Below are 144,179 nucleotides of genomic sequence, written 5' to 3'. Positions count from 1 at the left end.
ATAAACTGCCTAAACCCAAGTTTTTCAGTGTTATAGGTACATTGCAACAAATACTCACACAGCAGAAAAATTACTTCATTTTGGAAATAAGACTATTTCAGAACACCCATAAAAAGTCACCAGAAAAGAGCAACCAAGTAAAAGAGGTCTTCTTAATTTCTTTACTAAAACTGTAACTTATTTGGAATCCAACATCGGTTTTACAAGTTCAAATTACCTCTCTGCTTTAAAACCATTTCCCTGAGAAAGAGAGGTTCAAGTTTGATGACATCCAGGGTGCTTGGGAGTGTTTTAAAATAATGGCTATTTAGACATGAATAGCCTATATGAAAAATTTATACATGCAATGAACCTGATTGTCAGCCAATCAGGCTTCAGGAAATTATCAAGGAAAATAAATTATAGGGAAGCTGATGTGTGATTTGAAAAGATAAAAGAGCTTTAAAAGGAGAGTATTCGAAACTTCTGAAACATGGATTCTAGAAAAGTTCTTTTGCCCGAGAGATCCTTGGAACTGCATGAGAAAGACATCTTCCCACATTGAGTAGAGGGAGAAAAAACTAAAAAAAAAAAAACTGAACAAAAAACCTGACTTCCCTCTCAAAAATAGCAAGAAAGAAATAGAAATCTGAAATCTATTATGCAAATAAACTATACGGTTGACAGAACTGAGATTACAAACTATTTAAAAAGAAATGAAAATCAGGGCGCCTGGGTGGCTCAGTTGGTTAAGCGACTGCCTTCGGCTCAGGTCATGATCCCGGAGTCCTAGGATCGAGTCCCACATCGGGCTCCCAGCTCGGCAGGGAGCCTGCTTCTCCCTCTGACCCTATCCCCTCTCATGCTGTTTCTCTCTCTCTCAAATAAATAAATAAATAAAATCTTTAAAAAAAAAAAAAAAAGAAATGAAAATCAAAGACTCTTCATACCACAACCATCAGAGCAGAAGAAAAGTAGTTCTCTGAGGGAAATGTTTGATTTAAAATATGCTAATCAAAGAAAGACTATAAATAATGATCTTAATGACTCACTTTATGAAGGTAAAAGTATTATAAAAAGCTAATTTTCAGGAACTTGAAAGAGTGAATTAATAATGATCAAAGTGAAAAATAAAATAGAAAACGCACTTAAAAGAGCAGTAAACTCTAAAAGCAAATTCTTTGAAAATGAATGTAAAAACTAACGTTCTTTCAAAACTGTAAGAATAGAGAACCATATAGACACTGGGGAGGGTATGTGCTCTGGTAAGCGCTGTGAATTGTGCAAGACTGTTGAATCTCAGATCTGTACCTCTGAAACAAATAATGCAATATATGTTAAGAAAAAAAAAAAAGAAGATAGCAGGAGGGGAAGAATGAAGGGGGGGAAATCGGAGAGGTAGACGAACCATGAGAGACGATGGACTCTGAAAGACAAACTTGGGGTTCTAGAGGGGAGGGGGGTGGGAAGATGGGTTAGCCTGGTGATGGGTGTTGAGGAGGGCACGTTCTGCATGGAGCACTGGGTGTTATGCACAAACAATGAATCATGGAACACTACATCTAAAACTAATGATGTAATGTATGGGGATTAACATAACAATAAAAAAAATTTTTAAATAAAAAATAAGAATACAGAGCCATAAGACAAGCATTGGAATGAGAAAGGACACATAAGTTCTGCCTAAATGAGCAATGAATAATTTATGAGTGAAGAATTTATGTATTAAACTTACGTACTAGTTGGCCTTGGACCAACTGACTTGTGCATGTTGTCCTCAAATAATTACCACTAGTGGCCATTTTATCTCAAAAGTCCTAAATTGTGCGATATATTATATATTTTCACTAATTACAAGAGGTTATTATAGTGAGTATCAGTACAATAATTTAAAAATAAAGAGAAAGTAGACTTTTCCTAGTATAAAGTAAATGACTAAAATTGGCACAAAAGTAATCAAAAGCTAGAACAGGATAAATACCATAGAAAAAGTTAGCCAGTTTATTTTACTAATAAAGGCACCTAGATACGGTTTCCTAACTGAGTTATAGTTAACCTTTAGCGAGCTGGGGACTTTCAATAATATCTCAACTATTCCCCCAACTAGGACCTCCACTTCATTTTATGAAGTCAGCTTAATGCCAAAACCCACAGATATGGCTCCAAAAATGAAAACTAATCAATATCAATTAGGAGTATAAATAATTCTAAATGAAATGTTATCAAATACAATCCAGTAATATATCAAAAATCAGATTATATTCACAGAATATACAAGACTAATTCAATATCTAGACATCTTTTGATATAATTTCTTATATCAACAATGTATAGTCATTGGAGTCTCGATTTATCAGAATTACAGTTTCCTTTAAAAAGTCATTTCTCAAGTTAAGATGTTGATCTGTAATTGTGCTGGGGACAAGTCAGCCTGGGCTGATATAGAAAGCATTACCAGATATTCACAATGTTTCACTATTTGAAATCTTGAGTCACTGAAAGAAAGTCCACAAATATTTCCAGTTGGCTGATCTTCTAAAAGCAGTGGTCATTTCAGAAGAAGTAGCATACTTGAAACAAGTTCTTCCTGGAAGAAATTTTTAAAAGATGTTCAAATTAATTGTACAGCTTCCATGTATTTGTGAGTAGCTAGAGACTTGGGTAAAATACATAATTCAGAAAAAGTGTGAAAAGAAATATTCTCATAGTTGGTCTGAAAAGCATGTTCCATATACTCTCATGGTATTCCAAAGAAGAACACAATAGACTAAAACTTTTAAGATTTTCCATCACAATACTAAGAGAGACAGCACTTGTAAAGAAGGGAGACGCTCACATACAGAGAGAGAGAGAGAGAACCATGAGGAGAAGGAGCAAGCAGAGCAAGAGGAACAGAAGGAAAAATAAAAGGTAGGGGGAGGGTGAACAGCTGGTTTATGACCTTTCTTCCAGCCTCAGGATGCCCAAGGATTTGGTCAAATCCTCCTTGAAATACTAATTCAAATAATTTATAACAGTACCTCAGACGTAGGATAAATGAGACTCTGAATGAGGTCACCCTGTACTCACTGTCAGGTTTATTGAGTAAAGGGTAACCTGAATAATAAGGCACAGACACTGAGTAGGGAAAAGGTTAAGGGGTAGGGTAGGCAGGGAAATCGAGGAGGGGCCTGACTGGGCTCCAGAACTATTCCTGGCAGGCAGAGATGTTGAGACAGGGCGAACAAGAGATAAGGGAACAAACCAAACCACCCCACCCTGGATGTTAAGGGGTATTTTTTTATGGCAGCTACACTGTAACCACAGAAAATGACAAGACCTCAAAGCAGAAATGAACATTAAGGATGTTATTAAGAGTCCTTTCTCAAACCAAGATGGCACAAGAATCTCAAGGCCACGACAAGCTTTCCTGTCAGTTCTCAATAAAAGACTGCCAGTGACAGCCCACAGTGGAAACCCACTCAGGACCCCTCTCCCTCTAGAGAGCTTTTCTCTTTCCTTTCTGCTCTCACCTTCACTTAATAAACTTCCACTTCACTTCACCCTTTTGTGTCCCTGAGATCCATTCTTCGACTCCTCAAGACAAGAACCCTGTAACCAGAGCAGAGGGCTGGTCCCATATTGCCAGGATGAGCACTGGAAGAGATTATGGTACTAACAGTATAAAAACTGAAAGTACTGGTGTCTGATGGCCGCCCTGAGCTGGTCTGACCCAATCCCACCTCATCTGTCATGACCTTATGACCACAGGGCTTTCAGAATGTCATTCTGGGAGACCTCTGTTATGCTGTTCCTGAAAATGCTGTGATTTTTCCTGCCTGTATATTTTTTTAAGATTTATTTATTTATTTATTTTAGAGAGAGAGGGAGAGAGCTCATGGGGGGAGGGTCAGAGAGAGAGGGAGAGAATCTCAAGCAGACACCACACTGAGCACCGACGTGGGGCTTGACCTCACAATCCTGAGATCATGACGTGAGCCAAGACCAAGAGTCAGACACTTAACGGACTGAACCACCCAGGCACCTCTGTCCTGTGTATTTACATAAAGAAAGTAAATTGGGCAGGAGGAAGCCTCTTGTGTCTCATGGGTTTCATTGTTAATGTGAACCTAAGACCACAGCTGCTGGTCAAGCCAAATAAGGCTTGCAAAGAAATGAATAAAGGTATTGGGAAGAGAGTATTCAGTGACTAGGGGCAGGCTGAGAAAAAGTACTCACACATCTCTTCACTTCTTCCATTGTTTCATACAACATTTTGAGAAATGTTCTCTCCTTTTTATGGGGCAGGTATACCCTTATTAAAATAGAAATAAATTGTATTTATTATTCGATCTTATTTAATTTAAAAGTAAGAAAACTGTATTTATTTCATTGTCTGTTTTTTAATCAGTAAAATTTTCATGTTCGTGTACTCTCCAGATGAGTAGAACTTTGGGAAACTTCCAGTATTTGAAACCACCATCTTTTACTTCTGAATATTACCAAGTTTAAGGCAATTCTCCTTTTAAGGAGGCCTCTGACATAAAGATAAATGTCCATCTTGAGAGATGAATTTTACTCACAAATTGCCATTGGCCTTACCTCTTTTCTGGTGTTGTGGCAAGTTTTCCTTAGTATCTTCTCTGTTCTTGATTCACACACTCCACCCTGGTCCCTCTCAGAAACCAAGGATGTCTTTTCTCCCTCCTGATCATCCAGCTTCAAATTTGACACTTCAAAGAAAACTAGCCCTGAAGGGGAAATGACAAATGTCAGTTTCTCCTGACTCAGGGATATCTGAGGTTAAGATCCATGCATGTAGAAATATATACATGAAAGAAGGACTATATGTATGAGCAATTCAATTGAGAGAGGCTAAAAGCCTGAAGTAGGTCCTAAGCAAATACAAGAAAACAGTAATAAAATATCTTGTCTCTTATATCTCATCTCTACGCTTGTACCCCACCCCAATTATCTTTGAAACCTCTCATAGAGACAGACAAACCTGATGAAGTAGCTTGAGACACATCACTCCTTCCTGCTAGCTCTTTTTCTCCATTTGCTGGCATCTCCAATAGCATTTGAACATCTTCTTCCATTTCATAGTTTTGTAAAATCTTTACTAGAAACTCGTTGCCAACGATTGGTTTACCTGATAATATGGGGGGGGGGGTGGGACTGCTGAAAACTGGAGTATCCTAAGGAAATTATATTTCACAAAAAATATTCCTCTTGGTCAACATGCAGTAACACCCCCACTTCATGAACTACAGTTATGGCACCAGTGGGCACAATGGAGAGCAAAAGAGTAAAAGCAAACAAACAGACAACAGTTAGATACCAAAGAGAGAGACAGGCACGTCTGAGAGAGATGAGAGTGGCCTACTGTCTCATTTAGGTTTAAAGTGAAACGAAGATTTCAATTCATACAGGACTAAAAGCTCTGACAATTTAAAGATATAGTCTTCTCTTTGGCCTTGATTTTTTCCTTTCCTTAACCAGGATAGGAAAGTGTTGAAAAGTCAATAGATAAATATTAAGGATCCTAAAGGCAACAGCTAAAGGAATAATACACACAAATTCTGATGAAAGGAACATTGTGAAAAGGATACCTGTATGGGAGATACCCTCTTTTTGGAGGATGTTCAAAGGAATTTCCAATGAATGATTCTGGAAAATAAAATTTAGAAGATTTTCAGTTTGGTGAGATACCTGAGCACACTGGAGCAATTAGATTTCTTGGACAGGATGGATAACCAAATTTGACATTTGCGGGTGTCTTTTTGCTGAATATTGTCACCCAGAAGATAAAGTGAAACTAAGGCTGTAATTATCTCCACAGACTTAAATTTTATCTTACAAATTTTAGTCAGAACATTCATAGACAGTTAGGTCACTGAAGTCAAGTTGGAGAGAGTTCCAGTCTTTGGCTTTGCCCCAATGCCACTGTGATTCTGTGCCCAACACTGGGCTCATGAAAAATCCAATATAGCTGCAATGAATTCATGCTCCATTTTTACACTAGCATAACCCTCACAAGGACATCTACAATTATATATAATTTTCTAGAGCTCACAGCTATTGCGTGGTGAAGTAGCTCAATACTAATATTTCCTTTATGCAACATTCCCTCCATCTAAAGCATGCCTGACATGGAGTCACTAGTATTTAAATTCATGTGTCCAATGTCAATATTCCCTTAGCATCCCCAGGATGCTTGCTTGCCCTAAAAGAATTATACAAACTTAATAATAGTTTTCTACTATTCCAATTTTCCTCTAACTCCTGGGGGTAAGTGATAACTAACCTTGGATGGCAAGCACTCCATTTCTGAAATCACTGAAGACAGATTTCCACTACGAGAGTTTGCTTTTTAAAGGAAAGTAAATCTAATCAGTGCAAATCCAGCCAATGCAACTCAAGTGATTAGATCAAGTTTGGATCTCAAATACCCCTGATAATCTGATGAAGCTTCAGACTCTTTAACCATGAAGATTATACTCCCAATTTCTTTTGAGTGCATAAATCTTCTAGAGGTATATTTAATCCCTAAAGCCCATTTATGGAAGTCATGTTTAATCCCTCGATGAGCAAATTTTCCCTTAAGAGTCCAGTGTCTAAACACAGTCCTATTTATCCTGCATCTTAAAAATTAGGAAGATTAGTAGTAGTGCCAAGGAAGAGTGAGTATAACTATATTGAGAGCTAACCAAAAAAGAACTCTTCTGTTCAAACTATCTGTCTTTCACTTCTAGAATTTCAAGTTCAGAAAGAAAATACAAATTTGCCATTGTAGTGATGGTTTTAAAATATTTGATAAATTTCTAAAAATTTATTTTTACTCTGTCAAGTGACGGAGTGACAGTGTTTTTTTCTCAGCTCAATAGAAGTTTTTTGTCTGTTTTTCTTGAACAAGATCAGCCAACAAGGATCTTACAAAGAAAGCATGCTGCTCCTAAAAATGCTGTCATGAGAGACCAATATTCTACTTTGTGCCTAAGGGCTGTTTGAAAATGAAGTTTTCCATCTTTAGGCAGAGTTGAAAGACATTCCAATTTCAGTAATAGTAAAAATTATTTTGGTGTTGTATTTAGAAAGCAAACTAATGATCTGTGAATTTCTCTGACTGATTTTTGTCTCTTAAGGCCCTTAAATATTTGCCCTATTAAAATGGAAAAAGAAAAGAAAAGAAAGAAACTTCACTTTTTCCCTGAGAAGGAAGTCACTCCTAATTAGGAAAAAAATACATCCTGAATCTCTCCTTAATTCTTGATAAATGTGATCTTTTAGAAGCTTGTGAAGTTCATTAACTTTTTCCTAAAGAATTTACAGCAGGAAGTAAACTATAATGTGAAAAAGTTGCATTTGAAAAAGCCATTGAAAACACCACTCATGTATTAATTTATTATTCATTTACTGGGGAACTAAACGATTCAATTCTTTGTTATCAAAAATAGGATTCCTTTTAGAAGATTATCAAACAAAACTTCGGAGACTGATTTTCTTTTACAATCGATGTGTTTTCAGTGACTAAAGAAGTTACACTTTTAAGCAAATCATATCTCCATTGCTGCAGCGTTACTGAGAGGTGAAATCAGTTTTTGCCAGGGCTTTTCTCCCCATGGTACTAAGTCGTCTTAGAATAGAGGAACTAAAAGTCTTCCTTACTTGACTTTCAGCTTCCAAACCAAGATCAAAAGATGCCTAGATAACTTTTGACAAGGAATAAAAGCTCACAAAACATTTAATCAATCTGTTTTCCCTAACAAGATTTTTTTTTCTAATATGCATATCCTGGATGTCTCCCCAGCATCCACTCACGCTGGTTTTTTTACTGGAGAGAGGAGGGGGAGGCTGGCAGGAGAAAGGGATCCAGCCCGGGGACAGGTCCACAGCACTGAGAACAGCTAACCTCATCAAGCCCCTCTTCTCTGTTGATGGTTAGCGCAGGCAGCAGCCTAAAGGATAGGGTTAAACCAATCAGCACAGTTTTTATAAAAATCAGTGGTAGACTCTCGAGAAAGTCTGGTAACCATAGTCCCTAATACAATTTTCTTTCGGGAAGTTTTACTTAAATGCCTGTACCCTATATTGTACCCTATAATGACTTTCAATGCTCAAAAACTAGCAAGTTGAAATGTGTATCTCTTTATTTTTGGACTTTCTTCTTTATATTTGTTCTATTTCATTTTCGTCTGAGGTAAATCCCTCTGCCCGTTTGGGGACCTGGACACATCAATTCTCCCTACTTTGTTCCTCTAAGTCTCTCCCATTTTACGTCCAAAAGATGAACTTTCAGTTTGAAAGCAAAGTGTGACATTTTTTTCCTATAATACCTTTTCCATTTATTAGGATGCTTTGAGAGGCACAGCTTATATTTATTTTGGATTATCTTTCTCTGAACATCAAAATAATTTTCTTTTCAAATTCCTTCAACTTATGTTGTTCTCAGTTCATTCTTATTATCTATGTTGGTAATTCTCTTTTGAATTAATGTTTGAGTATTTTAATGATGTTTCAGGATGATATATGTTTACTCAATATATTTCAATATATTTACTCTATCATCTTACTTTCCACTATATTTCTTTTTTGAAATAAACATGTACTTGAGTAATTATTGAACTTAGTTTCCTTACCAAATGTTATGCACTAACTAAGCTTTCTTTTTTTTTTTCATTCTAAGTTTTCTTTTATCTCTTCAATACTGTGACCCTTTTCTTCTATATAATACTGACTTAAAACCATAAAATAAAACTATGGAAAATCATATTGATTAACATAGATTTGTTAATATCTTAAAAGCTTCTTACAAAAGTAATATATTAGGAAGAAGTATGTTTTATTGCAAGAATTAAATAATTAAAATTATCTGTTTATGTTGTAAATACAATGTAAACTGAGAAGAAAAATATCAGGTGACAATCTTGATAGGTGTCAAAGGAAAGAATGTGACGCTCTGCAATAAACTTCTGATTTTAAAAAATTCTTATTAAATTAGACACAGTAAAGTACTTTTTACAAAAAAAATCAATTTACATAATACAGATATGTTAATGCCAAAATTTTTTCTTCTCTTACATTTTTAAGTGTTGCTTCTATCTCAATTGTTATAACTTTTTTATAAACATACACTTCATGCTTCCTTTCTATTTTGCTTTCTATATTTTCTTTCCCAAAATTTTCATCTCTACATCTTTGTCTTCAGCATCATCTCAGAAACTGCTCAAATTTTAGCCTAAAACAATCCTTTATTCTCTAATATCAATTCATTTTTTTTAACTTTACTGCACTTTTTGTGTTATTATAATTTGTACTTATATTATGGCTTTTAATTTCTTTATTTTCTTTTTATCTAGTTTTCCAAGAACCTCAGTCTGTTCTTTCCCAAGCTTTTTGTCCCTGTTCCATGGAGGTCATATCTTTCATATACTGTTGATGATGATGATCAGTTTTAACTTTAAATTTCTATCTAATTTATTTAGTAAACCATTTAAAAAACTGAGCTCTTCCTCTGAGTCTTCTTAAAGTTTATGATCATTTTTCTCAATATTTAAGATTTTTTCTTTTTTATACTCCTATTTTTAAAAATATTTTTATTTATCCTCAAATGAGTAGGAATCTTGCCAAACTCCCATGCTAAGAGGCATGTAGATTTCCCTTGGTTCTATTCATTTGATATACATATATGTGGTCTGAATGACCTTCTAAGACCTATACTTACAGGTCAATTTGTTGTCATTAGCACTTTTCTCAATTCCCAGTACTCTATCCAAATTCTTTCCTCTAAGGCAGTGCTTTTTCAAACTGAAGATTACTATGTATTAACAGATCCTGAAATCATTTTAGAAAATCACAGTTAGCAATGTGAGTGTGCATTGCACATAACTGTTTAAGTATTGCTTGGTGATGGCTTTTTTCAGTTGTATGTACATATACATGCATATGTATGTAAAATGCATTTCTTACTGCTGTCATAGTCAGAACTGTTTGAAGAGCACTGCTCTTGGCTGGGTCTCTTGGTTTATATCCTAGTCCCACTACCTGTATACCTAGTCCCACTACTATATACCTAGTCCCACTATCTTTTGAAATACTAGACATAACAAAATTCAAACCCACCTTCAGATGGTCGTATTTGTTACACATCAGGATACAATAAAACTTCCTTTGATTACTCTGACACATTTCTCCCTACCTCTCTCGCCAACCCCTTCTGGCCCTGGTCTTGACAAACACTGCTCTTAAATGCAATGATAAAGCAGAAAGATGGTTGGAAGAGTTGCTCTCTTTCTCCAATGGACAGCATACATAGTTCAGGGATAACTGTTCAATTTTATGGTTTAACATGACCCTACATTTCTAAACAAAGGAGGCAAGAATGAAGTGTCTTTCAGCCTTCTTTCATGTAGATGGAGCTGCTGTATCCGTTTGGAACATATCACCACCAGCTGAGTATTCAGTAGAAGGAAATAATTGATTTGCTATTAGTCTTCTACTTAACTGTCTTATTTTTCAAACTTGTCTGTTTCATTCTAGATATTTTATGGAGAAACTACTGTAACATTTCTAGTCCGATGACATTTGAAAGCACTTATTTTATTTGAAAGCACTTACTTTATTTAAAATTGTCATTTGCCTGTTTTCTGGTATCATACCCATTTTTTCTCTTATCTCCTTTTCCCTTTTGGTTTATTTTACTTTGTGAAGGAATTTCAATCTAAAATGGAACCGGAGGATATAAAACAAAAAATCTCATGCATATGCACTCTGCACTTAGGAAAACAAAATGTAAGAAACTGATTTTCCATAAATGCCTGATTCACAGAAAACTGATAATGTTGAAATTTTCTTAAATGATAGGGAATTGGTCAAGGGTTACTTTATATGAACCTTGGGATATTTTTGTTTATAGTTTCTAGAGACATGAACAAGAAATGCCACAGATCAAGTCGATCTCACAAAATAAGCAGAAGTGAACTTTATTTGTATGATTGGACTAGTTTGTCTGCTCAGGGAATTTTCAAAGCTGGTCTCTGCTTTTGATTTTAAGTCTCTAAACTGAAATCTTCCCTCTTCGCATTCCCTGCCCATAAATACAACCTACCCCAAACCCTCATCACGCTCCTCTTGCTAGAGTTTGTGCATCCCAATTTGCAATTCCTCTGCTATTCCCAAATAAACCCTCTCTCTCTCTTTTTTTTTTCTTTACAATTTTGAGCTTCTTCAGTTTACCTATTTTTTAAGTCAGTTTTCCTTGGTATCAGAAGTAGAATCCAGGGATGCCTGGGTGGCTCAGTCGGTTAAGCATCCCACTCTTGATTTCGGCTCAGGTCATGATCTCATGAGGTTGTGAGATGGAGCCCTGCAAGGGGGTCCGTGCTGGGTGTGGAGCCTGCTTAATATTGTCTCCCCCACACACACACTCCCTTTCCTTCTCTCTCAAGAAGAAGAAGAAGAGGAAGAAGAAGAAGAGGAAGGATCCAAAGGAGATGACCATGAAGGATGACAATCCTCCAAATGGAGCAAGATGCCCTCTCTTCTCCAAGCCCCTTGAGCTCCTTGCTTCCAGAAATTGCTGCTTATGACAGGTTCATGTGTCTCTCACATTCTGAGCTCACATTCTCAGCTCCCTCCTTTTAGTTAAGTTTTCAAATTTTATGTGAGATCTGTTTAAGGGCTTTGTCTTTTTTGGTGAATACTCATTTGTTTTCTTGGTTTCCAGAAGCATGCTAGAATTTTGGTATAATTCTTTGGAATTCTTAAGAGCAAAACAAAAAAATATATGTGGTCAGCACAGGTTGAACAAATAAATGCTACTAGAGGGCCCACCTCCTCCTTATGAAAGATTTTGGTGTCTGAAGTAAAAGATTCTTGTAAGAGGATAAGTTGGTCACACACAGGCCAGATTGGCATTTAGTCGCCTGCCAACTACAAGACAACTCTGTGCAATAGGGGACATCTGGTCATTGTCGTGTTACGGAACATGGACTGGATTGCCCTATGGAAGAACCAAGCGGCACCCAGAGATCCTGGAGGATAGGAGGTTTATTTAACGTCAACAGGCTCAGAGGAGAGTGATCTCCAAAGGTCTGAGCCCCAAGCACAAGCAAAAGGGGCAATTTATATACTTCTACTTCTGCATACTTGGTACTTTTGGGGCGTGCACGAAGCAGGGCAGGGAGAAGAACCCGGATTGGTGCACGCAGGAAGCAGAGCAGGGAGAAGAACCCGGAAGAGCCCCGGGGCCAAGACTGGGACTCTCTCGCTGGCTCGGTTGGCCATCTTAGGACACAGATTTTCCTTATCAGTCGGACAACTAGGGCAATAGCCATCTGCCGGGAAAAAAGAAGTATCCCATGAAAGGAACACTGTAAAACAAAACACAGCTCCCAACCTTAAAAGCACACCCATCAGGCTATTCAGGAATTGCTTTTCTCTTTGCCTTCAAGAAACCCTCTGAGATAAGGGATCCCAACCACCTAAATGCTCTAACAGTGGTGCATTTAGGGGATCCAGTGGTCCCTAAATGGCCCCACCTTACTAAAGGTAATTTAGAACTTCAATGGCCACTATGGGGAACTTGCCATCTCCCCAGACTTGATTTTCTTTAGACTATATTAGAAGACCACAATAATAGAACAAACAAACTGAATGGGATAGTTATTTTAATCAATACCTAGAGGATTCTAAATGTACTCAAGATTCTAAATTTGCCTCTTTACAAAATACTATTTCTAAGTTAACTGAAGTAAATAAACAACCAAAAGGTGATTTAAAAAAAAAAAATCTGAAGCCTCTTCTTTAACAATACCAGCAAAGTTTCCCCCCAGCCCTATTGCTCCACCTTCTCTAGATCCACCTTTGCCTAACGCCTTCCTTTATCTGATCTCCCCTTCTTCTCTAAAGCTGAAATCTTACTGACTGAGTCTGTTAGAACTCTCCCTTTTAAAATGAGGCCTCTGAGGATCCTGCTAAACCATTGATTTCTTACAATCCATGGACGAGAGCTGAACTTAGAGCTACAGTAAAAAAATTTCCCAAGGTAACTGAGGATCCTCATAGATTTGCCAAAGAATTCAATATTGTAATTCAAACTTACCAACCTGGCTTCTCTGATCTTTATCGATTAGTCCACATGCTTGTTGGAGAAGGTCAAGCCCAACACTGGATGAAAACTGCTAATTGGAAAAGCACTGAACAATCTCTAGAATTCCAGTTAAGTCAGCCCACCAGATCTTTTATGTGATTAAGCTCATGCCATGGCCAAAGACTTCATCTGTTCATGATTACTATAGTAGACTTCAAGTTGTTTTTAAAGAAAATTCTGGACTCCCTGTGGACATTGAATTCACCAGGGAAGCCTTTAATTCAGTGGTTTCAAATGGTTTAGACATAGATCTATCTCTGTTAGTCGAGAGAACCTGTGTAGCATGGGAAACAGTACCCACACTTGATCTCATCAAACTAGCTAATCAGTTAAGCCACACCCTAGAAGATAATTCCAAAAAAAGTGCAACTCAAATTTTAAATTTCCAAATTCAATATAAGAAATTGCCCAAACAAACTCTCCCTATCAGATTCTGTCATTATTGTAAGAGAAAAAAAAAAAAAACTGGCTATTGGGAAAAGGACTGCTACGAATTAAAAAGGTCTAATGATTAGAGCTTTCCAAGAGCCAAGTGTCAGACTCATCCCAATGATGGGACTCCAGGGAAACACAGGGATTGTTTCCCATTCTACCATTAAGTAGGCTGGGGGGAACTACTCTCCAGATCAGGGACAAATTCTTGCAATATTAACACAGGAGCTACTCTATTGGTGCTCAACCCCCCAACAATTAAACACTCCCTTCCTCAGAGTAAGACATTTATTCAAATAATAGGGGTCTCAAGTAAACCACAATGTGTTCCTATTTCTAAACCTATACCCTTTCGCTTGGGACTTTTGCAAGATAAACATCCATTTCTCCTCAGTGAATTAGCCACTTATTAGGACACAGTTTCCTAGAAAAATATCATACTGCCATTTCTTTCTCTTGAGTTCAAATTCTCTGACTGAATATATATCCCTCGAATGTAATCCCCCAAAAATCCAACACCTTTTCCTTTCACAGGTACTTTACAAACCAGGGAAGATCGAACTTCAGTTTCATCTCCATTATTAATTTTAGTGTCCCCTACTCAATAGGCAAAACTCTTCATAGACATAGGCAGAATTCATAGTGCCCCTCCTGTTAAGATCCAAATTGATCCCTTGAAACCTCTCCCCCCAAATTTATCAATACCCTACAAACAAAGAATATTTACACGGCATAAGATCTATCATGGAGGACCAAAAAGTGCACAGACTTATTATTCCTTGCACCAATCCTTGAAATATCCCTGTTTTATCTATAAGAAAACCCAATGGTTGAAGATAGAGGTTTGTCCAAGATCTCCAAGCAATAAATGACATTGTTATTCCTTACCATCCTGTTGTTTCTAATCCCCATACATTACTTTCCCTGGGAAGGACAATATACCTAGACAGTAATGTGCCTGGGTTTTACTGAAAGTTCTTCTTACTTTTCACAAATTTTAAAAGGTGATCTAGATGATATAAAATTTTCTGGAGGCCCCACATTACTACAATATGTAGATGATTTACTTCTCTGCTTATCTTCTCAAGCTTCCTCACAAAAAACAGTATTCATCTGTTAAAACTCTTAGGCACTAAGGGACACGGGGTCTCCAAGGAAAAGTTGAAATTTGTTCAAGCTTAAGTACATTACTGTCCCAACCCTTATATGTCTTATTTAAAAAAAAAAAAAGTCCTAAACCTGACCCCATTATCTAGGAAAATCAAGATGACTTGGCCTTTAAAACCTTGAAGAGAAGCTTAAAAAGTCCACCTGCCCTTGGACATTCAAATTATCAGCTACCCCTTTTTGTTTTTGTATATGAAAAAGAGGAAAATGCCCTCAGAGTACTTACCCAAAAACAGGGGGGCTACCACTGACCTCTAGATTACTACAGCCAACAATGAAATCTCATGATCTGAGGTTACCCTTATACCTTAGAATTTTACTGCCTTTCTGGTAAAGGAGATTGAAAAAATAGTTATGGGATCTTTTTAAACATCTTAGTGCCTCACGCTGTCGAAGCTCTCTTGAGCTCACACAATACCCAGCACCTTTCAGCAAGTCACCTTGCTTCTTATGAAATTCTCTTGCTAACCACCCCTCATATCACTCTCGTTTATTGTAACAATCTCAACCTTGCTATCCTTCCTTCCTCAATGGACAAAATCCCCTATGACTGTTTAACTTTGACTATTTACCTTTCACCTAGTAAGTGATTACTTACAAGAAACCCCCTTGAAAAATGTTGATTTCTCACAGTTTACTGATGGCTCCTACCTGAAAAAGGAAAATGGTAAATATTGTGCTGGATATGTGAAGTCACTGAGACTGCACCCTTACCTTTGGCCATTTCAGCCCAACAAGGTGAATTATATGCTCTTACTTGAGAATATACTCTAGCTAAAGGTAAAACCACAAACATCTATACTTATGGTCCTTATTTCCAAAATTTGTTAGATGCTTTGCTCCTACCAGCAGCTCTAGATATTATTACAGTCTCTGGGCATTCTAAGTCTTATGACTCTGGGAGTCATAAGGAACCACGTTGCTGATGCCTCCACAAAAACCACGGCTCTTATGGGATTCAAAGACTAGAAAATCACTTTCCCTGGTGATGACCTAAGAGGGTTCATAAGGGAAAAATACAAAAATTGGCCTCTGGATAGGAAAAACAAAATTAGATGTCTAAAGGATTATGAAAAAAAGAAACTTTGATTCAAACCTAGTAACAAACCGGTCCTGCTAGAAAGGTCTAAAATTTCCATTCTTAACTACTATACATGAATTAAATAATTAATCAATTAACATTCATGAATCAATATTGGTGGTGAAACATTGGCAAGGCCACAAAAAGTGCTTTTCTTGCTTGTTCCATTTGTCCTAAACTTAACCCAGGGAAACTTATCTGTACTTCTCCTGGACATTTTAATTTACCCAATGTACTATTCAAGGTTTGGCAAATGGATTTCACACAACTGCTCCTGTCTTAGGGATATAAGTATGTTCCAGTAATGGTTTGCATGTTTTTACATTGAACTGAAGTTTTCCCATGTACACAGGTAACTGCCTCTTCTGTAGCTAACATCTTAGAAAACATTATTCCCACTTGAGGATCACCCTGCCCCTCCCCCAAACTTCATAGTAATCATGGAACCCACCTCACTATTCAAATACTTTGATGAGTCTGTACTGTCTGGCTAGTTCTGCAATACTGCCATTGTGCTTATCATCCTCAGTCTTTAGGATTGGTCAAATATACAAATGGAATTATTAAGACTCAGTTAGTTAAATTAGTTGAAACTCTCCAAATACCCTGGCCAAATATTTACCATTGGTTCTTCTATATCTTATATCTACTTCCTTCAGGATACATAAACTTTTGCCTTTTTTTAAAGATTTTATTTATTTACTTGAGAGAGAAAGATAGAGAGAGAAAGCACAAGTGGGGGAAGGGGCAGAGGGAGAGAACATCCAAGCAGACTCCCTTGAGCACAGAGCCTGACATAGGGCTCGATCTCACGACCCATGAGATCAGGACCTGAGCAGAAACCAAGTATGGGATGCTCGACCAATTGAGCCACCCAAATTTTGCCTTTTGAAATAATTACAGAACAGCTAATGCACTTAGACCCCCGCCCCCCCCACACACACACACTTATTTTTACCCACAACTAATAGAGGGGGATATAATTCAGTTTTGCAAAGGTCTGATCAAGTACTTAGAAAATAATCATGCTCTGATAGAACAGTCTTTCCACAGTGCATTCCCAGGACATGAAGACAAACTCAAATCTTACAGCCTGGAAACTTTGTCTATTGGAAAGACATCTCCAAAAAAATTCTTCAAGCTCGCTGGCAAGGCCTCTACTACATGTTATTAACTAATCTCTGGGCAGTCAGACTTCAAGGAATAGATTCCTGGATTCATGTGTCACATCTCAAAAATGTCCCAAAACCTGAATGGACTTGTATACCAACTGGTGACCTGAAACTGAAAATCTCTGGGAACTGAAGCAGACAGCATCTGAAATAGACAACTTACCCAAGATATGCAGACTAGGCCTGTATAACTTCACATTTTTTTTAAAATTACTCTATGTTTATCGCTCGGCATCAGGGAAATCCAAATCAAAACCTCAATGAGATACCACCTCACACTAGTCAGAAAGGCTAAAATTAACAAGTCAGGAAACGACAGATGTTGGCGGGGATGCGGAGAAGGGAGAACCCTCCTCACTGTTGGTGGGAATGCAAGCTGGTGCAACCACTCTGGAAAACAGTATGGAAGTTCCTCAAAAAGTTGAAAATAGAGCTGCCCTATGACCCAGCAATTGCATTACTGTATATTTACCCCAAATATACAAATGTAGGGATCCGAAGGGGCACATGCACCCCAATGTTTATAGCAGCAATGTCCACAATAGCCAAACTGTGGAAAGAGCCAAGATGCCCCTCGACAGATGAATGGATAAAGAAGATGTGGTATATATATACAATGGAATATTATGCAGCCATCAAAAGGAATGAGATCTTGCCATTTGCAATGACGTGGATGGAACTGGAGGGTGTTATGCTGAGTGAAAAAGTCAATCAGAGAAAGACATGTATCATATGACCTCACTGATATGAGGAATTCTTAATCTCAGGAAACAAACTGAGGGTTGCTGGAGTGGGGAGTGGTGGGGGTGGGAGGGATGGGGTGGCTGGGTGATAGACATTGGGGAGGGTATGTGCTATGGTGAGCGCTGTGAATTGTGTAAGATTGTTGAATCACAGACCTGTACCTCTGAAACAAATACTATACTATATGTTTAAAAAAAAAAGGAGAAGGGCTGGAGCAAGATGGCAGAGGAGTAGGAGACCTGGATTTCTTCTGGTCCCAGGAATTCAGCTGGATAGGGATCAAACCATTCTGAACACCTACGAACTCAACAGGAGATCAAAGAAAAGAATAGCAACAACTCTCTGAACAGAAAAGCGACAACTTTCTGGAAGGTAGGACGTGTGGAGAAGTGAATCTGAGGCGATATTTGGGAGGATAGATGGCAGGGGAGGGGGCCTCCGTCAGCCACTTCTGGCAAGTGATAGAGCAGCGGAGCACAAAATCAGAACTTTTAGAAGTCGGCTCCGCTGAGGGACGTCACTCCGGTGGCTAAGCGGGGGGTGGAACCCTCATGGGACAGTGTGGTCTCAGGACCCTCAGGGTCACAGAAAGACTGGGGTGAGTGAGTGTGGCAGAGCTCCCAGGTATCAGAGCAGGGAAGCCGGCTGCAGAGACGAAGCCGAGGCACGGGCTCTCAGCTCGGGGTTGCCATAAACCGTGATCCGGGGCACAGGCGGGCCACTGCTCCTCCAGCAGGGACCCAACAAGCGGCAGATCCGGGGAGACTCCCCTTCCTCCCCTGGGAGGAGCAGCGTGGGAGCGCACCGCAGGGATCTGCTGGGTTTGGAGACTCCACACGGGGTCAGGTGCCAGAGATAGAAATGCTCAGTCACAGGCCAGGTGAGCACGGAGTGCAGCTGGAGACCGGGGAGATGGGAGTGATTGACTGCTTTTCTCTGGGGAGCAGGTCCCCAAGTTCTCGGCTGCTCCAGGGTGGAGATTGGGAGGCCGCCATTTTCACTCTTGTCCTCCAAAGCTGTACGGAAAGCTTGCAGGGAACAAAAGCTCCTGAGAGCAAACGCGAAAAGATTACTTAGCCCGGACCGGGCAAGGGTGGGGCAATTCTGCCTCCAGGAAAGACATTTGGGAACCATGGCAACAGGCTCCTCCCCCAGAAGATCAGCAAGAACAGCCAGCCAAAGCCAAGTTTACAGATCAATGAGAATGGCAGAACTCCAGCGCTAGGGGGATACTGCACATAGAATCCATGGCTTTTTTACATGATTCTTTAGTCTTTCAAAGTTAATTTTTTTAACTCTCTTTTTTTTTGAATTTTTCTTTTTCCCTTTTTCAACCAACACCTTATCAATCCTTTTTTTAAAAAACATTTTTATTTTTCATTTTTAGAGTCATATTCTATCCCTTCATAGTAGTTACCCTTATTTTTGGCATATATATATATATATATATATATATATATATATATATATATATATTGTTCTCTCTTTAAAATTTTGAGATACAGTTTCTTCTAACAGATCAAAATATACCCTAAATCAATAGTGTATGGCTTTGTTCTAGTCTCTTGCCTGATCACATTCTCTCCCCTTTTTTTTTTAAACCTCTTCTTTCTTTTTTCAAACAACTTCTTATCAATTCCTTTTATAAAATCTTTTATAATTTTCATCTTTACAGTCATATTCCATCCCTTCATCATATCAACACTTATTTTATATATATAATTTACCTATATAAGTTTTTCTTTGTTTAAAATTTTGGGAGGCAGTTTCTTCTAACAGACCAAAATACACCCAGAATCTAGTATGTGGCACTGATCTATGCACCAGCCTGATCATATTTGATCATATTCTGTTTTTTTTGTTTTGTTCTGTTTTTGTTTGTTTTTATCTTTTTGTTTTGTTTTGTTTTGTTTTTATCTTTTTCTTTTTCTTTTTTTTTCTTTTTTCTTTTTTTCCCTTTCTTTCCCCCCAGTTTCAGGTCTTTTCTGATTTGTTTAAAGTATATTTTCTGGGGACGTTGTTACCCTGTTAGTATTTTGTTCTCTCATTCATCTATTCTCCTCCAAACAAAATGACAAGATGGAAAAAGTCACCTCAACAAAAAGAACAAGAGGTAGTACCAACTGCCAGGGACCTACTCAATACAGACATTAGTACGATGTCAGACCTAGAGTTCAGAATCATGATTTTAAAGATACTAGCTGGGCTTGAAAAAAGCATGGAAGTTATTATAGAAACCCTTTCTGGAGAAATAAAAGAACTAAAATCTAACCAAGTCAAAATCAAAAAGGCTATTAATGAGGTGCAATCAAAAATGGGAGCGCTAACTGCTAGGATTAATGAGGCAGAAGAGAAAATCAGTGATATAGAAGACCAAATGATGGAAAATAAAGAAGCTGAGAAAAAGAGAGATAAACAACTACTGGATCACAAGGGCAGAATTCGAGAGATAAGTGATACCATAAGACAAAACAACATTAGAATAATTGGGATCCCAGAAGAAGATGAAAGAGACAGAGAGGGGCAGAAGGTATATTGGAGCAAATGATAGCAGAGAACTTCCCTAATTTGGGGAAGGAAACAGGCATCAAAATCCAGGAGGCACAGAGAACCCTTCTCAAAATCAATAAAAATAGGTCAACACCCTGACATCTAATAGTAAAACTTACAAGTCTCAGAGACAAAGAGAAAATCCTGAAAGCAGCTCAGGAGAAGAGATATGTAAACTACAATGGTAGAAACATTAGATTGGCCACAGACCTATCCACAGAGACCCAGCAGGCCAGAAAGCACTGGCATGATATATTCAGAGCACTAAAGGAGAAAAATATGCAGCCAAGAATACTACATCCAGCTAGGCTGTCATTGAAAATAGAAGGAGAGATAAAAAGCTTCCAGGACAAACAAAAACTAAAGGAATTTGCAAACACGAAACCAGCCCTACAAGAAATATTGAAAGGGGTCCTCTAAGCAAAGAGAGAGCCTAAAAGCAACATACCGGAAAGGAACACAGACAATATACAGTAACAGTCACCTTACAGGCAATACAATGGCACTAAATTCATATTCAGGGTCAACAGGTACCCTGAATGTGAATGGGCTAAATGCCCCAATCAAAAGACACAGGCTATCAGATTGGATAAAAAAACAAGACCCATCGATATGCTCTCTGCAAGAGACTCATTTTAGACCCAAAGACACCCCCAGATTGAAAGTGAGGGGGTGGAAATCCATTTACCATGCTAATGTGCACCAAAAGAAAGCTGGGGTGGCAATCCTTCTATCAGACAAATTAGATTTTAAACCAAAGACTGTAATAAGAGATGAGGAAGGACACTATAACCTACTTAAAGGGTCTATCCAACAAGAAGATCTAACAATTGTAAATACCTATGCCCCTAACATAGGAGCAGCCAATTATATAAGCCAATTAATAACAAAAGCAAAGAAACACATTGACAACAATACAATGATAGTGGGGGACTTTAACACCCCCCTCACTGAAATGGACAGATCATCTAAGCAAAAGATCAACAAGGAAGTAAAGACTTTAAATGACACACTGGACCAAATGGACTTCACAGACATATTCAGAACATTCCATCCCAAAGCAACAGAATACACATTCTTCTCGAGTGCCCATGGAACATTCTCCAAAATAGATCACATCCTAGGTCACAAATCAGGTCTCAACTGGTACCAAAAGATTGGGATCATTCCCTGCATATTTTCAGACCACAATGCTTTGAAACTAGAACTCAATCACAAGAGGAAAGTCAGAAAGAACTCAAATGGAGGCTAAAGAGCATCCTACTAAAGAATGAATGGGTCAACCAGGAAATTAAAGAAGAATTTAAAAAATTCATGGAAACCAATGAAAATGAAAACACAACTGTTCAAAATCTTTGGGATGCAGCAAAGGCAGTCCTAAGAGGAAAGTATATAGCAATACAAGCCTTTCTCAAGAAACAAGAAAGGTCTCAAATACACAACTGAACCCTACACCTAAAGGAGCTGGAGAAAAAAGAGCAAATAAAGCCTAAACCCAGCATGAGAAGAGAAATAATAAAGATCAGAGCAGAAATCAATGAAATAGAAACCAAAAGAACAGTAGAACAGATCAACAAAAGTAGGAGCTGGTTCTTTGAAAGAATTAACAAGATTGATAAACCCCTGGCCAGACTTATCAAAAAGAAAAGAGAAAGGACCCAAATAAATAAAATCATGAATGAAAGAGGAGAGATCACAACCAACACCAAAGAAATACAAACAATTATAAGAACATATTATGAGCAACTCTATGCCAGCAAATTAGATAACCTGGAAGAAATGGATGCACTCCTAGAGATGTATCTACTACCAAAACTGAACCAGGAAGAAATAGAAAACCTGAACAGACCTATAACCACTAAGGAAATTGAAGCAGTCATCAAAAATCTCCCAAGAAACAAAAGCCCACGGCCAGATGGCTTCCCAGGGGAATTCTACCAAACATTTCAAGAAGAATTAATACCTATTCTTCTGAAACTGTTTCAAAAAATAGATATGGAAGGAAAACTTCCAAACTCGTTTTATGAGGCCACCATTACCTTGATCCCCAAACCAGACAAAGACCCCATCAAAAAGGAGAATTACAGACCAATATCCTTAATGGACATGGATGCAAAAATTCTCACCAAAATACTAGCCAATAGGATCCAACAGTACATTAAAAGGATTATTCACCATGACCAAGTGGGATTTATCCCTGGGCTGCAAGGTTGGTTCAACATCCGCAAATCAATCAACGTGATACAATACATTAACAAAAGAAAGAACAAGAATCATATGATCCTCTCAATAGATGCAGAAAAAGCATTTGACAAAGTACAGCATCCTTTCTTGATCAAAACTCTTCAGAGTATAGGGATAGAGGGTACATACCACAATATCATAAAAGCCATCTATGAAAAACCCACAGTGAATATCATTCTCAATGGGGAAAAACTGAGAGCTTTCCCCCTAAGGTCAGGAACACAGCAGGGATGTCCATTATCACCACTGTTATTCAACATAGTATTAGAAGTCCTAGCCACAGCAATCAGACAACAAAAAGAAATAAAAGGCATCCAAATCGGCAAAGAAGAAGTCAACTCTCACTGTTTGCAGAGGTTATGATACTTTATGTGGAAAACCCAAAAGACTCCACCCCAAAACTGCTAGAACTCATACAGGAATTCAGTAAAGTGGCAGGATATAAAAATCAACGCACAGAAATCAGTGGCATTCTTATACACCAACAACAAGACAGAAGAAAGAGAAATTAAGGAGTCGATCCCATTTACAATTGCACCCAAAACCATAAGATACCTAGGAATAAATCTAACCAAAGAGGCAAGGGATCTGTACTCAGAAAACTATAAAATACTCATGAAAGAATTTGAGGAAGATGCAAAGAAATGGAAAAACGTTCCATGCTCATGGATTCAAAGAACAAATATTGTGAAGATGTCAATGCTCCCTAGAGCAATCTACACATTCAATGCAATCCCCATCAGAAACCATCCACTTTTTTCAAAGAAATGGAACAAATAATCCTAAAATTTGTATGGAACCAGAAAAGACCTCGAATAGCAAGAGGAATGTTGAAAAAGAAAAGCAAAGCTGGCGGGATCACAATGCCGGACTTCAAGTTCTATTACAAAGCTGTCATCATCAAGACAGTATGGTACTGGCACAAAAACAGACACATAGATCAATGGAACAGAATAGAGAGCCCAGAAATGGACCCTCAACTCTATGGTCAGCTAAACTTTGACAAAGCAGGAAAGAATGTCCAATGGAAAAAAGACAGTCTCTTCAACAAATGGTGTTGGGAAAATTGGGCAGCCACATGCAGAAGAATGAAACTGGACCATTTCCTTACACCACACACAAAAATAGACTCTAAATGGTTGAAAGACCTAAATGTGAGACAGGAGTCCATCAAAATCCTAAAGGAGAACACTGGCAGCAACCTCTTTGACCTCAGCCGCAGCAACTTCTTCCTAGAAACATCACCAAAGGCAAGGGAAGCAAGGGCAAAAATGAACTATTGGGACTTCATCAAGATAAAAAGCTTTTGCACAGCAAAAGAAAGTCAACAAAACCAAAAGACAACCGACAGAATGGAATAAGATATTTGCAAATGACATATCAGATAAAGGGCTAGTATCCAAAATCTATAAAGAACTTATCAAACTCAACACCCAAAGAACAAATGATCCAATCAAGAAATGGACAGAAGACATGAACAGACATTTTTCCAAAGAAGACATCCAAATGGCCAACAGACACATGAAAAAGTGCTCAACATCGCTCGGCATCAGGGAAATCCAAATCAAAACCTCAATGAGATACCACCTCACACCAGTCAGAATGGCTAAAATTAACAAGTCAGGAAACGACAGATGTTGGCGGGGATGTGGAGAAGGGGGAACCCTCTTACACAGTTGGTGGAAATGCAAGCTGGTGCAACCACTCTGGAAAACAGTATGGAGGTTCCTCAAAAAGTTGAAAATAGACCTACTATACGATCCAGCAATTGCACTACTTGGTACTTACCCCAAAGATACAAATGTAGGGATCCGAAGGGGTACGTGCACCCCGATGTTTATAGCAGCAATGTCCACAATAGCCAAACTATGGAAAGAGCCAAGATGTCCATCAACAGATGAATGGATAAAGAAGATGTGGTATATATATACATTGGAATATTATGCAGCCATCAAAAGGAATGAAATCTTGCCATTTGCAATGACGTGGATTGAACTGGAGGGTATTATGCTGAGTGAAAAAGTCAATCAGAGAAAGACATGTATCATATGACCTCACTGATATGAGGAATTCTTAATCTCAGGAAACAAACTGAGGGTTGCTGGAGTGGGGGGTGGGGTGGGAGGGATGGGGTGGCTGGGTGATAGACATTGGGGAGGGTATGTGCTATGGTGAGCGCTGTGAATTGTGCAAGACTGTTGAAGCACAGATCTGTACCTCTGAAACAAAGAATGCAATATATGTTAAGAAAAAAAAAAAGAAGATAGCAGGAGGGGAAGAATGAAGGGGGGGAAATCGGAGGGGGAGACGAACCATGAGAGATGATGGACTCTGAAAAACAAACTGAGGGTTCTAGAGGGGAGGGGGGTGGGAGGATGGGTTAGCCTGGTGATGGGTATTAAAGAGGGCACGTTCTGCATGGGGCACTGGGTGTTATGCACAAATGAATCATGGAACACTACATCAAAAACTAATGATGTAATGTATGGTGATTAACATAACAATAAAATTTAAAAAAAAATAAATGAAGAATAATGTGCCCATGAGACATGACAGTTGCTTCTCATTGAGAAGTTGACAGAATAGCAAAGGTATAAGGTGAGGAAGTGAGCTATGTCAACATCCGAAAGAAGAGAAATACAGAAGAAGGGAACAAAAAGCATAAAGTCTTTAAGATAGGAAGGTTTCTAGATCCTGGAGGAAAGCAAGTTCAGTATGGCTAAAGCAGACAAGGTAGGAGCAGCAGGTTGTGGGTGTGGAGACTGGGGATCACAGGAATGTGGGGGAGGGTTGTGCAGGCATGGAAAATGTCATTCTCCTGAACAAAATTTCCAGTGAAGACTCAGAGGAAGAAAATCGAGCTGGATAGAACATTATTTTGCTACTGGGGCAATGTCTAATGATGTCCATGAGGAAAATATGACTGCAGTCTAAATAAGGAATGACAACTCAGTTGACAAACCCATGGGCCTGATCTCTGAATCAGCATGGTGATATTAAACATGGGTCTTTCTAATAAGATCTCCCCCCCAAAAAAAACCACATACTTATATTCTTTTTATCATTTGTCTTATTTCTCAAAATCTGTGCCTGGATTGGGTGTTATATGTGAGTGATGAATCACTAAATTCTACTCCTGAAGCCAATATTACTAGATATGTTAACTAACTTGAATTTAAAAAAAAAAATCTGTGCCTGGAAATCCTTGATGGATGAAAATGTGTCCTTTAAGCTCCAAATTTTCCAGCCTGCTCTCTATTAGGCCAAGTATTCACAGGAAGAAAAAATATATACTGAAAATCAGCAAGTTATAGAGGATAAATTATCACAGCCAGGATATCTGCTTCTTTATTCATTAAAAACATTGCTATGAATGGTCCATGTGTGTTATGAGTTTCAGTTTTATTCTACACTTGGCAATTCTTCTAACTCTACCCCCCATTCCGCATACACTAGGGTGGCAAGGACACTCATTCTCATCCACCCACAGTTGCTCAATGCTCTGTAAACACATCTTTCTTTGGAAATAACATTGGTTTAGAAATATGTCCAAAGGTAATGATGTCTTTTGTAGAGCTTTTTTTAATAGCTTTATCTTAAGAATTTTTTAAAAATTATTTGTTATATAATTAACACATCACCATTATCAATGATACAAAGTCAATTCTTTTCATGTGTACTTACTCTCCTCTAGTCCTTTAGGTAAATATTTAATGCTATTATTAGAGCCATAACTTAGCTTTTGTTCTCTTTTTCATGTAGCAGTAAATAACAGCAATAATTTACATATGTTAATTAATGTAATCCAATCATGCAGGAATTATTATTATTATTAAGCCAATTTTACCGAACGAGAAGCAGAAGCACTGAGAGGTTGTGTAATTTGCCCAAGATGGCACAATAAGTAAGGAGCCTGGGATTTCATTCCAGGCAGTTTGACAAGTGAGTCTATTCTGTTAACCCCTGTGTTGTCCAAACTTAAGTCCAGTTAAAATATTCCCAGGGGCACCTGAGTGGCTCAGTCGGTTAAGTGTCCGACTCTTGATTTCCACTCAGGTCATGATCTCAGGGTCATGAGATTGAGCCCCGCATCGGGCTCTACCCTCAGCATGAAGTCTGTTTGTCCCTCTTCCTCTGCTCCTCCCCCTGCTTGCTCTCTCTCTCTGTCAAATAAGATCTTTTTTAAAAAGATCTTATTTATTTGAAAGAGACAGTGTGAGAGAGAGAGAGAGAGAGCATGAGCCAGGGGGAGGGGCAAAGGGAAAGGGAGAAGCAGACACTCCGCTGAGCAGGGAAGCCACTGCAGGGCTCCATCCCAGGACCCCAGGATCAGGACCTGAGCCAAAGGCAGACGCTTAACCGACTGAGCCCCAGGTGCCCCAAATAAAATCTTTAAAAAAAAATACGCCCACACTGGATTTCAGATTTCTTCTTTTCCAGATACTTTTCTTGCTTATATGAACATTATTTTAGCTAGGAAATGTATCAAATTATTTTATTTATTACTTCATTCCACAAATATTTATTGAGTGTCTATTAAATTGATGACTGGAATTTCATTACTATATTTTCACTCGTGTGAGTTTAGTGGCTACCTACTATTAAAAATTGAAATGCTGTGACATTGATCTCTGACTTTGACATTTGGCTAAAATCTGCCATTCAGGTTCAGCTTTGGCCTCAACCTATTTCAACATCATTTCTGAGGATCCCTGAAATTTTGTATAATCAATAATCTTATGATCTTTGTAGGTAATAACTATATAAAATCACTATCATAATGTTGCTAATATAATCAAGGCATAATTTGTGGATCTATTTTAATATATGAATATTCACTTACAGTTATATGTATTTTGGATCTATCTTGGAGTGGAAAACTTCTTGCCAGTCTCTTCCAAATAGACAACTCAAAAAATTGATATTTTCGGGACACCTGGGTGGCTCAGTCAGTTAAGCATCTGCCTTCCTCTCAGGTCATGATCCCAGGATCCTGGGATCAAGTCCTGCATCGGGCTTCTTGCTCAGCAAGGAGCCTGCTTCTCCTTCTGCCTGCAGCTCCCTCTGCTTGTGCTCTGTCTCTCTCTCTCTCTCAAATAAATAAAATCTTTAAAAAAAATTGATATTTGCAAGAACTCCCTTAAGACATCAAAGCCCATTATTGGCCTTATTCATCCATCTGTCCTAAACACATTCCTGGAATTAAAAAAATATGACATTATAAATGGGTAATTTGGGCTCATTTTTTAATTTTCTGTATTCATACATATGGTAAGGGTGAGTGGCAGAAATAATGACAACTTTCATTTAAAGCCCCGTCTCTTTTCCCCAGCCCTTGTCAATATCTATTGCCCCTGAGAGTTCCATAAGAATAAAGCAGAGAGCGTGGGAAGAAATCCTGAAGCAGAAATGTCCTCCTGCCTCTAAGTAACAAATACTGAGCAAGACTCTACCTTACCTTAAAATTTAGAAGTCAAACAATTATCATAAGGATGTATATTTATGGATTTATTTGAATAAAAAATGAAGCACTACTTGTCCTATCAGAAATGTTTCATCTGATTAATTATTTTGACAATGAGAACTGGAAATTTAATCAGCTAAAATTGTAAGTCATGGTTTAGAAAATAAGTTAAAGAATTTTATGAGGTTTTTTATTTACAAAACTGTAATTGAGTTAATAATATTTTAATTTTCCAAAATTTCTTAAGTATATTAGGTGTCTTTAAGTAAGAAAGTAACAATCAGTACCCATTTATAAGTGCTAGTAAGTCTTTTTTGTGTACTTCCTAGAAACTGAGAATGAGATTGATTCTAATGACAGAGTTCCAAACTCTTTTGCAATTGACCTAGTTTCCAGTGCTTTGCTTTCAACAAAATTAAGGAGGCTATTTTTTTTTTAGCTGATAATTATAATTATATAACTACAATTATATTTAATGATGATGATAATGTGACCTTTGGCTTATAACTGAGAGGCCTAAATCCTTAAATGATATTGTTCTAATAGAACCTCTCTCATTTCACTCTCTTTATGTGAACAAGATTTCTTGGTGCTTACACCTATATGATAGGAAACAGAACAGGAATATTCTAGAATAGAAATAGAATAGAAAAAATAGGAGGTAAATAGATAGTGGAAACTTGCCTCAATAGAGCAATAAGTAATATTCATTCAAGGATACAAAATCTGACTGCGGAAACCAGATGGCTGAAATGTACAATTTATTTCATTAAGAAATTATTTTCAAACAAAATTTTATCTCTTGTGTTTCCTATTTATTAAGATTGTGGTAGATATGTATGGTCTTGATAAGTAATATACTGACAACTCTTGTAATGATCATTCAATCCAGAAAAATTACATTACTACTCAGAACCTTATAGGTACAAAAACTTTTTTAATGATTTTGATTACCTTTAGTTACAGAAATGAATGATAAGGTGTTCATTAAAATATATTGAAGAATAAAATACCAGGATAAAATTATGTGGGAAATTAGAATGGAAATACAAAATCAAGAAGAAACAAGAATGATGTAAAATTTCTAACTAGCAACAAAAAGATCCAACAAATGGACGATGGTAAGCAATAAATGACTAACGGTATGTACATTTCATTGGATATGTTTAAAAAGTGATATTACAGTTTTATTTTTAAAATAGCAGTATTTATAATACATTTTTTATCATCTTGCACATGATGAAAAATTTAAGTTAAGGAAGTGTGAGGAGTTACATGTTTAATAAAATTCTTTTAGGGAATATAAGAAAAAAGATTGAAGACCAAAGAGTATAAAAGTCTTAGTTGAGAATGCTGAGAAAAGTATTATTTATGCCACATAATATATATTTTAAATGTACCTAATAAAATTTGCAATGAAAAATCAAAATGATAAAGTTGATGACACCCAATTTATTCTTCCATTCCCGGAGTTCAAGTTACAATGATGATTTTTGCTTCATCCAAATATGGATTTTTATTTTTAATTATTAGTCATTTAGCCAAAATATAGGTTTGTTGCACATCTAATAAGTTTAATTATGCCTAGGACCTCTTATAAGTCATTTATTACTTATTATAAGTTAATTTATCCCACATTAAGTGGGTGGAGAGTATTATTTATGGCAGTGCAGGAGTGGAGGGGGAGAGCACAGGGGAATTCAGTAGAAGAGAAAAGAACATAAAGATTCTAGTGAGGGAAGGACCCAAAATCAAACAGAAGAGTTTTATATTCATTCAGCAAACATTTGCCAACTACTAAGGGCCAGGACAATGCTTTATTATAGCTTATTCTATTTGACTTGGCTTTATGTCACCCAGTTTATTATCTTTCTTAGAATTTAAATATTTTACATACCTATAGTTTTAAATACAGTTCCAAAAGGTGGCCACGTACATTATCATCACTTCTCACTCTCTCGGTCGTTTACAAAAATGTAGTCAAAAGGGCCCCTGGATGGCTCCGTTGGTTAAACGTGGGACTCTTCATTTCACTCAGGTCATGATCCTCCGGTCGTGAGATTGAGCCCCGCCTCCAGCTCGGTGCTGGGTGTGGAGCCCGCTTAAAATTCTCTCTCTCCCTCTGCCCCTCCCCTCACTCGTGCTCTCTCTCTCACTCTCAAATAAATAGATCTAAAAAAAATAAAGGTATGTCAAAAACAAAATATACTTCATCTATAGAAATGTCTGTTTCTCCTCACATCCTATTTTAGAGTTTAAACCGGTTCTCTATTCAAAATAAGCACACTTCATTTTGTGTGTTAAATTAATGTAACAGTGTGGATCTTTCTTATTTTCAGGATTCCATGAAAATAGATTCTAACATCCCAGTCTCCCTTGGAAAGCAAATAGGATGTTGAATCACTATTGATAACATTTTTTTTAAGATTTTATTTATTTATTTGACAGAAAGAGAGAGCACAAGCAGGGGGAGCAGCAGAGGGAGAGGGAGAAGCAGACACCACGCTGAGCAAGGAGCCCAACATGGGGCTCGATTCCAGGACCCCAAGATCATGACCTGAGCCTCAGGCAGGTGCCGAAGGCAGACAGTTAACCGACTGAGCCACCTAGGAGCCCGGATAAAATATTTTTATATTGCTCAAAGTAGAATTAAATAAGAATGTTCATCAAATAAAGGTCATTTCCTTAGGGAATAAAATGAATTAATTGGCTTTTATTCTAGATGTTCAATGAACTAAGAAATAATAAGTATGTTTTATATGGGTTGTATCCAAATGAACTATCATTTTCTTTATAAACAAGCAAACATAAAGAGAGCTATAAAATGCAAATGTTAAGCCACTAAACAAGGGAGAGATTGTCTTCAGATTTATTTTGTTTAAAATCCTGTGATAAATTCCACTTCTTTGCTTCATTAAAGAACCTTATAGGATGAAGCTGAGGGGAATATGTGATGCTCCCTGGACTACTAAGAACCGATTTGGGATATGTATTTACATTAATAGCTCTTTTAAAAAAAGAAAATGAAAGTCAAGAATATTAATCGATTTCCTCAAGTCATATAATTTATTTTGTTTCTTCTTAAAAATATTTAAGGTACTGATTAATGATCAGAGCCAGTGTAGCCTAAAAGTCCTATTTTTCAAAGACAGAAAATTTGAGAAAGTGGATCAAAGAATACTGATGGTCATAGAAATAATCTGGAATTGATTTTTTTATACTGGAAGTAGTTAATATGTTACAAAAATAAATGGTTAGCAGTTTACTTTCACTGCCCATCAGGTAAAATAAAAACCAGTGATTCTGGAACAAGAACAGAGTTCAAGGAATCAAGGACTCAGGTTCCTATTATTTCCTCTTTCTCTCCACACCATGAGGGGAAATCAACTGCCCAATCCAGTCTTGATTCTGTTTTTCCTGCTCCTTCCCAGAGATGCTTCCACTGCTTCAAAACCGTAAGCAACATTTCCAGAAAATTCTATTGTCCTTCTCTTTTCCATTGTGTTATCTGCTTCTTGATATGTCTCTCTTATTTATTTTCTGATTTCCTATGAAATTATCTGCTGTTCAAGGGGTTTGGAAAGGTCAGTAAATTGTTATGGCTCATGTGGAAAGAAGCATACTCCAGTTCTAGAAAACACGGAGACATAGGGCAATAACATTTATGAAACCTTCACCAAATAAGAATACAGAATTATACAATATTCATTAAATAATAACATAGAATTCCTGCCAAAAAGAAAAAAAAAAAGGATACATTCTTTATTGTCTCATGAAAAGGGCTGCAGTGTCTCATCCACTGTGAAATGACTCAGTGGCCGTATTTTCCCTCAGTCAGGGATCTCCAGGGTGGATGCATGACTTTCACACAAGCCAGGATGTGTGTGTCAGACCACTCAATTCTTCAGCAAACCTGTAGAGGCTGGCGTTAGATCTTGGGAATATACAGATTAACAAAATGTGGACCCTGCCCTCAATACCTCACAGTATAGAAAATAGGAGGAGATAGTGCACAGAGAAAGGAATACAGTGCAAAACCTGCAAGCATTGCAGGAGTCTGTGAGAATGCCCACAGAGAAAACCTCCCTCCTCCTGGAATCTTTAAGGGAGATAGGAGAAGGGACATCACCTAAGTCTGCAGAGAGAAAGTTGTTTTGGTGATAAGTCTTATTGAAGTAAATAGAATGTATCCAGATAGACAAGGACACTCCAGAAAGAGAGAGAGTCCTGGGCAATCAGAGCATTGCATAGTACAGCACGTTTGAGTGGTTGTAAATGATGGGTAAAGAACAACAGGAAAGGGATATTTTCTTCTGGGTGGACATGGTAATATATTTGGTGATTAGTGTTACATGGTTTGGCTTGGCTTCCAACAGAATGAAAGAGGGGAAAGAGCTAAAATTGCTTCTGAAATAATACTGCAAAGCAATTCAACTCCTCCTCATCTATTAATTGCTATCACTTTAGTGTCCTGGAATAAGGAAATTCATATCATCCACATGAAACCCAAGACCACGTGTAGACAGGTTCTTAACACTTTCAGTGATAATCAATTGGTTAATCACATTGTGTTGTTGCTAAAAAAAAAAAAAAGTTATTTCAGCTTTATAGACATATAATTGACAAATAAAATTACAAAATATTTCAAGTGTACCACGTGATGGTTTCACATACATATATAATGGAAGGATTCCTCCCATTAGGTGAATTAACACATCCATCTCATGCGTATTTACTCTTCTTCTTCTTTTTTTTTGTGTGTGAGAACATTTAAATTCTACTTCCAGCAAATTTCATCTATACAATGCAGAGTTATCAACTATAGTCACCAGGTCATACATTATATCCCCAGACGTCATCTTATTATAAATGAAAGTTTGTACCCTTTTACCAACCTCTCCCTATTTCCTTCAACACCCCTCCACCCCAGCCCCTGGCAGCCACTTTTCTGTTCTCTGTTTCTATGAATTTGACTTTTTTTTTTAAAGATTCTACATATAAGTGACAGCATGCAATATTATCTTTCTCTAACATATTTCTCTTATAATGACCTCAAAGCCCATCCATGTTGTTGCAAATGATAAGATTTCCTTTTGTTAAGGCTGAACAATATCCCATGTTGATCCATTTCTAATTTTGAAAATAACTTCCTTTCTTAAAAAAGACTTTATTTATTTGAGGGAGAGGGAGAGAGAGAGCACGAAAGAGATGGGGAGGGGTAGAGGGAGAGGGAGAAGCAGACTCCGAGCTGAGCAGGGAGCCTGATGTGGGGTTCGATCCCAGGACTCCAAGATCATGACCTGAGCCAAAGGCAGACGCTTAACCGACTGAGCCACCCAGGCACCCCTGAAAATAATTTCTATCCAAAATACGTAATGACTCATGGATTGCTTATCCATAGCTTATGAATAGTTTTACAAATATTGTGAGAGTGAATATCCCCACAACACAAGAGAAGCATATTAATGTTTAACTTGTTGGAGGTTTCTGAGTTTCTAAGACCTTTTGGATTAGCCTTTGAAGAATACATTCCTCTACCCTCTTGCTGAAATCTGGCTCTGTTCCATGATTGGTGATTACAGAAAAGATGATCTAGAAAGCAGCCACAATAATGATGTCTTTTTAACTTCTCCATGATTGATCCAGAAACTTCTTCTCCACAGGCAGTATCTGGTGCTGGTCCCATCAGAGCTGTACACTGGGGTCTCTGAGAAGGCTTGTGTCGTGCTTAATCACCTGAATGAGACAGTGACACTGAACATAATTCTGGAGTATGGAATGCAGACCAGAACCCTCCTCACAGACCTGGTGACAGAGAAGAACTCCTTCTACTGCAGCCCATTCACTGTTAGTATGGCTCCTCGGGATATGGAAGCTCATTAGAGGAAGAGCATATTAGCTGATGCCGGTGTCCTGACACCCGACAATAAAAAAGCATAGTGAAAAAACTGAGAGGCGCAAAGTGACTTTCAAATTAGATTCTAAAAGTGAAGGTCTACTGACTATGCTTTCATAATATTTACAAACAATTCCAGTGCAATATGCAAAACGTAATAGTAGCTATGGGAAAGATTTTGCTTGCTCTTAAACTTGTGAGGGAAATAAAGTTCATGCCATTACCCATAAAAACACTGAAACTCATAAATTTAAGTGACTTATTTAAGATCTGACAAGTGGTTGTTGGTTAATGTCTTGTCCTTGTAACTTTTTATTACATAAGGAATTAAATAGTTAATCACAGGGCTTACTACCAGTGATAACACAGAATGTTGATGTTGACCATCGGAAAATAACATTTGATAATTATTTTAATACCATCATATTGCTGTGGAAATGAAAACATGTTATTTCCTTCACCCTCATGACAGTTGACAGTTTGAAGAACTAGTTCCTTTTATTGCAGTGACATTTTCCCTTTAAATCAACAAAGCGTTACTGTCATGTTACATTAACATAAGAATCTATAAATCCAGGGACATAATTCTCGACTTATTCCTTACTCATTCTCCGGGACTAACCAGAGAAATAAGAAAGTCATAAAGGCTGAGACATTCAAAAGTGGGTCTGCGCAGATTTTTCAGCTCTTTTCTGTTTTACAGCTTCCGGAGTTACCATCTTCCTCAGGGTTGATTACTGTGGAGGTGAAGGGGCCAACCCAGCAGTTCATAAAGAGGAAGACAGTGCACATCACAAAAGTAGACAGCCTCATCTTTGTCCAAACAGACAAACCCATCTACAAACCGGGACAAACAGGTATCAGGAAACAAATCAGCAAGGGCAACTTTAAGGGGTGGGTGTGTGGTTCTCTATTACTTTATTCTGCAGTCATGAAAATCCAGGCATGTCGTTATCTGTGTTATTTACCCCCCGATTCCCATTAGACAGTTTCAAGGGAAAAATCTCTCTGTTTCAGTGAGATTCCGCGTTGTCTCTGTGGATGTCAATTTTCACCCTTTGAATGAAACGGTAAGTCTCATTATGGTGGATGAGTTTGGGGGAAACAGGCAAAAATGTCAAGCCTATTCTTTTGGAGAACCTGAGACCAATATGATCTCATAAGAGTACTACTGCTGGAGAATAGGGGAATCAGTTCACCAACTGCATTATTAAAATAAAATATTCAGTTGAATTTATCCTTTTAAAGATCCCAGTAATTTTTATTGAACAAAAGAAAATAAGTGCACTTGATTTCTCCCTTAGAGAAATGGAGACTTTCTCAGAGACAAATTTCATCTGCAAAATAAACTTCTTATTTGGCCCTTTTTACCTTAGCATAGGTTTCCACAATTGTACAATATTTCATAAAAGTAAAGTCATGACTTCTCAAGAGATATATGTCCCAAACTAAGCATGTAAAGTGCCGTGAACCAAACTGGGGCACATTTCCTTGTTTGGACAAGAAATATACAGACTCATTTCCTCTGAACCAGATAGTTTATCAGTGCTGATGTCATGGCTTTCTTTTTCTAACCTCTATCCCATACTCATACTATTTTTTTTCCTTCCAGTTCCCAGTGGTTTATATTGAGGTAGGTAATATCTTATGCATCTCAGTCGAGATGAGGACTTACTACCAGTTATGTTCCATTGCCCCTTGCCACCTCTCCCCTCCCCACTAGCACTTCACCAAAACTAAACAGTTTTCCCTGTCTATCTTCAATCCTTTGGAGAGTGGATAAGATGTAAATGAAGGAATAAAATCCCCTGAGATGATATAAGTTCACGACTCTTCCAGTATTTCTGACCAAAATGGATATGCATAATTTCAAAAAGAGGTATTGCGAGCTGTACTATCTCATAAGCTGGTAACCTTGCTGCCCTTTCCTCAGTGTAGAATTCCTAGAAAACTTTGCCCAGTACCTTTTGTATCAATTTACCAAACATCTCTTATCCAACTCCCAAAAGTGCCCTCCCTAAAAGCTGTCCCTCTACTCAAATTATATATTTCAGTTGTTTCTATGAACTCATAATGTTTTTACCTATAGAATCCCAAGAGGAACAGAATTTTCCAATGGCAAAGTCTCAGATTGCAAGGAGGACTCAGCCAGCTCTCCTTCCCACTCTCAGTGGAGCCCACTCTGGGTACTTATAAGGTCAAACTGCAGAAGGAGTCAGGGGAAAAAATAGAGCACCCCTTTGAAGTGAATGAATATGGTAAGAATTCTGCCTGTGTCCAAGACATTTATGACATTAGAGTATTTAAGAGTTTAAGAGTTTTTACACATAGGTACAAGCAAAAATCTAGCATATGGTAGTTGGAAATTAGCAAGTTTTTTTTATTTACCCAAATATTCACTAAGCGTCTTTCATGCACTATCTCATTTAATCCTCTTATCAACCATCTGAGGCAGATACTATATTGTCTCCATTTTACAAATGAGTACATCAATACTAGAACAGTTAGTAATTCACCAAAAATCACAGAGCCAGTAAGAGGTAAGAGAGATTTTAATAGGTCCGTTACCCTATTCAAACAGAAATTGTTAACCAATACAACAAATATCTGCATGCATCTGTTGATCTGTATCTTATAACTGAAGGTACCTCCTAGCTGTCTATGACCTACACTTAGACTACTCTAATCAAAGTGGTGAGACATTAAAGCCATCTTATTAGTTATCAATCATGTGGATTTTCTCATGTAAATTAAGTATATGATGGCATGGATGAAGAGACTTATCACAAAACTATCATTCCCCAAATTCACCTGGACTACCATGAGGATTATAGAACAGGGATATATATTCAGGAACAGCTAGCCTTACACAATTGTGAGAGAGGATGGATGGGAAGGTAAGGGTCCAGCAGGGGGGACCTGGTGGATCAGAGGAAATTACTAACCAGTTCTGAAGCATTGGTGGGGATGAATAACTTAGCACCTTCAAGGGGTAACTTGAGACGCCAAAGTGGACCACAAAGGGAAACTCATAGAAGAATCTATGGAAGACTGTGTGTATCTGTACGTCTTCTTTTCTACCACTTCAGTATTTCTGTAATCAAGCATCTGATGGTGGGTCTCGGGCCTCTATTAGTCAGCAGGACAAGCAGTTGGGAAGAACTGGACACGGAAAGAATAAGGACAAATTGGAATTTCCTCGCCTCTCTGTACCTGTCACCACATCTAACCATGATGACTTTCAGAGACTAATGATGCTGCTTTCCTCCCATCTTTAAGTCTTGACCAAATTCAAAGACAATTCTAGGAAATGTAGGGCCAGCGTAACCAAGTTAACATGGTACAAATACCCATGGTCATAAACACATCTCTGTGGTCAGTAGAGGCCCTGCTGCGTCTTAATGTAATTGAAATCATTTCATGTGATCCTATGTTATAAGGTTCTGTAATAGTCATTACTAATACTGGCAGGATATCCTGCCCACCCACCTTCACCTCTTTCTTCCTTCTGTTAACAACAGTTTTGCCCAAATTTGAGGTCCAAGTGAAAATGCCCAAGACTATTGGTTTTCTAGAGGAAGAATTTACGGTATCCGTCTGTGCCCTGTGAGTTACATTTTTTCATAGCATTTCTATCTCCCTACTTTATGTGCATTGCAAGTAGTCGTTATCAGACTTCAAAGTATTTTAATTAGAGAATGACTTTCTCTCCAACATGCCTGAGCTCCAGCTAGGGAGTGGGGGTGGCAGCATAGGACACTTTTACTTCTACCAATAAAAGCATTTACACTTAAAATGTGCCAGATAATGTTTTAAGTGCCTTGTGAGATGGGGATAGTTATCCTTAGTTTGCAAATGAGGAAACTATAACATGTGGGGGATAGAAAACTTGTTCAAGTTTCTACATACAGTAAATGGGAGACTAGAATTTAAGTCTAACAGTCTGGCTCCAGACCCTGAACTCTTTGCCACTATCCTATATTGCTTCTGCAGTTAAAAAAAAAATCTAGCTTCATGAAACATTGTACATGGCAGAGACTGTGCCAGACTGAACACAGGACATCCAGCTCAAGTTCATGCTCATGTTCATAACTTCTGTGTTATTTTGTATCCTATGATCCCCAATTTTTTTATTGCTCCCAATTTCTTAAACTATGGAAAATTAGGGGGAAAAAAGCAGACTTTCTTAAATAGATATATAGCTATATAATGTAGAATTTAAAAGATGTGTCATAGTTATTTCTTCCCTGATTGCCTTTTAGTTCAGTAGAACATTCTCCACATACACTGAGGAGAGACACTTTACCTCTTGTTTTTGAAAATAGTGTGAGGATCATATTTTCATCTTTCTCACCAGTTCGATGTTTAGATTTTTCCCTCAGAAGGAAGAGCCCTTTGAGTGACATTTAAAGATAACATTCAACAAAGTGAGATTTGGTAAATAATTTATAGCTTTATCAGCACTTCTAGAAATTAGGGGGGAAAAAAACTTTAAAAAGGGGAGGATCAGGGTCATCAAAGTCAAACCTCATCTACCTCACGATTTGGACCAAAGCAATAGGTCTCAAACTTAGGTGAACATCAGAATCTATGGAGGTAATTAAAATGTAGATTCCTTGACCCCCACATCTAAAGATTCCAATCATAAATCTAAGGAAAGATTCAGGACTCTGAATCTCAATACATATCTCAGGTAATTTCAATGTAGGTAGTCCATTAAGCATACTCTGAGAAACAACAGACTAAGGTTGGCTTCGCATCTTGTCTTACTTCACTCAGTCTGCTATGACAAAATACCACAGAGTGGGTAGTTTATAAACAACAGAAATTTATTGCTCATAGTTCTAGAGGCTGAGAAATCCAAGATCAAGGTGCCAGCATGGTCACGTTCTGGTGAAGGTTCTTTCTGATTCATAGCTGGCACCTTCTTGCCATGCCCTCATATGGTGGAAGGGGCAAAGGATCTCTCTGGAGCCTCTTTTATAAAGGCACCAATCACATTCATTGGGGCTCCACCTGCATTATCTAAGCACCTCCCAAAGACTTCATCCCCTAATACTACCATCCTTGGGGTTTAGGATTTCCACATATAAATTTGGGGGGATGCAAACATTCAGACCATACCTTAGCATATCTTTCCATCAGATTTGGCAGAATCAGACTAAGTCATTATGATACTGTTCATATATAACAGATATGTTATATGATATGTAGCTAGTGTATTTAAATTCCCATTTAAGTTCTCATTTATCCTCTTAAAATACATATGAATTAGGGAAGACCTAGAAATACCCTGTCTACATATCCTTAAATTTTTCCCTAAAACAACTTAGGTATTGTCAAAGCTGGAATTATAACCTAGATAACCTGACGGCGGGGAAAGAAGGAAATAAGATAGTCTTATAGTAAAACCTCAACTGAAAGGGAGGAAAGATCTGAGAAAAACTACATTGTTCATTTTTCATTTAGAAGTGTTTCAAAAAGATTCAGTAAGTATTTTCTCTTAGAGTTGTAGATGTAGGTCCACTTAGATAATTAAGACATAGTTTCAGAATAAGTGTTTCGAAAGTACAAATGGTATGAGAAGGAAGTATATGTGCTCTATGAACAAGATGGATATATGAGTGGATCAAATCATGTGAAAAATATCTGAGTTGTTTATATCAAATATCCTTTTGTATAACTGCTTTATCGTTACAGATACACATATGGAAAGCCTGTCTCTGGTCTGGTGACAATTAATGTATGCAGAAAATACTCACGATACCGTTCTGTCTGCCATGGAAGACATTCACAAAGTATCTGTGAAGAATTCAGTCAACAGGTATATGGAAACCATTCTCCCCAGGACACTAACACCAGATCTTGTTTTCTCATGGATTTTAATGCAAGAAAGAATATCATACAAAAGAATACAATACTGTATGGTGAGAACAGTTCAACAGAGAGTAGTGTGGAGTAAGGGAAACATTGTAAGATTGCCTGGCAATGTTAGGAGCCCACTTGAGAGTTGCGTTCATGAATTTATAGTGGTATTTATTTGGCCAGTTTTGTAATTTCCTTCTGAGAGCAATCAGCATGCCGGGTATAAAGGCATAAGATAATGTGGAAGTATCCAAAGTTGGTCTTGATCAAACAGATAATAGAAAAAGAATGTGGCAGATGTTAAGAATTTGGTTAGTGGGGGGGGGCACTTGGCTGGCTCAGCTGGTAGAGCCTGCGACTCTTGAATTCAGGGTCATGAGTTCCAGCCCCACGTTGGGTGAAGAGCTTACTTAAAAAAAAAAAAAAAAGAATTTGGTTAGTGGGAGAATCAAATGACTTGTTATGGAATCTAAACCTCATATGGAAGAATATGAAACCAGCATAAAAAGAGAACATAAAAGCCCAGTGGCAGTGAGTGGGCACTGTAAGAGTACGGAAAAGAAAGTTATCAAAGCTTCAGAGAGGGGTGCCTGCGTGGTTCAGTTAGGCATCCGACTCTTGGTTTCAGCTCCGGTCATGATCTTGGGGTGGTGGAATCGAGCCCCACTTCGGGCACTGTGCTGGGTGTGGAGCCTGCATAAGATTCTCTCTCTCTCCCTCTCCCTCTGCCTCTCTCGCTACCCTCCTCCCCCATGCATGCATGCATGCACTCTTTCTCTAAAAAAAAAAAAAGTTGCAGAGAGCAAATGAATGAAAAGCAAGGGTGATGAATATGATGATGAATGTCAAAATAAACATCAATAAGAAAGATAAACATGAGGGGCGCCTGGGTGGCTCAGTCGGTTAAGCGTCTGCCTTCGGCTCAGGTCATGATCCCAGGGTCCTGGGATCGAGCCCCAGTCAGGCTCCTTCCTCAGTGGGGAGCCTGCTTCTCCCTCTCCCTCTGCTTGCCACTCCACCTGCTTGTGCTCACCCTCTCTCTATCTCTATCAAATAAATAAATAAAATCTTAAAAAAAAAAAAAGAAAGAAAGATAAACATGAGAAAAATCAGGTTGCCAAAACTTTACTATATCAGGGACACAGGAATTAATTTTTATTTTCCAATGAGTAAATTAAAAAATGATTAAGTAAACTATAAATAAATATAAGTAAATTAAATATGATTAAATTTTATTACACAATACATATTTTCATGTAAATAAGTAAAAAAAATGAAAACAAATCTTTTTTAAGATGTGGGTCCCAATGTTTAGTTTGGAAATCTAATTACTATAATGATTCATCTATTCAATAAATATATATGTTTTTATTAATGTCCTAGGCATGGAGAAATACAGTTAGAAAATATAATTCTTAGTCGATGTGTAGATGAAGGTGCTCACAGAAGAGATGTTATATCTGAGTTGCGTTTAGAAGAGCAGTAACTGTTGGCCAAGATAAGAATGGAAGAAAAAGAATGTTATCACTTGAGGAACAATGTACGCAGAGAGAGTATGACGGCACATTTTGAAACTAGGACATTTAATTTGGCAGAAACGGGATAGGCTTTCAGAAGAGAAGGAGGAAGGCAGAGGTTGGCAATGAGTAACTCAATGATTAATGATGACATTTGATATCATTTTTGGCTTGGGAAGAAATTTGATGTCATTTTTGGCTTGGGAAAGGATCAACCCCTAAAAGATGGTCAGAACATTTGTAAAATTTCCTTTGGCCACTGAAAAACTTTCACAGATTGATAACTGACTTTTTTGACAACAAACCAGAGCACCCAGGAACTCTCTTTCTTTCTCTTCAGGCAGACAGTGAAGGCTGTTTCACACAACTCGTGAAGACTAAAATATTCCAGCTGAGACAGAAGGGGTATGACATGAGCATACAAGTGGAAGCCAAAGTCAAAGAGGATGGAACAGGTGCGTGTTATTTTCAAATATTTATTAATTCATTAATTCACCAATATGTTAAGCATTTATCAAACATCCATTCCATGTGAAACACTTTGTAGTTTCTGGGGACTATGAAAATAACACGGCCCCTGCTGTCAAGGATCTAGAAATCTAAAGAGAAATTACATGTATGTATGTATATGTGTATATGTATATATGTTCGTATGTATATATTTATAACCATAACAAAATTTCCACGAGAAATGTAAAAACTAAAGTCCAAATGAGTATGAAGAGAGAGAATTAATTCTTATATAGGGACAAAGAAAGTTTATAAAGTAGCATGTGAGCTGATTTATATAGAATGACTAATATTTTGAAAGCTCATGATGGACTGGGAATGCATGATTGGCATAAAACAAATGTGTTTGGTCTCAAAATAATCTGAAAATGTAAATTGGGGCTAAGGTGTGTAAAAAAGTAAATCGTATGCTAAAAAGATTAGACTTGATTGTTAAAAACCTTGGATATCGGCAGATAGATTTAAGGAGAATGTTCTAAATAAATTGATATTTTGAAAATATAATTCTAGCAGACATAAAGAGGAGAGGCTACATGAAACAATTTGTTACATGTGATACATCAGAGTACTATTCAAAATTGCTCCAAAGATATCAGATCTGGGACCTAGGAAATGGAAATGCCATTAACCAAGATAAGGAGTAGATGAGAAAGAACTATGGTGATGAGAATGTGTCAAAGATAATTAATTGTAATCTGGAATTTCAAGATAGAAGTTGACTCATTCTGCTTTAAAAATAATTTTAAAAGAAAACCAGAGCAAAATCAAGGCCAGAAATGTAAATCTGGAATGATTCTAATTGTATCTATATCCTCCTAAGAGTAAGTGCAATTATTCTGAAAGCAAACTCACTTAGCATTGCTAAATCGGGGCTAGAGACAAACAAGGAAAGTCCCAAGCACAGAAACAACTACATTTAGGACATAGTGTCAAATAAACCAGCATAATAAAATTAGAAGTCATAGGGATAGGGGAAAACAATAAAGCTTTAGATGATGAAGCCAAAGCACAGATTACACTTCACTGAATGGAAAGGCACCAGGCTTTGGCTATACTGGAAGGGCCATACAGTCAAAAGAAGGGTCTTGCTGGGGAAGTAGTTTGTGATAGACATTTAAGCATACTTTTAGGCCAATGTGAAGAATCATGTTGTATGCAAAAAGTCATGGGGAGAGGGGAGGGATCCGAGAGAGACAAACAAAAATGGAGCAAGATCACAGAGGAGATGGGAAGAATTTAATAACATGGATGGAACCAGTAAGATACTTGTGAAACCAGAGAAATTGGGGAATTAGGTACAATAATTTTTGTATGAAGGTGAAACTAATGTTAAGTTGCTTGTATTTTCTAAGTGTGAAAAATTCTGGAAAGGATAAAAAATAGAATTAGGGATAGTACTTTGTCAGGATGGAGTGAAGCTGGGTTGGAGGCGGGAGGTGAGTTGAATCTAAAGAACAATTCAACTTCACTTATTTCTTTTTCAGAGTTGGAATTAACTGGGCATGGATCATGTGAAATCACAAATACCTTAAGCAAACTGAAATTTACAAAAGCGGATACACATTATAGGCATGGGCTCCCTTTTTTTGGGCAGGTAAAATATCTTCTCAATAGAATCATAATTGGGGGGATGTGGACTTAAAGAAAATGAATTTTTATACCACAAAAGTACAATTGATTATAAAAATAAATATTTATTTAGAATGAGAAAATTTACAGCAAATGACAAACTTAAAAGGCAAATACCATCACATTCAGAAAAATAAAGCACACTGTTATTAGTTAACTTCCTAACACACCTCTATAATACATTTTTCCTGTGTAGTTTGGCTGCATACTCTTTTATTTCCTCGTTTTAAAAGGTTTTTTTTTTCAGGGGCACCTGGGTGGCTCAGTCGTTAAGCGTCTGCCTTCAGCTCGGGTCACGATCCCAGGGTCCTGGGATCTAACCCTGCATTGGGCTCCCTGCTCCGCGGGAAGCCTGCTTCTCCCTCTCCCACTCCCCCTGCTTGTGTTCTCTCTCTTGCTGTCTCTCTCTGTCAAATTAATAAATAAAAATCTTTAAAAAAAAAAAATAAATAGATAAATAAAAATAAATAAAAGGGGTTTTTTTCAGCTTCAAAGCTGAATATTGGTAATAATATTGGTAAGTTTTCAGACTGATATCCAATTTAGTAAACTATCAATTTTCTGTCATATAAGAGATATAAGGTTTCTAAGTATTTTAAGTTTCCTTTTTTAGTAACTAATCTTTGAATTGACAGTTGATAAGCGATTGACAGTTGATAGACAATTGGCAGATGATAGTCAATTTCTTTATTAACTGTGAAATTCCTAAGTATTTCACAGTTGATGACATTATGAATTTTATATTTTCTTCATTTATTGCAGCATTTTGTATCAAATTGGCAAGAAATTAATAAATGTATAGATATGATTGGGCAGGGCCATTTCGGACCAAGGAAAGAATGTGAGAAAACTAAGGACTTAAAGATGAATATGACTTGGTCAGAAATTTAAGAAAGAGGGGAGAATGGCCAAGGCCCTAGGTGTGAAACAGCTTTTAAAGAGCAGAGAACTAAGAGTGTGACTGACTGAGGTAGAAGATATAACTAACTGGGGTGGCTGGATAGTTATAGGTAAGCCAGAACAGATCTTGAGGGCCTTTTAGGTTATGTTCAGAATTTTGGACTGAGAAGTTATTGAAGGTTTTAAGGAGAATAACATGATCAGTTTAGCTCAGACTGTAGAGAGAGTGGTTTGAAGTCAGCATGAAGTAGCAAGAGGGTGAACTGTGTAAAAAGTTAAAATAGTTAAAATAGTAAAAAAGGTTTAAAAACTATTGGAAGCCAGATGGGGAAAAAATATTGTGTTTTCTCAGCTGAGAAAAGAGGAGCTAAAATAAAAACAAAGCATTTATTTGGGGCCTCAGAATTACAATTTGGGAAACACGGATTTGGGCTGCAGTTCAAATAGTGCTCCCTGTCCCTGAGAACAAATATCAAGGGTTTTTAAAGACCAAGGAGAATTCTTGTATGTGCTATTCATAAGGAATTTTGATTGGTGTTGATGGCAGAAAACTAATCTTGACTGAATATAATTGGTTGCTAAGGCTATCACTGAGCAAAACCCTCTGTAACAGGTTGCAGGGGTTTGGGCTGAGTTTGGCCCAGTTCAAAAGTTCATGGGTCCTCCGGTGAGGAGGTCATAAGACCCATCTCCTTAATGGCTTCCCAGCTCCATTGTAAACCCCTTGATAATTATTTCATCTTAAACAGGTTTAACTGGAATAGGAGAAGTAAATAAAATGTATTTAACAGAGTAAGAGATAACACTTGGCCATGGGTTAGCATTAGTCAGCGAAAAAGAGAAAATGATTTTTTAAAAGGCCCTTGATATTGCTGCATAACCTATGGGATGGATAAAAGCACCATATACTGAGATAGAGAACACTGGGGATGAAGAGTTGGAAAGGGTGATATTATGAGTCCATTTTTCGGATATTCTCAATTGTTTTGTGCCTACAGAATATCTAAATAGAAATGTCAAAAAGAAAAATAGTTTAGAGCCCAGAAAACAAATCTTATTTTCAGATTGATTCTAAGATCTTCAGTAAATGACAGCGGCCCCAAGGTCAAGAGGTGAACGCAACAGAGGGTGGAAGATGTCACTGCTATGTAACACCAGCTATCACTTCCACACTTCTAGGTTCTTCTGGTTGATGAGAAGGATCAACCAATCCCCAATAAAACTGTAGTCGTCAGGGTGGATGCAACTGCATACCATTCCAGCCTTACCACAAATGAGCACGGTCTGGTGAACATTTCCATCGATACCACCAAATTCACATCTTCTCTCTTTACAGTTACGGTAAGTGGGAAGGGGCATCTGGGACTACAAAGAGATTGCTGAGGGCACATAATTTAAGGATATACAGGAAGCATGTAAATTCTAGGGAGAAAAGAAATTACAATTAAGAATAAAATAGAAATTAAGCCATTTGGAGACCTAAATTATAAGAAAATGTTATTTGCCAGAAAACTTTCACTTTAGATAGACTCCATTTACAGCATGGTCTAGTTTCAGGAGACACTTATTAGATCATCTTGAAATTCCCTTGTAAAATTCAATATTTTTATAATTTTATTACAGATTAGATTTTGTTTGGTTTCTTTGGCATACTGCTATTTTTTGTTTTCCATAAAAAATTTAAATATTTGTATGCAATTTATAGGCATAAGGGTATTAAGAAAAAGTAATTGATCCTGACTGTGAGTGAATATTATCTACTAAATCAGAATAGCACAACCTTAAATAAACTTAAGGAAAAGTCACTCACAGATTATACTTTACTTGAGAAAGCAGACTGATGGAACCAAATAAGCACGGTTCACATAAAATCTTCAGTAAACAACTCTTAGAGTGACCAATATATACATAATGTACATTAACAAATAGCATTTTTAAGACTTTTACTCTTTCCACTAGGTCACTTACAAACAGAATAACCTCTGTTTTGATAACTGGTGGCTTGAAGAATTTCATACACAAGCACAGCACACTGTAAAGCGTATTTTCTCCCTGAGCAAGAGTTACGTTTCCCTTGAACTTGTTACTGGTACCATGGCCTGTGGACAAATCCAGGATATCCGGGCACATTATATCCTGAATGGACAGATTCTGAAGGACGAAAAAGAATTAACTTTCTATTATTTGGTAAGAATGGAAACCACTGTAGCTCCTCCTAATTGTGTAGACCCCAAAAAGATTGAGTTCCTAAGTAATGCCCTTTGTAAGATATCAGTGAAAACCCTTTTTTCTTGAAGAAAAGTTGTTTCCTAATAAAGTTATTAATGCTTTAATTTCTTATTATGCTCTGGTCTCTACTGAAACGTTTAGTTTTTATGAGTTCCAATGGAAAATTATTGAATGAGAGGAAAAAGCCTAAGAAAAATGCCTTGCTAGTCAAAAAGAATGCTTTCCTTAAAACTCAATAGAAAAATAAGCAAACTATAAGAAATCAAGAACTTAACCAACAGGAAATAAAAATTATAAACATTGGGGCACCGGGGTGGCTCAGTTGGTGATTAAGCATCTGAGTCTTGATTGATCTCAGGTCATGTCTTGATCTCAGGGTTGTGAGTTCAAGCCCCATGTTGGGATCATTTTGCACATGGAGCCTACTTTAAAAAAAAAAATTATAAACAATCTTCTGGAAAATATTCAATTTCGACTTTAATTGGAGAAGTGAAAAAAAAAACAATAAAGCCAGTAGCATTTTACACCTATAAAGCTTCTAAATAGTTTACAAAGTTCATGACTAGTACAATTGCAGGAGAAAAGGACATTGACAGGCATATTATAAATTGGTATGATACTTTTGAGACCAATAAACCTATTTGTGTCCCAAGCTAAAAATATGATCCAAAATTGGTAGTTACTCAAGTAAGTCATTTTAAGAAGAAAAATTTATGTGTAGGAGATTCTATATAGGAACATTAACTATAAATAATATTTTTTAAAATTCTTTGAAAAAGTAAAAAAAAAATTGATAAGTTAGAATCTTAGTTTTATTGCTTCCTAATTATGTGACCCTGGGCTATTTATATAATTTCATTTGTAAAGACAAATATCAGTCATCTTCCCTGAATACTAGGGATGGTATTTATACCTATTTCATGGGAATATTGTGCACATTAAATCAAATCTGAAAACCAAATTATTTAGTTCAATGCCTGGTACATAGAGAGTATCAATACATTTAGTTTTTAACAATAGAGAATACCGACATATATTTTATATCTGCCTTTACTGTATATTGCTTTGTGTATGTTTAAAATATTTATTGAAAGAACATGTAAGCTTGAAGTATTAATAGTCAAGATAAATAGCAAACATTAAGTAAAATATTAAAACACTGCAAAACTTCTATATCTGTTATTTAAGGTATGTCACTATACATATAGGAAAACACGAAAGAGAACTTGAGTATTTGAAACTTTTGGACTGGAGTAGTGAGATAATTTACTTATATATTTTAAATACGTTTATGTAAGTATTTTACATAATACGTTACGTATTTTAGGATGTGCCCTTTAAAATGATAATGGATATATTTCCCTCTTCAGATCAAAGCAAGAGGAAGCATCTCCCAATCGGGAAGCCATGTGTTGTCCATTGAACGAGGAGACAGTAAGTACTTCCAGGAGTTCCTGGGTTTTTTCTCTCAAATACTCAAATCCTGAACATTGTAGCAAGATGGAGTTATTTTCACATCTTACATTTTACATGTACTTTTTATAGAGATGATGATCACCAACCTTCTTCCATCAACCAAAGATGAGGAAGCTAATATAAAAAGATGGCATAGTAGGTTCATTTTAGCCCATTTAGTATTTTTTCTTCATTTTATAGCATTTCTATATTTTAAATTTTATTCCTAAGGTAAAATATATTCATTTTATAATTAAATGTTTTAAAACGCATAAAATAATTTGAAGGCGCAGAAAATCACCAAAGAAAAAACTGACTGTGTAGGTCTTCGTATTCGTTTCCTATTGCCGCTATAATAGATTGCCACCCACTTTCTGGCTTAAAACCATGCAAATTTATCAGCTTAGTTCTGTAGGTCAGGCTCTCCCTGGGCTAATATCAGGGTGTCAGCAGGACTGCATGCCTTCTGGAGCTCTAGGGAATTAATTATCTGTTTCCTTGCTTACAGACCTCCTGCATGCCTCAGTTTCTGTCTTCAACGCCAGAAGTACATCATCTTCAAACCTCTTTCTTGCATTTCTGCCCCTGCTTTAAAGATCACTGTGATTATATTGGGCTCACTTGGATAACCCAGAATAATCTTCCCATCTCAAGGTCCTTGACTTAATCACATTTGCAAAGTCCCTTTTGATATATAACATATCACATACACAAGTGTTTGAGATTATGCTATCTTTGTGGGGACATTAGTCTACATATCACAAACTGCCCTCTGGCCCCAAAGATTCACATCCATCCCATATGCAAAATGCATTCACCCCGTTCCAACAACCCTAAAAGCCTCGGTCCTTTATAGCATTAACTCAAGTCCAAAATCTCATGTAAGTTTCATCAGCTCAAAAGGCCCAAATATCATCATCTCAATTATCTAAATTAGATACTGGTGGGGCCTTGTGTAATCCTTTCTAGGATGACAAAGAGTGATTAGTCCCAAGAAATTTTGAAAGAGGCTAGACAAACATTAGGTTTCAAGATACTGCTTTATCTGCATCTTACAAGTATTTGCAAGTGACATTTTCATTTATGTTCAGTTCAAAACATTTTTAAATTTCCCTTTGAATGTCTACTTTGGACTATGGGGGTTCATAAAATAAATGTTATTTAGTTTCTAAATATTGAGATATTTTTCTTATTGATTTCTAATTTAATGCCATTGCGATCATATCTTTTAAATTTACTGAGACATGGGGCACCTGGGTGGCCCAGTCAATTAAGTGTCTGACTCCTAATTTCAGCTCAGGTCATGATCTCAGGGTCATGAGATCAAGCTCCAAGTTAGCTCCGCACTCAGTGCAAAGTCTGCTTGAGATTCTCTCCCCCACCACAATTCCCCTGCTCATGCATGCTCTAAATAAATAAATAATAAATAAATAAATAAATAAATAAATAAAATCTTTTAAAAATGAAAAAAATAAATTTATTGAGACACAATTTTATGGCCTGAAATATGATCTACCTTGGTAAATGTTAGCATTTCTATTCTTTTGCTCTTAAGTGGAGTGTTTTCTAAATGTCATTTAAGTCAAGTTGGTTCACAGCATTTCTATATCTTAGATCATACTTTCCTTCTGGATTTTCTTGAATCATCAACATCTCTTGATGAAAGAATAATTGACTTTTCAAAAAAAGGGTCTGTTACAAAAAGATGAATCCCTTTAGTCTATTTATTTGTTACACATCCCCAGTCTAAATCTCATAAGTAGCTTCCCTTTTTTCTATTCATTTGAATAATTATAGGCTAACATTTTACTAAGACAAAATAAAAATAAAATAAAAATTTTTTATTGACAGAGCATATTTAGAGAGATCAAAAAGCTCATTTACCCAAAACGGGTCAGAATATCCAGGAAAAAAAAATGAACAATAACATGTTACAAAGATTAAAATGTGTTTGTCTTTTATCTTTGAAACCTCATTTTTTCTATTAGTCCTTGGCACACAGTGGGTACACAATAAATATTCTTAAACTAATTCATAAATGAAAGATAGGATATCTCTTTGTTTATAATTTGTGATAGCTAAACTTTATTTGAGGTTTATATATTTGAACTATCCTTGAGGAGAACTAAATTTGGAGATAATATATCTTCCTGTTTTCATATATCTCTATAAAAAGACTTTTAGATAAAAACATTAATAAAATATGGTCCATGCCCTCAAGATGCCCTCAAGGTGTTATGCTTTGTATGTGCTTTTTATATGGTTTTAGTATTATCATTTCAAATTTTTTATGGAAGTATAATTAACACAATGTTATATTAGTTTCAGGTGTACAATATATTGATTCGACAATTCTATACATTACTCAGTGCTCACCATGATAAGTTTAGTCACCATCTATCACCATACAACATTATTACTATATTATTGACTGTATTCTCTATGCTGTACGACTCAGCCATAAAAAAAAGAATGGAATCTTGCTATTTGCGACAACATAGATGGACTTAGAGGATATTATGCTAAATGACATAAGTCAGAAGTTTCAAATTTATTTTGACCCTGCGGTTTCTGTGTATTTTCACCACAAGCTGTCCTCAAATTTTCTATAGATATAGGACGGCTACAATTTTTAAAGTATTTTATGCTATAAGGAACTTAGAACATTTATGAGAATATTAAGTGGGTATATCCTATAAGCACTATGTATGCACACAGAAAGAAACCACTAAGATAAATACAGGGAATTCTCTGATAAAAATCAGAGACACACCTTGTTTTGTATGTCATTATTTGTCCTTGTATCTCTGCAGTATTGAAAACGGCCTGAAGTAGAGACTGTGTTGCATTCTTTGATTATCCTCAGGCATATGACAGGCATTGTGTTGTTTTGGATCATAAATAGAGATAATTAAAGATGTCTAGAAGTTCTTCTCTCTTGACTTTTTTCTTTTTTTTTTTTTAAGATTTTATTTATTTGAGGGAGAGAGAATGAGAGAGAGAGAGAGCACATGAGAGGGGGGAGGGTCAGAGGAAGAAGCAGACTCCCCGCTGAGCAGGGATCCCGATGAGGGACTCGATCCCGGGACTCCAGGATCATGACCTGAGCCAAAGGCAGTCGCTTAACCAACTGAGCCACCCAGGCACCCTCTCGACTTTTTTCTTAAGAAATCTTTTTTTTTAATTTTAAAACCAAAATGTGCATTAAATGTTCTTCTCTACTTAAGCAAAGGAAATGAACAAGTAATCCTACATCTTTAAGAAAAACTGTCATTGGTTCAGCATGTAGGTGTACGTGCACAATGGTACAAATGCAAGTCTTCTCTTACTTTCGTGTGCTCCAAATGTGAGTAAGTTTGGAGAGCCTCTTCTTTCTAAAGTTGAGAACTCTTCCCTCTTCCTAATCAATTATCTTGGACTTTTTTTATTCTCCAGCAAAAGGGGTATTTTCCTTCTCCTTTCGAGTGGACTCAGACATCGTTCCTGCTGCCCAGTTGCTGGTTTATGCTATTTTACCCAGTGGAGAAATTGTCGCCGATACTGAGAAACTCGAGATTGAAAACTGTTTTGCCAATAAGGTGGGTCTTTTGTGTAAGCAGTTCTTTTATTCATCTCCCCTTTGGAGGTATGAAAAAGAAGGAAATTATGTCCATTTTAAAAACTGCTGCATAGGGCTCCTAAAACATCCTCCAAAGGACCTCCAAAGGCTGACAGAGATGCCATACCCTGCCTGAGAGGGCTAGTGAAGAAGTCCAAAGCAGGTGGCCATAAACACAATGTTTTAAAAATTTCTTGTTTTATCTTAAAATTCATGTGGAATCCAAAATCTGCTCTATTATAAAGCTTAAATAGTTTTAATTTTGCAGTGTTTTGTTCCCTAAATTTTCAATTAAAAATGATGCTTCACAAGGATGTGTCAGTTTTACCCCATTGTACCCCCTGACACACATCCATGTACTGTTGCAGAAACCAGTAACTCACTGTGAGTTAAATTCTGATAATACAGAACAGAGGTATATGTATGTGCCCCATGTTAAGAAACATAGCCTGGGCCCTCTATGATAATGACCATAGCATAGCAGAAAAATCTAACATACTTGCAAATTTCCAAAGAATACATAGTTGTAATAAGAAGCCTACTGAAATATAAATAAGCTTTATCCCAAGAGAATTTTGTGCTGTAATTTTAACATTAACAATCAGATGACATTCACCAACTTCACATATCTTTTTAAAAATATACCTAGAGGGCGCCTGGGTGGCTTAGTTGGTTAAGCGACTGCCTTCGGCTCAGGTCATGATCCTGGAGTCCCAGGATCGAGTCCCGCATCGGGCTCCCTCCTCAGCGGGGAGTCTGCTTCTCCCTCTGACCCTCCCCCCTCTCATGTGCTCTCTCTCTCTCTCTCAAATAAATAAATAAAATCTTTAAAAAAAAATAATAAATAAATAAATAAATAAAAATATACCTAAAAAGACTCTTTAACATGAGTTTTTGGGAGATTAAAACTGCATTTATAGCAAATGAACATTTCTGCAATGAAAACTATATTAGATTATCCTTTTTAAAATATATAATGATCCACATAAATAATGATCCGAGAAAAGTACACAATGGATGCTGATTTAATTTTTAATTCCATCTTCCTAAAGAATGCTAGGAAGGTTTCCAAGAGCATAGTTTCTGTTCTGTTTGAATGTTCTGTGTGTTACTTGTGAACCTGGGGGAGATTCCTGTCTCCAGCTTCCATGCCCTTCCTGCCAATCATGGTAGTTAGGTGTTTGTTAAACCTTGGAAGGGCCGTGTTATGCTAATCACTTTCAGCACAGTTTGCTCATTCCAGCAGTGGTTTTTCTCTGGTACAAAGCATGTGACAACTCCTGAGTAACACCAGAAAACTCCACAAAGAATCAAAAGCCCCCGGACATGATTCTCAACGTCTTCATGTTAAATATCTTGTAACTTACTCATCAGAAGTAGAGATAAGGGGCGCCTGGGTGGCTCAGTCGTTAAGCGTCTGCCTTCGGCTCAGGTCATGATCCCAGGGTCCTGGGATCAAGCCCCACATTGGGCTCCCTGCTTGGCGGGAAGCCTGCTTCTCCCTCTCCCACTCCCCCTGCTTGTGTTCCCTCTCTCACTGTGTCTCTTTCTGTCAAATAAATAAATAAAATCTTAAAAAAAAGAAAGAAAGAAAGAAAGAAAAAGAAGTAGAGATAAGCTGGGGTGCCTGGGTGGCTCAGTCTGTTAATCGTCTGACTCTTGGTTTCAACTCGGGTCATGATCTCAGGGTCGTAGGTGCGTTCTCTCTCTCTCTCACTCTCTCTCAAAAAAAAAAAAGTAAAGATAAGCTATGAAAAAATAAAAGTATTTAGAAGAAAGTTGACTGTTTTTATTTACCACTAAAAGTTAGAAAAGAAAGTTATTAAAATTACAAATTGAGGACCCTAGAAGGTAAACAACCTGACAGGTTGATGAACAGAGTGAAGAGCAGGCTGAGAATGTGAGGGAGGATCCAGGTCAGTTGGAGATGTGTGTTCCCTCAAATCAATAATATACTTTAAGTATTTTCTTCAATTTTCATAGGGATAGAGAAAAGCCATTTTCTATTCAAAATTCATATCCCTCTTTCTTACCTTAAAAATAACAGATTTAGGATACATGTTAAATACAATGTAAGAATTTCAATTGCCTGTCATTCTTGACTGGATATGATTATTTATTAAGGATAACATTGATTAATATGGTTAAGTGAAGACTCTCAAAGTATGTCTTAAAATTCTCTTTTGTTTTCATATCAATAAAACATTTTACATTTTCTAACATAGCCACTTCTTGATTAATAGTATTTTCAGTTGATTATAATCCTAAATAATTCATGTGTTCATTTGAAATAGGCAGTCACAAACATATTTTAAGAAACTTAAATGTTCTAAAAATAAAAACAAACATGCTTAAAATAGAATTCTCCATAAGCAGTGTTTTCATAATATATTGAACTCTAGAGATGAATATTACTTCATTTTTTTAAAGATTTATTTATGTATTTTGAGAGAGAGAGGGAGGGAGCACGAGTGAAGGGAGGGGCAGAGGGAGAGAACCTTCAAGCAGACTCCCTGCTGAGCGCAGGGTTCAATCTCATGACCCATGAGATCATGACCTGAGCTGAAACCAAGAATCAGACGCATAACCGACTGAGCCACTCAGGTGAGCCTAGAGATGAATATTATTTCATTTTGAGGATAAATCAATTAATATTTTTTATATAGGTTTCATGATACATGAATCCAACTGTTACATTAATTCACAGATCACATAGCAGGGTTATCATAGTTAATTTCAGCAATCCAAGCCAAATATTATTTAACTAAACATACTGACATTTCATTCCAATCCAAATCAACTTGCAGTTCAAGAACCTAAAAAGTTACCTGATGCTACTACAGTATCTAAATTCTAAATGATTTTATTTTATATTTTGAATATAAAATAAAACTCAGATTCCACTCAGGAAATGTTTACATAAACATAGGGAACTGATAGTTTCACTTATCAGTGAGTTTCTTCTGGCCAAAGCAGAATCAAATCTCTGAAAAAATTAGGCACAATTTTCCATTATTTTGTAGTTCTTATTCTTTATTCACAGTTCTTTGAATTTTCTCAACCAGTTAACTCTCAGAATGTATATTAGATGTTCAATTTTTTTAATGACCCAATAAATCCCCGATCCCGATAAACAGTACCGCACTCCTTTTGAATGTCAGATGACTAAGACTGCCACCTGGAGGAGACTTCAGGCAGCTGGTCGCATGATTTTTCATGGCACCAGGCAAACTACACACATTCACCACAAAAACACTGCACAGAGAGAGGTCAACTATAGCAAGGTATGTATCTTTGTTAGCATGTGTGTTCTTATTCCCATTCAGGATTCTGTTTCAATGTGACCAAAACCAATTTACATTTCACCAGTTATAGAAGGCGCAGGAAACCTGAGTTAACTGGGAACACATTTCCAAGTTATTCCGGAGATAGTTAACCAGTAGCCCCGAGGTGTATGCACCTCTTAAGCCTGGTCTAAAACGGATGAAGAGAAGCCAAGTGTAGAAAGAACTAGTCCTAGCCTGGGGTAGAAGAGAGTGTTGAGGTAGCAATACTTAGTAAATTGAATGCCATAATCATATCCTCTTTACAGGTAAATTTGAGTTTCTCCGAAGCCCAGAGCCTGCCGGCCTCACACAACAACCTGGAGGTCATGGCCACTCCTCACTCCCTCTGTGCCCTCCGTGCCGTAGACCAGAGCGTTCTGCTGATGAAGCCTGAAGCTGAGCTCTCCCCTCAGTCGGTGAGTCCCCTTTCAGCCTCGCATGTCAGAAAATGCACCAATGAGAAGACCAGCTTGAGAAACTGGAGGTTGTAACTAAGAGGACACGTTCTTCCGAGTGTCGGGCATAGCGTAGTAAGTTATGTATGAGATGGAATTAGGTTCAGTTCCACAAAAGACATTGCACAAAGGGCTTCACAGGTCTCACCTCGCTTCATTCTCTGTTATAATACAATCTCGGTGAGGGAGCAACATGGCTGCCCTGCCGCGTTCCCTGCCTGGCACGGTACCTCCTGCATAAAAGATGCTCAACACAGGGCACCTGGTGGCTCAGTTGGTTAAGCGACTGCCTTCGGCTCAGGTCATGATCCTGGAGTCCCTGGATCGAGTCCCACATCGGGCTCCCTGCTCGGCAGGGAGTCTGCTTCTCCCTCTGACCCTCCCCCCTCTCATGTGCTCTCTCTCATTCTCTCTCTCTCAAATAAATAAATAAAATCTTAAAAAAAAAAAAAAGATACTCAACACATTGTCAATGAATGAATACATGAAGAATAGCTCTTTAAGGTGGGTATTATTACCTTAATTTTAAGAATGAAGAAAACTCAGCTAGGATAGATCAAGCCACTACAGAAAGAGCAGGCCAAAAATCTATCTTAAGGGTGGAATTGGAATCAAATTTCTCATTTGATGTCACCTTTAATGCACCACGTTTCAAGATAGTTTGTGAAATGCCCGATTTTTAAGCTTTCCTTAAAATCCAGGCACTTACTCACTGCTTTGAAATATGGACAAAAGAGAGTTTCCATTCAAACTTGTCTTTTAGAGATGCCTCTTGTAACGAAGCACTTTCCAATAAGCCCTGTAGTTTACTTTCATCGTCCCTTTATTTATCTAACAAATGTTCACTGCATCTTGACTAGAGGCTGGAGCCTGCTCTGGGAACAGGAGTTCTATTGGTAAACAATCAGACGTGGTTTTTTGACCATCTTAGGCTTACAGTCTTACTTGGTATTAAAATAAACAAACAAGCAACAGAAACAAATAAACATGTAATAGTTCCAAATTCTGCTAAGTATAATGGAAGGAACAAAAAAAAAAATGTTGACATAAAGAAAAAACGAGTTGGACATTTTTTGAAATAGTGATTAGGAGTGTCCTCTTAGAGGGTCAGGAAACAAAGGGCTAGGGGCAGGCATGAAAAAGAATGAGAGCAGCGTGCCTGTAGGTCTTGAGGTCACACTAAGACTGGAGTGCTCTAAAAGGAAAAGGTAATGGCCTAATATGTAGTGGGGGGTGGGGGGCGAAGGATAGTAGAGACTGTAAGTAAAATGGAAAGTAAGGAAGATTGTGACGAGCTTTGTTAGCCTGGAGCAGAATTTGGAGTTGACAGTAAATGCTATGGTAAATCTCAAGAGTTTTTGTTTTTATTTTTGTTTTTATTTTTTTTATTTTATTTTTTTTTTTTTTAAAGATTTTGTTTATTTATTTGACAGAGAGAGATACACAGCGAGAGAGAGAACACAAGCAGGGGGAGTGGGAGAGGGAGAAGCAGGCTTCCCACAGAGCAGGGAGCCCGATGCGGGGCTCGATCCCAGGACTCCGGGATCATGACCTGAGCCGAAGGCAGACGCTTAACGACTGAGCCACCCAGGCGCCACCTGTTTTTATTTTTTTTTAAGATTTTATTTATTTATTTGAGAGAGAGAGAGAGCACGAGTGGGGGCAGGGGGGGAAAGGGAGAAGCAGGCTCCCCGCTGAGCAGGAAGACCAGTTCACAGCTCGATCCCAAGACCCCAAGATCATGACCTGATCACAGGGCAGACACTTAACCACCGAGCCAACCAGGCGTCCCAAATCTGAAGAGTTTTAAACAGCAGAGTGACAATTCAGTTTCTCTGTTAAGAAGATGTTGTTTTCTGCTGAGAGGATGAGAGCAAGGATGAAAGAACAGAAATAGTTAGTAGGTTATTGTAGTAACATAGATAAGAGATGAACGCAGCCAGATTAGGAGGTCTGCACGGAGGCCAGTGTTTGCTTAATGGCCTGGGTACTATGTGACTGAGCAGGTGGCCCGACACTAGGCTCTCGGCAAAAAGTCAACTGCAGTTGGTTTATTTCTCGGTTGCCTGTGCACCTAGTTTTTTCTCAAGCTAAAGTTGGTCCTGAAACAGTACACTAAAGCAAACAAACAAAACACTTAGTAAGAGTTAAAAACAACTTAATCATTTTATAAAGTGGGAAAAGAAATGAATCAAGAATTTACAGTGATTATTTCTGAGTGATGGGATTATGAGTGGCTTTTGTTCTCTCATCACACTTCTCTGTACTGTTCACATTTTCTGCTTCCTTTCTTTTTAAAGATTTATTTATTTATTTGAGAGAGAGAGAGTGCACATGCAAGTAGGGGAGGGGAACAGAGGGAAAGGGAGAATCTCAAGCAGACTCCCCGAACGTGGAGCCCAATGTGGGGCTTGATCTCATGACCCTGAGATGATCATGACCTGAGCCACCCAGAAGCCCCTCGACTTCCTTTTAAAAGAATGCATTTGGGCTAGGACACGGGAGACTTCAGTTTAATTCTTACTCAACCAAAATGGGCTCTGAGACTTTGGTCAATTAATTTGATTTCTCTATGTATTCATTTCTCTTGTACAACAGCAGGATTAGGATCCATAACTTTCATTATCTCCGCATGATTGTCTGTGTTCCTTTTTATAGTGTTGGCATGGGAGTATTAAATAAACACCACAATCTTTTAAATCTCAAATTGAACATTATCACACAAAACAAAATTAAAAAATAAAACAAGAGTTTTCCCTTTGTTCTCTCAATATTGTAGGTCTATAATTTGCTACCAGTAAAGAGTGTCCTTAGCGTTGGATATGGAGGTCCCCTGAACAAAGATGATGAGCAATGTATCAATGCAGAGGACATAATTCACAATGGAATCGTTTACACACCAAAACGGATCCTGGATGATGATGATGTTTACAGTATTTTTGAGGTAATTCATCGGCCTGAAAATATAACCAAAACCGAGTTTTAAGTCTTTGTTAAAATGGAGAACAAGTGGATTTCTAAGCTCTAGAATCTGATTTTGTGCCCCCTAAAACAAAGCTAAAATTAACAGAGAAATACTGAACCCTCAGAGGAATGGAGAACTTTGTATACATACAGATATTCAATCACCAATTTATCTGGCTCTTTAAAGAACAAAGGGTGTACTTTTAGAGACCACAACCTTAACCAAGTTGATCCCAAAGCCGTTTACTACTGTCATATCCTCCTCTCAGCCTCTGTCAGAGATTCTAGTATGTGAGAATAACCAAACATTTTCCATAGTACCTCTGCTGTCCTTGGCAAGTGAATACCTTATTAGCAGCCTTATAGCAAGCAGCCTTTTGCACAATAAATACATATTGAATGAATAAATGACTGAAAACACAAAGTATAATACTTTCATCATCTTCAGTACAGCAAAATTTCCGGAAAACTTGGAAGTAGCCTTTCAGAAGAAAAGATTTACAAAACTTGGGTAGGCACTCTGGCATTACGGGTCTATTAGATAAAATGTTTATCTTTGAGATTAACTGTAATGAGGCAGTGTTATGCAAGGAGAGTTTATCCGGTTTGTGAGATTAAATCTTATCACCACTGGAAGGACTAACCACTCTCTTTATACTTTGAGGAAAACATGTCATTCTTCTGCAGCGCGGCAGACGGCAATTTAAATCTCCCTCTTCTGGAGCCTCCAGAATCATCAATTAGTTGGTGGTAGGGATAGGAAGAGGACTTTTTAGGTTTACTAGCTAAATGTTTAATCTTTAAACATGTATTTCTGATGTCTTTCTCCCTATTCCATGTCATGTCACTACGGACAGTGTCCTGCCACTCAGGGCAGTGCCCGATGTCCTACAATTTCCCAGTACTCTGAGATAAGACAGCAAGTAGTATTTACCTGTGACTACTATTGAAGAAAAAGACAGTTGGGACCAGGTGGGCTGTAGGAATCAGGTTATACTGTAGGCATCTGCATGTCCGTTTTGGGTGCAGAGATTCAAGATACTTAAAACAAGGAAGAGAGGAGGTAAGAATAAATTATGAAAGAGCTGAGCTGAGTATAGAGATTCAGGGAAAGGTATATATTTTCCAATAAAACATGAACAAAGCCAATTTTACTAAGACCGTGAAGAAAAATCTCCAATATGCAACCCTATAATTTCAAATGAAAAGAAACAAATTACTCTGTACAGTAAAGCCATGAGATACACACACACACACACACACACACACACACACACGTTATATTTGTTTGGGGGGAGAAAAGAAAGGGAAGATAAACATCCTAGTGTAAAATATTTAGTTTCTTGGATGCAAAATATAAAGGGGCATCAGCTTATAGCACACAAAATTCAGAAATAGGAATCAGAAGACATGAGTTCTGATCCCAACTTCTGTTCACTAACTGAATGAACTGGACTTTCTGTGAATCTGTTTTCCTATTTATAAAATAGCTCTGTTCCCTATTGTGTGGAATTTTCACAAGGGTCCTATGAGCTCTGTTCATAATAATATGAAAGTGTGATAATGTAGGGAAGGAAAAATTTTTCCTCTACCCTCCTTCAGGGTCTTCCGGCTGAACTAAGAATTAATTTACATGAGACAGATTAACTGGAGAAAAAAATAGTTTAATTACATGTTCACAAAGGCCCAATAATGAAACCGAGACCTAAAGAAATGAACAAGCTCCTGGTTCTTATACTTTTTAGACAAAGACACAATGAATTTAGGACAGATTGACAGGATAAGGAAAACAGATGTTTGGGAGCTTTAGGATTCTAAGTGGAATTTGGGTTGAGGTCGTAGATTAGAAAACAAAAATAACAGGGCTTGTTTCTACAGGTTTCTTGGCTTTAAAGTTTCTATCTCTGGTGATAAGGATTTTTTTTTTTTTTCGTTCTTTGTACAGGGAGGGTATCTCTCATGTGGGAGATGTGTTTCCTGCTGTGAGGGGGACAGAGGAGGCACTGAGTGTCCTTGCACCAGCTGTCTCCCGAATAACTTCAACTCAAAATAATCAATATGCCATGTGGGACATTTGGGGGCAGCCTGCCCTTGGCCCCTACAGTCCAAATGTAAGGCAATATTCCACTCTCAAGATTGGATTGCCAGTATGCTTTCATAGTTCTTTTTCGTCCAGTCTGCAGGATTAAATATTTTTACCAACTCAGAAATCCACAAGCCGCATTGTCAGCTGCTTCTGACGCGTCCAGGAATGCCTATGCCCTATGTAGGAAGTAACGGTGAGATTTATTTGCCTGCTAGGATAATAGGAAAAAAATGATGTTTTTCTGCATATAAATGTTGTGACTCTAGAGCAACTTCTTGGTAAGTTTTCTCCAAATAACATCTCCACCGCCCCCCAAAAATGGGATTTTTAAAGCAATTATTGTTTCTTTCTTTTCTCTCTCTCTCTCTCTCTCTCTCTCTCTGAGATCAAAATTGACTGTCATTTTGTCCTAGCCTTCAATGATCTTGCTATTTCAAATCCTCCTTATCCAGGTGGTTTCATCAGCTACATTGGTCAGGATAAGACAGACTATACCGCAGTAACAAACAAACCCCCACATCCCAGTGACTAAGCGTATGACAGCTTTATTTTTTGCTCACACAAAACTGCTTTTGAGTCCAGTAGCTGTCCGGAGCAGCTCGTTACCAGTGAGTCGGGGATACCCGTTCTGCTTTCACCTTGTGACTCCATCTCCAATGTGACATTGAAGGTCATTACCATGGGAAAGGAGTTGGTTCGCACATGACTTTTTTTGGTCAGCTGTGGAAAAGGCATATATCACATCTGCCCTTACTGCAAGGGAGGCTGAGAAATACGAAGGATCATATGGATATTTATCATCTGTGTCATATTCTTTTATAAAAATCAAAGAGATTTTGATATATTGGACAAAATAGAATAATCCAACTTTTAGCAGATATACTACTAGTCTCCTAGTGTGTTTCAGGTATACCTGGAAATGAGGGAAAGTTGAAAAGATTCTGAGTATTTTTTTCGATTGCTGTCAGACCTAGAGAAATTTCTCACTGCATGTTTGAATATCTACTAATCCTACTTCCTAAAAAGAAATGTGCTGGTATAAAGTGTTTCTTAAAAATAAACACATACTTTAATACAGTAGAAATACTTTAATACAGTAGAAATTATTTACCTAAGAAGACAAAGAATAAAGTTCTAGTTGGCAACAGAGGAGTAACTGAGAATATTCCCTCAACAGAAAGAAAACTCTGTGTACAAAAAAAAAGAAAAAAGAAAAAGAAAAAGAAAATTCTGTGTACAGAAAAAAGAGTACTGTGCTAAGAGCAAAGGGACATGTTCTCATCACATTCCTGCATGGTAGGACATATGGAACTTTGAAAATTCACAGACTCACTTAAACTTTCAAAGGTTCAGTTTCTTCCAATCTAAAATCAAAGTGACAACAACAAAGTTACCGAGTGTATGTGTGACTATAAAAGAAGAAAATAGAATTATGATTCCAATAATAGTATGTTTTTTAAAGAAATACTTGAAAAGCACTATTACATTATTTTCATATCCCTCTTAATACCAAGGGTGTATTTTCTTTCCAATTCTAAGGGAAAACATGTTCATAGAATGACCCAGAAAACCTGAAAACAGAGTACCATCATTACATTCCTTTTTTTAAAAAAGATTTATTTATTTGCAAGAGAGAGAGAGAGGTGTCCCACGCAAGCAGGGAGAGGGGCAGCTGGAGAGGGAGAAGCAGACTCCTCGCTGAGCATGGAGCCCAGCACAGCTCCATCTCACAACCCTGAGATCACAACCTGAGCAGAATGATAACCAAGTGTTAGATGCTTAACCGATTGTGCCACCCAGGGACCCCCATCATTGCATTCTTATCCCACATATTCTGTAAGGCTCTAGCAAATTTTGCATTTGTATTTGTCACCTATCCATCCTTTCCTTTTCATTTCCACCTTAGTCTTGTGCCTCATTATTTCATAAGGAAATGACTTAAAAACCACCCTAACTTACCTTTCTTGCCTCCAGTCTTTCTCCACTTCAATCTGTCCTGAATACTGTGAAAGGCATTATCACACTTAAACATGGCTTTTATCATGTCACTTATTTCTCATAGATGGTCACTATTTCCAGAATTCATAGAATTACTGTCCTTAAGGTTTTAAAAAAGCATGTCCTATGATATTATTTTATATATATGTAAAATATATATATGTCACATTTCTATTTATATATTTATACCTGTGCTCCCTATCTTCTGATCTCTAGAGTATCACTTTTTTTTTTTAAATCAGGCTAACTCCTACCATAACAGATCTAATTTATTTGTCCTAATCTTCATGGAGTTTTATTATATAATTACATCTACTATTTACTCAACACAGCCTTAAAATAGACATCCTACTCGATTTTCTCCGTGGAGCATCCCTTCTGACCTCTGCGTGTGTATTAACAGAGCCATTTCCATCAAATACCTCTTCCATTCTCCTCTGTTTCTCATCCTTCAATGATCATCTAAAAGTCTACTTTGGTGAAGTCTTCTTTGGCCAATCTAAAGTTCATTTTCTGTCCTTTATTGAGTCTCTGCTGTCTATAACACATACTTTACTGTATCCTAGAGTTTCTGTCTGTATCTCAATCACCATAAAATAAAAAAGCATTTCTGAAATCCTCTTGCTGTAGCTCCTATTCATTCTTCTTGTTTGATCTTCACTGCAAATGGAGAATACGTGATCATTCTTTCAGCATAAAAAGAATATTTGGTGTATTAAGTTACTCTTTATTCTTCCCGTTACCCATTGAATAATCAGCTTCTAGAGAGCTGCATTTGCTTTCATGTCTAGAGGAAAATACATTTACCTCCAGACTCTTTGAAGAAGCAACAGGATTAACTTTCCTAGAGGACAAATAGATAAATGAACAAAGTCACAAGCTGGTAGATTAAGCTGTTCCAGTAATAAATATTCCCTGAGCAAACGACCTTGTTCTACTCGAGAACTAGGCAACTAGAAATTCATGATAAAAATGAGGCTTACATTGGGCCCTTCATATTGTTCTGCCACAGCCCTTCCTCTAGCACGTGGTATTGAAGGAGCAGTTTATCCAATGTTCATCAGAGAGAATCCTTCAGCTGTGGAAGTGAAAGAGACGGTCCGGAAGTACTTCCCTGAGACCTGGATCTGGGACTTGGTGCCACTCGAGTAAGTTGTGTGTTGCCCAGGATTTCGTTTAGGAAGAGATGTGACTCATCCTCCATGATTCTGATGTTCCTGAGCCTTGCGGTTCTGCTCCACTTCTTTCTGGTAAACATTTAGGTTCATAGTTCATTGATCTCATAGCTCAACAATGCAATTTTTTTTTTTTCTAATTTGGTCCTGAGATATCTAAAATCATGCCAAGTGGGAAACTACCCTTGCCCCCAAAAGGAAAGGAAAACTTTCAGAGACTTTGCTAGGAGTGCTGAATCTAGGATCAGGTTTAGTATTGACCATACTGGGTTACTAGGTTAGCATGCTCCACAATCAGCTTGGGTCCGTGCTAAAAAAAGGATTGACTCACAAAGGCTTCCTCTTATTCTTTTCTCTAGTTCATCAGGTAGAAATGAGTTGGCAGTGAATGTCCCTGACACCATCACGGAGTGGAAGGCTAGCGCACTCTGCTTGTCCGGATCGACAGGGCTGGGCCTCTCCCCCGTCATCTCTCTTCAAGTGTTCCAGCCCTTCTTCCTGGAACTCATTCTCCCCTACTCTGTGGTGCGAGGAGAAGCCTTTACGCTCAAAGCCACCGTGTTCAACTATTTGTCCCATTGCATTCGGGTAAGGGCACTTCTCTGGGAGTGAGCAAAAGTGGAAGGGAGACGCACAGTTGCCATTTAATATCCGGGTCTCCTAGGTAATCTCCCAGCAAATCATAGCTGAAGAATGATGTAGCCTAATTTGGGAACGGAATAGTTGCTAAGAGCAAAGCTCCCTGACTGGTCCAAGGTGGTAAGGTTATATTCATTTGGGGCTTTATTTTTTCTGTGTATTCCTAAATTCAGACATCATTTCCACCTGATTATTTTTCACTCTGACTAAAGCAAACATCTCTTCGTTGTGTTGGCACAAGCCTAAACCCTGGGAATATCTCAATTCTTCTCGGTTTTTCAGTTCCCTATTGGCAACATTAAACTACAAAGCGTTGGACAGGATTTACCTTGTTTGAACAATTTCTCAAAGCCTCTCAATTAGTTTCCATTGTCCCATGAAGCTCCTTGACCCATCATCGTCCCTCGACCTGTGTTCTTTCTCAAACTTGTGCGTGGGTATGGGGGACAGGTCCGTGTGCAGCTGGAAGCCTTTCCTGACAAGTCAGCGGACCTAGTGAAAAAGAATGAAGAAACTCCCTGTGTTTGTGGAAATAGGCAGAAAACTATGTCCTGGGCTGTGACCCCAGAGTCACTGGGTAAGTGGTAAAGTTGTTGACAAATCCTACTTCCTATGTTGTAATGATGTGCTTTCTGCTCTGATCCAGATACATGTTTTTTTCCTCCTCCTTCAACAATGATGCATTGAAAGAAAATGATATGCAATATAGGAGACACTTGAAAAGATAAACCATGCAATATAGAATCACTGTTTAACTCATTAAGAATCTTATTCCCCAGGAAAGGTGAATTTCACAGCTACTGTGGAAGCCCTGAAGTCTCAGGAATTGTGTGGCAACGAGGTGCCAAGAGTCCCAGCACTTCGACGGAAGGATACCGTAATCAAGCCCTTATTAGTTGAGGTATGCCGATAAACTTTCTCTGAGTCTCAGAGCCCTTTTTATATTATATAGCATTATATAATATGTCTGTGACAGTGACATTTCACTCCTCAAAATACAGATGTATCTACAACTCAGCTTCTTACTAACGTTTTCTCTCTACTTTAAAGTGATTGATTTTTTTTCCTATACACTCAGTATGACCTTCTTTTTTCACTTTTTTTTCAATATAAAGCCTGAAGGAATAGAAAAGGAAGAAACTTTCAACACACTCCTCTGTGCTTCAGGTAAGTGTCAAAAATAGACAAAATTCGCATGTTAAGCCACTTGCCAAAGTGTATAATTTTAGAATGCTCTTTGTGGTATGTTTTCCTCTGGAAAAAAAAATAGTGTACTCTCCCATGTGCAAATCTAACGATATTTGATTCAGAACAGTCTTTTCCTGATGAAGGCTTATAGAAGTTAAAAGACTTACCTAAAAGCTCCTGGCTAATAATGAGAACTAAAGTTGATGACCATAGAATAGGATTCTTTCCAATATCCCTGTGTTTTTCAAACTTCCTCCTAAACAATTTTTGAAGTATTAAAATATCTATGTGGCAATAGTACTATTTATTATTCAATTAATAGTTTAAAGGTACTCAAGTTTAATTTACTTGTGTAAGTTACTTGAAGAAGAACTTCAGGTCACCAACATATATAGGAAACCAATATTTTACTAATACCATTAATATAATCATATAAAAATTACCTTTAAAATACTCAACTCTGCACCATCTAGAATCATCTTGAGGATGATGTTCAGTGTGCAGATCTCTCCTCTCTAGAAGCATCCCTTCCCTTGATAATCTCATTTAGTAACAGAACTCGAATAACAACTTTGTACTGGAGACCACAAAATATACAACTTGGGTCCACACTGCTTTCCTAACTCGAACTCGTGTATTCAGTTGCCCATAATCATCTCCACTTACAGGCCTGTAGGCTAATAGGCATCTCAAACTAGCATGTTCAAAACTGCTCTTCTGCTGGTCCCCACAAACCCACTCCTCCTACAATTTTCTCCATCTCAGATGATGGAAATTCGGTTTTTTTACTTGCTTGAAATAAAAACTTTGGAGTCATCCTTTACAATGTTCTTTCTCTTATACTCCACACCCAATCTACTTTCAAATCTAGTTGGTTCCACCTTCACATTATATCCAGAATCTTCCCACTTCTCACCATGTCCACTTCTACTCTAGTCTTTTCTCTCTTGGATCTTCTCAATAACCTCTTAACTGGTCTCCTGGTCATCTTTCCTTGATCCCCTACAGCAAGAGGAATCATTTAAAGCACATTTCAGATCATGTGCCTCTTCTGTTCAAATCTTCCAAGAGTTTCCCACATCCCTGAAAGTTAAAGCCTATGTCTCCAATGTCCCCTCCAAACCCTCGCTACTGCCATGACTTCATATCCTATTACTCTCTCCCTTACTCACCCTCCTCTGGCCACACCGGACTCCTAGATTGGTCTTGCAACACAGCCACCATGCTCTAATCTCTGAAATCTTTTCACTTTTTGTTCCTTCTTCCTGGAAGTCTCTTCCCTCAGATATCTATAAATCTTACTCCTTGACATACATAAAGTCTCCAGTCACCTCTGATTTTGTTTTATCAAAGAGGGGAACCTGCTTCCCATACCCTACACTTTCTGATTTGCTCTGTCTTACTAGCTCATCCATATAAACACTCTGCTTTAATTTTCTCTATAGAACTTATTAGCATCTATCATACTAAATATTTATTTGTTATCTTATTACTCCCATTAAAGTGAAAACTTGTAAGTCAGGAAATTTTTTTGAAAATTGTTTATCATTGCACTTAAAACAGAACTTGGCATATAGCACACACTTAACACATATTTATGACATGAATGTTATTTTCAAAAAACACTAATAATAAGTACTAACATAAACAATGAAGGGAAAGAAATAAGCATAACATAAGGTATATGCTTATAAGGAAATCTGTAAAAATTTAGCACCAACATATATTAATATGAACTTCACTGCGAGATGAATCATGACTTTAGGAGAAAATCAGACTGCATCAAAGAAATTATAGAATGATCAAGAGACATAAGAGGTTGGAATTTGATCAAAAAGAGGAAAAATTTCAAAAAAATAGAATATTTCTCTCATTTTTTTCCTTCCCTTATATATATTTGTCTTCTTTCATTAGAAACTGGTGTATCTGAAAAGTTGTCACTAAAAGTTCCTTCAGATGTGGTTGAAGGATCTGCCAGGGCGACATATTCGGTTTTGGGTGAGTCTGCCAGCCCAAGGCAAGCAGCTGTCCATCTCATTACTCTAGTGCATGCAGCCTCACCATCCACAGTTAATGAAGACTTTGGCTGTAGGCATTGGATTGAGAGAAAGAGCGCTAAGCTAAGAATCGCATTGTATATTAGTCAGAAAGGGGGTTGAATAGATGTTGTGCTACTTATTATACCTTGACATACTCGAAAGAGTAAAAAGGGTCACTTCTCTGTGCCCTCATCTTCAGAGATTGACTAGGTGGTGATGCTTCCTAATAGATTTGAAAACAGTTGGTTTTTACCAGACATGCGGTTCATCAGAAAAGATGTGCCCAGCCATTGTTTTTCCCATCCTGGAATCATCGACTTTCTTTGTCCCACTTTTCTCTATCCTTTCTATTTCTTGTTTTTCTTCAGCTCTTATGCTTTCTTGTCCTTCCCTCCATACGTGATTTGACCTCTCATTTAGCTAGTAATCTATCTTCCTATCCCAACAGAAACCAGCTCTGCGTTCCTCCGATTTTTTTTTAAGGATTTATTTATTTATTTGAGAGAGAGAGAAAGAGGGGGAGAGAGAGAGAAAGAGAGCGCCCGTGCTAGCGAGTAGAGGGAGGAGCAGGGCAGAGGGAGAGAATTCTTAAGCAGACTCCCTGCTGAGCACAGAGCCCAACGCAGGGCTCGATCCCATGACCCATGAGATAGATCATGACCTAAGCAGAAACCAAGAGTTGGACACTTGAATGACTGAGCCACCCAGGCACTCTTCCTCTGATTTTTTTAATGTCTTTCACTCCCCAGGTGACATATTAGGCTCTGCAATGCAAAATCTTCATAATCTTCTCCAGATGCCGTATGGTTGTGGAGAGCAAAATATGGTCCTTTTTGTCCCTAACATCTATGTTCTGAACTATCTGAATGAGACACGACAGCTGACAGAGACTATCAAGTCCAAAGCCATCAGCTACCTCATCAGTGGTGAGCAATAATCCCAAAAGGAGAAATCTTAATTGATTTCCCAAATATCTCTCTCAGTGAACTCAAATCAGCATCCCTTTGGTTAAGATTTCATAATCACTGTTGCTGTGACAACCAATGAAATGTCCCACTCTACTACCGAAAATTCAATGGCATTATCAAGCCTTGGAGACATCTTAATAAAATAGTAGTTTTCCTATGATTCCTATCCAAGTATTGAGGAAAAAACTGATTTATTCTCCAACGTCTCTGCTATTTCATAAATCTACGAATATTTCTTCTTCAGGGTACCAAAGGCAGTTGAATTATAAGCACAGTGATGGTTCATACAGCACCTTTGGGGATCATAGTGGCAGAAGTCAGGGAAACACTTGGTAAGATAATTATTTCCACATGCTTGCTATAGATCCATTCTATTCTGGAATTCTGGGAATAATTATTCTCTGATACCTGGAGTTCTTTCATGGAAATGTGTTACCCTTTAAAAATCCATATGTCTGTCATCACTACTGTGTGATCTCACCATTTCGTGTATGAATGCAGGCCATCTGTGATAGCACAGTAAATAGCAGTAAAATAAAGATCCCCCCAAATGGAAATATAAGGCAGAAAGTGTTATAATGTGAAATGGTAGTAGGAGAAGCTTCTATACTGTGCATTAAGGGAAAGGAAGAGGGAAAAGACACAAGAGACTGTGATGTTATTAAAATCATTCAGGAAATCGCAGTGTGGGTGATGGAAAGGTTCGGAGGCTCCAGCAAACATTTCGTGAGAAAAAAAAAAAAAGTGGAAAGCATCAATTCAGGAGAAACCAATAAAGTTGAGATTTAAAAAAGGATTTCAGATATTTGATGAACAAACAAGAATATTTAGTGTGCAAGTGTCATTTCCCCACCGATTTTCCCCAACAATTTCCTCCCCTGGATGGCGAAGACCAATGTCTGAATGCAGTTGCCCAAAGTGAGCTTTAAATGTGAGATGGTCCTCATGTCTGTCTCTCCTGTGCTGGACAGGCTCACTGCATTTGTGCTCAAGTCCTTTGCTCAAGCCCGGTCGCACATTTTTGTGGAGATGTCACACATCACCAATGCCCTCACCTGGCTCTCACAGAGACAGAAAGAAAATGGTTGTTTCCAGCGCTCCGGATCACTGCTAAATAATGCTATTAAGGTAGTGCCATTCATTTTGTTCTAGTCCCTGAAAATAGTGACATGTAATGAGGAGAAAATGAGGAGAAAATGCGTCCTGCTGATTCCTCACATCTTGGTGACATAGCTTTGAGGAAGGATGGTACTCTCTAAAGCTTCTGAAATCTGACAATAAATTAGTAGTTTTTTACTAAATTATAAAATGCTGTGCAAAAAAAAAAAAAAAACCCAATATATTACTAAAAGTGAGGGGAAATGACTTGGGACAGATTCGAGAATTTGAGGGTGGAGGGGAAAGGGGGAAAAATCAATAATGTTGCACAAGAAAAGATGCTTTCTAGTGAAGAGTGTGCAGGGGGATACGTAGAATGAGCCAGCTCTGGCTAATGAATGTTGGAGTGTTTGAGTATCTCTGCCTCTGATCTTTACAGGGTGGGGTAGACGATGAACTGACACTCTCTGCCTACATCACCGTTGCTCTCCTGGAGATGCCACTACCTGTCGCTGTATGTACCAGCACAGTCCCTGTAGCTCCCTCACAAATATAAGGAATACAAATCATGAAACTATGACTCTCTGAGGAAAATGAGTTGTGGTTTTCATGTTATTTAGTTCTGGTATATTTCACTAGACCATAAAAGACCAGATCCCTTTGGAAGCTGCAGAGGAAATGATTCTCTGGTCAGAGCCCGTGATGTTACATGGCACGTTGTGCCCTTTAATCTGGTGTTAGCCCGTGGACAATTCATTAGCCTGCTTCTGCTATCTAAAGATCTCTTTTCATCTGCCTTATAGCACCCTGTTGTCCGCAATGCTCTGTTCTGCCTGGAAAATGCCTGGGGATCCATCTCAGAGGCCCGAGGAAGTCTTGTCTATACCAAGGCATTATTGGCCTATGCCTTTGCCCTAGCAGGAAACCAGGCAAAGCGAAGTGAGCTTCTTGAATCGTTGGACAAAGACGCTGTGAAAGAAGGTAAGGGCTGCTACTGCACAATTCACCTCCCAAATCACCAGTGATTGACGGGCGCCTGGGGGGCTCGGTGGGTTAAGCGTCTGCCTTCGCTTGGATCATGATCTCAGGGTCCTGGGATCGAGCCCCACGTCGGGCTCCCTGCTCAGTGGGGAGACTGCTTCTCCCTCTACCCGTCCTCCCCTGCTCATGATCTCTCTCTCGCAATTAAATAAATAAAATCTTTTAAAATTAATTAATTAATTAATTAAGATCATTCTTTAAGTTTAAGATCACATCCTGTTCTATTTCAAAGAGGATTCGATCCACTGGCAGCGTCCTGGGAAAGTTGAAGACGTTACGACATTCTATTATCAACCCCGGGCTCCTTCTGTTGAAGTGGAGATGACTTCATACGTGCTTCTTGCCTATCTTACTGCTTGGCCGGCCCCATCTTCAGAAGACCTGTCTGTGGCCTCACGTATTGTGAAATGGATCATCAAACAACAAAACCCCAATGGGGGCTTCTCCTCCACTCAGGTCTGTGGAGAGAGCCTCTAGGAAGAAAAATAAATATGTTAATACATGTATAGACACAACCATATTCTAGGAGTTGAATGATCGGACAATATTTCTAATTCATACTTTCTCCATTCCTCCATCACCAGAAAGGTTCCAGCCTCATTATTTTATATATTCATTATTGAATAAAACCCTCTGTACAGTCTCTCACATCTTCTTTCCTTAGTCGACCCCCAAATGGAAAATAAATCAATCTTCCTAATGCAATATTTCATAAAATTACTTCCCTGATAAAGTAAATCTTTTTTTTTCCATCCGAAGACTAAAATTATCTAATAATGTTATTCAAAATATTTACTCTCCCCCAGTAAACACACATATTGCCATCTAATTAGGCTAATCCCTTCACTTTTTCTGGAATTGGCTCTCTCCTTTTTCTATGTCTCCACATAATATTTCCCACCCTGGTAGTCCCTGATGCCTCTCTTTCTGTCTATATAAACCTTTCTCATGATTCATACATAATTTTATTTCTTCTTCACGGTACCTTCTTCAAGTACGTCTTCTTACTCACCTTCTCATGAGGAAGTCTTCTCTTACTAATCTAGCTCTGCCTTCTTTTCCTTTCTCTGAATGTTTACAACAAAAATTATTATATAAATTTCTAAATTATTGAAATAGCTTTTGCTCTATGTCAATGTGTGGGTCTAATTTCCATATGTATAGTGTAAACTACTTGAATGGGGAAACTTTTTTATGTCCCCCTAAAGTACATAGAATAGTTTATGTTAATAACGGGTCTGTGTTTGTCATGAAATAACTCTGAGAGAGGGTGGTATTGATATGATTTACATCCAGTATGATTTTGTTACCTGCACTCCTGTGATTTCTGCCCCATCTTTTTTCAGGATACTGTGGTAGCTCTCCAAGCCCTGTCCAAATATGGAGCAGCAACTTTCAGTAAAAGGGAGAAAGCAACTGTGGTGACTGTCAAGTCTTCAGAGACGTTCTTTGAAGAATTCCAAGTCCACTATGCCAATGGCCTGCTGCTGCAGGAGGTCAGGTTGCCAGAGATTCCAGGGGAATACAGCACGATCGTGTCAGGGTCAGGATGTGTGTATCTTCAGGTGAGACTTCCAGGGTTTAGGGGATGCTACAAATGAGGAGAAAAAGCCTCAAGAATTGGATATGAATCTCCAAATGGAAAAAGAAATGTGCGCTAAAGAGAGACAGACTATTTGAGTGCAATGACAAAGGATTTTTTTTCCATTTGTTTCAGACATCCTTGAGATATAACATCCTGCCCAAGAAAGAAGGGAAAGTCCCCTTCACTCTGAAGGTTGATACTCTCCCCAAGAATTGTGATGGAGTCCGTGCTCACAGGAAATTCCAGATTCACATCAACATTAGGTAAATCCATTTGTTGGTAAGACCTTTTGTAGAATATGGAGCAACTGATTTTCTTTTGCGGGGGAACTCCGTCGTCTCAAGTCACACAATATGAATATGGAATTCTTGCAATATTTACTAACAAGAAAATTTCCTTCACTCACACTGAAAAACCTTAACGTTGAGCATATGATGTTGCCATACCTGCAGAGTGTGAGTTCATAATGATGGGTTTTCCAAATAAGCATAGCAGAAACAAATAGAATAGATAGGGAAGCTGAGTGGTAGTTAAGGATAGGGAACACCAGAAATAATAGAGAAGGGGGAATTTCTGTCTTGAATGAACTCCAAAGAATTTTGTTTGAATGCCTTGTCCGTGTGCCTTGCCTTCATAGTTATACTGGGGAACGACCAAGCTCCAACATGGTCATTGTTGACGTGAAGATGGTATCAGGCTTCATACCTACGAAATCATCAGTGAGAAAGGTAAAGCCTAAATCCTTTACAGATAGCAAAGTCATGATAAATCCTGACATTTATGCTTGTCAATTTTATTGGGTTTTCAAAAGGTTTACTCCCTCACACTTACTTCTCTAGAGTGTTTCCATCATTTTAATAGTGGGTGTCACCATTATGTGGTCTCAGTGTAAGACGTAAGTCATAGACATGGTTAATAATGCTCCAGCAGCCCTTGAGACATTAGGTATGTGGAGAGGTATTGAATTATCATATATTTTAAAAAGGGAAATATATATATACATATGTATAATATAAAAATATATCTCATATATGCACATACATATGATAAATGTGATATTCTTCCTTTTTTCTTTTTATATGGAAAGGATAATTCTCTCTCATACATCATGAAAATGTATATGTTAGAGATAGACTAGATAGATGATAGAGAGATGGACAGATAGATACAGAGATACATAGGTATAGATGATAGAGATGACAGATAATAGAGAAAGGGTTTAATAAATATTACTATTATTCTCAAAGAAATCACAATTAGCAGTTTGGATGTTTATGAACAGCCAGTTAGATCATAAGTACCTGAAAAGTGCTCTTAGCCTGGAATTTCCTCATCCCATATGTCTGGCTTATACTCTTGGTCAACAGCTCCAAGAAAAGCCTCAGATTCAAAAGACTGAAGTGAGCACCAACCATGTCCTGATTTACTTTGAAGAGGTAAGATTCTGTGACTCTGCTAGAAACTACTGAAGTAGTGGACACACCAATCCAGATTCTGGGTAACGTTTTGCACACACAAGTGAAGGAGAAGAAAATAGCCGTAGAGGGAAATGAAGCCTGGATTGGTCAACAAGGCTCAATTTACTACATTTGACTGTCCATAGAATCATCTTTTGTCCTTCTTGTATCTGCCATTGAGTGTATTATGCAAATCTCAAAATGTCCCATTCTTTCCATAGGTTTTGATACAGATGGATAGCATAACCATAAGGTTTGATAATATCATAGGAAGAGAGGATGGGAACTAGAAACTAAGTTAATCTTTGATTCCAATTCAGTTTTCCTGTCTCTCCAGCTAACCAACCAAATTGTGAGTTTCTCCTTCTCAGTGGAACAAGCCATCCAAGTTGACAATTTAAAACCAGCTACTGTAAAAGCCTATGATTATTACGAGACAGGTGAGTGGGATTCAGACATGCTGAGTTTTGAAAGGAAAAAACTGACTAATCTGGTAAAGGGTCACCTTAACTCAAACAAAATCCCACAGTCTTTCACCAGAAGAAAAAGTGAGTTTACAGTCATTGGATAATCATGTGCCCCCTAAACTAGTCTTGAACCATTCTTATAAAGCAATAAGGGGATCGGTTCTTTCTAAATTCTCCTATAAAGTTGTTTGTTCTGGAGTGAAATATTCCAGAAATATAAGTAGAATAGCAATAACTAAAAAAACACCTCAGAACTGATTTGTGATATGAGACCTAAAATTTGATCCATTTTTAAAAATATTTTATTTATTTATTTGAGAGAGACAGAGCATGCATGAGAGAGAGCATGATCTGGGAGGAGGGGCAAAGGGAAAGGGAGAAGCAGACTCCCTGCTGAGCAGGGAGTCGGATGGGGGGACCTGAGCAGAAGGCAGATGCTTAACTGACCGAGCCACCCAGGTGCCCCAAATTTGATCCATTGTTGACTCGTGCCTTGAGTAGTCTCACAAAATTTGGGAAACTCTGTAATATATCAGGAAATTCTTCCATTTGCTCATGACTTTGAACTAGAAATTTACCAGCATCATAACATGCTGGTAGTGTTAAAACTACTCTTTCCTGGAATGAGAAACAGTTCAGAGAGGAAGTTAAACTCCAATAAAGAGAACACAGCTGTGAAGAGGGCCATACAGTATCCCATGGATAGACAACCTTCCATCTGTGAAACCTGCCCCTGACTTCTGTATCCAAGCCCAGTTTTCTCTTACTGCCCCCTCCACTAGTCCTGCATGGTTTAGTACAGAAGTCATTCGTTTCCATTGGCTCCATAACTGTCTTTATTCTTTTTTTCCTAGCTTACACAGTTATTTTACAATTAACTGCCCATATGCTTATTACTGAATGTCTTCACTCTTTCTGTCTTATCATTTTGTGTTTCAGGGGAATTCACTATTGAAGAATACAGGGATCCCTGCAGTGCTGGTAAGGTATAAACAGCGAAGTCTAATGCCAACATAAAGAAAATAAATAAACATCAGTTGTCCATATATGGTTGCTTCTTGAGTACATCCTTATCATATTATAAAGACCATGGTGTATCATTTAGGAACTTAAACGATTTCAAATGTACTATAGAATTTCTTGGTAGAAAAAAATGCAAGTAAAGTATAATTACTGGGTCTGGGGTGACTTGTTTGCAGACAAATCCAGGAATTTACCACATATAAAAACTAAATCATTTAATATTTAGTTTATATTCTATACCCAGTGGTGATATATTTATCACCTATGACCTTTTTAGGATATTTCTAAACTTATACTGGTTAAGGTCAGGAAACTTTTCCCTGTAGTTGTCCCTATAGCACAACATGAGGGATGTGATCTACAAGATTTTCCTTTACACCAGTCGACAATGTGCATTTCTAACATATAACACTTGTGAGACCTTCAGTTCTCCATTCTAAAATAGGAAACAAAAAACAAGAACAGCCCTATCATTAAAAATAATTAAAATTTATTAAGTTCAAATATTTATGATTAAAATACAAAACATTATTCCTTTAGTAGATGACAGAATTTCCTTAATTTTCCTATCTTTTATTCTACTGTTTAGAATCTGAACACGGAAATGCTTGAAAATGGAAACTTGTGGACCTCATCAGATGATGTTCTCCAGGAACGAAGGACAAAGACTTATCAGGAGAGAGAAGATAGTGGGAGAAAGAGGGGACAGGAATTGGAAATATATAAAATTTGATGTTGAATAAATTTATGACATATACACTTCTACCATTTCTTTTGTTCTGTATCAATATTATATTTCCCTTCTGAAGTATGTGTCTATTCCCCGCAGTATTTTTACAAACACTATAAAAGCTATATGAAAAGCTGAGCTAAAAACACTACAGATAAATCAAAATGGAATTCCAAAAAATGTTCAAGTAACCCACAGGAAGGTAGACAAAAGAAAACAATGTTTCCAAATATTGGAAACAACCAAAATGTCCATTAATAGGCGAATGGTTATACTAACTGTGGTACATTCATGCCATGGAATACTACTCAGCAATAAAAAGGAACAAACTATTGATCTACACAAAAATTTGAATGGATTTCAAGAACATTATGCTTGGTGAAAATAAAGCCAATTTTGGGGCACCTGGGTGGCTCAGTTGGTTGAGCGACTGCCTTCGGCTCAGGTCATGATCCTGGAGTTCCTGGATCGAGTCCCGCATCGGGCTCCCTGCTCAGCAGGGAGTCTGCTTCTCCCTCTGACCCTCCTCCCTCTCATGCTCTCTGTCTCTCATTCTCTCTCAAAAAAAAAAAAAAAAAATTTATAAAAAAAAAAAAAAAAAAATCTTAAAAAAAAAAAAAAAAGAAAAAGAAAATAAAGCCAATTTCAAGAGGTCATACTATATGATTCCTTTTATTCATTTTATTCTCATGAAATGAGAGAATTATAGAAATGGGGAAAAATTAGTGGTTTCCAGGGATTAGGGATGGTAGGGCAAGGGGGGATTGGAATGACTATAAGGCGTTGGTTTAGGGAGATATTTGGGGTGATAAAACCCTGTATGTGTTTTGTTACAAGTAAAATATTTGCATTTCTGTGGCTTAATAAAATGTTTTAATAACGACTATGGTGGGGCATCTGGGCGACTCAGTCAAGCAGCTGCCTTCTGCTCGGGTCATGATCCTGGGGTCCTGGGATGGAGCCCCGCACTGGGCACCATGCTCAGTGGGGAGTCTGCTTCTCCTTCTCTCTCTGCCCCTCCCCCACCCCCACTCATGCTTGCTCTCTTTTTCTCCCTCCCAAATAAATAAATAAAATCTTTTAAAAAAAAATAATAACTACGATGGCCAGTTTCTCTCATTTCTCTGTTTTCATCTTTTTTTTTTTTTTTTTTGCAATACTGTTTATTATTTTCTCCAGGTAAAACTTCGAAACACTTTGTCAAGTTAATTATCCCCATAATCACACTGGGTACTATGTAGTGCTGCATTGACTATTTATCAATTTATAATGATTATGAATGCCAATATTTTTACAATATTTAGCCTTCCCTATTCAGACAGTTTATCTTCATTTATTCAAGTCATATGAAGTGAATTCTAAATTTGATTTACTTTCTGAATTTGGACTGAACTACAAAGTTAAAATTGAAGATTAACTTCATGAATATATATAGCATGATAAGTTGAAAGCATAAAACAATGTGTATCTGGAGACAAAAGATATGTGCAAGGATCAGATTACAAGATAATGAAAGACTACAACAATATTTTTCTTTTTTTTTTTTACAACAATATTTTTCAATTGTTGATAGAAACCATTGCAAGATTTGAAGCAAAAGAATATTTCAGATTTGCATTATAAGAGTACGCCTTTTAGGCAAAGGGAAGAGGAAGTTTTTGCTGATCTCCAAATACATAGGCCCTTTGTGCAAAGCTCAGCTCTCTCCTTCATGCTTCACCAAATGGTTGAGCACACTTACCCTCTTCCACACTTATACAATTCTAGACTTTAAAAAATTATTTCCCTTGTATCTATGACTCAGACCTCTTTGAAAACCAAACCTGTATCTTGTCTGCAGCCTGTTCTCTCAACACAGTGCCATGACTATTGCAGGCACTCAGTGAAACAAAGGAGTGACTGAATGGGTCACTGCCCAGATGAACATATTCCCAAAGGTAGATAGGTAGAGGAGAAATGGAGAAACACAAAGGTGTTGGAATACACCTGTAACGAAAATGAGCTAGAAGGGTTGTTGGAGGAGAGGTGGGTGGGGGGATGGAGTAATTGGCATTAAGGAGGACACTTGAAGTAATGAGCACTGGGTGTTAAATGCAACTGATGAATCAGTAAATTCTACCTCTAAAAACTAAAAAAAAAAAGAATATAGAAAAAAAAGAAAATTAGCTAAAAAGACCATTTTACTCAAACCTGAGTTGAATTGCTTAATACTTCACAAATATTTTATGGAAAAGAATTTCATACTTTTCCAAAGTCAAATAAATGAGGAGGAAAAGGAATTTTGGTTATTTATTAACACTTTAAGCAAAATTTGTTTAAAAGTACCTTTTATACGTTCACTGAGCTCTAAGAGGAAAATTATTGCCTCTGTCTCGCAAAATTGGCTGTCAGCAATCATCAAAAGGGTAAATACACATTATCTCTGTTGTGGGTTGAATTGTGCCCCCCAAAAAGATATGTTGAAGTCCCAATCCCTGGCACCTGTGAATGTGACCTTACCTGGAAATAGGGTCTTTGCAGATGTACTTGAGATGTAAGTTAAGATGAGATCATCCTGGAGTAGGATGGACCCTTGATCCAGTATTTCTGTTGTTCCATAAGAAAAGGTGAAGATATACAGAGACAAGCATGCACACAGGGAAGACAACATCAGAGAAAAAGAGAAAAGGTCATGTGATGATGGAAGCAGAGACAGGAACACCAAGCAAAGAGAAAGGCAGGCAAGAGGTTGCCCGGTAGAGCACTTGGAGGGTGAGTGGCCCTGTCCACACCTTGATTTGTGACTTCCAGCCTTCAAAACTAGGAGAGAATAAATTTCCATTGTTTTAAGCCACCCAGTCATAGGAAACTACTGTAATATCCAATTAAAATAATATATTTTCATTACTGGCCCAGTTTACTTCGTTCATTTTTATCTGTCTTTTAAATCAGAAGAAAGAGGGGTGCTTGGGTGTCTCAGTCATTTAAGCGTCTGACTTTGGTTCAGGTCATGATCTCAGGGTCCTGGGATCGAGTCATGTATCAGGCTCCACCATCAGGGTGGATTCTCCTTGAGTTTCTCTCTCCCTCTGCCCATCCCCCCCTATAATGCTCTCTCTCCCTCTCTTGAATAAATGAATAATAAAAATCTATTAAAAATAAAATAAATCAGAACAAATAAATGAGCATGTTTCAAATGATTGAGTGGTGGAAAGAGAAACCAGGAAATTTTCTTTTTGTTTTATATATTCCCACACAGTTCAAAAATAAACTATCTTGTTCCGTAACTTAAAACAAACAAAAAATAAAATGAGATATGGGGTCTAGTTTTTCACATCTAGCCTTCTACCATGTTTATAGCTTATCTCAAAACAGATGAATCTCTTCTTGCTGTTAAAGTTCTCCAGGAGAATTTTCTTATATATTTCTCCTGTGGTCATAAGGAAAATAAAATGATTCATAATAAAAATAAATAAATCCATGAGCCATTAAGATTGCTGAACTTCAAGGCACATTTGGGTGAAAATGCTGATTTGTAGATTTTAATCTGTGCTGGTATGCTCCCTCAAGGAATATTTGATTAGTACTTAATACAAAGTAGAAGTATTGTGCAGACTTTTCTTCTTAGAGATTTTGAAAATATAAAGGAGTCACTGTTATTTAAATGGCAATAGTGCACAAAATATCTTTATGCTTTTCACTTAATATTCTCAGGCATTTTTCTTATAAAATTTAGGAACCAGAATTAATGAGATAATATTAAAATAAAGAATACTCAAGCCACTAAATGCAAAAGGTCTGCAAGGATTCAAGTTATTGTTGGACAAAGTTTGGCCTAAGAAAATCTGTGCCAAGATCTAATGTGTACTTAATCTGACAAAATGAAACTTGTCATGTCCAGCAAATGATCTTTGATTACCCAAACTCTGTTAATATATAAGCCACACAAAGACTTTCATCCTCAGTACACTTGGATATCACTCGGCCCAAAAATCCTCTCCCAAAGACACCAAGCACCTGAATATAAAACTAAGTTGCTTCTTGATACCAGGCATAAAAAAAGAAAAGATTGAAAATAAGAGAATGCCTTTGCCAATTTGTGCAAAATAAAACAGCACCTTTTCTATAAAATGTTTTATAATTTATACTAGGACTCATAGAGGAATATTATTAACATGGTATCTTATTTTAAGTAATTACTCATCAAAGTATAATTTTCAAAAAGAAAATATATATTCATATATATATATAAATTATATTCTCAAGAAAACATAAAATAAACACGTGTGAAAGATTTTATTTAACCTGTTAATTAAGCAACCAGTAAGATGTTATAACCACGTCAAAGAACATCCAAAAGGCTAGGATATTTACAGACAATTTAATAAAAACTGTTGAGATAAGAAGGGTGGGTTGTGTATAAAACTAAATAATGTAAAATATGCCATAACATCCTTGGGGTTATCTGTTCCACTGGACAGAAATTATTTGCATGTTTATCTGACAAAAAGCCACAAGTGACCTCACTGGGTCTGGAACTTTTCATTTGTAGTAAACAATGAAATGAACTAAGTATGTTCCCCTTGATAATCTTTAAGTGGCCCTTGACCCCAAGTTGTATTGCAAGAATGTGCTACTCCTCATTTTTGCCTTATTGCTGAGTTTCTGGTCATTTTTCTGATGGTCTCCCCTCTCCAAAGATTATTCTTGATTTTAGAAAAGAGAAGTGGCAGTCTCATTAGGTCTGTATGAATTGTTTTCATAAGTGCTAGGAGGGTTAATTAGCTATGTAGGCCTCTTTGATTTTGTCTGTAAATCTTGAGCCTTCAGTATTAAGCAACTACCAAGGCCACATAATTAACTTCTGTCCAGCAGCTTTCATAAGGAATCTTGGTTCAGACTTTTCAGACCCTCTATGACTTACCATTTAACCTATAGTACCCACAAAGTTAGATGAATGCCTCTCATCTAAAAGTCCCCCAAAATCCAGGGTCCTTGGCTTGCATGGAAATGATCTTTTTTATACTTGTGAGACTGGGGCCCTATAAGTCAGGTACCAGGTCAATTTCATGAGAAAACTTTGTAGACATTGACTCCACTGATATTTCTTAATAGTGACCTTAACATGCTTGATGCTAAATGAGAATTATCTTCAAATATTATTGTTCTGAGTAGGCCTTGATTACACGATCAACCTGTCCAATTATATCCATGTTAAAAGAAAACAACAGATTCGTATTAAACCATGCCATATTTGCCATGCAGTGTAAAAATTCAGTGAAAGTATGTGTTTGAAATCAGTGGGAATCAGATATCATTTTTAAATGTTTTGTTTTCATCCACAGAAACAAAATCTACTAAATTAGGGGTTAGATATAATGTAAAAAGAAAGAAAAAACTTTTCCTATATTTGTTAAAAACACATTATTTAAAATAATACTTAACCATATTTCAAATAGATAACCACATTTTAATTTCCCTCCTTGGTTTATTCAATGCTAGTAATTCTTGTTCTGCTTTATCTTAGGTCAAGCATTCTTGCTATATTTGCTTCTAAACTAAAAAGAGTCCTGGATATCTTGACTGATCCATTAGCCCAGCCTAAAAGTTGTCTAAGGGAAAACAGCTCAGAAACCTGAATCCAAGAGTCTGTTCTTTGAAGTATCGATGTTCATAGCATCTAATACAGGACTTTCCAGAAGCATTCAGCAAGAATCAAGAAGTAAACACCTGGGTCACCTTGGTGGCTCAGTTGGTTAAGCGTCCAACTCTTGATTTCAGCTCAGGTCATGATCTCAGGTTTGTGAGATCCAGCCTTGTATGGGGCTCACACTGGGCATGGAGCCTGCTTGAGATTCTCTCTCCCTTTCCCTCTGCACCCTCCAACTCTAAAAAAAAAGAAAAAAGTAGACACCTGCGTGATAGTGAAATTAGTTAATTTATAACAATAACCAATAACATCACAGTGAAGGAGGACAAATTTCTCTATAGGCATACTGCACATAGCTATTTCACAAGGGTTTGATCAATGTTTTCATAGAAGTGACAATAGGGGTGCCTGGGTGGCCCAGTCAGTTAAGCATCCAACTTTTGGTTTCGGCTCGGGTCGTGATCTCAGAGTCATGAGATTGAGCCCTGCATCAGCCTCTGCACTCAGAGTCTGTTTGAGACTCTCTTTCCCTTCTGCCCCTCCCGCTTGTGCTCTCTCTCCTTCTCTCTCTCAAATAAATAAATTTTTTTAAAAAAGTGAGAATATGCTATGAACAGTGAAGACATTGACAAATCTCCAGTGTCTTCACATAAAAGGTACAATTTCTGAAATATTTATATTGACATTTTGCCTGTGCAAATTTAACCTAGGGAAGGTTGACTATATCTTCCAATTTGGTCATTCTTCCCAACGAGGTCTTACAACACTGATAAGCTAATTAATAAATATAATGAAAAATAGCCTGACTTTATCATTTCTTTTACATTTAGGATTCCATCCAAGGAAAGCAAAAGAAAGTAGCCCAATTATACCTGGTAACTAGGTTAAAAGGGAAAACGATACTTTGTTACCTATTACTTAAAGTGAAAATATTTTAAAGTTAACATAAGAGAAGAAAGGTAACATGATTGTAAAGTCAACACAAAGCAGAGAAAAATATTCTGGCGCAACACTGAATAGTTGTTATTTGGACACATTACAACAGAAAATAAGTAAAAATCTCAGCCACTGTTGAGAGCAAAACCTACTAAATTGAGGGTTAGATATAGCATAAAAAGAAAAAGAACTTCTTTTATATTCTTTAAAAACACAATATTTATAATCATACCTACTATATTCCAAGCAAATAACCACAATTTAATTTCTAAGACCAATATATCTTTAACAGAGAAAGCCTAATTTTAATTTTGCATTAATATAACATTTTGTGTAAAAGTTTTGTGAATTTTTTAAAATTAATAAACCCATCAAAATTGAGCCGAGAGTAACATCAGCAAAAATGGTAGAGTAAGGAGCTCCAAAATATCAAATATTCATGGATTGAAAGACATATTAATATAAAATATATTACATTAGAGTAATGAAATATAGTGTATAAATTTTAGTATACTAATATTATTGATATTATTAAGATGGCAATATACCCCAAAGTGATCAGTGCGATAGATTCAGTACAGTCTCAACCAAAATTACCAGTATTTTTCTTCCAAAAATGGACAAGTTGATCCTGAAATTCATTTGGAGATGCAAGGAACCCAAATTAGCCAAAACTGTATTGAAAAAGAAGAACAAAGAAGAAAGACTCACATTTCCCTATTTTAAAACTATTTTCAAAATTTGATCTAGGATCCACAACACATAAAAACCTCTTACAACTCAACCATAAGAAAATAATCAAATTAAAATATGGTAAAGGAATTGAATAGAAACATCTGTAAAGAAGATATGCAAATAGTCAATAAACCCATGAAAATATGCTCAACATCGTTAGTTATTAGGGAAACGCAAATCAAAACCACAATGAGACACCACTTCACACCCAGTAGGATGGGGATAATAAAACAAACAACAACAACAACAACAAAACAGAGGATGACAGGTGTTGGCAAGGATGTGGAGAAAAGAGAAGCCTCATTTATGGAATGCTGCAAGGTGAAAAGCTGCAGCTGTTTGGAAAACAGTTTGACAGTTCCCCAAAATGTTAAACATAGAGTTCCAGTGTGATCCAGCAATTATACTCCAACTTACCAAAGAGAATTGAAAACATATGTTCACACAAAAACTTTTACACAACTGTTCACAGCAGCATTATTCATAATAGCCAAACAATAGAAACAACCCAAAAGTTTTATCAACTGAATAATAAATAAAATATGGTACATCCATGCAATGGAATATCTTTCATCCATATAAAAAAGTAAAGTCCTGGGGTGCCCAGGTGGCTCAGTCAGTTAAGTGTCTGCCTTTGGCTCAAGTCACGGAGTCCTGGGATTGAGCCCCACATCAGGCTCCCTGCTCCTCAGGGAGTCTGCTTCTCCTTCTCCCTATGACTGCCCTCCCCCACCCCACTAGTGCTCACTCGCTCTTGTGCTCTCTGTCTCTCTCTCTCAAATAAATAAATAAAAGCTTTAAAAAAAAAAGTAAAGTATTGTTACAGGCAGCAGCAGGGATGAATCTTGAAAATACTGTGCTAAGTGAAAGAAGCCAGACGCAAATGGTCACATAACATATTATTCCATTTATTTATATGAAATGTCCAACCAGACAAATCCATAGAGACAGAAAATAGAGTAAAGGTTGTCAGAAATTGAGGAGGAAAAAATTGGGAGCAGGTACATTTCTTTTGGGAATAATGGAATATTTAACAATTAGACAATGGTAATGATTGCATAATACCATGAATATACTAAAGTCACTTAATTGTACTCTTGAAAATGGACTTTTGCGTTATGTGAGTTACATCTAAATAAAAAAATTACTCCCAAAAATGTTACCCCAGCTATGGGAAAAGTTGTAATGCTTCTTTCCAGATTCAGTGTTACAAATGAAGGGGGAAAAAAATCCTTTCCTGCAGACCTTGTTCTACATTCATTCAGGTTTTCTCTTTCACTGTTCTATTTCACATTATGAAATTTGTGATTCATTTTAAAATTGTGAGTCATTTTAAAACAAAAGTATTCTCTTTTTTCCCTTGGAAAAACAGTCCATTACTTTGCACAATTGTGTTTTTCTGTTCCCACTATAGTCTCACCTTATTCATAATTATAACTTTTAACCCTATATACAGAAAAACAACTGGAAGAGAGATCATTGAGAAGTGTCTCCTGTATCTAGCATTTTAGCAGGCTAATAAAGTTCTCAAGAATACATATAAAGACAATTTTCTGCAGCCACCCATATCCCTTTTACAACTTTTCAAAGTTTGGAGTTGTAAAAACAAGGAACAGAAAACATAAGGCAAGGAAAATGTGGTTAATTTGAAAAAAGACCAACTACAAATAATTCAAGAAATAAAAAATTGATTCATTGAAATAAAAAAAGAAATCAGGGGCGCCTAGGTGGCTCAGCTGGTTAAGTGTCTGACTCTTGATTTCAGCTCAGGTCTTAATCTCAGGGTTGTAAGTTCAGGCCCCACATTGAGCTCTGGGCTGAGCAGGGAGCCTACTTAAAAAAAAAGAAAGAAAGAAATCAATGCTGAGTACTGAATTTTGTTGGTGAGGGAGCAGCCCTGGCTCACTGGATGATAGAGAAGTTCACTAAGGCTTTGAAACCAGGTGACAAAAAAAAGAAAAAGAAAAAAACAAGGTGACAAAAGAAAGAAAGAAATTAGAAATCTAATGCTTTAAGCAGTAGATCTGACAGAGATAAAATGAAAATTAACAAATTTGTAATAAGATCTGAGGAAATTACTCATAATGCAAGAGAATTAAAAGTTATGCAAAATATCAAAAACAAGTTTAAAAAAAAACAAAAAGCACAGAATAGAGTCAACACTTATTTCTGACAAAATGGAAAATTAGCACAGACTGCTTCTTCCTTCTTCCAGATAACCCTGGAGAAATAACATAAGCAAGAGAGAAACAGAAGTTTTAGGAACCACAAAATATTAGGAAAAAAAAAAACTGGAGGAAATGAAGGCAATCTGGAGCTGATGAGGAAGTGTCAGGGGAGTTGGTAGTCAAAGAGAAAGGAATTTGGGAAATGGCTGACTTGGTAAATTGAAAGAAGTTATTTAAGTTCTGCAGTTGGTTTTCCTTCAAGCTGGTTTGGGACAATCATTACCCGTTCACCACAGAAATCAACAGCAAAAGCCTAGAGTAAAATCTTATTAACCGAAAACCTCTGCAAGTATGAAGAGTAGACGAAACCTGATGTGGAATAATCAGCTGCCTCAGACTTTCGTTTTTCCGTTCTGTCCCCCTTTCAACCCTCCATGCTCTGGAGACGATCTCTTTTCACTACTGTCTCCTAAAGATATAAAAATGTAGCAAGTAAGCGTGATCACCAATAGTCCTTGGTGACTGGGGATTTCCTCCCTGGACTCTTTCTCTCTCCACACTTTAAAGTCACTAGCAGGATCACAGACAAGGATCTGATCTTTGGCTCTTCCCCTACATATATCATTGGACAAAGTATCCCATTAATAATGGGCTCACAGACCAAAATAACAAAATAAATGTTGGCTGCTCAAGTCCTATAAAAGAAACAGCAAACTGATCAACATATATTACCTAAAGGAGAATTATCAGAATAAACATAATATAAAATAATCCTAATATTTTAAAATAGATAATAAAAGGTATACAAAATATAAATTAAAAACTAGAAACCATAACACAAAAAAGTGGGAATATTAGATATGAATACATAATATTTGATATTTATGAGATTAATATTCTGATGTATATAATTGAACAAAATATGAGCTTAAAGATGAAGTTGAGGAATTTTGCAAAAAAGCAGCAGAAAAGTTGAAATAAATACATAGAAAATGCAAATGGAAAACTAAGTAATATGAAAGATTGAAGTAAAAACGTGAACATCTACATCTTAGACTTCCCAGGTGAGATGAAAGTAAAAGTGAAAAGGAAGAAAATATGAAGAAATAATGGAAATAAATCTCCCAGAATCAAAAAAATAACTAACAGCATAAAAGAGAAGAAAAAAAAACACCACAAACCTGGACACATACTAAACTTTTAAAGTTTATAAGATAAGGAAAAATTCTAAATGATTCCAGAGACAAAGACTAAGTACAAGTTCTCAACAACACTGGATACAAGAATACAATGGAAAAATAGTTTAAGGCACTAAGGAAAACTTCACATCAGGAATTTTATATCCAAAAAATAAATAAATAAAAATTCAAAACATAAATAATAAAGAATTTTATATCCAAGAAAATCATGACTCAAATGTGAGAGCATAAAAAATATTTGCATGTATACACAGCCTCAGAAGTTTTTTTTTCTATTGCTTTATTATGTTATGTTAATCACCATACATTATATCATTAGTTTTTGATGTAGTGTTCCATGATTCATTGTTTGCATATAACACCCAGTGCTCCATGCAGAATGTGCCCTTTAATACCCATCACCAGGCTAACCCATCCTCCCGCCCCCCTCCCCTCTAGAACCCTCAGTTTGTTTTTCAGAGTCCATAGTCTCTCATGGTTCATCTCCCCCTCTGATTTCCCCCCCTTCATTCTTCCCCTCCTGTTATTTTCTTCTTTTTTTTTTTTAACATATACTGTATTATTTGCTTCAGAGGTACAAATCTGTGATTCAACAGTCTTGCACACTTCACAGCGCTCACCATTTGCTAGACAAGAGCCCTATGCTGAAAACCATTCAAGAGAAAATTTGCAAACAAAAAAGAGAAATAAACCAGGGTATGCTATAAAATATATGAAAGCAAGGATGATTTAAAGGATTAGTGCTATTTATGGATTTCTTTAAATAAAATGTCTAAAATCAAAGAAACTTGCAAAAGTATGATTTTGTATCAGGCAAGGTAATCAAAACCACATTGTAATTTGAAGAGGGAAAGTTTAATATAAAGTATTATAGACAAAAACAGGAGATTGGGATGATGAGAGATATTTATTTATTTATTTATTTATTTATTTATTTATTTATTAAAAAATAAATCACGACCTGAGCCGAAGGCAGACACTTTACCGACTGAGCCACCCAGGCTCCCATGAGAGATTATTTAATACAGAATAAAAAGAACTCTAAAAAATACAAGAATAGCAGGACTATGAAGCAGACACTATCCACCGGCTGAAATAGTGCACCAAGGAAAAGACAGATCTGAAGTACATCCAAAGAAAGAACTCCTCAATGCTGAGTACTGAACTTTGTTGGAGAGGAAGAAACCCTGGCTCACTGGATGATAGAGAAGTTCACTCAGGCTTTGAAATCAGGTGACAAGGGAAGGTGCTGGGCTGGTGGCACTCTTGCTGGGAAGCACCTCAGAAGGTGTTGGGGGAAATCATCCACAAGAAGTTGCCAAGTGCTGCTAGCTATTGGGCACCCCAGAAGCCTACCAGTACAGAAGCACATGCACTGCTGAAGACGGGTGCTTAACAGATCATGCAAACTGCAGAAATCAGGCGCCGGAGGAGCCCAAGACTGAGGAAACCACATCTGCTGAAAGAGACTACCTAGAGGAGCACCTTAGAACCAAGAAGAGAAATTTGTTCCTTCTCCAATGTTCTCTAGAACTCTTTATTAGAAAAGCTTAACATCCTGGCAAAGGATAAAAATTCATAGACACCAGCTCCACAAGGCAAAATAGCCAATGAAGGATAGATTTGGAAGGTATTGAATTGGTAACCAGCACAAACCTCAGTAACTCATTACTTAAAAATATATATATATATATATGGGAAGGGGGATAGATGTAGGAGAGACTAAACGTATATAAGAAATTTCTGAAGTACCTGCCTTATTAGATGGAAGATGTGGGAAGTCTAAGCTATCACAGGAATAAATAAACATGAGTATGTCTTAGGTTAAAGCAACAATCATAAGACAAAACAGAATGTATATATTTTAAATCAGATGACTAAAACTTTCAGAAATTACAATAATTGTAAATGCATTAAACTTAACAAATGAGAGGAACTGTTAAACTAGCTGATAAAAAAGGAAAAAATCTAGCAATGTGTTGTCTACACTTAAAGAAAAAGTTTGAAAAAAGAAAATTTGAAATGAGATATAGCTTGAGATGAGATAAAGCAATAAATATGAACCAAAGAAAAGCTCCCCCCAAGTAGCAATTTTATATCTATCAAAATTAGATTTAAGGAAAAATAAAATCAGAAGGTACTGTGAGGGACATTATATATTTTAAAAGAAATATAAAGCAGGAAGATATGCCCATTGTCAATACATAGTCATTAAAATTATACAAACAAAAGTGGAAATAAATTACAATGCTAAATAAATATTAACTGACAAATGTTGCAGAAAAAAACAAAGCAAGAATATCAAACACTTGTACAATGAAATGAATAAGCTCAAATTACATGTATGCGGGGACGGGGGGGGGGGGTGGAGGGGCCAGGAAGGATACTGGTGCAAGAATGAACAGAAGACCACTGGTAGGAAACAAAAGAGTTCAGAGATGGAACAATGTATATATGAGACTTTAACAGACCATATAAGTGGCACCACATATCAAGGGGGTTTAAAAAGATTGTTAGTGGAAGGGGCTGAGAAAATTAAAGTTTAAAAAAAACACAAAACTTGGATCTGTAAGGAAAACTACATGCAAAGTTAGAATACAGATAGTTTGCTGATAACACTTATAAAAGGTCAAACTATAAAATTAACCGAAGAATCAAATTTGGGCTTGGAAGAAATATCTTAAAGCAAACTGCAAAAGCATAAATCACAAGGAAAAGAAGTTGAAGTTTATCAGTGCAACATTAAGAAATAAAGGATACTATGGACAGAGTTATAGATAAGATAATGAAAGAAAATATTTATAATGTCTAAAACTGGTAAGGAACTGTATCTAGGTTTATACAAAAAAATTCCAGGAAATCAACAAGACTAGGATAGCAACTATAATTTTAAAAAATGAGAAAGGGGGGTGCCTGGGTGGCTCAGTCGTTAAGCGTCTGCCTTCGGCTCAGGTCATGATCCCAGAGTCCTGGGATCGAGCCCCAAATCCGGCTCCCTGCTCTATGGGAAGCCTGCTTCTCCCTCTCCCACTCCCCCTGCTTGTGTTCCCTCTCTCGCTGTCTCTCTCTCTCTCTGTCAAATAAATAAATAAAATCTTTTTTAAAAAAAATGAGAAAAGGAAATGAAAAAGCAATTTACAAACTAAAGGCATACTAAAAAAAACCTTGAAGTCATTGACAGTGAGATAGATACAAATTGAAACAATGATATAATATAACTTCATACGCATTTGTTTGGCAAAATGTAAAGACCAGCTGTCGGCAGAAATTTGAGGATATGCACTATCTGGTGGAATCATAGTGTGTTACAACCATTCTGGGAGAGTAATCTGGCAGTATTTAGTCAGTTAAGTACATGCCTCAGATCCAGCAATCCCACCTCTGTGTATGTGTCTAAGGAAACATGTTAAAAAGATATTTATCAAAGCATTATTTGTGGTATCAGGGAGCCGGAGGCAATCTTGATTCTATCACTGGGAGAGTGGACATACAAAATTTGGTTGATGATGACCAAGAAGTGTGATACTGTAATAAAATACAACTGATTTAATCTATACATAATAACATGGATGAATCTCTTATACGGAGCTGTTCACCAGGAGCTTTGCTGTCAAAGTAAAAGAAAGTTCATTCTAATTAAAATATGAATTTTATCCTCTGGAAATGCCTCAGAGCCTGTCAGAGGTTAGCCTTGAGGGTAATGAGGCAATCACTGAGAGCAATGACCTTTTCAGGGAAGCTCTGCCCAACTCTGAGCTCCATTTGGAGGCCTTGGGGTGGAGCTTGTTTGCAAATAGCAGCCACATAAAACCTGGTAAATTTAAGACGTCTCAGGGACCGGGCTGAAGGCAGGGAGTTGGGCACAATACAGTGGCTGAGATTTGTCCCTCACTATGGAGAAAGGCAGACTTCCTCATTCATGTTTCATGCTACTTCTCCTTGTCCTGCTTTCTACCAATGCTTCAGACCCTGCAGAACGGTCTCTCTTAAAGTCCCCTCCTCAAGAGTCTGTGCTTTATCTCTGTCTCTTCTTTATATCTTTGCTTTAACTTTCCCATTAAATGCTACCCTTCCTGTTTCTTAAGATACCTTCCAATCTTAAGAGACGCATTATAAGTTATTTTTTCTTTCACTTTTTTCTACATTTTCATTGCATCATCATAATCATAAATAGAATAAGTAGTCACTAGAAGGCGTGATTTGATTAGACACTGAAACCTCAATCCCACCTTCACGGAATCTTTCTTTAGGATGGAAAGCATTGACTATAAAAATAGTTACAGTGCATAGTGGGGTGCAGTTTAATTCATATTGTAGATCACACATATAGAAGTATAGCTCCTTTGTTTTTCGATAACTTACTGAGTCTTCAGCAAGAGACCCCAGTAATGGGCCAGTTGGGCAGGGGTGCAGGGAGTAATTGAAAACTATTCAGTTAAAGTTGGTAAAATCCAATAATCGTAAGATTTCTCTTCCACCTCTCCCCAGTTCCTCCCCAAGAGAGGACCTAGAAGGTTGTGATCTCCATTCCTTCCTAGTGGAGAAAAAGGCTCAGAGTCTTTGGTCTGAGAATTCTTCATCTTCCTTGGCCATTGTTAATCTGGCTTCTTCTCACCTGCCAGCCTTCATCATTTGAATCTTCAGCCATCTGGTTTGTCTCAGCTCGGTCCCTTGATCAACAGTCCCAGAAGCCCTCTCTGGCTGACTCCGATTCACCTCAGCTCTTTTTTATCCTATAGAGCCCCCAATTTGCCACAGCATCCTGCCTCCAATCCTGCGACTATTCTAATACAAACTGTATTGCAGAGTCACCTTTCCCCCTTTGTAGTTCAGACCCCTACCCACTGTGCATTCCTGCCTTGAATGTAGCTACATTCCAGACTGATACAGGCAGCCTCGAGAGTCCTAAATGTGCAGAGGGAGCAAAGGATCCTTTTCTCTTTGTGTGAGCTTAATCCACTTAATACAATTGGCCCTCTCCACGACAGAGTGCAGGAAGCAGAAATCAGAACTGTGACCAACTCGCTTTCCTTTCTTCTTCAAATTTCTTCAATGCACAATTTCCCAGTAATCAGTAGGGATACATTTTTCTACCATCATTCCTCTATCTCATGTACAACTGTGGATGGTAGCACCTCCCATTGCATTCCACCCAAATATGGATCTGGAAATATGTAGGGGCTGTTCAGATTTCTGAAGCCTGAATGGGTGAAGCAAGTGGCATTCATTGGAGTTGGAAATGTTAAGCAGTCTGTGTTTTCAGTTCAACACAACATACGATCATTCTGCCCACTGAAAACTTATTATTTTACATCGCATCCAACATCTGTTAAAGAACAATAAACCTCATGGCCTAGTTGTCATGAACAGAAGAGGTATCTTCTCACTATGCAGAAAACATCCCCTATCCCTCCAGCATTATTAGCCTTTGATGTGATAAATGAGATATACTGCCCAAAAGACCCAGTAACTGTCCTCCTCTGCCTTCAGAGAGAGGGAGGTGGGAGGGGAACATGAAAAAGAGAAAATTAAGAGTCATCTGTTTAATATGTGCAAAATTTAGTCACTCCTACAAAAGCAAATATTTAAAATGCAAACATCCATGGTTAAGTAATATTTTAATAGTTTAATTGCTCACTTACAGACGAAATCTTGAGCAAATTACTCAACCTTGATGGGTTCCAATTTCAATATCTATTAAATGATACTAACCAAACCTTTATGAAATAACTGTTTGAAATATCTAATATACATGGAATTAATTTTTAAATTATGACATCAATTAGGCTTATAACTAATAAGAATAAAAATAGTATATTGAATAAAATTATAATACACTGATGAAAATCAAGGAACTAGAGGGAAAAAAGTATGGCTGGGGAGGTGAAAAATGATAATTTTTATCACTTACCATATTTTTGAAAGAGTAGATGATTCAGATAAAAAATATCCAGATGCCAGAAAGGGATTAAATGAGAGGTACTATCTGAATGATTATGGGTAGATTATTTAAATACTCTGAGCTTCTCTGCTTTAGAACAAAACCTTAGCATTTATGCAATTTAAAAATCTGAGACTTTAACTTCTGAAGGGTGGATCTAAAGATTCATGGCATATAGTTTTGCTAAGGAACAACTTAAAACACATACAACATGATGAATGGGCTGGAGCAGACCACTTGGAGAATGAGAGAACCAAACTTGACTTCCAGTTTCCACAACTAAACTGTCTCTGTTACTCTCTTCTCCTAGTCTCATACCTATTAACTTTGAAAAGTAATAAAATAGTTTTTCATGGGTCAAATTGCGTGCTTTTTTTTAAGTGTAAGAGCCCATGTTGGAAGTAGAAGGGAAGGATAGTAAAACAATATAAGAAAATAATAACTCTCTTTTTCTTAATTGTAAATTAATTCTATAAATAAATGACAAACCTGCAGCTATTGAATCGTTAAAGTTTTGAGGAGTCACATTTTATGTGTGATCTACTGATTTAGTGAGTAGGCAGGGATTTTATCTTACTGTTGTATATTCGAATTTGGGGACTGGCAAGGACCTCATGTTTTAGCTGTCATGAACATGAAGGATATGATATATGTATCGTATAGGATTGCTAGGAGGATTAATACAGAAACTGCTTAACACATTTCCTTGCAGGTGGTGCCTGGGTGGCTCAGTCGTTAAGCGTCTGCCTTCGGCTCAGGTCATGATCCCGGGTCCTGGGATCGAGCCCCGCATCGGGCTCCCTGCTCCGCGGGGAGCCTGCTTCTCCCTCTCCCACTCCCCCTGCTTGTGTTCCCTCTCTCGCTGTGTCTCTCTCTGTCAAATAAATAAATAAAATCTTTAAAAAAAAAAAAAAACACATTTCCTTGCAAGTAGTAAATATGTAGGAAACACACATTCTCTTTCAGCCCATAGGGATTCAGAGTATGGAGAGATTATACTGAGTTGACTGCTTCAGGAAAGTTTTTGTGTCAAAGGGGTCACTTGGGATGGTTCCCAAAGAATGGGTAGAATTCTGTCTGGAAATATGCGGGGGGTGGGGAGTAGGATATGCGAGAATATAATAGATAAAGGAAACTTATCAACCAAGTCAAGAAAGTAAACTCACAGGGGCACCTGGCTGGCTCAGCTGGTAGAGCATGCGACTTTTGATCTTGGGGTTGTAAGTTCAAGTCCCACATTGGGTGCAGAGATTACTTAAAGCTAAAATCTTTAAAAAAAAAAAGAAAGAAAGAAAGAAAACTCACACAAAAGATTGTCCATACCTCTGAATAATTAAATATATTCAATAATTAGAATAAAAATGACTTTGCAAAATAATATATTTTATGTGAACTTGTTTTTTTAGTAAGTGAAAATAATTTATCCACCCGTATAGGTTTGACACAAGCATGTATTTTTGAACATAGAAGTATTAATATTAATATTGATTACCTCAAGAGGGTGAGAATGAAGGAGAATGTTAATCAAATGCACTGTGTACTTGTGTGTGCTTGCAAATTATTGACAGAAATAAAAACTTGTTGTTAAAAAAAATTATTGATTTTGGCTAAGGCATATCTGAGAAACCTTAGAGAAAGAGCAAATATATTGTTTTCAGTGTTGCTGTTATAAGGAAAATTATTTTACAATATAGATATGAGTTATTTTATGTAATGGATATATGTTCACTGAAGTTTTTTCAGTTGGATTTATATAAATTCAGTTGTGGTGTCCATGTACCAGTGATGTTTATTTAGACAGATTTTAATGTAAATCTTTTTATAAAGTGAATAGTCACCAGCAATTTATTATATATGTGCACTTTTATGGATATATATTCAGGAAGTCAGATATTAATGCTCTATAACACAAAGAATGCCTATAAAATTGTTAACAGCCTTGAAGCCAACTTCCGGCAGACTGACTGTGTGGGTGAGGCACTACTCAGAAGTAAAAAATATAATTCTTAGGCCGGGCAGTGATAGAACTTCCATCTTAATGTTCTTAGTCCATTGACATTTGCTGTAGAGCCAAATGTAGCAAGAAATACATATTGTTATGAAAAGCACATTTATGGTTGAAAATGCTTGCCATCCTCCATTTTTCTCTGATTTAGCCTCCTTCTCTTCCCAGGCAGTATGTGGTGCTTGTCCCCTCCCTGTTGTACACTGGGACCCCTGAGAAGGGCTGCCTCCTTCTGAGCTACCTGAATGAGACAGTGACTGTAAGTGCTTCCTTGGAGTCCCTTGGGGGAAACCAGAGCCTCTTCACTGACCTGGTGGTGCAGAAGGACTTATTCCACTGTGTCTCCTTCACTGTGAGTACTATCTGCCTGTCCTTGTTTGATACATTGTATTGAGTCATGGTGATGGGGAACTGGTGTTGAATCCCAAAGAATGACTTTAATGTTAGTGAGGACTTCATAAAGTACTAAAGAGAGTGGGTTTTCAGCTATGAAGGAACAAAGCATGGATTTTCCACCAACATAGGAGAGAAATATTTTACTATGTGCTAAAATCCAATTTAAGTTCTTTAAAAAAAATCCTATTAGCCATAGAAAACATATGAGCTAGATTTTCTAGCTTTGATATGTAACCATCTCTTTCAGGCCAGAGTAGGACAGGGCCTAGAAAGAGATTATACAAAAATCTCATGGAAGGACAGCATGTAGCAGAATTTTTCTCCTGTGGTGAGACGTTAGGCGTCTTTGTCCTCTGAATGTGTAAATGGTGCAAGATACTCAAAGCAAACATCCAGTACCTCTTTGAGGTTGCCCAGCTTGGGATACTCAGCTATCATATTCTCCCACGTTTTTACAGATAGACTTCTTTCCATTCCTTCACAATATATATACTCTGTTAAAAGGAGAATGATTTAAGAACTAGAGTTCCAGGTAAGCTATATGGAGATTTGGGTCCCACTGATGGTTGCTCTCACTGATATATTTCTCCTATGTCTTACATTATTATCTTCACTCATATCTGGAGAAATATTTATACTTACATAGCTCTTTGTGAAGCTGAAAGAGAGATAGAAAACAGTAATGGATGAAAGATTGGGAGGGAGAAGATTGTGTGGCTCCTCAGCAGTGTTCTTTGTTCCTTAGCTCCCAAGGATCTCGTCCTCTTCAGAGGCGGCATTCCTTACTGTCCAGATAAAGGGACCAACACAAGACTTTAGGAAGAAGAACACAGTGCTGGTAAAGAATGCTCAAAGTCTGGTCTTTGTCCAGACAGACAAACCCATCTATAAACCAGAACAGACAGGTATGTCGGGAAATTCCTCTATTTCCCTCAGTGGGGGCAGCACTGAGAAGGAGAGGACACCCTTCAGCAGGTTTTGCAGAGTAAACTTGCAAAAGCCCCATCTCTTAGCTTCCTGACTTAGCACACACATTCCCTGCTTTATCATGTCTGAGTCTTACCAGGGAATCTCTTTTTCAGTAAAATTCCGTATTGTCTCTGTGGATGAGAATTTTCACCCCTTGAATGAACTGGTAGGTATCTCGAGAGTTATGATTTTGGTGGGGGGTAGGAGTACTCACCCTAGTGGGAGCAGGAAAGTCCAGGAAACGCAAGAAGATGAAAAACATTCCTTTTGGAACCTGGGCTCCAGCAGCACCACAGATCTAGAGTCTTATGTAAGGCATAATTGAAGGGTGAGAGATGAGGAAGCTATTTCTCTTATAATAGTAATTAATCATTCGACAATAGCTAGATTTATTGCTGTGAACACAATACATTAAACATGAAGAGACACAATAAAAAAGTTAGGAGCTATCCATAGCCATACTTCCAAGGAGTTTATGATTAATTAAACCACGAAGAGTTTCGTTGATTCTGAATATATCTATCCATCTATCTATATAGTAGAAAAATTGCAATATGGTAATAAATACATATATGTATATTTTATATACATATAATCTATAATATATATTAATATATAACATAGATGTAATATAGAATATATATTATATACAAAGATTTTGTTTTTGCTGATTGAGTGTCCCTTCCTCTAACTAGCGTTTAACAAGGCAAAGAAATAAAGCTACTTTAAAAATGCAATTTTTAAATTAGAAAAAATATTCTTGGTTAACTATTAACCAAATCATTCTGACAACTCTGTTGCTATTTGGTCTAAATTATAATAACATATCACTCTATTAATATCCATTTTCTGGGGCGCCTGGGTGGCTCAGTCGGTTAAGCGGCTGCCTTCGGCTCAGGTCATGATCCCCGAGTCCTGGGCTCAAGCCCTCCATCGGGCTCCCTGCTCAGTGGGGGGCCTGCTTCTCCCTCTCCCTCTGCTGTTCCCTCTGCTTGTGCTCTCTCTCTCTGTCAAATAAATAAATAAATAAATCTTTTTTAAAAATAATCCATTTCCTAATATATGCAAGTAAAGAGTATAGTCATATTCTTTATTAAGAAGACTTCAGTACCTACATATTAGTGGTAAATAATATTAATAAATTAGTAAATATTAATAAAACTTATTCACCAATAATATTTCTCAGGGAAATGGCAACACAATGATTGTTGTGGAAATATTTATGCTTTTCTTAGAACTATTACCGGTTTCCCTAAGTAATTCTAGTTCTTTAATGTTTCAGGTTAAATTTTGTTATATCTTACTACAGATACTATTTTTCCTGAGTAAACTATTGGATTATAAGTCTGAAATCACAGCCTTTGGTGAAATTCTAATCACATCTCTTCTTTCCTTTTTTCATATAGATTCCACTGGTATACCTTGAGGTAAGCAACAGAAAGAGCCTTACAGAAGGAAATCAGCACATTTAAGGTTAGAAGTTCTGATAGTCCTTACAGATGAATTACTATTAAAAAAAAAAAACTCTCAGATCTAAAATTTCCTACTCCCAGATATCAGGTTTATTCTGTTTTGTCTCTCTTCTGCATTTATCTCTTCTGAAGGCAAGAACCAGTTACCAACCCCAAAGTCATTTGTTTGGTTCAAGGACTATCATGGCTACATAATGATTCCCCCATGCTGCTTGTTTACCTCTAGGACCCAAAAAGAAATGGAGTTGGACAATGGCAGAGTCTCAGGTTGGAGAGTGGCCTCCAACAGCTGGCCTTTCCCGTCTCGTCTGAGCCCATTCAGGGTTCTTACAAGGTGGCGGTACAGAAGGAATTGGGCGAAAGGATAGAACACCCCTTCACCGTAGAAGAATTTGGTATGGCTTCTGAAAAATGAAAAGGACATAACTTTTTGTTTCACTCCGTGCACTCACTTAGGCTTTCTGAATCTCCCATTGGTATGTTGAACTTGGATTAGAATCAGTTTGAGCTGTTTGTAAAGTCATCACAATTCTGTGCTCCAGAAGCTCACAAGAGCTTGATTTTCAGTAGCAAATTACACTTTGCCGAGTATCAAAATTCTTATTTCAGTGGAGCCATCATCCTTTGTTAGTGTCATTGAGATCTGCTGTGATCACAAAGGCAATTAAATTTTGCGTGAATTGTTAAAACTTATCATCTTAAAGCTGGCACTTGAAAAATGGATCTAGCTTTTCAGGGTATTATTTTGGGAAAAGTTATAAACATGAAATATTTGTATTTCCATTAAATGTTCACCAGCCTCCCTATTTCCATTATCTCTATCAACAGTGCTTCCCAAGTTTGAGGTCAAAGTTCAGGTGCCAAAGATAATCAGTATCCTGGATGAAAAAGTGAACGTATCAGTATGTGGGATGTGAGTTAAATTGTTTTTGTCTGAAATTTCATATTTTGCCTCAATTTTGAGTCATTATTTGGCTAGGTACATAATCATAAATTAATTTTCCACAGAATTAAAAAATTACTTCAATGACTTATTTCAATCACTTATTATTAAAATTTTCAAATACAAAAAAGAATAGAGGACACCCATAATCATGATTTTAACAATTGACATCTTTCTATATTTGCTACATCATTTTTTTTTTTTGCTTTAACATTTCAGGATAAATTACAAAGATCATGACATTTTACCCTAGATGCAGTACTATGTACCTCTAAAAATTACTGACATTTTCCTATATAGTCATGATGCCATTATGACACTTTACAAAATTAAAAGTAATTTTCCAATACTAATTCTTATTTTACACTCAATTTCCCTCGATTTTTCTAAAAATGCTGTTTACTCATTGCTTTTGATTATTATGACTCACATGTACCCTTTTTTTCCAACTCTCTACAATGGAAATTTTCAATTGAATGCAAAACTTAACAAAATAGTAAAGTGAAAATCCATGTACCCATCAACCATGACAAAAATTTTGAAATTTTGCCCATTTTGTTCCATTTATTCTCCCCCCTTCCAATTTTTTTCTCCAATATTTTTTAACAAGCCATGGGAATCCATAAATATCTTAAAGTTTTAAAAGTCTTTAGCCTCCTTTTCTCCCCCTGATGTTAACTTATTAAAGAGCATAGGTCAGTTGGCCTGCAAATGTCCCATTTGCTGGATTTGCCTGATTACTTCCTAATGGTACATTGAATTGATTAATTTTAATTTCTCCTCTGGCCAATTTTAAGAGGATACCTGGAGTATTTTGCATAGATAGATCATAGATCCTCTTGGTGCAGTGTAAGAACAGATTTTTAAAACCTGAAATAATCTCTATTTTTAATTTTTTGAGAAACCTCCATGCTGTTTTTCATAGTGTCTGCACCATTTTACATTTCCATCAACAACATGCATAATGACCAGTATCATAAAGCTTTCCCCCTACATTTTTGATAGAAATTTTATAATTTCAGGTCTTACATTTAAGTCTTTAATCTATTTTGAGTCAATTTTTGTGTATGGTGTAATATAAAGGTTCAATTTCATTCTTTTGCATATAGATATCCAGTTTTCCCAACACTTTTGTTGAAGATACTATCTTTTCCTCACAGTGTATTCTTGGCACCCTTGTCAAAGACAATATATATAAATGAATTTATTTCTGGGCTTTGTTCCATTGATCTACATATCCATCTTCATGCCAAGGCCATATTGTATAAACCAGGGAGTGTGATGGCTCCAGCTTTTCCTTTTTTCTCAAGATTGTTTTGAGTATTTAGTGTTCTTTGTTGTTCCATATGAATTTTAAGATTATTTTTTCTATTCCTGTAAAGAATGCCATTAGGATTTTGATAAGGATTGCACTGAATCTGGAGATTGCTTTGGGTAGTATGGATATCTTAATATTGTCTTCCAATCCATGAACATAGGGTGTCTTTCCATTTATTTGTGACTACTTTCTTTCATTGATGTTTTGTAGTTTTCAGCGTACAAGTCTTTCACCTCCTTGGCTAAGTGTATTACTAAGTCTTTTATTCTTTTTGTTGTTATTGTACATAGGATTGTTTTCTTCATTTATTTTTCATATAGTTCATTGTTAGTGTACAGAAACACAGCTGGGTTTGTATGTTGATTTTTTATCCTGCAACTTTATGGGATTGGTTTATTAGTTCTAATAGATTTGTGTGTGTGTGTGAAGTCATTAGAGGGGTTTCTATATATAATATTATGTCCTATGCAAATAGTGATAGTTTTACTTCTTTTCTGACTTGGGTGACTTATTTTTTGGTATGCGTTCCTTTTTTTATTTAAGTATAGGTGACACATAATGTGACATTAGTTTCAGGTGTACAACATAGGGATTCAACAAGTTATATGTTATGCTGTGCTCAGTCCAAGTGTAGCTACCATCTGTCGCCATATAACACAATTACAATGTCTTTGACTATATTCCTTATGCTGTACCTTTTATTCCCATGACTTATTCATTCCATAACTGGAAGCCTGTGTCTCCCATTTCCTTTCACCCATTTTATCCATCCCCTCTGAAAATCATCACTTTGTTCTCTGCATTTATAAGTCTGATTCTGCCTTTTGTTTGTTTATTCATTTTTTGTTTTTCAGATTCCATATATAAGTGAAATTATACAGTATCTGTCTTTCTCTGTCTGATTTATTTCATTTAGCATAATACCCTCTAGGTTCAACCATGTTGTTGCAAATGGCAAGACCTCATCTTTTTTATGGTTCAGTCATATTCCACTGTATATATATATATGCCACATCTTCTTTATTCATCTATCGATGGACACTTGGGTTGCTTCCATACCTTGGTTATTGTAAAAAATGCTGCAATAAACATGGTGGTGCATATATCTTTTCAAATTAGTATTATCATTTTCTTTGGATAAATATTCAGTAGTGGAATTATTGGGTCATATGGTAATTCCATTTTTAATTTTTTGAAAAACCTCCATAGTTTTCCACAGTGGCTGTACCAATTTACATTCCCACCAACAGTGCACAAGGATTCCTTTTCCTCCACATCTTTGCTGACACTGGGGTATAATATTCTATATATGCCTCTTAAGTCCATGCAGTCTCTAAGGTTGTTCAGTCTGTTTCCTTATTGAATTTCTCTCTGGATATTCTATCTATTATTGACAGTGGGGTACTGAAATCTCCTGCTATTATTGTGTTGTTGTCTGTTTCTCCTTTCTGTTCCATCAGTGTTTGTTTCATATATTTAGGTGCTTTGATGCTAGGTGCATATGTATTTATAATTGCTATATCTTCTTGGTGAATTGACCCTTTTATCATTATATAATTTCTTCTTTGCCTCTTGTGACAGTTCTTGACTTAAAGTCAATTTTGTGTGATGTTAGTATAACCACCCCTGATCTTTTTTGGTAACCATTTTTCTTTTTTCTATCTCTTCACTTTCGGCCTACATGTGTCTTTATTTTTTTTAATTTTGTTTTATTATATTGTGTTTGTCACCATAAAATACATCATTAATTTTTGATGTGGTGATCCATGATTCATTGTTTTCATATAACACCCAGTGGTCCATGCAGGACGTGCCCTCCTTAATACCCATCACCAGGTTAAGCCATCCCCCAACCACCTTCCCCTCTAAAACTCTTAGTTTGTTTCTTTATTTTTTTAATTATGTTATGTTAATCACCATACATTACATCATTAGTTTTTGATGTGATGATCCATGATTCATTGTTTGTGTATAACACCCAGTGCTCCATGCAGTACGTGCCCTCTTTAATACCCATCACCAGGCTAACCCATCCCCCCACCCCCTCCCCTCTGGAACCCTCAGTTTGTTTCTCAGAGTCCATAGTCTCTCATGGTTCGTCTCCCCCTCTGATTTCCCCCCCTTCATTTTTCCCTTCCTGCTATCTTCTTCTTTTTTTTTTTTTTAACATATAATGTATTATTTGTTTCAGAGGTACAGGTCTGTGATTCAACAGTCTTACACAATTCACAGCACTCACCATAACACATACCCTCCCCAATGTCTATCACCCAGCCACCCCACCCCTCCCAACCCATCTTAGTTTGTTTCTCAGAGTCCATAGTCTCTCATGGTTCATCTCTCCCTCCGATTCCCGCCCCCTTCATTTTGCCCTTCCTTCTCCTAATCTATTCCTTATGTTCCACAAATAAGTGAAACCATAATTGACTTTCTCTGCTTGACTTATTTCACTTAGCATAATCTCCTCCAGTCCCATCCATGTTGATGTAAAAGTTGGGTATTCATCCTTTCTGATGGCTGAGTAATACTCCGTTGCATATATGGACCACATCGTCTTTATCCATTCATCTGTTGTAGGGCATCTCGGCTCTTTCCACAGTTTGGTTATTGCGGACATTGCTGCTATGAACATTGGGGTGCATATGGCCCTTCTTTTCACTTAATCTGTGTCTTTGGAGTAAATACCCAGTAGTGCAATTGCTGGGTCATAGGGTAGCTCTATTTTTAATTTTTTGAGGCACCTCCACACTGTTTTCCAAAGTGGCTGTACCAACTTGCATTCCCACCAACAGTGTAAGAGGGTTCCCCTTTCTCCACCACCTCTCCAAAATTTGTTGTTTCTTGCCCTGTCCATTTTTGCCATTCTAACTGGTGTAAGGTGGTATCTCAATGTGTTTTTGATTTGAATTTCCCTGATGGCTAATGATGATGAACATTTTTTCATGTGTCTGTTAGCCATTTCTGTCTTCTTCAGAGAAGTGTCTGTTCATGTCTTCTGCCCATTCTTTGACTTGATTATTTGTTTTTGGGGTGTTGAATTTGAGAAATTCTTTATAGATCTTGGATACCAGCCCTTTATCTGTAGTGTCATTTGCAAATATCTTCTCCCATTCTGTGGGTTGCCTCTTTGTTTTGTTGACTGTTTCCTTTGCTGTGCAGAAACTTTTTATGTTAATAAGAGGAGAGAGAAGAAACATATGGTCCTCTCAATTGATGCAGAAAAAGCATCTGACAAAATACAACATCCTTTCCCGATTAAAACTCTTCAGCGTATAGGGATAGAAGGAACATTCCTCAAGTTCATAAAATCCATCTATGAAAAACCCACAGCGAATACCATCCTCAATGGGGAAAAGCTGAGAGTCTTTCCCTTAAGATCAGGAACACGTCAGGGATGCCCACTCTCACCACTATTGTTCAACATAGTACTAGAAGTCCTAGCAACAGCAATCAGACAACAAAAAGAAATAAAAGGTATTGAAATTGGGAAAGAAGAAGTCAAACTCTTTTTGCAGATGACATGATACTTTATGTGGAAAACCCAAAAGACTCCACCCCCAAATTACTAGAATTCATACAGCAATTCAGTAATGTGGCAGGATACAAAATCAATGCCCAGAAATCAGTTGCTTTCTTATACACTAACAATGCAACAGTAGAAAGAGAAATTAGAGAAATGATTCCATTTACAATAGCACCCAAAACCATAAGATACCTCAGAATAAACCTAACCAAAGAGGTAAAGATCTATACTCTAGGAACTACAGAACACTCATGAAAGAAATTGAAGAAGACACAAAAAGATGGAAAAATATTCCATGCTCATGGATCAGAAGAATAAACATTGTTAAATTGTCTATCCTATCCAGAGCAATCTATACCTTCAATGCCATCCTGATCAAAATTCCAATGACATTTTTCAAAGTGCTGGACAAACAATCCTAAAATTTGTATGGAATCAGAAAAGACCCTGAATCACCAAGGGAGTGTTGAAAAAGAAAAACAAAGCTGGGGGCATCATGTTGCCCGATTTCAAGCTATATTACAAAGCAGTGATCACCAAGACAGCATGGTACTGGCACAAAAACAGACATATAGACCAATGGAACTGAATAGAGAGCCCAGATATGGACCCTCAACTCTATGGTCAAATAATCTTCGACAAAGCAGGAAAGAATAGCCAATGGAAAAAAGACAGTCTCTTCAATAAATGGTGCTGGGAAAATTGGACAGCCACATGCAGAAGAATGAAACTCAAACATTCTCTAACACCATACACAAAGATAAACTCAAAATGGATGAAAGACCTCAGTGTGAGACAGGAATCCATCAAAATCCTAGAGGAGAACATAGGCAATAACCTCTTTGACATCAGCCACAGCAACTTCTTTCAAGATACATCTCCAAAAGCTAGTGAAACAAAAGCAAAAATGAACTTTTGGGACTTCGTCAAGATAAAAACTATATGTGTCTTTAAATATAAAGTGTGTCTCTTGTATATAGCATATAGTTGGATCTTGTATTTTTATCCATTTGTCCCCTTTGTTTTTATTGGATAATTTAATCTGTTTACATTTAAAGTAATTATTGATAGTGAAGGACTTAATAATGTTATTTTTGAAATTTTTTTCTGTCTTGTAGGGTTCCTTTCTTCTTTAATCTTTTGCAATTACAAACAACTCTTACAGTTCATTTCAACCTTGAGAATTAAAACTCATTTCCTACAAATCTTCAGTAGCAGAGGGAACATGCATGGTAAAAGAAAAAAAACAAACAAACATATGCCTATCTGAATATTGTATACTGGAAGCATCAAAGCATCTGGACCTCTGCCTCAATTCTGTCTTGGAGTCATGACCAAGGAATTTTCGTTTAATTTAACGGCATCTTGGACTGATATCTGTATCTTGAAAAGGGGTTTCAGAATAAGTTGCTCTGATTACATTTTTTATTTGAAGTGATATTTGAGACATTTACAAATAGGAAAGAAAACTAATGCCCAAAGCAAACCGATTACTAATTATTCCATTTTTATTAAGGGAAAACTAATAGAAATATAGAGTGCACACACAATTTTTTTTTATAAGCCTCATGTTTGTTAGGTTTTATCAGGGCTCTTTCTCCCTCTCCAACTGTGTGTGTGTGTGTGTGTGTGTGTGTGTATGCATGTTATGTTGGGTTTATTATTTCTATTATTTATTTATTTATTTGTGTTCTATTAATTACCTAAGTTTTCTCATTTGGTATAAACAACAAGTTTTGATTTTACAACGACAGAATAAAAAGAATGATAAAAAAAATAAATAGGCTAAAAGGAAGAAATTTTTTAAATCCTGAAGGAAACTTGATTGTACATTGCAGCAAAATTTCAAATGTTTTAATGAGTAATACCTCTTGATAAAGATGTTTTCCAGGCATATTTCAATTGCTATGAGCCCAAAATGATAAAGAAGTGCAAGGAACTACAGAGAGTAATTGTTTGACCTGTGATGGGTTGGTGGTGGAAAATGTAGAAACCTTTCTTCAGTTCCTGATGTATTTCTTATGTGACAGATACACCTACGGGAAACCTGTCCCAGGACTTGCAACTGTAAGCATGTGCAGAAAATTATTTCATCCCACTTATTGTCAGAAGCCAGAGTTCTGTGAGAAATTCACTCAACAGGTTAGTTTACAGTTTTCTCTTAGAGGCTATCATTTCTGACAACCATTGAGCTACCCCATTTTACTCACTGGAAAGAGGACATTGGAGTAAGCTTATCCCAAAATATTTACCACCAAAAAGGAAAAATAATTTCTATTCCTGGTCAATAAAATTCTCATTTTGATGTCTAACCCTTAGAGAATATAAAACACATGTGAATATTAAATTCCTGAAGGTCAGTTAACATGTTTAACCCAAAGAAGTTGTGTTGGCATCGGAAGGAAAATAATAGATTTAGTGACTATTGTCTTAATCAGTATGGCACTTATCAATTTTTTTTATTTCTCTCAGCTCAACAGCAATGGCTGCATCACCCAAGAAGTAAAATCAAATGTACTCCAGATTAAAAATATGGGTTATAAAATGCAACTTAAAGTGGAAGCCAAGATCAGAGAAGAGGGAACAGGTTTGCACTCTAAGTTAATACAGGGGGGTGAAACAATAAAAATTGGTTTGTTTTCCATAACAAAGTAAGGGTCATAGGAAAGTGGAAGGAAATGAATTTTGGTACTAGTAACTTCCAAGAGTACTTACTCTTCTCTACATATTTTTAGACCTAGTATTTACTGGAAATGGGACCAGTGAAATCACAAACATTGTAACCAGACTCAAGTTTGTGAAAGTGGATTCACACTTTAGACGAGGAATCCCCTTCTTTGGATAGGTAGAGTATATTGCAATTCACAAGTAATGAAGTATCCAGTTGTACTTATCTTCAGGGCACAATGATGTAGCCTATAACTAGTTAATGATATCAGTTAATTAATATGACCCAAACCATGAAGCCAAGCAAAACTACTTTCCTTTGTAAATATCACTGTTAAAATGTGCAATCACATACTATAGTATTTTGAGAATCAGAGGTATTTTTTTTTAGAACATACAGCTAATGAAGATGCTTAATGTGATATGAGTTAATTATTATGTCAAATCTTTCTACCACCCATTTGACAATAAATATATTTCTACCAATATCCAGCCAGCTTCAGAATTTTAAGAGCATTTCTCACAAATGATTCTCAATTTATGGCTACCAGTATCCTCCTTTATACCTGCTGTTCTATTTAGAAATAAATAAGTGGTTTTGTTTTTATTTTTTTCTTTTTCAAATTTTTGTTTAAATTTTAGTTAATTAACATATAGTGTAATATTGGTTTCAGGAATAGAATTTTGTTCATATAACTCTCAGTGCTCATCACAAGTGCCCTCCATAACCCATCACCCATCTAGCCCATCCCCCACCCACTACCCTCCATCAACCCTCAGTTTGTTCTCTATCGTTAAGACTTGTCTTATGGTTTGTTTCCCTCTCTCTCTTTTTTCTTTTTCTTCCCATATATTTAGACTGGATATGTGTAATTTTATTTCTAGACATAGGAACTATAATTGTGTACATTTTATGGCCATTATTATTAAATTATTTTCATACTTGGGCTCGTATTGCATGGAGCACTGGATGTTATACGCAAACAATGAATCATGGAACACTACATCAAAAACTAATGATGTACTGTATGGTAACTAACATAACATAATAAAATTTTTTTAAAAGGTATACATTTTAATTTTAACTAATAATTTTACCCCTTTTATAAGTATTTATAATTATTTATCCATTCCATAATTATTTCTTTAAAATTACTTATAATTTTTCTCAAAAAGAAACACTTTTTGTGGGAGAGGTTATGTGGTTTGTTTCAGGAGATGCAAAAGACCTGAGGATCCAAAAAAAAAAAAGGAGAAAAGGTGAAAGACATGAGGATACAAATAGGAAAAAAAATAAATTTTGTAGTAAATATAGAAGGGTTGTTTTCTGGATTTGCTTTTGCTTTTCTTTCAGTTATGGTAGCAAAGGAATTTGTTTCCATGAGTTCTGTCTTCTCTGAATATTATCCACATAACTTATCAAATTATTTTCTTCTTTAGGTGTACCAGCCACCTGGGAAAGATGTGCCCATCCCCAATAAACTTGTCTTTATCTCTGCAAATGAAGCAAATTATCTTTACAATGCAACTACCAATGACCAGGGTCTTGTTCAGTTTTCAATCAATACTACTAATATTTTGGCTAACAAAATTTCTGTCATGGTAAGTATGAAAGGAAAAAAAAAAACTGAGGACAAAGAGAAACCTTAGTATAACAATCATTTATTCAGAAGTGAAGAAGCACACATATTGTATTTGAGAGAGAGAAATAAGAAGCTGTCTAACTTAGGGATAAACTTAGGAATTAAAAATTTAATTAAAAACAACAAAAATGGTAGAAGAGATACTGTCAGAGTGTCTGATCAATTCATTAGCATTATCTTTAAAATTTTATGTATTATGCAAAAAAAAAATCTTATAGGATTTGGTTCTGAACCATATCAGTTCTTCAACGGGTAAGTAATTCATGTAATTTGTTTAATGTTGTTTTTTTCTATGTCCACTCAGATAATTTGAAGAGTGATCAGAACCCCCACACACACTTAATATATATTGCCTAATGATGATGATCAAAAGATTTCTACAACCAAAAAGATTTTATGGTTGTAATTTCAAACAAAGAATTGGTGAAAGACAATGATTTATTGATTCCACCTTAGATAAACAACATTTAAATTATTTCCATTTCCCAAAGTTCAAATGTTAATTCAATTTAAAATATGGAATGATGCTTAATGTTTTCTATGTAATAGATACCTGCTCTTCCCTAAGATTAAAAAGATAAGTGGAGTGTCCTTATATTTGAAACTCTATAATGATAGAGTTAACAGAGCTGTAAATTATTAGTATTATATACTTAAAAGCAATAATAAAAAAAAAAAACAGGAACTTTATCATGAGAGCAAATAGAAAGGTCCCCAAAATAAACCTAGTAAATCCAGAAAAAGAAAATAAGTGTATCCATAAAATAGCTAAAGAGCAACCACTGCAGGGGAAATAAATGGAATTATCTGCTAAACAACATCGGTAAGGCTTAAAGGTCCAGAAACTACAAGGCCTTGAAAATCAAGTCATAATAATGATAAGAAGCATAGATGATAATTTGCTGGGATTATTTATAAACAATTTTGAAGCCCTTATAGTTCAAAATATTACATTAATATATATAACATAATTTTAATTAAACCAACTTACATGGGACTTCTATTATCTAAAGATTTCCTTTTCTGCTTACTATGATTATTTACCACTCTCACTGGGACATCATTGTTCCTCTGGCCTTGAGCCACAGAAGAAAAGATAAATCAGTGATGATTTAGCAGAATCAGGGCAAAGGAGATTAATGGGTAGATTATTTCCCTTTAATCACTGCAATTTGGGAAGGTGATCATTTGTTTCTTTGGTGGTCAACAGGGGTGAGGACGATGCATAGTATATGTTAGAAGGGAAGACACAAAATTTTAACTCTTCATTTTGATGGGAAGCTAAAGTGAAGAATTTCAAGATGATATTGATTCTTTGTTTTTCTGTTTTACCAGGCCTACCACACACAACCTGACTTGTGTTTTAACTCTGTATGGCTACGAGAGGAACACCAGGCAGCTCAGCACATTGCAAAGCATGCTTTCTGCTTACATGGGAATTATGTTCACCTGGAACGTGTGGCTGGTACACTGCCCTGTGGCCAAACTCAGATTATCAAGGCATACTATGTACTCAATGGGAAGGCCACTGGGGAGCCAAAGGAGCTCATTTTTTATTACCTGGTAAGAATAAGGACACGAAATATATTTGGATTTTATCAGTAGACAAAAGTGGTTAACGGACCAGGAAAAGTGGTTCGCCAGTGCCCCACCATCTTCCTTTCTCATCCATGTTCCCCTTGATTCTTTCATTTTTAGGCAGTTCATTCTCTCTAGCAGAGATTCAAGAACCCAAAGCAGGTCATGTGGGGAGTAAGAGGTTGAGAAGTGTGTTAGGCTCAAAAAGGTTGCTTTTTTGTTGATTTTTCATTTCAGATCATGGCTAAGGGGAACATCGTCAGATCAGGGACACGTGCTGTGCCTATACAGCTAAGAGACAGTGAGTATCCTTAAGTGTGCTCCCCCATATCCTTCCCAACACAACTAGCTTCACATGTCGGTGACAGCTCACAAATGGGATATTATTCCCATTATCCCTTTATAATAAGGACACAAAAGATGCTCTCCTTATGAACTCTAACTTTTTTTTATTCAACACAGTCAACAGATAAATTGGATTGCCTCCTAAGGCACACTTTTTTTCACTTCAGTGTGTTTCTTCTATCTGACATTTAAATTAGAAACTTCTGAAAATCTAAGCTTCGTTCTGTTTTTTAACCCTAACAATAAATGTGAAGTGGTCGTCTTTAATCTTAGTATTGCAGAGAAGAGAGTTAAGTATCATGGAGAACAGCGAGGAAAAAGATGATGGACTGGTTTTTTTTCCTATGCCGGACTCTGTGCTAGGCTTTCTTCCCTCAGGAAAGGCTCTCTCCCTTCGACACTTAATGAGGATGCTTACTGTGTGTGCTGCAGGCATGAAACTGTGAACTCACACATGATTTTGAGTGCACTTCATGAATAAGTTGGGGGAAGGGAAACAGGATTATTTTCTATCTTAATTAAATCATGTCAGGATTTAAATCACTGGAAAAAGAACCCATGAGCATTCTTGTAATTAACTGAAATTAAGGCAAATACTTCACCAAACTCCACCTCGACCCAGAGCTAAACTTAACAATGGTTGGGATTTGCTCCATAACTGTGATTTTTTTTAAAAGATTTTATATATTTACTTGAGAGAGAGAGAAATTGACAGAATGAGTTGGAGGAGGGGCAGAGGAAGAAGCAGACTCCCTGCAGAGCAAGGAGCCCTAAGCAGAACTTGATCGCAGGACCATGGGATCATGACCTGAGCCAAAGGCAGACGCTTAACTGAGCCACCCAGGCACCCCATGATTTTTTTTTAATAGTTACTTTCTCTATCAGGCTGGAAAAGTAAAACATCAATTATATTTTTGTTTTTCCATATTGAAACTATACTGGAAGAGGTTTAATTAATTTATTTTTTATTAACATATAATGTATTATTTGTTTCAGGGATACAGGTCTGTAATTCATCAGTCTTACACAATTCACAGGGCTCACCATAGCACATACCCTCCCCAATGTCTATCACCCAGCTACCCCATCCCTCCCACCCCCCTCCACTCCAGCAACCCTCAGTTTGTTTCCCGAGATTAAGAGTCTCTCATAGTTTGTCTCCCTCTCTGGCTTTGTCTTGTTTCATTTTTCCCTCCCTTCCCCTATGATCCTCTGTCTTGTTTCTCAAATTCCTCATATCAGTGAGATCATATGATATTTGTCTTTCTCTGATTGACTTATTTCGCTTAGCATAATACTCCCTGGTTCCATCCACGTCATTGCAAATGGCAATATTTCAGTTTTTGATGGCTGCATAATATTCCATTGTATATATATACCACATCTTCTTTATCCATTCATCTGTTGATGGACATCTGGGCTCTTTCCATAGTTTGGCTATTGTGGACATTGCTGCTATAAACATTGGGGTGCATGTGCCCCTTCAGATCACTACATTTGTATCTTTGGGGTAAATACCCAGTAGTGCAATTGCTGGGTCAAAGGGTAGCTCTATTTTCAACTTTTTGAGGAAGCTCCATACTGATTTATTCATTTGAGAGAGAGAGAGAGCACGAGTAGGGGGGAGAGGCAGAGGGAGAAGCAGACTCCCCGCTGAGCTGGAAGCCAGAAGTGGGGCTTGATCCCAGGACCTGGAGATCATGACCTGAGCCGAAGGCAGACACTTACCTGCCTGCACCAGCTTGCATTCCCACCAACAGTGTAGGAGGGTTCCCCTTTCTGGAGGAGGTTTAATTTGAAAGAAGGTACTAATTAGTACTCTCAACAATTAACTATTGTGGGGGCTCCGGGGTGGCTCATTTGGTTAAGCGTCTGCCTTCAGCTCAGGTCATGATCTCCAGGTCCTGGGATTGAGCCCCACTTCTGGCTTCCAGTTCAACAGAGAATCTGCTTCTCCCTCTGCCTCTCCCCCCTGCTTGTGCTCTCTCTTTCTCTCTCTCAAATGAATACATAGAATCTTTATAAAAAATTAACAATTGTTTGAATTAAATGTTAAAGAGTGCTGCCAACTTCTAATATCATTTATCCCAATATTTATATAGGGATAGTTTGATATAGAGAATGGACCCACGTGTGCATTATTTCCCTTCAATGCATCATATAGCCTGTTTTTCTATTTTCTCACAATAATGGAACATATAACACCTTTATAGAAATGGATGAGTGTCTTAAAACATTATATGTTTATCTGATTTTTCTTTCCTGATATTTTAATTTGTGCATCATTCGGAAAAGGATCTCTACATAATAATATAAGGAAGAGTTTACTCATTATTTACTTCATGAAGACATCACAAAAAAGGTAATGCAAGTAACTCAGCCAATAATTGAAAAGAATTTCTTTATATACTCAATGAATTCACAAGTATTTATAATAAAACTATTTTAACCACACATTGTAGTTATGTTATTAATTACCAGTTTGTTCTTCATAAAGATGTATGGAAAATCCTTAACTCTATTAGTTAAAAGAACCAACTCTGTTCACAGTTTGTCTAAATTCAACCTTTTTCATAGCTTGCTCATCTTGTTCTTTTCTTATACCATCCTGCAGTTTTAACCTCATGGTGCAAATTACTAATTTCAGAAGTATTTCTGAGTCTGTTTTAAATTCAGAATTCAGATTTTAAATGACAAAGCCTTCACAAATTTCATTACTAAAAGGTTAGTTTCCTTCCAATATTCTCTGGGAAAAAAAAATCTGCCATGACTTCTCTATTTTTATGATGCTTCAATCTATTCTGAACTACTATTGCTCACTCCCAGACATGGCAATACAAGGATTTAAACTACCCTCCTATTAGAGAGAAACTTATTTCCTTTTAGGGGTCTAAGTTGAACTTGATCCCTCCAATGGGACAAAAATATGAATGCCCTGACACTGCCTTAGTCATTCCCAAGGGCGGGGGAGGAAGGAGAGTTGTTTTTAAATGAGCATAGTTTCAGATTTGCAACATGAGAAAGTTCTGGAGATCTGTTTCACAACAATGTGAATATACTTAACACTACTGAACTATACACTTTAAAATGGTTAAGATGGTGAATTTTATGTGTTTTTTCACCACAATAAAAAAGACATATATTTGAAAAAAAAAGTGTACTCTATGATTATATCTTATAAATTATAGTTCTGAATTTAAATTGAGGATCACCTCTGGCCTGCAGTCTAAGTGAAATGGTTTTCATTCATCATGTAGATATATGAGATATATACTCATTATATATATGACATATATAAGAAGTTCCTTATTCTATAATTTTTTTTTAATTTTATTATGTTATGTTAGTCACCATATAATACATCATTGGTTTTTGATGTGGTGATCCACGATCCATTGTTTTCATATAACACCCAGTGCTCCATGCAGTACGTGCCCTCCTTAATACCCATCACCAGGCTAACCAATCCCCCCTCCCCCCTCCCCTCTAAAACCCTGTTTGTTTCTCAGAGTCCATAGTCTCTCATGGTTCATCTCTCCCTCCAATTCCCTCCCCCCTCATTTTTCCCTTCCTTCTCCTAATGTCCTCCATGCTATTCCTAATGTTCCACAAATAAGTGAAACCATATGATAATTGACTTTCTCTGCTTGACTTATTTCACTTAGCATAATCTCCACCAGTCCCATCTATGTTGATGTAAAAGTTGGGTATTCATCTTTTCTGATGGCTGAGTAATATTCCATTTTATATATGGACCACATCTTCTTTATCCATTCAACTGTTGAAGGGCATCTCGGTTCTTTCCACAGTTTGGCTATTGTGGACATTGTGGCCTTATTCTATAATTTTTAACTGAGTCTGGCAGACTTTATAAAATATTTTGTATATACATACATATGTAGAATAATTTTGAGCTATTCTGATGTAAGTTGGTTACCATCTTAGTTAAGTGGAAAATCAGACACAGACTTGCGTGTAAGGAATTTTTACTTATTCTGCAATTGAAGTTGTAAAGGGACACATTAGCTGATTAATTTCACCAAATAATTAGAATGACATTAAAGAGCCTATGCCATTGAATGAGTAGGCACAGTTCTAAACTGGGTTAAGATCTAACAACAGTGTTCTGACCCATGACCGTCTTGTCTCATTTTCTCCATGTCCCCAGAAAAGGCAGTTTTTCCTTATCCTTCCCTGTGGAGTCGGACATTGCTCCCATTGCTTGACTGTTCATCTTTACCGTTTTACCAGATGGAGAAGTTATTGGAGATTCAGAGAGCTTTGAGATTGAAAAGTGCCTAGCCAACAAGGTGAGGGTCTTCAACATAAAATCACAAAAACACAAATAAATGGTACTATACTCACCCATTTACCTCAGAGAAAACGGGTCCAGAAAATTAAATGAGTTGCCCAAGGGTTCCCAGCAAGTTAATGGCAGAGCCAAATCTCCAGGCACCTAGCAGAGTACTTTTTCAACTATGTCATATTGCTACCACATAAAACATAATTCAATCTTGTGTCCATGATGCCCAACTCCACTGATTCAATGGCATGACGTATGTATGATGCTAGGACTCAGAAGTTCCAAAAACCTTAAGGACAAATACAAATACCTAGAATTACCTTATAATGGATCAGAGGTAAAGACAGGCTTCTAAAAATCAAACAAGCTATTTGTCCTTTATGAGGTATCAGTTGTTCCTGGAGGATAAGACTGAGCTATTGAATAAACCTTTTCAACAGTAAAGGCAAGATGGGAAAAGACGTTCTTGACCTGACACGTCGGCAGTCCTATAAGGTTAAGGTAAAGATGATTCGGGACATGTGGGTGACTGCAGGATCGCAAAGATAGAGGATGTGCTGGCTGACTTTTCCTTCTATTCTCACAGGTGGACTTGAGCTTCCGCCCAGCACGAAGTCTCCAGGTCTCACACGCCCACCTGAGTGTTTCAGCTTCTCCTCAGTCCCTGTGCGCCCTCTGTGCGGTGGACCAAAGTGTGCTGCTTGCGAGGCCCGAGGCTGAGTTGTCCACGGATTCGGATTCGGTGAGTTCCCGGCAGCCTCGGGGTCAGGAGGGGCCACTGGAGGGCGGGAGGTGACAGGAGGCAGGAGAAGCCCCTCTTGAGAGTAAAATATAAAAATAGTCACCATTGTCTAATTTTTTACAATTTCTGGAGTTTTCTCACATACATTTTCTCATGTGATCCTCCCAGGGAGTAACAGACACATTTTAAGATGGGGAAACTAAGAGAATGTTTGAGAGATTTGTGCAAGATTACCAGAAGTAAATGACATAGCTGAGCTTCTGAAACTGCCCACAAGCTTTGATCTCTTCCCTGACATAACTTCTTTTTCTCTAGAGAATCAAATCTAAATCTCAGTTACTCATGCTTTACAATGATATTAATGAAAGCTACATGTTTTAAGATTCACCACTTATGTGATGCTCTTATTTAAAAAAGAATTAAAAATGGGGCACCTGGGGGCTCAGTCAGTTAAGCGTCTGCCTTCGGCTCAGATCATGATCCCAGGTCCTGGGATTGAGACCAGAATCCGGCTCCTTGCTCAGCAGGGAGCCTGCTTCTCCCTCTCCCTTTGGCCTACCCCCTGTTTGGGCTCTCTTTCGCTCTCTCTCTCTCTCAACTAGATAAAGAAAATCTTTTAAAAATAAATAAAAAAGAAAAAAGAATAAGTTCCCAAAGTATTAGATAATATGGATCATACCTAAAAAAATCATTTTTGGTCAATTCAGTAAGTTAGCTTTTTATAAAATTGATATTTACAAGCATAAGTCATGTACCTCCCAGCAGATCTAACTATTTTTATTTCTAGAGTTCTTGTGGTCTATGAAATTGAAAGTGATTCACAAATTATTTTCAACTTAAAAAAAAATGACCTACTACATCTCTGTCAGCTTTGATGAATCACAGACTAACTAAAATTTTAAGTCTCTTCTTTTTTTTTTCTAGAATTGTATTAATTCATAGTGGTAATATTTGGTGTATCATGTTGATCTTTATTTTCTTCATCATCATCATCATCTTGCAGGCACACCATGTGCTGGGTCTGTTTTAGGAGCTGGGGAAATAGTGGTAAACAATCATAGTCCTTGTCCTTAGAGAGCTGTCATTTTAGAGGGACTATAATAAGAGATTACATGTGGCTCAGAAAAATAAAAGGTGAAAAATTGGTTAACAATTAGCATTAGGAGAAAGTACTTTCAAACATGGGGTTTTTGAAGAGAAAACTGTAGGAAGGAAGGGAAACTTCAGAAACAACTTTTCCAACCTATTTAAAACTAGATTACTAATATTTTGAAAATGTTCAGTATGATGCAAGAAAAAATTAAAATTTGATCATTGTCAAAAAGTTATCACTGGCAAATTTTATAGCTTTCATTGCCTTATGCATCAATGTTCAAGCAGATCAACTAATTAACTTGCCTATTTGGGAGTTATCATTACTTATCAATATTGGAGGATAAATCAGTAATATTGAAGTTCCTTCTGGTTTTGTTCTAGTATCTACTTCTCAAAATTCATTTATATGTATTATATTTTTTTTAAAGATTTGTTTATTCATCTTGAGAGAAAGAGAGAGAGAGAGAGAACATGCTCACACACAACTGGGAGGGGCAGAGGGAGAAGGAGAGAGAGAATCTCAAGCAGACTCCCTGCTGAGCATTGAGCCCAACACGGGGCTCTATCTCACAATCCTGAGATCATGACCTGAGCCAAAACCAAGAGAAGGATGTTTAACCAACCACACCACCCAGGAGCCCGATATGTATTAAATTTTAAAACTGTAAGATAAATATATCAAGAATCACTATCCTGTTTCCAATCATCAAAATTAACAGTCTTCAGAATGGAGGGTATAATCAAAATTTTTCTCAAACTTGTCTTTTATGACAGGTCAAAATATCTCCTCTTGGCATAATAATTATTACATAAAAGACATATTTCTCTGACTAGAGTTCTCTATTTGAATTAGAAGATGGCATGAGGAAGTTAACCTGAAAAGTAGGGAATTTTCTCCTGGGTGCTTTCTTTGGATTATTTATTTGAGAGAGGGAACAGGGGGAGGAGCAGAGGGAGAGAATTTCAAGTAGACTTAGCACTGAGCACAGAGCCCCACACAGGGCTTGATCTCAGGACTCTGAAATCATGACCTGAGATGAAATCAAGAGTTGGACACTTAAATCAACTGAGCCACCCAGGCACCCGGAAGAATGGCTTATTTTTTTCCTATACTCTGTATTTATGGTAGTCTATTCTAAGCTGTTTTTCAGCTTGTGTTGAAGGAATTCAGTCTACTTTTCAATATTTTTATGTCTATCCTATTTTGTGTCATTATATAAATTTAATAGTTGCTTCAGTTGCATTACACAGCTTTGAATATTATAGAGGTAAGAAAGGATTATGAACATAACGAGATTTGGGTTCTTAAAATTTTTTATATCTTTAAATCACTTGCTTTGACAATAACCTGAAAAATAGTCATTCACCCAATATAGAGGATGCATGCTCATTTATGTGACCATTTGGTTCTTCTACTCAAGAACAAAGTAAATAGATAAAGTTTGAAGGGTGTTTGTGGTTAGTTATCTACTGCTGTGTAACAATCTTCCCCAAACTTAGTGGTTTAAAACAATAAACAATTATTATCATATGCACTTTCTGTGGATTAGGAATCCTGAAGTGACTTATCTGGGTGGTACTGGCTTGTGATCTCTCATGTCAGTCCACATGTCAACATGTTAGCTAGGGCTTCCGTCATCTGAAGACTTGACTGAGGTTGGAAGTCTACTTCTGAGATGTGTTACTCATATAGTTATTGTCAGGAGGCCTTAATTCCTCACCACACTGACTCTTCCATAGGGCTGCCTGGGTGTCCCCACAGGGAGCAGGTGATTTCCTCCAGAGCAAGTGATCTGAGAGAGAAGCTAAAGCTGCAGTACATTTTATGACCTGGGCTTGGACTTTATACACTATCACTTCCACAAAATCTTATTAGTTATAGATGTCAACCCTATTCATTATAGGAGAAACTACACAAGAGCATGAATACCAGGAAGTAGAGATTATTGGGGGCAATTTTGGAGGTTGTCTTCACAGTCTGTCCTCTAACTCCCAATGATTTATGACCCTCCCACAGGTAAAATACACTCACTTTCCTTCCAAACTCCTAAATGTCTCATTCCCCAATAGCAATAGCTCAAAGGCTGAACTTCATCATTTAAATTAGGTCCAGGGGCAGATGATGTTTCTTGGGTGTAGTTCCTCAAGTACAATTCCTCTAGATATGAAGACCTTGAACTAAAGTGTACTTAAGTTATTTACCTCCACACATCCAGCATACAATGGTGGAACTAGCATACTAACACTCCTGTTCAAAAGGGGAAACAAAGTCACATGGGAGTTATTGGTCCATGGCAATTCTGAGATACAGCCAAAGGTTCAAAGTCCTTTGATTAGGACTTGTCTTACTCCAGCTTAGGAAATAAATACCCAGGCCTCTTGGCCCCACTCTATGGATTCTTGGTTCTTTCATTTAAGTCATCCTTGTTCAAAAAAAAGTGACCTGTGTTTGCAATCGTGTAGACATTGTTCTATTGAATATAGATGATATATATTCATTTACGTACCTATGTGGTTCTTCTATACAAGAACAAAGCTGGGGCGCCTGAGTGGCTCAGTCGGTTAAACGTCTGCCTTCAGCTCAGGTCATGATCCCAGGGCCCTGGGATGGAGCCCTGCATCGGGCTCCCTGCTCAGTGGAGGCCTGCTTCTCCCTCTGCCTGCCACTCTGCCTATCTGTGCTATCTCTCTATCTCTCTGTCAAAGAAAGAAAGAAAGAAAGAAAGAAAGAAAGAAAGAAAGAAAGAAAGAAAGAAAGAACAAAGCCATATAGAAATAGAAGGTTAATAGATTGCAATAATCCTACCTAAATTTGTCGGAGTATTAAGTATTCATCAAACACAAAGATAATTTAGATCTTCTTCCTATATTTGGTCTAGTTTTACCTCTAGAGTGAAATTTTCATTAATCCTTGGTAATTTCAGTTTTATTATTCCTTGGAAACATTTTCCCAGATAGGTTTTATATCATTAGAACAAAAAAAAACACTGTTAAAAATAAACAAACAACAATTTTAACTTTTCTCTAAGGTACCAACTACTTGAAGGTACTCAAGAAAGGATTGGTGATGGGGGCGCCCGGGTGGCACAGTCAGTTAAGGATCCAACTCTTGGTTTTGGCTCAGGTCATGCTCTCAGGGTCGTAAGATCCAGCCCCACATTGGGCTCTGCACTTAACATGGAGTCTGCTTGGGATTCTCTCTCCCTCTCCCTCTGCCTTTCCCGCTCCTGTGTGCACTCTCTCTCTCTCAAATAAATAAATCTTAAAAAAAAAAAAAAGAAAAGAAAGGATTGATGATGATTATCATATTTCTCTCAGTTCCCTGGATATTTCAAAAGAAAAACAGGTTAAAGTTCTGTCTTTAATCTCTCCACTGTTACAGGTATATAATCTGCTAACTATGAAGGATCTTACTGATTTCCCTGAAAATATGGACCAGCAGGAAGAAGAACAAGCAAGTTGTAGCCCTCCTTATGTCATTCATAAAGGAGCCATCTATATACCCTTACCAACTTATGATGAAGACGATATGTATCACTTCCTAAAGGTAAAGTCCTTATTACTTATTAATGTACCAGCTTATGAATGTTTTAATGTTAGTAAAACTGTATATAGTTTTATATTATATTTTATATATATATATATATATATATATATATATATATATATATATATAGTTTAGAATTGTTTAGCCTAACAGTTGATAAGTCAGAGCCAGGGCTAGACCTAACCTCTGCCATTTCATTGAAATAATATTGTTATATTTGGTTTATTTGCAAAAGGCCATAAGTAATAAAATCTTAATAAGCCATAAAGTTATAATTTTACCACTCTATTTATATTTATTGAGTTTGGGTATCTCCGTGAAACTAATATAACATTAAGGCTATTGGGGTTACTTAGGGACATTACTAAGGAAAATATATTTCATATAGTCTATTCAAGTTTACAAACCTATTGAGTCACCATTTTTACAGGGTATGGGATTAAAGGTGCTCACCAACTCTAAAATCCGAAAACCACAGTCATGTTCAATGATCCACCCACCTGTAGGAAGAGAAGAGCAACCATTGATGGCAGGTAAAATAACAAGTTATTTTCAATTTTCTATTACATCCAACAATATCACTTTGCAAAAAAAAAGGTAAAATGAGATAGATAGTGTAACCATTTTATACATAGAAAAACCAAGATTCAGATAAGATGTTTCTTGCTGAGATCATTTAGCTGGTAAATGGCATAGCCAGAACTGACCAGAGTGTTTTAAATTTGAGTCGGATACTTTAAGTTACAAAGGAAGAAGTTCAAGTTTAAATTATGAAAATTTGGGGGAGAAGGAAATTTTCTGGAATTTAATAAGGATAGAATTGTAGGCATATGATATAACTCAAAAAAAACTTATAAAAATGTATAGATATAAATAGCTGAAAATTGAAATAAATAGATATAATGAATAATAAATGGGTAGATATAACTGAATCAAGTATATGATACAATGGAAGAGCTACAAAAACTAGAATGTTTTGTGAAAGTTCTTGAAAGTAATTTAAATAACATAAAACCCATTCCCATGTCTGTTTGGGAAGCCATCATACAACCTCAAAGGGTTTGATGACATAGAACAATATACATGGAGAATAAAACTTTAATAATGTCCCTAGCACGAGAGAGAGAGAATGGTTCATCTAAAAAAGGGATTAAAATCATGTTAGACAATGATAGAAATGATTAGGGCCTGAAACTGCAAAAATCAAGAAGTCATAAAAATTGGAGTTATTATTCATGCATGTGTTCCATGAATATTCACTGAACACTTACTTACCTATGTTCTGGACATAACGAATATTGAAAACAAAAATCTTCACCTTAGGTTATGTCCTAATATGGACACAGAAAGAATGTAAACAAAATAAGCAAGTATATTAAATAGTCTATTAAAAGATGACAAAAGCTATGGGAAAAATTAAAAGAGAGAATGGAATATCGAGACTAAAGGAGTTGCAAGTTTCAATAAGGTGTTCAGTGAATATCCTACCAAGAGAGTGAAATTTGAGCAAAGACTTGAAGGAAGAGAACAAAATAAGAGACTATCTGGAAGAAGAGTATTTCATTCATAGAAAGCAACACCAATAATAGAAAATACCTGTAGAGTGCTTACTCTGTTTTAGAAGACCGATGAGAGGGAGATAGAATATAGATGGCTTTATTGAGATGTAACTGACGTATAATATTATATATAAGTTTAAGGTGTACAGTGTGCTTATCTGATGCTCTTATTTTTTAGAGGGGTGGGGCAGAGAGAGAGGGAGAGAGAGAATCTCAAGCAGACTCCCTCCTGAGCGCTGAGCCCCAAGCAGGGCTCAATCTCATGACCCTGAGGTCATGGCCTGAGCCAAAACCAAGAGTCAGACACTTAACCACTGAGCCACTTAGGCACCCCTTGATGCACTTATATATTGTAAAATGATTATCACCACAGCATTAACTAAAATTTCCATGACCTCATAATTTCCATTTCTTTCTTTTAAGTTTTTATTTTAATTCGTTACTTAACATACAGTGTTATATTAGTTTCAGGTGTAGAATTTAGTGATTTCCTCACTTCCATACATCATCTGGTGCTCATCATAACAAGTGCCTTCCTTACTCCCCATCACTTATTTCACCCATCTCCCAACCACCTCCCCTCTGGTAACCATCAGTTTGTTCTCTATAGTTAAGAGTCTGTTTCTTGGTTTGTCTGTCTCTCTCTTTATTTTTTTCCCTTTGCTTGTTTGTTTTGTTTCTTAAATTCCACATATGAGTGAAATCATATAGTATTTGTCTTTCTCTGACTGCCTTAGGAATATTATTCATCCATTTTAAAAAATGAAATCTTGGGATGCCTGGGTGGCTCAGTCGGTTAAGCATCTGCCTTCGGCTCAGGTCATGATGCCAGGGTCCTGGGATCAAGTCCCACATTGGGCTCCCTGCTCAGCAGGAGGCCTGCTTCTCCCTCTGCCTGCCGCTTCCCCCTGCTGGTACTCTCACACTCTCTCACTTTCTCTCTCTCTCTCTCTCTCTGGCAAATAAATAAATAAAATATTTTTTTAAAATGAAATCTTGCCATTTGCAACAACATGGATGGAGCTAGAGAGTATAGTGCTAAGTGAAATAAGTCGGTCCATTTCTTTCTTATGGTTTTCACCAATTTTTAAATGGAAAAGCTGAACCTAGAAAGACTAAGTAACTCAACCCATTAAGATGCCACAGCCAGTTTAGATATGGAATGGGGATGGATTCAAATCTGGCTGTTTGACTCCAGATCCATGTTTTTTAACCTCTACACTATTCTGTCTATCAAAGGCTCTAAGGTGAGAGCTTGTCTGGAACATTCTAAAAGTAAGGAAACCATTGTGGTCAGAACAGAGTGAATCAAGGGAGAGTGAGATCAGTGGAATAATTGAGGCCAAATTGTATAGGGCCTTGTAGGTCCTTGTAAGAATTTGACATTTTACTCTGCATAAGATGGAAAGATTTTCAGAAGGGGTGGGTGAAATGATCTAATATGTTTCTTATATAGATCACCTAAATACTACATTTAGGAGAAAATTAAGTTTTGAGTTTTTATACCTTTTTGCTTGAAAGTAGCAAAGGTGAAAAATGAATACAAGTATTACTAAGCTAGATTGAGTGGCCCTTTAACAGCTATGAACAGAATGTCCAGGAGAAAGTATTTTGTGATCAGCAGTGAAATAAAATATAAGTGGGTGTGTCCAGGGATCAACACATTTTGATGAAATCAGATGGGAAAAAGAAGCAAAATAATAATAATAATATTTTGTCTTGGGAAATTAATCTAAAGGCATTTCAGTAGAGTTTATGAGTTGTGACATAAGGAAGAATAGAATTTTAATGTAAACACTGTGAAAGAATCAGTAGAGAGTCAAGTTGACCTTGAGAATGAGACCATAAGGAAAATATCGTCATCATCCAGTAAATAGAGTTAAAATAACACATTAAGCCATTGTTCGTTAACTGCAACAGCTGGAGAAGTTGAAGGGTCTTTGACATCTGGAGCAGGAAAGAGAAGATAGTTTATTTAGATTCATCATCCATTTAGATAAACTTGAATACTAATAATCCGTTTACATATTCAATGTAAGAATAAAGATAAAGACAACAGAGCAACATCAGTGAGAAACCAAAGGCAGAGATAGAGATGGCTACCACTTGGAAGGACATGAGGGAAAGAAGATGTATGATATTTATTTAAAGAAATTACTATTGATGCTTTTTACAGTTGAGAGAGATATTGAGGGGAAATGTCTGGGCAGTGTTTTTCCTCATAAATATTCTTTCACAAAGGCAATTCTGAAATATCAGATGGAGTACTTGAATGGAGAGCCTCACTCAAATTCAATTAAGCATGATTTCAGGTACAACATAGAACCAGAAAGGCTTCATGTTTAGTTCTCTACCCCCACTCACTTTTGTAAATAATTTCTGTCTCCATTATAGCGCTATACCAAATGGAACTGTCTCTCTTTGGCATCTTGAATTTTTCATTTCTCCTTCCCAAGAGATAAAGAGAATAAAATCTAATGCTCTAGCCTTGTTATCAAGAGAACAATGAGTTTACAAGCTTCAATATAGTATAAAGAGTTGATATTATTAAATTCTGTTCACCCCATTGGTAATTCAAACAATTGAACACATTTTGTCTAAAGAGAGTTTGGCATATTCTGCTCAACCCTTCTTATGGAGGAAACAATACTCTGTGACCCTGAGAACTCACTATTTCTCCCACAAACCATAAATGCATCTCAAGTTATCTTGTCCTACAAGCCTCCACTCAATATAGAATTATGCTATCTCTAAGATACATGGAATTTCTACCTTTAATGAAGACTCCTGTATGCTCAAAGAATAAGGGCTCAACAAGTTATTTCCAAAGTTCTACAACTCTTAGGAGACAATCTGAGCAGGAATATTAAGACTTTGCTCTTCTAAGTCTCACACTTGTACCATGAAATGAATGGATGCTTTTTCTTTAACTAGATTGTAATTTTCCCTTATTTTTGATAGCAGGTATAAGAGCAAGTCCATATAGTCCTCAATTTCACTCATATAATATCATGTCCGCAAATAATATGAAAAGTCCAGAGCCAATCTCTGAAACAGTACGGACTTATTTCCCTGAGACCTGGATCTGGGATTTGGTAGTGGTGGAGTAAGTACCTTCATTCTCCTCCATTTGCTGTGGGTGAGGGAACATGGGTCCTCCAGCATTTTCAACTCTATGATAATCTTTCTGAGAAGTTCTAAATAATCATCTTAACCTCTCATCCATTCAGGATGGGCCTAAGAAAATGCTTTTATTATTTGGATTCATTAGTAAAATTGTCTTAGAGATGAGCAATTCTAAAAGAATTATTCCTGAGACTGCCAGAAAACAGACATGGGTACTAAAAGTATCCAAATGCTAGATTGCCTAATGCCATTGGGGGAGCCTTCCATAAACAAGATTTGAACATGCACATAAACACATCAAGCTATGTAAATGTAATGGTTTGCTTTTTGGATCATGATTCTTAAGTATGCTGGTTTATGAGATCACACAACAGTGAGGGGAGTTTAAGGACCAAACTGAATTACATTCAAATATTTTTCTTTAAGGTACAGACATGTTGATAAGGGAAAGAGGCAGCATTTAGTACCTTTTGTTTTCCCAACTCAGTTTCCCAATACATAACCTAGTGTACACATGTGCACATATTGATTCTCACTTAAGAAGAGATGTTTCACCTGCTCACTTTCTGTTCTTCACATCTCTATCTTCCCCAGCTCCTCAGGGGTGGCCAAAGTGGGAGTAACAGTTCCTGATACCATCACGGAGTGGAAGGCAGGGGCCCTCTGCCTGTCCAATGACACTGGACTTGGTCTCTCTCTTCCCGCCTCCTTCCAAGCCTTCCAGCCCTTCTTTGTGGAATTCACAATGCCCTACTCTGATCCGAGGAGAGGCCTTCACACTCAAGGCCACCGTCCTCAACTACCTTCCCAAATGTATCCGGGTAAGGAAAATGAAGGTGGATTGAAAGCGTGGATAGAATCAAAGACTTCTTCGGTCCCTCAGCTCCTGATTCTATTCCCAAGACTGTGGATAATTCTGGGAATTATGCACTAGCATTGTTTGTGCTAAGCAAGCAGGACATGATCAGAAAGGTAACACAATGACATTTGAGCTACAGGTACTGAAATCATGGATCTCCAAATCACATGCATTTTTTTTAATTTTTATTGGTATGTTAATCACCATACATTACATCATTAGTTTTTGATGTAGTGTTCCATGATTCATTGTTTGCGTATAACACCCAGTGCTCCATGCAGAACGTGCCCTCTTTAATACCCATCACCAGGCTAACCCATCCTCCCATCCCCCTCCCCTCTAGAACCCTCAGTTTGTTTTTCAGAGTCCATCATCTCTCATGGTTCATCTCCCCCTCCGATTCCCCCCCCTTCATTCTTCCCCTCCTGCTATCTTCTTCTTCTTCTTTTTTTTTTTTTTTAACATATATTGTATTATTTGGGTGGCTCAGTGGGTTAAGTGTCTGCCTTCAGCTCAGGTCATGATCCCAGAGCCCTGGGATTGAGCCCCATGTGGGGCTCTCTGCTCAGGGGAGAACCTGCTTCTCCCTCTCTCTCTGCCGCTCCCCCTGCTTGTGCTCTCTCTCTCTCTGTCAAATGAATAAATAAAATCACATGCATTTTTTAAAAATTTCCTGACTCTTACAGCATCCTCTACCATGGGATAGGCTTTTTGCCAAGAAAATTCTTGATGCTGACACAAAACTCAGTTTTATTAATCCCATGAGTGTCATTCTTCAAGGACTCCCATCTCTAAACTCCCACAATATGCTTGTAACTTCTCTTACAGCACATACTTCTTTGTAAACTTTGTCACAGTTGTGCATATAGATTATCCCCTTCATAACACAATATCTTCGAGGTCAGGAACTTCTTACATACTCTTCATAATTTGCTATGCCTTGTACATAGTAGACATGTGATGAATGTTGCAGGAAGTGGGAAAAGGTAAGAAAGAAGGGAGTCAGGGAAAAAATCTACATGAGAGGTAGGAACCAACAAGCAGAAACCAGTAGGTAGTGCTCCCATGGGCAATATACCACTGCTGCTTTTCCCTCCTACCCACTGCTTCCACATCTGTAGATTTCTCCAATTTACCCTAATGCAAAGGCCAGATCCTCCTAGTAAGTAATCATCCTTGAGTTATATAATTGCCATTCCCATACTTCTCAAAGCATGAATGAGCTTACATGACATCATTTTTTCCAAGTCACAATTTAGAGCAACATCTCATATGTGGCCCCAATTCTGTGCATTCATTGTCTCTCCATATTCTGATAATTTCTCTCCCTCTGCCTCCCTTGCAAATGATAGGTCAGTGTGGAACTGAAAGCTTCTCCAGCCTTCCTACAATCCCAAAATGAGAAGGGAAAAGAATCCTATTGCATCTGTGCAAATGAGCGGCAAACCCTGTCTTGGACAATAACTCCTAAAACTCTGGGTGAGTGACATTCCCCCAAAAGGTTCTCCAATCAACAGGGGTGGTGGGTATCTGAACACTACTTACATCACATTCGCTTTTTTGTTTCACACAAATATAATTCCATAAGGTTAGTTTTTTTTCTTCTTTTGATTTCTAGCCACAATGGTCTCCTCCCAGTACTCCCACAGCACTTGGGCCCCACAGTCACTGTACTTGGGCACTGATTGCTCAGTGTCTGCTAGCTTTGAGTTTTTTCCAGCTTTATTTCCTATTCCAGCCAGTAGTAAGGTTAAAGTGCAGCCCTTCAAGGTGATCACAGAGCACAAAGTCATTTTCAGCTATTAGGGATGGCTTGGACTGCTATCAAGATGGATGCACATTTTTTTTTCTACATTCTTTGTTTCAGGGAACGTGAACTTCTCAGTGAGTGCAGAGGCGGTGCAGTCCCCAGAGCTGTGTGGAAATGAGGTTGCTGAGGTCCCTGAGATTGGGAGAAAAGAAACAGTCGTCAAAATCCTGTTGGTGGAGGCAAGTCGGTCTGGACCACTTCAGTATTTTTCTGAGACCCTAACAATAGTAACAGTGAGAAACAGTATGGCCATATTCTTGAGCTAACAAAGAATAATTAATACCGTACCCACACAATCCACCTGATAAGACTAACGGAATTTCCTGTCCTAAAAGTATTATAGTAAAATTTTTAGCTAACCTTGTTAGCTTATCATAAATACTTCTCATGAATGATTTCAGAGCTAGTCCCTTTTCCTGACTTCTTCATCTCTTCTAAGATTCATTTATTTCTCACACTTTGTACCTTTGATTCTCTTTCCTTATTATCCCTCATTTTCTCCTCTGCTGGTCTCCATGGTTCTTCAGAGTTTTATGGATTTATAGTAATTTGATAATAAGTAGGATGTTAAGATTGTTTAGTGTAAACCCCACCCTTCAAAGCAATGAATCTGCGGTTGTCCTTCAAAAACTTGGACGTTTATCCCTTTTCTTTTTTTTTTTCACTTGAGCCTGAAGGTATTGAACAAGAAAAGACTTTCAACTCTATGACTTGCACTTCTGGTAAGAGTCCATCTTCATAATCATAGTGAGAATAATGCCCCACAGGGATATGTATGTCAAGTTACAATGCATGTCCCTACATTTTATCTCCCTTTATCTTTAGAATGTTCCCTTAAATTTGGCATAGCAATAAGTATTTCTTTACATGCATTTTACACAAGAGGACACTGAGCCCAAGAGTGTGGGTAAACGTGGCTTAGGGGTGCAGACAAGACTAATACTTGCTCAGTTCACATTTAGCCTTTACCTCCATAGCCCAGGGGCTGCTCATGAACCAATAAGGATATAGTAGCTTAGAGTGTCATAATCTAGGTAGAAAGACAGCAAAGTCATAATAAGATTGAATGACAGTGATATTCTCTAAAATAGTTGATGATGAAACGGGGGTCACTTTGTATTCATCTTACTGAAAAAATGTTTCATGGCAAAAAAAAAAAAACTTTACATTAGGGCTTTATCATATCATTAAGAAACAACTGTAGCTTTTAAGTTACATTGCCACATTAGTATTAGTTCTACATTTGTAGTGTATATGACACTGTTCTTGTCTTTCGAGAAGGACCAATTTAAAGTATAAAATCAGAGAACAATAAAATCAGAGAATTAGACAATCAGATCAAAGAACTATATGCCCCACCAGTTCCCAAGCTTCTTTTAGAGAGAGCCACCATGCACAGCTACCCAGAACATAGTAAAGTGAGAGGGGAAAGGACTCTGGAAGTCATTCTGTGTCAAGAAGAGCTGGACAATTAAAGGTGATCTCATCATAAGCCAAAGTCCTTATTCCTCGGACCCAGGGTTCCTGAAGGAGACATAATAATACCGCTAAATATAATAATAACCATAATAATAACTGCTCACATGTATGGAGGCTTCACATGTTGCAGAGACTATTCTAATGCACACATGTTTTACATGCATTCTTCTACTGAATCAGCACATGAGCAAGTTAGACTATGAGGAGGTTAAGTAATGTGTCCAAGGTACAGAGCTAGTAAGTGTGGCTCTGAAGCCCCCTCCCAACCACTACACTGTATTGCTATAAGAGATGTCATACTTTGATATGGGTTGTCTGTTTCCAAAGGTACTGAAATATCTGAGCAGTTATCCCTGAAGCTCCCACCAAATGTGGTCAAAGAATCTGCCAGAGCCTCTTTCTCAGTTTTGGGTGAGTCATCTTGCACCCGGGAAACTCGGGACAAAAGAGCAGCCGTCATACATCTGAATCTATATACATATATCTATGTATTTGTGGGGTTTTTTTAAGATTTATTTATCTATTTGAGAGAGAGAGTAGGGGGAGGGGCAGAGGGAGAGAATCTTCAAGCAGACTCCCCACTGAGCATGGAGCCTGATGCGTGGCTTACAACCCTGAGATCATGACCTGAGCTGAAACCAAGAGTCAGATGCTCAACTCACTGAGCCACCCAGGTGCCCCAATATTTGTGTTTTAAATCTCAATTTATTAATAGCATCTATTTCTATTAGAATTCTGGAAGTCTCACTCTCTAAATATAAATTTCCTCTTGCCTAAATGATGGTGTCCATGACTCTAAATATGAAAATAATTTGTCTTTAATAATGTTGGTCTACTTAGGGGCTGAAATTACTCTGACATTTAATCTTTCACATCCCCTAGGTGACATACTAGGTTCCGCTGTGCACAATATACAGAATCTCCTCCAGACGCCCTATGGCTGTGGAGAACAAAACATGGTCCTGTTTGCTCCTAACATCTATGTCTTGAACTATCTGAATGAAACCCAACAGTTGACTCCAGAGATCAAGTCCAAGGCCCTTGGCTATCTTACCAGTGGTGAGTCAAAGAAAAGTTTACTTTGTTACTCTGAGACTTTCCCGATTAAACCTGAATTATATTACCAGATGTTAAGCTAATGATGGTGATTTTTGTGAAAATGACAATTTTCCCACCATTTAATAGGATGTTGTGTTGTGACATATCCATAGTGTTCCTAAAACTATGTCAGATAAGAGACCATATGATGTCTGTGGCTTTTGGATGCATCAGCCTGCACCTATGGGTGGCCTGCCTTTTTCTAATGCTTCTTGAACTACTTGAACCTTTCATTCCAGGTTACCAGAGACAGCTCAACTACAAACACCAAGATGATTCCTATAGCACCTTTGGGGAACAATATGGAAGGAACCAAGGTAACACTTGGTAAGAAAAGAAAATCTATTCTGACTTTCAACTATGAGTTCACAGCACGTACATATATTAGCCTATTTAATTCTTAAAACAATCCTGTCAAGTGAGAGCTATTCACTTCTTTTTACAAAGGAGGAAATGACATTCAGCATGGATAAATAAATGTCTCTGGTATAAACAACTAATAAATGGCAGAACTGAGAACACTTGGAAGTTGAATCTTTTTACATCTAATACACCAAGCATCTTTTCTTTCTCATGTTCCTAAGGGACCAAGTTAGTGATTTTCCCTCTTAAGTTTTTTCTCAGCACTGAGAGATGCTAGAAATGGGCTAGAAAAACTAAGTGTACTTTACTACCTTCTACTAGATGACTCTGTGTGTGTGTGTCTGTCTCTCTCTCTCTCTCTGTTTATCCATCCATCTGTCTGTCTTCTGTCTCTCCATCCGTCTATCCATCCATCCACCCCATCTATCTACCTGTCTGTCCATCTGCTCATCTATCTCTCTATGTATCTATCTGTCTTGAATAAGTCTGACCACACAGGAAAACAAGTGTAAATCAATGACCCAGAAAGTGGTGGAGGGGCTGGGTGATGTGGAGGGAAATATTTACTGAAGCAAGACATTCAAAGTAGTTAGTTCATTAGAGTATTAGCTGCAGAAGAGAAGATAAGAAATCTGTGAAAAAGAAATAAATACAGAAAGCCCAGAATGTGAGAGCAAATATCATAACAACCCAAGAACACTAGGAGACACCTGAATCTCTAAAGTGACACAGAAATGCTTTAGGAAGCAGGGACCGATTGGTAATGCATTTAACAACATGTTGTAGCTAAGCAAAAAGAATATGGAAGCTGCCAGGTTAACAGAAAAAGTCTCCAAACTCTTAGTGATAGCTCACTGACTCTCATGAGGGTGCACTGGGGGGAAAGGAGTCTATGTGTGCGAAACAGTGTTAGGGTGCTGTATGGAAAACAGCACCCCACTCTTCCTCACCCTTCAGGCTCACGGCCTTTGTACTGGAGACTTTTTCCCAGGCTCGAACCTACATCTTCATCGATGAAGCACACATCACCCAAGCCCTCATGTGGCTCTCCCAAAGGCAGAAGGACAATGGCTGTTTCAGGAGCTCTGGGTCACTGCTCAACAATGCCATTAAGGTGAGGTGTTCTGAGTACTTATCCTGAACCTCATGATACACGAATACTAACATTCCTCCAAAGGTGAGGGGAGAAGGAAGGCACAGAGAAATTGCAAAGATGAAATCCAGCAGTGTGAGAGGGCATCAGGGAAGGAATATAATATTAAACCTGAAAATTATAGAGGAGAAAGAAACGGTGCTTTGCATGAGGATGTTATTTTGCTTAATAGAGACAGACCCTGAGAAGGGTCCCCATGAAACAGCAGTAGAGAATATACTAAAATTTGAGAGTAGAATTAATAAAAATTCCCTGTCTCTCTCTGTCTCTCTCTCTCTCTCCCCCCTCCCCCACCCCACAGGGAGGAGTAGAAGATGAAGTGACCCTCTCAGCCTACATTACTATTGCTCTTCTGGAGATTCCTCTTCCAGTCACTGTAAGGTTCACCTCAATCCCATTTCCTACCATGGAACCTACAGGCCTGATGTCTGGAACACCGCCTACTACAAGCCAAGTCTCAACTTTCCTTTTGCTCAATGCTGAGGCATTTCTCAGCTAGATAAGCTCTTCGGTTAATCCACTAAAGGGAACTTATACTTGCTTAGCCATGCCCTCGGACTATGTACCAAAACTAATCCAAAAACCACAGGCTCACTAGCCTTATTCTTTTAAGACTTAACGATAAAGCTAAGAGATTTAAAATATTTTTTTCAATTTCAATATCGTGGCTATCTGGCTGTCTACCTGGCTGGCTGACAACCACGAATGACTTCTGTCGAACAATATCCAACTCAGGGTTTCCTCCATCCTCTACTTACCCTAATCTGACATCATTACCTCTTTGTCCTTGCAGCACCCTGTTATTCGCAATGCCCTGTTCTGCCTGGAGACTGCCTGGAACACAGCAAAGGAGGGGACACGTGGGAGCCATAGCTACACCAAGGCATTGTGGGCCTATGCTTTTGCTCTAGTGGGAAACCAGGATAAGAAGAGAGCAATACTGAACTCTCTTGATGAGGAAGCTGTGAAAGAAGGTGAGAGAAAATGGTAAAAAATTTCCCCTTTCATTTACACTGATACTACAAAAAGAGGAGGGTTATATTTCCAACGAAAGTAACAAGCTTCATCTGGGATTCCTTAGCCAACTCGTATATTGTGAAATCAGAGCACCTCTTGTAAAAATGTCTTCTTGAGTGTCTGGGTGGCTCAGTCAGTTAAGCTTCTGACTCTTGATTTCGGCTCAGGTTTGTGGGATCGAGCCCCATGTCAGGCACCCACTCAGCAGGCAGTCGGCTTGAGAACAACCAAAAACCACACTAAAGGAAGTGAAATAACATTTCCAAAGTGTTTTTATCTCTATTTGCCAGAGATTATCACAAAAGTCCTCTGAGATCAATAGGTAGGTTTTATATTCCAATTTATTCTTCAGTTTCCAGGAAATATCTCTCCAGAGAACTCTCTCTGTCACTTTTCCCTTCCCCTGACTCAATTAAAATAATATTTGAGAAACTGATAAAGATGCTCTATGCTTCCTCCTTCAACAACATTCTTCAACTTATCCCCACAGGACTAAACCAACTTTAGCATGGAAATGTGAGTTAGTGAATTTGCAGGGCTTATGACAGAGAGGACATTACTTCTCTGTACTATCTTCAGCTCCATATGATACAAATGTGTATTCACGTATCATCTACTGGTAATTAGGATTCTCTCCTTTTTCTCACCCGTAAGATAACTCAGTCCACTGGGAGCGACCTCAGAAACCCAGGGCACCAGTAGGGCATTTTTACCAACCCCCGGCTCCCTCAGCTGAGGTGGAAATAACATCCTATGTGCTCCTGGCTTACCTCATGGCCCAGCCTGCCCCGACCTCAGAGGAGCTGACTTCCGCCTCGCGCATCGTGGAGTGGATCACAAAGCAACAGAATTCCCAGGGGGGCTTCTCCTCCACTCAGGTCTGTGTTTCCCAAATAGTCTTCTCAAGACTCTAGATTCACATGGCACATGGGAAAGCTTGAAAAACACAGCAGTTAACAAGGAAAAGAGAAGAGACCATTACATCTTGGGAGAGTTATTTAGGGATATTTGAAGACAGTGGGAATATGAAGTAAAGAGATCTAAGACATTCCCCAAAAACACTTTTCCCTAAGCACTATGTTAACATTCTATCGATTTGGCTACTTACCATAAACATCATTCCTCTCTAAAGCTTATACACATTGGTCATTGGCCACACTCTAGGTTTTGAATATCAGTGCTCTTGACATTTTGGGTCAGATAATTACTGTTGTGAGGGGCTGTCCTGGATCCTTAAGATGTTTAGCAGCACCCCTGTTCTCTCTCCACTAGATGCCAGTAACACCCTGCTCCCAGTTGAGACAAGGTAAAATAGCTCTTGGTTAAGAATCAGTGTTCTAGGGGCGCCTGGGTGGCCTAGTCACCTGAGCCTCTGACACTTGATTTCAGCTCAGGTCATGATCTCAGGGTCATAAGATCGAGCCCCATATCGGGCTCCGCACTTAGCCAGAAGTCTGCTTAGGATTATCTCTCCCTCTCCCTATGCCCCTCCCCCACCTCAAATAAATAACATAAATCTTAAAAAAAAAAAAAAAAAAGAATCAGTGTTCTAGGCTCCAGACTACATCTGTAGGATTCTTCCAACAAGAAATCCTCTAAGGTGAGCCAGAAAACTGTACGATTAAAAGGAAAGTGTACCAAGTAGAGTTCACGTTGATCTTCATAGAATGATTGAGAAGTCCTGTTCAGGCTCTCCAATCCTTTCTGGTGCCCGGTGAACTCCCTTCTGACTTCCGGTGAACTCCCTTCTGACTTCCCCTTTAAACTGATTTTTTTTTCAAAGCTGAGTTCTTGGAATTTTCCTTTTGTGCTAAACATCCAGAGAGTCTGGGTTTTTGCTCCTACAATCCTCTTTCAATATTTAGGATGGACATAGTAAAACTTCTCTTTTTCAGAGAAATTAGGTGCAGGGAATGAAAATAAGCTGTATAAAAGAGGAAAAGAGAGTTGGGAAAGTTCAACTGTCTCATATCACCACTCATCACCAATGTCTCTCACTCTTCTATCGACATTAACACCAGTCACTCTTTTTCCTAACTTGCTAATTTTCAACCCAATTTTTTTTTTTTTAGATTTTATTTATTTGACAGAGAGAGACAGCTAGAGCAGGAACACAAGCAGGGGGAGTGGGAAAGGGAGAAGCAGGCTTCCTGCTGAGCAGGGAGCCCGATGCGGGGCTCGATCCCAGGACCTTGGGATCATGACCTGAGCCGAAGGCAGACGCTTAACGACTGAGCCGCCCAGGCGCCCCTCAACCCAATTTTTAAAAGATACAGCCAAGAGGACTCTTGATAAGAAAGAGCAGGCTGCAACTTCCAGATAGAGAGAATAATCCCTTAGGACAAAATCAATATAAGGGAAAATAAATGGCAAGGCTAATTGGCATCAATAATCTTGTATTTCATTTGCAGAAACAATAGCATAACTTTGATGATGCCTGAAGGTAGAGAAGAAGGAAAGACAATGAGTAGGTGTATACTTCAGGGGGAAAAAGCCAGCCTCCCCTTGTGGTAACCAACACAGACTTTGGGGGAAAATCCCTGCTACCAAAAACTTACTCTGTGGGGGTGGGTTCTCCACTTGTCTTTTCCAGGACACAGTGGTGGCTCTCCAGGCTTTAACCAGATATGGAACAGCCACCTTCACCAGGACTGAGAAAGCTGCCCAGGTGACCATCCAGAATTCACAGGCATTTGTCACAAATTTCCAAGTGGACGACAGCAACCTCCTGTTGCTGCATCAGGTCTCATTGCAAGAGCTGCCTGGGGAATATTCCATAACAGTGACTGGAGACAGATGTGTGTATCTTCAGGTGAGACTCTTGAAATTTTAACCTTATCAAATGAAAAGGGAGCTCTGATCTCTCTTTCTTGGACAAATGAAGGGCAAATCGGGAGAAGTTGAATGATGGAAAAGTGAGGAGTCCCAGGTAAGGAGAGAGACTGCTGCTGTGCTTGCTGTTCCACAGACATCCATGAAATACAATATTCTTCCAGAGAAAGAGGACTCCCCATTTGCCTCGAAGGTACAGACTGTACCCCATACTTGGGATGGACCCAAAGTTCACACCAGCTTCCAGATCTCACTGAATGTCAGGTAAGACTTCCGACTGAACCACCTAATGCTGAGTCTAAAAGCTACCTGGAACCTTCAGTAATTAAGAATATATTTGGAACCTATGCTGTTAGGTGAATGAATTTAAAATTGATATATCTACTAATGAAGTTAGCCTTGTATCATTACAGAGTGATCCTTTTCTCTAGCAATTTTTTTGTCTTAAAGTTTCAGTAATACTTTATTTTTTTAAGATTATTTTATTTCTTTTTTGACAGAGAGGGAGACAGCAAGAGAGGGAACACAAGCAGGGGGAGTAGGAGAAGCAGGCTTCCCGCGGAGCAGGGAGCTCGATGCCCGGCTTGATCCCAGGATCCTGGGATCATGACCTGAGCCGAAGGCTGATGCTTAACGACTGAGCCATCCAGGCACCCCTCAGTAATACTTTAAAAGTATTTAAAAGCAAAGTTTGGTCTTAAACTTTCAAATAAAAAAATATAGACTCTTCAAATGTTCTAATAAATTCCTACTTTTACACTAATTTTTGTTCAACTCAATGCTGAAGAATAAATTACTTTCCACAAAGATTTTTATTTTAGGTTGAATTAAGTCTTCCTTACCTTTTCTGAATAATTAAATTCTATTTTATTATTTTTCTAATCAAATATATAAATAGCAAATGCTAATATTAAATAGAGGTATAAATTAAATATAAAATATAGAAATTACCTTATAATAACCCATCAAAAACTTATAGGAATTTGGGGCACCTGGGTGACTCAGTCAGATGAGCATCCGACTCTTGGTTCAGGTCATTATCTTGAGGTTGTGAGATCTAGCCTTGTGTCAGGCTCCGTGCTCAGCACAGAGTCTGCTTCAGATTCTCTCTCCCTCTGCACCCCTGCCCCCTGCTCGTGCGTGCTCTCTCTCTAAAATAAATAAATAAATTTTCATTAAAAAAAAAAAAAAAACAACTTATAGGAATCCTAAGAAAACATAGCAGCATATAATACTATGTATCTACAATTAATGATATTGATATTGTAAAACAAATCATGTTTCAGACAACCAACCTAATTAGTAAACATCAATTTATTCAAAGTATAAAGTATAAGTCTATCTGATCTCACAATACTTTGGAGCCTCTCTGGAAACATGCTGCATTCAAGTTAACTAAAAATAGAAAAGTAGGGCGCCTGGCCTGGGTGGCTCAGTTGTTAAGCGTCTGCCTTCGGCTCAGGTCATGATCCCAGGGTCCTGGGATCGAGCCCCCAATCGGGCTCCCTGCTCCACGGGAAGCCTGCTTCTCCCTCTCCCACTCCCCCTGCTTGTGTTCCCTCTCTCGCTGTGTCTCTCTCTGTCAAATAAATAAATAAAATCTTTAAAAAAAAAAAAGAAAGAAAGAAAAGTAGGGTGCCTGGGTGGCTCAGTTGGTTAAGTGACTGCCTTCAGCTCAGGTCATGATCCTGGAGTCCCTGGATCGAGTCCCGCATCGGGCTCCCTGCTCAGCGAGGAGCCTGCTTCTCCCTCTAACCCTCCCCCCTCTCATGTACTCTCTCTCTCTCTCATTCTCGCTCTCTCAAATAAATAAATAAATCTTTAAAAAAAAAATAAAAAAGTAATACCTACTAAATAACAAATATATAGTATAAATGGAGTGTCCAAAAATTGGCAATGTGTTAATGAATGCAGATTACCAAGCTCCATTCTCAGAGACTCTGATTTGATAGTTTTGGATTGGGACCTAAACATCTATGATTTTAGTAAGCCATAGATTTGATGTACATTCAGGGTTCCAAACATCAATGTCATACATGTCCAAGGAACAGAGATTTCTAGGAGTTATAATGTTATAGAAAACTTCATGACGATAGGCACATTTATGGTAGGTCTTAAAAGACGGACTCTGGCTTTCTTTCACATACAAAGCCCTTACTCCTTTTTCCTTTGACACTACAGTTACACAGGGAGCCGTTCTGTCTCCAATATGGTGATTGTGGATGTGAAGATGGTGTCTGGTTTTATCCCCTTGAAACCAACAGTAAAAATGGTAGGTGTATTTTAAGCCTAATAGATCTCATACAAAAGGACGCTCTGTATCTTCAAACTAAGACCATACCAATATCAAAGCCTTATCAATAGCAACCTGCCTCACGAAATATTTTTCCCAAACCCAGAAAATTCAATTCAATAATTGCTTATTTGTCTCTAAGCTGAGGGACTTGTATGATACTAGAGAAACACGAGAGGAGTCCCTGTCCTTGAGCCATCCACAGTCTAGTTAGGGATTTAAAACACATAGGCATGAAACGTTATTTTACCATCACAATGCTAGAAAGACAGACTATGATTAAGTACCAAATTGGCTGATATGCTCTAAAAAATTTGGCAATGATAAAGTCAATATGAACTAGAATCATCACAGATGTCAGAGGGTCTAATGTGTTACCTGGATACTGAAGCATGGTGGAAAGCCTGATCTGAAAATACCTGGCTGCCGTCTCTTCATAGAAAGCCAGAAGATTTTTTCAGTCAAGACATGACAATGTTGACGCCTGTAGCCAAATCTGATTCTTCCCCCTCACCCATCTTTTATATCTTTAATGTACCCTGGCTATTTAACCATGAAAATGATTTATAGGAATCCTACTCCTGACATCATTTGGACATTGTCCCTTACTACAATCTGCTCTCATTTTCTAACTTTTTAAATTTTCTAATTTTCCTCAGCTTGAAAGATCCAGCCATGTGAGCAGGATGGAAGTAAGCAATAACCATGTCCTCATTTATGTGGAACAGGTAAGAGCTCTGACATTTTGGCTGACACTATACATACTGGTGATCTTTTTAAGTGAATCTCTTCACTAGAAAATAAGTAGCATGAGGAAAGCGGTAATTAATAGCACTCTTCCAGAAAGTTCCTTTATTCTAAGAGAATAAAAATCTCCTTTTAGACCCATGGAGTCTTTTGTTCTCTTTTATTATGTTAAAATTGGAAAATGAGTATTTCTATGAACTAGAACAAAAGGTTTATTGTGTCTGTTATTTTAAAGACCTCCCACAAAAGAATAAATATACCACATGGTGGTTGATCAATGATACTGTAAACATTCTAATATATCACTATATAAGAGAATATAAAATGTAGACCTCATGAATATCTTCAAATCTGACTATAAAGCAAAGGGAGTGATTTATCTAAGCACACAAAAAGACTAGTTTAATAATTACAAATGGTACAAAGCCAAGTCTCTGCATCTTAGAAACCATTCCCATGGGCCCAGAGAGTTAATCTCATACAGAAGACTACAAGAGAATATGGATTGTCTCAGTTGTTTAAGAGAAAATCAGGGGAATTTTGTTCATGGTAAAGTGTTTCCAAAGTTTTGTTTAAAGCAGATCTTGGGAGCACCTGGGTGGCTCAGGTCGTGATCTCAGGGTCATGAGATCCAGCCCCGCACTGCGCTTCAGGCTCAGTGGGGAGTCTGCTTGGGACTCTCCCTCTCCCTCTGCCCCTCCCCCTGCTCACACGCACTCTCTCTTTCTCTCTCTCTCTCTCTCTAAAATAACTGAATAAATATTTTTAAAAATAAAAAAATAAAACCCATCTTGTCATCCATAAATGTTTGCTCACCTAAAAGACACTAGTGCATAAGAATTTGAGAACCATAAAGAATATAATTTACTCAAGGAAGAGGGAAGGAGGCTTTCTAGCCTGTTCATTACTCCCACTTTTCCTTTTAGGTAACAAATCAGACACTCAGCTTTTCCTTCATGGTTCTGCAAGACATCCCAGTAAGAGACCTCAAGCCAGCGACTGTTAAAGTCTATGATTACTATGAGACAGGTAAGTCAAAGGAAACTGAAGCAACTAAAGAATCTCAACCCAGAGCCAAGAAATGGATTCTGTTGTTACAGTAGATCCTAGTTTTAGTCCATTCAGTCAGTAGTACATCTATTTGTCTCTTTGCTCTGAGATACATAGTGTAGAAACTATGAACGGAACAAATTTATCAGTATCTATGGAGTCAGAAACTTAGAAATTTAAAAAGAAAGATAACATTTGGTCCCTGCTCTCAAATAGTTTAGAGACATAGAGAATGTAATACACATAAAAAGATAATGTAACAAGAAAAAGCAGTTTATGACAAATGAGTGTTAGAATATAGATATTTTAACTAACCTGTTCAACACTTGTGTATTTATGCAGTTTTGACAATCCTGATATGATGTACTTTTCTTCAAAAGTAAAGTGAACAAACTTAATATGGGCTCCAGTTTATAGATATCTTTTTTTTTCTCTCCTTTCATCCAACAATTCTTTCAGATGAGTCGGCCATTGCTGAGTACATCGCCCCCTGCAGCGTACGTAAGAGGTCACACGCCAGGACCACCACCATTCCACATTAACTACACTCCCTAAACTTTCTTCTAAATTTAAAATTCTCTACAAGTCTCCTTCTAGACCCAAGACAGTCCATAGGGCACATTCTCACACAAAGAGAAAACTGTGGAGAAGAGCACTTACTCTGTAGGTAGACTCCAATAGCAGATATTCACACCATTATCAGTAAAGTCAATAAGTGTTGTTTGCTTGTTTGTTAGTAGGATAGCTATCGTTAAGAGGCAACATTTTCCATCACAGCTAATTTGTTTCCTTCAGACAAAGTCTAGCCCAACATCTATTTTTGTAAATGAAGTTTTTATTGGAACAGAGCCATGCTCATTACATTATTTTCAATAGCTGCTTTCAAAAGTTGAGTAGCTATGATGTAACCCACATGGCCTGCAATGTCCAAAATATTTACCATGTGGCCTCACAGCAAAAGTGTGCCAACCTCTGTTCTAGCCCACTCTGCTGCCCAGGCTCAACTGAGGGACTATTCCTGAGGAAACCCTACAACCTTCCTATGTTTCTCTTTTTTCCATAGATGCAGAGCACAGCAATGTTTGTGGACCGTATTTAAGCTACATATTTTGCCGGATTCCCTGTCTTGTACTTCTATTTAAAAGAAATGGAGTTGTTTGTCTCTGTGAAACAGACTTCAAAAAAGCTTGTTGAATAAACATGTGTTTCTGGTCAAGCTATCATTTGTTCAATCATTTACTTATCAAATATTAATTACATGTTCACATAAAGAGTTATATTATTTTAAATAATGTGAAGACTACAGATGTGTAACAAATCTACTTATAGTTCAGCTGTGGATATTAGATATAAAGTCAAACAGAAAAACTTACAATAGTTTTGAGAGACCTCAAGAAAAAACTCATCCATTGGTCTAGGAAACCTTTGCTTAGAGAGAGATAAGTAAGTTGTATTGATTAGTAACTAGGAAGGCATAAATATTTTTTGAGAGGAAACCGGAAATATTAGTCTTTGTCCCTAAGCTAAGACATCAAAAATGGACTTCACAAGAGACTAAAATGATTGGAGTAAAAGAATGTGTTGGAGACAGGCAGTATTGTGCAGTGATTAAAGTCTAGACGCAGGGGCCAGATTGCCTAGAAACAAATTCAGACTCTATCCATGCCTCACCAACTAAGTAAGGAGGGCAGTTACTTAACCTCTCTGCTTCAGATTCCTCACAATGAAATGGGAATAACAGACCCTCCCTCAAAGTATTGTATGAGGATAAACTATTCTCATGGGAGAGGGGAAAGAGAAATAGCTGAATCAAGCAAGGGCTCTTAAAGCTTTGGCTAAAATAAAAAGTATATAACTTCCATTTGTATTCTATTGGCTAAAGCAAATCACATGACCAAACCAAACTTTAATGGGGCACTCATTCAGTATGTTCTCACTTCCCTTCATGGGAAAAATCACAGGCCATGGGGGTCTCTCCTGGCACCAAACTGTGCCACCTTGGGGGAAGGTGATGAAGGCAAAGTAAAAATATTCCTCTTACCCTCTTCAATGCATCTATTCTTGGATTTCCCCCCCACACACACACAGTGTGTTGGGACTTCCCCACTGGACTTTCCAACTCCCCCAGGGTACTCTCATCCATAACTGCTAAAATCAATGTTCTGTGGGGGGTGATGGTGCAGAACTCTTATCTGATGATGTCCCCTCTCATTTTCAGCCCTACCGTGGGTTTCTTCCTGTCTTCAACATTCTTTAAATGGGTGATTGGGAAGAGAAAAGGAGGGAAATGGACCTACATTTGATTCAGAAGCCAAATTATCTTTCAGTTGCTGTCCCCTTAAAGAAAGAATTCTCAACTCACAAATATTTTTGAGGAGGAATTTTGTCTATTTACTTTTTATTTTAACTTATGTGGGTCTTCTCCTCTCCCTCCTCCTCCTTCTCCCCCACCTCCACTTCCCTTTGCTCCTCCTTCTCCCCCTTCTTCTCTTCTCCGTTCCCCTCCTCTACCCCCTTCCCCTCCTCCTCCCCTTCCTCTTCCTCCACCTCCTCCTCCTTCTTCAGAAAATCAAATATTGATGTAATTTTATATTAGCATAGTATTTTAAACATCTCAGAGACTTTTCTAAATATCTCATTTTATCTAAACCATTTTACAACTCATAATGAAATAATGTATCTAGGTCTTGAACACCAACAATTGCTAACATCACAAAGAGAAATAATTAGACATTCTGTGCATCCTGGTGGATGAATATAATATTTCCTATGAAGTAGCATTGCAAAAAAATTAAACCTAATTCTCTGTTCCTGAGAAAAAGCTAAGAAACAGTATGAAACCATTCTGCTTGGCCTTCCTCAGAATCAAAGGCACAGTGTTTCAAAAGGGAAAATTTAGAAGTCTTTAAAGATGACCCAAAAGATCTGAGCCCAAATGAATGTGAGAATTTTGTGAGAAACAAGAGGTTTCTCAATCACAAGGATTAGATGGGACAACGAGAGGGAGGACAGAAGGGCAGGTCAGCCAGGAATCTAAGAAATCCTCTCCTTAATCCAGACCACTTTTTGATTTCACCTTAGGTTTTCCAAAGAGAAAAGAGTAAACTGTGCACTAATCCCTTCATTCAAATGATTCAGATAGTGCTATTTTATCACTATGAATTTTGATCCCTTTCTTATGAGGTCAAGTATTGCTGATCCATTTTCACATAAGGAATGGGAGAAGTAATAAATAGAGATTAACACATTTTTCCAACATTTCACTACTCCCAGAAAAAGAGGTAAGTCTCTTAATGCTAGTGCTCTTTATTAAATCCTGGGATTAAAATTCCATATTTCTAGGATCATAATTTTGCTTACACAAGCAGGAAGAATATATGTGTGGGCAGTAATGGCATTATCAAATAGAGACCAAAGAAGAAATTGAGGGGGAGGGTAATTTTATCCACTCCTGTATAAGAAAATCATAATGTGGGAGCCTAGCACCAGAAGTCTTTGCATGTTTTTATCCAATAATGTGAGGTATGGAGATGTATATGTAAAAATGGAAATTACCAAAATTATAAATAGACTGTTTTCCCTTCCTTCATCTTTTCCTTTCTCTTTTTTCAGAAAGAATATATATATATATGTGCACATACCTGAATTGAAACTATACATGCTCATTTTTCTTTCAAAATATGTGAAATATTTCTCAGTTTCCCAGCTTCCTTCCCTGAATAACATGGAAGGATAACTTATTGAAACATCAACTGGTGTTTTGTTTTCACTTCTAAAAAAAGGATTTGGGAAGAATGTGGTCTGTGCTGATCCTAATCCCTTGTTTTTCCCTTCCCTATTTCAAAAGTGTAGCCAAGCCTTAGGAATTTTCAAGGTTAGAAGCAGAGGTTACTTAAAGATCTTTGTGAAAGCCCTGACTACTGAGCAAATTACTTACTCTAGGTGCTCCTGAAGAAAAGGGGAAAGAAGTTTTTTGCAGGGAGGGAAGAGTAGAAACCCAGTTGGCAGGGAGAATCCAAAACCAGGAGTTGGGTGGAGGTTTGTGTGACCCAAGATAGTGGACATCTGCGGTCCCCTCCCTCATTGCACTCAAGAGAAAAGACAAGGCCTCTGAGTTAAATGGCTATATGAGGCCCACTCTGAGCCACAGAGCCCTCAGTGTCAGCAAACATTCTCACGCCCAAATCTAGCATAGAAGCAGCCAAGCAGTCAGCCTTCCAAGGTGGCTAAGGGGTTGGACAATGACATGGTCATATCAGGAGTAGCCATTTCAAGCAAACACTAAAGCAATCTTCCCATTTTGCTTTACAAATCCCGGTGTGAGAAAAGCTCTCATAAAAACTAAGATGAATTCTCACCCAGCAATTTGGAAGAATGGAAGTAAAATTGGATTTAATTCAACATAAAAAAAAGAATGTTATATTTCTTGAATGCCACAGTTTGTGGTTCCTAATTCACATCTGCTACAGCAATAAGTATTCTTAAAACTATGCCAACACTTCTATTTTCTTACCCCTGAAAGTTGAAAATTCTTATTCTTATTTACCATTATTGTGAAACCACTGTGACTAATTCAGGGTATAGCAAAAAGTAGTCAGTTCCCTTCCTTCCTTCCTTCTTGCCTTCCTTCCTTCCCTCCCTCCCTCCCTCCCTCCCTCCCTCCTTCCTTCCTTCCTTCCCTTTATTTCTAAGTAGTTATTTTTCTTGAGGTATGACTGACATACAAAAAAGCCACACTTATTTCATGTCTACATCTTGATGAGTTTGAAGATAAGTATATACTTATGAAACCATCACCATATACAATGCCATAAATGTAACCATCATCAGTTTCTTCCCTCTTTTTTGATAAGAACATTTAACATAAGATGTACTCTTTTAAGAAACTTTTTATGGACAGCCACATGTAGAAGAATGAAACTGGACCATTTTCTTACACCCAGCACAAAGATAAACTCAAAATGGATGAAAGACCTAAATGTGAGACAGAATCCATCAAAATCCTAGAGGAAAACACAGGCAGCAATCCCTTTGACCTCAGTCACAGCAACTTCTTGCTAAACACATCTCCAAAGGCAAGGGAAACAAAGGCAAAAATGAACTACTAGGACTTCATCAAGATAAAAAGCTTTTGCACAGCAAAAGAAATAGTCGGCAAAACCAAAGACAACGGACAGAATGGGAGAAGATTTCTGCAAATAACATATCAGATAAAGGGTTAGTATCCAAAATTTATAAAGAACTTATTAAACTCAACACCCGAAGAACAAATAATCCCTCAAGAAATGGGCAGAAGACATGAACAGACATTTCTGCAAAGAAGACATCCAAATGGCCAGCAGACACATGAAAAGTGCTCAACATCACTTGGCATCAGGGAAATACAAATCAATAACACAATGAGATACCACCTCACACCAGTCAGAACGGCTAAAATTAACAAGTCAGAAAACGACAGATGTTGGTGAGGATTCAGAGAAAGGGAAACCCTCTTGCACTGTTGGTAGGAATGCAAGTTGGTGCAGTTACTCTGGAAAACAGCATGGAGGTTCCTCAAAAAATTAAAAGCAGAGCTACTATTATACTACTAGGAATTTACCTCAAAGATACAAATGGAGTGATCCGAAGGGGCACCCACACCCCAATGTTTATAACAGCAATGTCCACGATAGCCAAACTATGGAAAGAGCCCAGATGTCCATCAACAGAACAGATGAATGGATAAAGATGTGATATATATATATAAGTATATATACACAATGGAATATTACTCAGCCATCAAAAAAATGAAATCTTACCATTTGCAATGATGTGGATGGAACTAGAGGGTGTTATGCTA

The 144,179-nt window shown here is 37.5% G+C and overlaps 2 protein-coding genes across 2 annotated transcripts; both read left to right on the top strand.

Moving 5' to 3' along the window:
* The first annotated feature begins 31,301 nt into the window (after window positions 1-31,301).
* Window positions 31,302-75,930, top strand: LOC116623539 (pregnancy zone protein-like). Its single transcript, XM_032390759.1, has 38 exons — window positions 31,302-31,417; window positions 33,626-33,809; window positions 34,562-34,715; window positions 34,876-34,928; window positions 35,471-35,491; window positions 35,948-36,116; window positions 37,380-37,464; window positions 39,559-39,682; window positions 41,581-41,697; window positions 43,237-43,344; window positions 45,459-45,620; window positions 46,239-46,466; window positions 47,879-47,942; window positions 51,399-51,541; window positions 55,154-55,303; window positions 58,122-58,286; window positions 60,483-60,585; window positions 60,806-60,891; window positions 61,604-61,688; window positions 63,403-63,538; window positions 63,925-64,153; window positions 64,655-64,781; window positions 64,984-65,105; window positions 65,320-65,371; window positions 67,307-67,390; window positions 68,181-68,357; window positions 68,644-68,731; window positions 69,371-69,527; window positions 69,937-70,011; window positions 70,301-70,478; window positions 70,771-70,994; window positions 71,885-72,103; window positions 72,256-72,386; window positions 72,761-72,851; window positions 73,491-73,559; window positions 73,918-74,020; window positions 74,987-75,028; window positions 75,660-75,930. The coding sequence occupies exons 1-38, from the start codon at window positions 31,335-31,337 to the stop codon at window positions 75,680-75,682; spliced, it is 4,611 nt and encodes a 1,536-aa protein (XP_032246650.1). The 5' UTR covers window positions 31,302-31,334; the 3' UTR covers window positions 75,683-75,930.
* A 14,430-nt stretch (window positions 75,931-90,360) lies between these two features.
* On the top strand, window positions 90,361-139,439 carry PZP (PZP alpha-2-macroglobulin like). The gene is given in 38 exon segments (XM_032390758.1): window positions 90,361-90,446; window positions 94,582-94,765; window positions 95,555-95,714; window positions 95,892-95,944; window positions 97,185-97,205; window positions 97,477-97,645; window positions 98,079-98,163; window positions 105,065-105,176; window positions 105,507-105,621; window positions 105,770-105,879; window positions 107,142-107,303; window positions 108,680-108,907; window positions 109,160-109,212; window positions 112,292-112,303; window positions 113,436-113,577; window positions 114,157-114,312; window positions 118,790-118,954; window positions 119,385-119,487; window positions 123,478-123,619; window positions 124,234-124,395; window positions 124,397-124,460; window positions 125,851-125,977; window positions 126,366-126,487; window positions 126,979-127,030; window positions 128,115-128,198; window positions 128,670-128,846; window positions 129,125-129,212; window positions 130,206-130,362; window positions 130,703-130,777; window positions 131,195-131,375; window positions 132,073-132,296; window positions 134,012-134,230; window positions 134,387-134,514; window positions 136,432-136,522; window positions 137,203-137,271; window positions 138,217-138,319; window positions 138,800-138,837; window positions 139,404-139,439. Coding segments are annotated over 38 exon segments (4,455 nt in total).
* The last annotated feature ends 4,740 nt before the right edge of the window (window positions 139,440-144,179 follow it).

Source organism: Phoca vitulina, unplaced genomic scaffold (assembly GCF_004348235.1).
Source record: "Phoca vitulina isolate PV1807 unplaced genomic scaffold, GSC_HSeal_1.0 scaffold59, whole genome shotgun sequence".
NCBI classification, from domain to species: domain Eukaryota; kingdom Metazoa; phylum Chordata; class Mammalia; order Carnivora; family Phocidae; genus Phoca; species Phoca vitulina.
Note: the sequence above shows the minus strand (reverse complement) of the source record. Positions and strands in the feature narration are given on the sequence as shown.

What these genes read in the sequence shown, in the direction of transcription:
- LOC116623539 (XM_032390759.1), top strand. Translation starts at nt 31,335, where the DNA reads ATGAGGGGAAATCAACTGCCCAATCCAGTCTTGATTCTGTTTTTCCTG. An exon ending in TGGGACTTGGTGCCACTCGA is followed by an intron (nt 63,539 to 63,924) that starts GTAAGTTGTGTG and finishes TCTTTTCTCTAG; the next exon opens with TTCATCAGGTAGAAATGAGT. An exon ending in CAGGATGTGTGTATCTTCAG is followed by an intron (nt 72,104 to 72,255) that starts GTGAGACTTCCA and finishes CATTTGTTTCAG; the next exon opens with ACATCCTTGAGATATAACAT.